Consider the following 144,156-nt stretch of genomic DNA (forward strand, 5'->3'; position numbering starts at 1 on the left):
CTAATGTCACCTTGCTATGAAGGCACATATTGCGCAGTGTGAGAGCAACTGCTTTTCAGCCCACACAAACAAAACAGATGTTGCGGGTGTCAGGGGTCGGTGTGCAAGCTGCACAGGCCTTAATCAACTATTTAAACAGCTGAGAGCTAATGACGTCATTACAAACACAGATTTACAGGCACTTTCAGCTCCCTCTGGTGCGACTAGACACATTTTCATTTTAATTCATCTCGTTATTTTTGTAGTGAGATGTTTACTTGTGCATCGTGCACGCAGCGTGGTTATGTTTATGTTCATACAGCCACGACCTATCCACTGTGTAAGCTCCTGCTGGGTTTGTGGTAATCACTTGCGATGTGTCAGCACCCGTTAACCAGGTCAGAAGGTCAACTCCTCGTAGACCTGTTTTCTTGTGTTACATGTGTTCAGGAACATTTTTCCCTATGTAAAGAACTCAACTGTCAAAACAGCAATTAACCGATCTCAGAGTTACTGAGGGAAAATAACATAGAAAGCTAAAGACAAGAGTTATAAGACAAGAGAGAAGAACCATCAAGTTGTACAGTGTCTTGGATAAAAGCATCCATCAAACAGAATATGCTATATTAGCAACAGCAAGCTGTGTTGCATCTCAGCATTTAAAATATCACAAGTATTCTTTCATTTTCTATGAGGGAGACATTTTGTGCCACGTTTAGCTCCAGAGCCACTCATTTCTAATAAAAACACTTCTCAACTCAACACATCAACCAAAGGTGTCATCCTTCCGTTGGTCCCGTCGGCTTTTAACCATTCACAAGCAGAATATGTACTTCTTTCCTTCTGTTTTAGCCCAATAATTAAACCTGCATTACCTGTTTGTTTCTTTTTATCCCATTTGGGGGCATGGTGCACTTGTTAGCAAACATCTAGCAGACATGGAGCAACATTCGCATTCATTATAAATCATGTTTGGGTCTACCTGATGAATGCAAATCAAATATAGTCACACTGCTAATGTCTTTATTTTGTTCTTCTATGCAGGTAGTGTACGGTTTGTTTATTCTTTTACCTTTCTTTTTTTTAAGGAAAGCCTGTCATGCCGAGCACTGACACTAATGAGAGCTCAGAAGAATGAACCAACCCCTGTCAAAAATGTGAAATTTGCCTATTCACGTGTGAAAATATTGCAAATGCACATGGACTTGCACATCTAATTTTTTTCTATATGTGAACTGGGTATTTACACAAGTGATTGACTTTTTTCACATATGAATGAAATTGTGCACGTGATTGGATTTCCTTCAAAAATTGTTTTGCAGGCGATTCGCTGTTTTCACATTATAAAATAGAGCTGCACGTAAACTGAACAAGTGTTTTGGATTGTAATACCATACGAATGAAAATGTCCACATAACAAATTTACATGTGAATCACAAATGTTCATATGTGTCCAGCGTTTGTCACAGGTGGATAAGAATTTCAAAATGTGGAAAAACTGTATATTTTAAGCACAAAAAACCCCCAAAAATAATAATGAGCCAAAAGACCATAAAAAGTCTGTTTGTTGGATTCACTGAAGTTCGCCATCCGGGTGGGTCTTTATGCTGCAGCTATGATTGAATTCTAAGTAGATCTGGCGAGACAGCCTCTGTTAAAACTCATCACTCTCAGGATGCTCGTAACCCCAGCGTATGCCCCTCCTTCTCCTCGTGCCGCCTCAACTTTTACTGTAATTGCACCCTCTTCTCTTTCAAAGCACACCGCTCTGATCCAGACTGGTAAGCGCTTACGCAGCACTCGTGTACATAGGGCAGGTTGTGCTACCCTGAGCGTCCCACTGCAACCTCAAACAATTAAACAGCAGATCGAGGAGACACACGGGCCCACGGCCTCCCATTGGCTGCTACGACGACGATGGCGGCGGCTTCCCGTCTCACTGACTGACAGAACAGTGTGGCGGTGGTGGAGGGGACGTCAGAGAAGCGAGACGGACAGATAGAGAGGAGGGGAGAGGGAAAAAGAGCCTGGGGGTGTTGCAGTCAGTTTGTCAGAGAAACTCAACGGCCACCAGAGCTCCAACCTGCGTCACTTTGAATTCCTGGTCTCGCCACATGATATCCCCCGCTCCCACCCCATCCAGTCCGCCTGCAGATAGAAGATAGTTGCCCTGGCCATGAAGCAAGGCCGGCTGTAACAACATGTAGGCCCCGGACAAATGATTGATTCCCTCCTAATTCTCTCAAATAGGCTGAGGAGGGGTGGAGGAGGAGGTGGAATGGGGGGCTGTGGAGACAGAGTGGTGGTGATGGTGGTGGATTCGATTGGTAGGGTTGTAGGAGACAAAAAGGGGCGAGAGACGATAAGTAGGCCACCCTGTGTCAGGTAAACTTTGGGCCTGTAGCTAACTGGACGTGTCAGGGCGGCTAAATGTTGAGCTGTCGCCTCAGAACAATGGGGTTAAAGATATGGCCTAAAAATCTTATGCTAGCATCACACAGAGAGAGACAAGGAAAGAGGGTGGAGGATATGGGGTGGGAGGAGGGACCATGAGTCATGCAGAGGATTCCTTCTTTTCAGCTTTTCCTTTTATAAGTTGAGATGCACACGTAATTGGCTAACCTAATTTTTTAATGCGATTTCTTCATTTATTTTGACGTTGTCGTCATGTTAGCCTTTTCCTGTTTCCTGCCAATTTTACATAGTGGTCAAACTGAAGGGGGCTATAAAACAGACTGACCTGTTTCACGATCAGAATTTGTCCCGTTCAGTCCAATAACATCTGGAAACTCTAGAAGAGCTGCTTAGTCAAATAATTGTAGCCTCATTCAAGTTAGCTGGGGGCTAAACAGGAAGTTAGCGGGCTCAACATGGAAGTCTCCAGTGCACATAGGCCCCACAGTGCGAAAGATTGGGGTATTTTTATACCCCGGAAGATAGTTTTTTTTTATTTAATTTGCCACTGAGCAGCTTTCATAGGAATTAAATGGGACTTGACCCCCAATGCTGTATCCAGATTTCCCTTATTATCCTTGGCCCTAACCTACCAGCGACTGATGAATCGTTCTTGTAGATGTCCAACTATAGTAGCGATTGTTAGGTGCAGTTGACCTAAAGTTTGACCTGTTATTCACAGTAATATCTTGATTTAAGAGTTGTTATTTCTGCAAGTCTGCCCACAACTACCAACATAGCTGTGTCCTTTTAAGACTCCCACCCTGAGCATGACGTTGGAGAAAAATGGCCGGCGTGTGATTAAGCTCGATTTAGAGGTCTGCAAAGAGGCTAATGAAGAACTAGCAGACTTCTTGCTGAAAATGGGTATCGGGCTGAATAATGACATTATAAACATATAAACTAGATGAAGGAAATTATTGTTGGTATGGGATGTATGTCACGTAAAGAGATAGTTCTGATAACAGATGGAAAACAGCTGTTTTTCTGTTTGCTTTGTTACCTCACAGGCCAGTATGCTGCAACAGAGCATGTGGAAAATGCACGTTTTCATTCCATTAGAATGAATCAATCCATGTGTTTGTTACTTCCTGTAAGTGTATTTAGCACATATATCAGTGTATTTCTTATCAAGTAAGAAATACACTGCATTTCATGTCACATTGTTTCACACACCTGCCAGATGTTAATTGGACACATTAGATCGCCTAAGCATGTAAACACACTATCATCCTTAACCATCTGCATTTATACCAGCTTGAGCTACCACAATTAACAAATAGCTGCACGGCAACAACAAAGGGACTCTTATCTATAGAGCATGTTTGAACTGCTTAATGGTGTATGATCTATTCATCACTTATCAATACGGGATGTCCGAGCGATACAATCAAGACAAACTGTACTGCAATGAATGGTTATTGTCAAAACTATTTCATTTCTTTTTGATTGATCGTTCAGTTCAAGAAATACAAACAAATGCAGCTTGCTACATCCATCCCGCAGGCTAAGAATCACTAAACATTGATATAAGACAGAGAAAAGCAGCAAACCCTGTCATTTAATTGGTGGAAACCAGAGATTGTCTGACACATCTGATTGCGGCTTAATCATCCACACTCTAGCCCGTGAACAAATCGACTGGTCAATAATTGTTGCTCTCCTTTCACTACAAGGGCATTTTTATGCTTCTCTCCCGTCCAGTCAGCAGCAGTCCCTTGCTGCTTTAATAAGTCATGTAAACGTATGGGACAAACAACAGTGATCCAGAGCTCCTCTACAGAGACCGGGCATCTGCCTCCATTAATCAACGGTCCCTTCCCCCTCCCTGAGTACGAATTGGAATAATGAGTCAATTAATGTGCTAAAACGTCAATGAGAGATAGCAAAGAGAGGGAGAGAGAGAGGGGAGGGGAGGGGAACTGGAAAAGACAGTGACAAGAGAGACAGGAGCGCCATGTGAAAAGGAAGGAACTGAAAGGGAAACAGTGTACAGAAGAAATGGGGTGTTGTGCCATTTCATTGATAATTGACTGTTTGTGTGTGTGTGTGTGTGTGTGTGTGTGTGTGGCAGTTGTGTGCAGTGCAGCGCTTTGTTTTTTTTTATTTTTCATTTTTTTTATCACATCCACAGAGCCACACCGTGGCGTCCATGCATGACTGATGGCCTCGGCTGACACCCGCCTCCCCTGGCCTGTCTGTCTTAAGTGAGGAACCCCCGGGTTTAATTGCAAAGGGCACATTGGAAATGAATCATGGGAGGAAAGAGAGAGGTTGGCAGAGTGGGGTAGAGAGAACGAGCGTGCGTTAGCGAGCGACAATGAAAGTGAGCTGGAGAGTGACTCGTCGTGGTTTTTTACGTTATGTTAACCGGCTCTGCGATGTGTATTTCGGCTCGTCCTGCACGCACGCACGCACGTGCACACACACACAAACACACACACACACAGAAACACACACACACACTTTTATCCACCGAGGTCTGTGTTTTTCTCCATGACACCTGGTTCTACTCCAAGATAATGAATTACTCAGTAAACAAAAAAACTAAATACTTGCGTCCAGTTGTTGATATCCATCCCTGTTTCATACTGGCAGCCAGCCAAGCACTTTAGACAGGAGAACACACAAGATTTGTAAAAAAAAAAAAAAAAGTCTAGTCTAGATTTGAAAATACAAACCAGTGTAGGTCTTCAACAAATGGTATGTTTCAGAATTGTAGCCCTTTCTGACTGGATCTCTGAACATTGTCTTCAATCACCTCCTCAGCAGCGACACGTTATGAGGAGAGTCTTCTGATTCCCTTCGTCGATTGACGGTACCAAGTGGAAATGAGCCACTAATTGGTCATTTCTGAAACATTTAGACAAGGTGACCAATCAATATGGAAACATGTAAATGATGGGTGACAGCAGGCAGTTGAGAGAAAATGATTGTATCCGGTTTGCATTAACTCTCGACCAACTCACTACACAGGTCCAAAGTAGTTTGAATAAGTCAACACACACTCTCACTGTAGCGTTCGTGAAAGCTTTAGTGTAAAGGAACGTTTGGATGCACAGTTGATGTAACGTGCCTCAAGGGAATGTCTAACAATGTTAGGCTACCAAACAGAAGAATATGGATCCTGTATTTTAATTCCATCAGGCAAACACATATCTTATCTCAGGAAGCACTATGGAGCTTTGGAGGAGAAAGTCAGTATTTACAATATTTAATAAGGTAATAATACAAACTTATAAATATTTATGGTGTTCTCAGAGGAAAATAAGGTCCTTACCTTTTAATCACTAGTACTTTATAACTTATTGGATCTATTATCTTTCAATCCAACATTTCACATAATGCACCTCGATGGTATCTCCGATCTCCTTGGCCAGCGAGTACATTGTCCTGCAGTCAGTTAAATGCACAGTATTTACAGAAGCTGCTTCGTACACTAGACTCTCCCGCTGTTCACCGCTGAATAACTGAGATGATCTGTGTTTTGCAGCAACCACCACAGCTCTCCTTAATCTGCTGTGCTGAAGCGTGATACTGCGCGCCGACACCAGCGCACACATGTGGCATTAAGAGATGCTGGTTCTTACAAATTGGCAGTAAGTGTAATTACCCTGCTGCTAATTGCCCCCTGTGAAAGTGGCACTGCCCATGCCATTACAGTCTGCAGCCTCTTCAACCTCGCTGATCAATTATTTCCACTCTTGAATAATTAATACCAACTTAATTGTCCGCGTTGCTGGCGAGCAGTCAGGGCCTCGACCGCGGCGGCGGGAGGATTCTTCATTCACACTCTTGTTGTGCACGATGTTTCGCTTTTTGAGTTGTTATCTTTCATTACGGCTAAACACACAGATGTAAATCAGAGAGCGTTGACATGGTTATAATCCACAGCCACAGTGACCTGAAAGATCAATTATTCAATCACTGACACGCCACACGGACAACAGGAGCTTGTACAGTGAGTAGGAGAACACCAGGAGGTCCGGGCCCCAGTGGAGCTTCAGGTTCAGACGCCTGCACACTTACTTTCAGCCTGTCACTAGGAGTCACCGACGACCTTTTAATGCTCTCATACCCCCCCAAGGCTAAAGTAAATTAGCATGTGTCTCCAAGGAGCTCCTTTACACTGCAAGGGTCTTTTAAGATACAGCGTGTCCTATGAATGAGATTGTAAAATGTAAGTAGAGTCGCTGTAGCGTTCAGAGAGACTCAGTAGGAACAGGCACGCGGGTGGTGGTAGCGACAACACGGCAGGGTGGAAGATAATGACGGCGTTAGGAGCACCTGAATGCAGCATCAGGGAGAATCAGTGCTCACAGTGACACACTGAATATCACCACACAGACAGGTGAGAAATTAAAGGGAAAACCTGAACAAATGCAGATGCTGTCACGCATGAATGCTCAGTGAATGGTCTGATGAATGTGACAATGATGTGAATCACAGTGTGGCTTTCACCAAATCTTATGCCCAGTAAAACACCGGTAAACAAGTACAGGAGGAGCCTTCATTTTAGTTAGATTTTGTCTTTCAAAAAACATCATTTTCGTAAACATAGTATTCTTATATCCTTTCTCGCATGAGTTGCTATAACACATTTAAACAATAACCACTTCATGAGGGATTTTTTTACATTTGCTGTCAGTGTCTGATTGGTCTGTGAGGTGATGCATTTCAAGTTTCTTTAGAATCAGTAGGAGGAGTGGGTATAGTTTGAGTTGCACCTTGTCATTGTGAGTAGATTTGCAAAGTTATAACTCTGTTGGGTAAAACACCGTCATTTCAAGTCATCAATATTTTTACCCAGCCTGCTCTGATTGGTCAGCTCAAGCATGCCTGACCCCAGCACCACTAACAACAATAGAGCAGCTATGCTAAATCAAATCAGGGCATACATGACGGTTAGGTTATTATGCAAGTGTGTAACATGGTGATGTCACAATTTTACAGTGTTAATAGCGGGACTATTGACGCGGCGTTCTGGAGCAGTGTTTTCTGTGGGAGAGAGGAGCTTCTGTCGGTGCAGACTTTGACCATTTTTGACTTTGGAGATCTTTTACATGCACAAGATGATATATCAGTATGAATAGGGTTAAGTATTGTTTGTGTAGCCACAGCCTTATGCCATAGCATCCTGTCGGCTTGTATGTTGGATTGTATTGGGCAATATTAATTTGTCAGTTTATCCTTAAACAACTCTACGATTGTTTGACATTGGTGAGCTGCCTCATGTCAGATAAATGTCAGAATATGACCCCACATAGCTTTTTACATGTGTTTATGAATTTTTTACTGAATACAAATAAATATAATGATTGGCTGCATGTACATTTGTTGGTAGGACAAGTGAATTGCTGGTTTTGGTCTTTTCATTGGAGTTGTTCATAAAATAATACTTTCATTCATCTTGCAGGAAAATCCAAACAAAACAAACAGGCATCATTTTGCTTCCGACCAGTTCACTGTTCAAACTTCCAGCAATATCAAACAAAACACACCACTGTCTGTACTCTTTCGGCCTTTATTCGCTCCTTAAATAACTCTTTCTGTGGCATTTCCTTGATTGCGTTTAGAACACACACAAACTAGTGACTACCGAAAGACAGAGAGGCCTTGAAAGCATTTTTTCTCGTCCAGATGTTGGTGACATCTCCCGGGCCATTCAAGCCTCGCATAGACAGACTAAGTCGCCCAGAGACCGCAGTCAGGGGGGAAATTACATGAGGAACAAGAGCCAGTTTGTGTGCTTTTCCATGCAGGCTTAAGGGAACAGTGGGGAGGGCGCTTTAATAGACAGTGCGAGAGGTGGTGCGATGGCACTGGATCCATGGCAGCTGTTTCCTTCAATGTTTCATGCTCATAGCCACAGCTGCTCTCCAAATGAGAGTTAATATTGCAGGGGGGCCGTCCACCCTGGGTCGAGCCTTGTCGCATGGTCTGAATGTCAAACTCCACCCAGCAGGGTGACACCGGCTCAAAGGACACACTGTGTGATTTCTCCCCTCTCTCCTCTTTTGCCCTCTCCTCCCTGTTGATGTGTCTTTCTGCCTCATTGGATCTCTTTCCCCCAACTGGACAAGGGTGAAATCTGTATTTTTCATGGGTGCACCAATGTGGCTTCAGCTTTAAATGAAAAATAAATGAGGAAATAAAAGACGGTTGTTTAGTTGTAGCCAGGAGAATTATGTGCCGACACCGGGATCAGACTGGAATGTGTTTTTGAAGGCTGCCACTGACACTGATGTTTTTTATAGAGATGCCAGGATGTTGCCCATGCTCAAATGTTATTGTTCTTGTTCACAGATTCACTGTCTTGTGCATCCATCTGAGCTTGTAGACAAAATAGCATTTGGACATCAATAAATCAATAAATCTACAGATGGAATGCTTTTTACAGCTGCTTAATTACAGGGAAAACCACTGTGCTTAATTTTACAATGGATACATTATTGTCTCTAAATAAAGAATTATTTCATACACATTTAAAGTTTTTTTTCCATGGCATCGTTACTGCCAAGGAGGAATATTCAGTAGTGGTTGACAGTGAAGCTCTAATCTCCACTAATTACAAATAAAGCCAGCTATCTAGTCCCAACAGGAAGATGTGAACCCTGACATGCAGACAACAATCAAATAAAAAAACCCACAAAACTCAAAGCAAAGCAGAAGTAACATTCAGTAGTAGCTTTCAACCTCATCATGAGAAAATGGAGATAGCTACGTTGTCATGGAGATGGATCTGTTGGCACGCAGGCTGCTATGACGGAGCTCGAGGACCATTCTGTCACACTACTGTTTCACGGGATGTCTTAAGCTTCTAAATCAAATGACTGATTCTGTTGTTCCTCTGAGAAGAAAATATTGTCAGTTTCTTTATGTAATTAGAGGCAATAAGAGTTCTGACATGGGCAAAATACAAAGATGTCACTTCTACATTTAGTAACTGCATGAATGCCCCCCTACGAAGCACAGCCTGTGATTCAAAATCACAATAAATAAGGAACAACAATTTTTCTCAGGTGAGCCAGTTTGCAAATTTTGGAACAGACTGAAATATCTGCCTGGGCGGGCTCGGTTATTCCCACAGAGTCTGTTTCTTGAGGCATTTTTTGATGATGACTTTGCTTTAATTCTGTGTGGAATAAAAGCATCCGTGACGACGCAGCTAGTGCCACGGTCTTTCAGTGGACCAACACATGACCTGCGCAGTAGACCTGTGCTCCCTCTGTGCTGATAACATCCATAGTGATAGATGTAGGGTGCCCCTCAACCCTGTGCTGTGTCTCACTGCAGCGACGAGCAGTAGATCCCTTTGGACTGCCACACACACACGGTGGTGGCAGCGATGAGCATGATTTGAAGTGTCCTGTCTGCGGCGGTGCAGCTGCATAAAGGAAACAGCTGCTGAAATATCACAGGCGGCCTCCCCGTGTCTCCTAGTATCTATCACACACACAGTGGCCAGCTCAGCCCGGAGAGAGAGGACACAACAAAGACATCTGCAAGATGGCCTCGGACACACAACCCCAGTGATGTGTGCACTGCTGTGATGTCGTCTTTGCTGGGCGGATGACAAAGCGCGCCGCTGTGATGTGCTCCTCTCCGGGTTCTATCCCGCGCCTGCTGTTTTCTTTTTTGTGTCGTATGGTGAGAGGCTGACACGCAAACAGGAAATGAGTCTTCGTTTGATGCACGAAGAGGCTTTTTTCAGATGCTGCATCTGTGCCTCGTTCAAGGATGGTCCCGGCCTGTTCCACGGTCACTCCGGGTTCCTTCCCTCGCCCTCTCAGCTTCGGCTCGTGCGATTGTTACCACCTCTGATGGTTCTCTAGACCTCATGGAGATGTCACTGCCACTCATGTGTGTTTACATGTTGTGTCTACGTGCAGCCCTTTAAAATCCTTGGAGCTAATGTTGTGACCACACGGTGTGCAGCAAAAAGCAGATGGTGGAAGACAAGCACTGACACAAACCGTCGTCGATTTTGAGACAAAGATGGATACATGAAAATAACTGGTATTAAATGTAATGCTACAAATGTTTTTAACGGTGCGTTCAATTCCCCCATTTTCCCTATTGTGTTACAAACTGAAACCTCTGACTGTCTGTTTTTTTTTTGTTTTGTTCTGTTTTGTTTTTTTACATTTGTCAGTCAATGAAAAAGAACAGACGCGGGACAGAAACAGACAAACTGACAAAGAGAGACAGAAAGACAAAGACTTAAATACACAAGACTACACACAATACGCATGAGGGTGAATTTACCAAGATTAGACAGAAAACATCTAAAGTGATAATCAAATCCATGACATTCTTCGTAGAATATTATGTTAAGTAAGAGACTTCTCATGCAGTTGAAGTTCTGAAAAGAAACATATTCACATATCCATCGATTCTGTTTTTTTAAAAATGTTTAAATGATGGAGAAGGAGGACTGCAGATGTCATTACCCAAATAATTGAATGTTTTTTGGTTGAAAAAAAATATTAGACCCAAATTCTCATTCAAAAAATAATATTCTATAAGCGTCATACAATGCGTCCAAATGTGTTAATATTATTTATGTGGTAACTGACTGATATATCAAGGTTTATGCATCCAGGATTTTCTTATTGTTGGTAAAGAAAACATGTTCACAGCCTGTCAGGTGAAAAAAAAAATCAGTGTGTCATCCCTCAAGTTCATTTGATTCCACATATGAACAATAAAGAAAAGAGAAGAAAATGCAGACATGTTAAACGAGGCAGGCATTACACTGAACATGGTCGCTGGGCCTTAACGCAAAAACATAAACAAAACCATATTTGATGACAATGAAAGCTCCTCCGGGTGCCTTTAATGATACCCTGCTTATCTGGCTGATAGAATTATGACCCCAGAGGAGGAAGAATAAGATATAACGATATATCACCAAACATCTGGTTACTGTCAGTTAATGATTCATGCTCCATTACACCATATCATAGACCAGATATAAAAAAAAAAAAAAAAGGTTAGATTTCTTCAGGAAACACTCGAGGCTCTCTTTTCACCTCATCAGCTGTTTAATTCTCAGTGGGAGTTTTAGGTTCCTGGAGTCTTTCAGCTTTCACAGTACCATCTCATCACACTTTGAAGGGAAACAGAAACCTCGGCCAAGTTATTTCTCATAGACGTCCCATACGCCCCCGCACCTGTTGCGTTACGGCTCCTTGGGGGATGTGCCATACACTGCTGACAATTACGAGACATAAAAAAAAAAGAATGTAAGGAAAAGTCGGCAGCATATGGATCCGATTCGAGCAGCTCTGGCGGCGTTGAGCTCGACCAGATGTTTTCACGATCCGGCGTGCTGAAAGGTGGAGTGTGTTATTTGACAGACGACCCCGTGGTGCATTCGAGCCGACGACTTCAGCGATCACTGAAAAATCGAGTTTGCTTTTCCGTGCATGAAAGTTCATCTCACTTCTAGCTGAGAAAAACGGGGCGCAAGATGGTCACTCACACTGCCATTCAGGCATTTGAATCAAAACGTCCTGGTTTTTTTTAGCTGACAGAAAGTTTGTTCACAAATTATGATGGAGTAACAAAACATAAATCATAATAACAGAGCTTGTTTTACATTCTAGCATCTCAACAATCCACACTAAGTTCAACTTTCACTGTAGCACGATGAGGGACACTTTGCCTGTGGACCGATGCCGAGTGGAGGTTTCTATGTTTTACGTTTGCTTTTCTATGCATCAATTCCAAAATCATCTGCTACTCTTGACATGAAAGTAAAGTTAATAAAGAGTCAAAAGGAGTGAAGCACATTGCATCAATGATACAAAGAATCAAATGTTTGTTCTGACAAAGTAAGTCCACGGTGAGTGATGGACAGCTTGCCTGTCATTGTAGCTGTCATCCGCTTTCACAAATTCTGATACTCATCTCATACCTATCTGATACTCTGCTGTATCTTGTGAGACTGGTTTTATTATTTCCTATGCCATTCCAAGCATCTAAAAATGTAAAGTGTGTTTTGGATGAACATGTTTATACATGTGTCCATTTGATTGCCCTAGTTTAAAGGATAAGTACAACCAAATCTGTTCATCCCTATGCCGATGGAAAGTAAGGTGAAGTTTTGTAGTCCATAAAACATTTATAGATCTTCACAGCAAAAATAGTGCTGCAGCATTCTCTTGAACAACTGAATAAAATGGGGACTTGATTATTTTCAAGTCAGTTTTGGGATTGTTGGCCTTCCAGAGAGTTGGATTATGATGGACAAGTTGTTTGGAGCCATATTTTCTATCTATCTATCTATCTATCTATCTATCTATCTATCTATCTATCTATCTATCTATCTATCTATCTAAATTTTTTGATAAATTCTGCGACATTAACTTGACTATGAAATGTCACCCAGGTTCCCATCAGAAAGGGGTTGAGTACCTAATGACTGAATTTTCATTTCTGGGTGAATTTATCCTTTAACTGCTAATCATGGAGTTTTGATGTGATTTGCACACCCAACAAAAGGATCTGTCCATCTTGTTATTTATCTAGCTTAGAGGCCATGTACATGGCATCCAGCTCCATCGCAGCTGCTGGAGACGACCCCCTGCCATTTTAAGAGGAGTGTGTGTGTGTCCACCATGTCCGTGTCTGCAGGGTCTATGTTTGCTCATGTCTCTGAAGATTTAAATTCACTTGCAAATGTTATGTATGCACTCGTAATAGAGTTGAAAACTACCGTTACAACTGTGATGCACGTCATTTGTTTCTGAATGTGTGTACACATAACAAAGCAAAACTAGAGTCAGCGGGGGAGAGAAGAAGAACAACTGGGCATGATGGAGGGAGAGGGAGGACCCAGAACGTGTCATCTGTCCCCTCCTGCACTCTGCGATCACCTTCAGTGTGTTTGAATGCAGCTGAATTCACAACATTGTTCTCACCACTTCTCTGTTTGTTTTTGTCGGACAGCAGAAAAAAGGGTGAAATCTGATCACCACGTTGTCCGGCAGTCATTACAAGGCTGCTGAGCTGCAGTTAAAGCTAATTATTTTAATGGATATGTTACGTTAATTATGTGCTGTAATAGCTACACATGGCTATGAAGATACCACAGTAACTGTGATGTCTTATCTAACTGCATCACCTCGTGGAAGGCTTTCAAACAAATATTTTGACTTGATTTTGATATTAACCTGTATTTCATCATACTGTATATACAGTATATTGTGCATGCACAGTAGCCTGCCCAGTATGTCAGCGCTGTATCAGTGGGAAATGTACTACAGAACCATTTGTCTCACGTCTGCTTATCGCTCCATGCTACTTCTCACATATGGCCATCTTCAAAGAACGAGATCTCTGCTGGAGCCGGTTTTCCATCTGGCAAAGTCATACAGAGCCTCTCGGAGCCGAGCTCGCAGCAGGGTGACGCTGAGCTGTATCAACAGTGACAAAAGTATATTGAATAATTATCTTTGGAATTAATACATTAGCCCAAACTTAAGTAAATGTCAGCAGATCAGTATATCTGGGAATGAGAGGGAAAGCGGAGGAGAAATGTGAAGGACGCTGCGCTTCATTAATCACGTCTCCCAAAGTAATGTAGGCAGATGAAATGATTCTTACAGAGAGCTGTCATTACAATCACACTGGTCATTTTGGATATCTAATTCACCATTCACCATCACAGCCTACTTAACTAGATGGGGCGGGGGCGGGGGGGGGCAGAAAATTAACTCACTCAGTGCTGATTCCTATCCTATTGATACGCAAGCGGACGTGAAGCAGGAAGTTACCACCAAGCAATTTCACAGTCACGGTAATCTGCATTAAGCAAGGCTAACGTCAAGATTCACGGTACTTATATTTTCCTTTTTTTTGACAATGTTACAGTCCGTGTGTATGTCAGATCGGCTTCATGGAGTTCAGATTTTAATTGGAATTGTGTAGTAAGGGTGCAGACCAAAGGAAAACAGGCTACACATTGGATACATTTCATCCAGACCTTTTTCCAAATTTGTGACACAATATATTTGGATCTTTTAATTGACTTACATCCACATGACGTGAGGTAACCGTGTTTTGTAAACAGACTAAAGGGCTACATCATCCTTCGCTGGGTGAGTGTGGCTCAGGAGGCAGAAGGCTTCGATTCCCAGCTCCTCCTGTCCACCTGTCCAAGTGTCCTTGGGCACTGAACACCAAAATTGTTCCCGATGGTCAGGTCAGCACCTTGGATGGTAGGTCACCAGAATAAATGCAAAGTACGATTCTGCGAAACCACGGATAAAGTAGAACAGAGCATTTCTTTATGTTGCAACTTTACATCTGTTTAGGTTGAATTTTCTATTTATCTTTTGCCACAATGCTGCGTTTATGCCCTGTTTGGGTTTTAGGCACAAAAACCATTTGAATGCGACATGTTGAGTTTGGAATACATCAACCAATCAACCTTGAACTTGAAATGTTCATGGCTAAGATAACGTCTTGGTAACTGGGCTGGTAGTGACAGATTTGATTATGATCTAGTCTAGTGCAGCCAAAGTAATCACTGAAAAGTTGTACAAAGACCTCTCAGATCAATCGCAGATCTGTTGTATTAGGTTGCAGTAAATGTAACGGATCTCAATCCTGTTCAAACTAAGACAACTCAACTTTTTTTGATGAGGACGCTGTTTCAAACGTTGGAAAGCGTGCAGTAAAAAGATTCAACTTCAACGGCTAGAAAGCCGATGCCGTTGTCTGCATCTGTACAATCATCCATAGTTAACCTCACAGCGGAACGTGATTGATATTTCCTTTGACACGAACATCAGTTTGTCGTGAGCCGCACACACCCGAACCGGAGCCTGCCCCGCTAAAAAAGTCTGTTTCCATTATTCACTGGTATGAATAAATCACTCCCAGCCCATGATCGTGCAGCATATGAGTCCTAAGTTGTGTTCATCTGCCATTCCAAACATCTGTTTAGCCGCAGCCTCTGAGGACCGCTACTCAGTAGTGACCTAGCCTGAGCCGCTGGGACGCGAGGATGAAATATACATGATGAGAGTAGAAAAGATAACACAGTGAGTGAGTTCAGGGCAGTGGGTTATTGATGACCCTCCATCCTGGCTCAATCCTGAGCTGCTATCTCTCTTATTTTGCTTCCCACAGCATCTCCATATTAAATGATCGTTCCAGGTTCAGAGGGTCTTACATACATTTCTGATTACACTTGAATTGGCTGCACGCATGTCCCTGATCTAATAGTCCTTGTACACGCAGGTTGCTTTGAATAAATGATGCATATAAGCGCTGTGTAAAACAAAAAAACTGACCAGAAAACTGTGTTTTACATGATGGTTTTTTATTACAAGAAGCCTGAAAAACAAAACAAGAGAAGATATGAAATCCAACTTATCTCTAAAAGAAAGATATGTGAAAGAAAAAGGAGCCGTTGGATCTGGCCAAATTTTTCCCCTCCGCACTGGAAATACTCTTCTCAACTTTTAAATATCATTTAATGTAATAACATAACTTTGACTTCTAGAAATATTGTTTATTGGCGTCTGTTTTGCAACCCTGAATACATTTCGACAGGAAAAAAATGCCACCTCAGTTATATTTTTCATCAACAAAGATTACAAATTACAATGTAACAGGTTCAAATTGAATATATTTTCAAGTTGTTTGAAAATTAATGAATTAATAGAAGTTTAGAAAAAGTCAGTCTTCTTGGTCACATATGAAACTAGTAACCTGACTAACACGCAGCACAACAAAGGGCATGTTGACTTCATTAACAACAAACCAAAACCACAATCTCACCCTAAACTTGAAGGTGCAAATACTGTGTGTAAGAGTTTGACCACCTGTCGAATTCATACTAAAAACAATAGGGAACAGCATACCACCACAGCCATACTCGTTAACTGCTGCATACTGTAGCTGCCGTTGGATCAGTTAGCTCAGTTAGCTGTGCAGCTAGCTAAGACAGCAGAGGGAACGAGGGGACAGTTGGTGTTTAAACTGCTAGCAAAGGAGCTTTAAAGCCTTTTCACACCAACCACAGATCATCATCGGGAATATTTGCACAGAAATGTACAAATACTGATGTTAGAGGCTCTTAATGTATGAGCTTCCACTGCAGAAGATTTGTGCGGGGTATATCAAAATATGAGAAGGAACCTTACAAAACACTCAAAAAACAGGAGATGATACCTAAACCAAAAACCATTCCTGAAAGAATATCAGATAAGCTTCCATATCGACCTGATCCCCTGAGATAAAACTCGGTACAACAGAGCAGGATGAGATCAGGGACGTGGCAGCCGTCCTCCTGGCACAGACTGCAGTGCTAATTTATCTAGATTAAGTTGTCTTGATCCTGTTCAAAGTGTGACCTCCTCCATACAGTAGCAGGTGCTGAGGCAAGTAAAATGGCCCTGGATGATTGATGCCTTTTCAATTAGTCACAATGTGAGACCTTCACATGTCACTCTCCCTTCCTTATTAATGACATGCTGTGTTAATACTGGGTGTGTTACGCAGCCTCTGAGTGAGGTTTGTAATTAATGTGCACGGCCTTAAAGACACACGCTGACTGAGGAATCGTCAGGTTCAGCTTCAGGTGCTTCAGTTCAGCATTTTATTTTACATTTATGGACTTAATTATCTACATGTGCCATCACAGCACATACACAAAGATTTAGTTATTCAGTATTAACATGTACTCTAGTTTAAATGAAATGAAAGCCCAGCTGTAACATTTGACTGATTGAAAAAGTTCAATCTTATCTCTCCCTGAGGCTTCTTATAATTGAGTGTACAGGAGACGTCTCTGATGCATTCACATGAAGATGTGCGTCGAACGCCCTCATTCCTTCATTACCTGTTTTAGCCAACAGCATCCATATATGTTGTAGGTAATTTGATTTTGTTCATAATTGAAACATGAAGCTGGTAGTTTGTTAAAAAAAAATTCTGCACTATTAACATATCCAATGAAAAGACAAAAGCCAATGATCAATGTGTCAAAAGTGATGTCTGTGTAAAGCCTGATATATTTTATTCCTCTGTCAATCAATGAGCCACACTTTACTCTGAGCACACACTGTAGTCGATTGTGACGACCGCCCTGCTGCCCCAAATACTCACTAGAGCACCAAATGTGGATTCTTCGGCTGCTGAAAATAGTCCCCAGCAAACGAAAACCTTTCTCGTTCCACTTTTCCAGATGATTCAGGAAATTATTTAGCCCTTTTTTTAAATTAAGGTCCATGTTTTTTTAACATCTTTCTTAAACGCAAAATGACTGGTGACTGCCACAGACATCAAAAACTGATGAGAGACAGCATCGTTGGTCAGGGAGTTTCTACGGGATTCACTGACAATAACTATAGAGCATCACAAGCCTTATCCCTTTAAGCTATGATGCACGAATGTCTGGATTTTTCATATGCAGCCACGAACAAGCCAAAATACAACCACACCTGAACACACACAGTTGATTATATGTTGTATACTACTGCAATTTGTGCAATTATACATGGATGATATTCAGTAATTTAGTTAAACAATTTTGCTTCTTCTTTTTTTTAAACATAGCATGTAGACAGGTGCAGAATAAAAGTATTTACTTTAAAGATGTTCCTTAAAAACACTACAATTGTGAGTTAATAATTATAGAACATGTGTCGGGTCCATAATAATTGTTAATTTTACGTCTGTGTAAGAGTTTGGACAGTTGGTTTCAGCTCCTAACAAGGTTTGTGAGCCAACAGCACAATGCCGATGGTATCACCTGGAATTTTCTTCTCAGCATCAAGAGTCTTGGTGGTTGCCAGTTCGTGGAAAAACAAAACAAACATAAAAATGGCTGAGTTCCACAGTATAGTTTTGTATATCAATAACACCTATAATGTTTGAATCTTTAAAACAAATTTCAACATATTGTTCCTTTAAAAGAATAAAATGTACAATTGATAAATTAACAATATATCGACAATAAACATTGTTCAGAGTAGACTAGCATACAGTAGTGTTGAAATTAATAAAAGTGTAATGTAGACAGGGTTTGCAGAAGTAGTAATGTATACGCACGTAGATATTTATACCAAATGGCTGAAAAGCTCATAGACGGCAGTAAAATAAACGTACACTGCATTGTGTGCAGGTATAAACAAAAGGTTTTAATAATTTATTGCATAAGTTGTATAAATATCAAAGTTAATTAATTGGTATGCATTTATTTGTAAAGCAACACGTGCTTGCGAGTGGAGTGTTGCTCCTCTCATGTTTCAACAAAAGACATGTGCTACTTATTTTAATCCAATCTCATGTCCAGTACAGGAAGACTTTTCATGTTTGCTTCCCAGACATTACAGCATTAATAATACACTAGAAACAGGATAAGCCTCAGAGCTGCCGCCCTTGCGTGACTTCCGATCGTCTCTCCCTGCCTTAACAAGTGCAGGAGTTAAGCTGTGTAATATGTCATCAGATTCCCCAACAGATTGTCATTTGGCCCTCATGAGCACACGAGTGACCTGATAGCCATTGATCCTCCAGTGTAAGTTTGGAGGTCGCACAAGTTTGGTCACGCTATCGGAGATTACTACAATATCTGCAGACAAATAAGAAAAAAAAAACACATACAGGATTATAGAGGACATACACTACAAATGAGAGTGCATATGTGTTCTCATCGCATGCTGTATGTTGTTGTTTAACAGATTAAAACCCAAGAGACACCTCTGATCTCCACACAGAACCGGCTGAACTCTCTGAGGGGGCGGAGAGCTTCTTAATGCAGTTGAGACCGTGGGACTTCACTGATCTCACTGGCTAGAAACCCTTCAGACAGACTATGTGTGTGAGCCATAAATTCAGTAAATGCACTACACAGAAACCAAAGTGGTTTCCAGCTCAGATACTGATGTGTTTTGAAATATATAATAGGCTCCTAAAAATGTTAGGAAACGGGCCAAAGGCATTCTCTGAGCTGATGCAAGCAAAGCAGGCACGGCCTCCTGACACAAAGTTGGATCAACCGATCATCCCGTCTAACGCGCTGGACCAGACAACACAGTGGTAGAATTTTGGAGAGTGTTCATGTTGACTCCTCTGCAGGGCCCGTGTCCCCTCCAGTAACCCACAAAACCCCGTTAGATGTTTCTCTACAGAACCACAATTACAACCCAGTGGCATTTGATGATGCGCTGCTCCTCACAATCTCAAAAAAAAAACTTTTTTTTAAATCTTAGAACAAAGACTCAAATGGTGTTATTTTCCTGGTGTGAAGGGGCTTAACAACTAATCCTAATGTTTGGGCAACTGAGTCAATTGTTGCATGTTTGTGTTCGATTCAGAAGTACCAGCAAGTCAGTATTTTTTTTTTAAATGAGCCCCAGTAAGACACCCAATGTTTACGTCTTTATTCGTTCTAAGCCCGTCTTTAGACTTGCAACAGTGACTGTACACGCTAATATTCCACTATTACACAGAATGTGACAATATCTAGAATTTGGTACGAGCCATGTAACAGCATTTTCTGTTTGGATATTCTGAATTAGGCCTTTAAAGGTCCAATTTGTAAGATAGGTTGATTGTTGAGTCTCATCTGTCAAACACTGACGCTTCAGGTTGGTCCGTCGGGTCAGACACCAACCCAGAGCATCAGTATCTGACGGGATGAGGACAAGACTCATCAATCAACTATCTCACAAACTGGACCTTTTAACCCCTACGTCACATTTTCTGATTGAAACATGTAGGATATGCTGATATTATTTTGGTTTTAATAAGCATTCTTTGAACATACAAAGCATTCAAAATATGAGTCTGAATTTGACTGTGATGTGTTCTCACAATATTGTTTCAGCTTTATAGTGAAGAAAGAAAGACAACAAAACAAAACACACAAATGATTCTGTTGCTAATAATTATTAATAAAAAAAAAATTATAATGAAGTAAATTAGATTTAAAAGAAAATTTAAAAAGCTCAAATTTCTGTTTGGAAGGGGAAAAGCATCTACTAATAAACATTATAAATTACCGTGATATCAACAGGTTTTGGATATGCACAATTATCCCGACGCTAACCTTTTCAAGACGGTGGCTGAACGAATGAAAGAGGGAGGCTGTGCTCTTAAACTGGAGTATCTGCGGCTGCACGTGAACAGTACTATTAGTGAAATATTGATTTTAATTAGCCATGTAAACAGCATAAAAGGAAATATTAACTTTTTCGGAATAAGGGTAAAATAAGTGTAATATGCCTATAAACAAGAGTTTGAAAACAGATATACTGACAAAGAGCGAGGAAAAAAAAAGAACTAAAATACACAAAGGATAGTGAGCAAGTGAAACACAGGGGTACAGAGAAGAAGGGCGGTAAAGGACAAAGACAGGAAGTGGAAAGTAAGGATGAATTCTACAAAATAAAGCGGGACACACTAAACTGAAAACCGGAACCATGACAGAAGGCTAGTGGTCTTCTTTTTTAGATGGTGGACCTAAAGCAACATGGTGTAGAATTTGGTAGCGTGTGCAATTTGGCGCTCCTCACAGTTTCTGAGAGCAATACCACTGTTGTAAATATAAAATCCCCAGTCCATAACAATTTGTCAGACATAATATAGGTGCTAACTATAGATACATTTTATTACATCATAACAATGTTGTGTTGAAAACTTGCACGTTGAAGTGAACATGTATCTAACACTGTGATCCTACTCTCTTACTGAAGCTACAAGTGTTATGAGGGTGGATTGGCTGAGACAGACACCATTCATACTATAACAAGACACAGAACCATCAACATGATTCTGAAGCTGATATTTTAAAGCAAAAAGTTACATAATGTTGCTTTAACGTAGAGATTTCAAATGTTAGACAAGCCGCCTGGTAGCAGTAACAACTATCCTCTCTACTTGACATCTGCTGCTTTTGGGCAAACTGGCAAAAGTAAAACAACTTTATTCTTTTTGAATCATCTGACAGTTGCAGTACCTTCTCCACTTTAACTGGAGGAGACACAGTGATACTGCTGGTGTCAGATCCTCACACAGAACGATACAGTGAAGGCTTCATATCAGTGACCGTGTGTCTTGCCAGCAGAGACGGGGGCATGTGAGGGTTCGGTGATGAAACGAGTGGTGGGTTGTGGATGAGGTCAACCTGCGCCCAGGGGCTTCCTCAGGTGAGAACATGTCAGGAGAATCTAGCGCTGGAGACGGATTTCTTCACCGCAGAGCTATACGGAACCCCCGGGGGGGCCACTCTCACTTTATCTTAATGTCATTCTCTTTCAGCCATCCAGGCGGATGAGATGATTGAGGCTGTCCCGGCCAATTGTCCGAAGAGGATTTGACAGAAGCGCGAGTCAATGAGGAGCAGAGATATGTTGTAATATACAAGCAGAGGAAACTGGTCACGGTCAGTGGTAAGTGTGACAGTGGGATGGTAGATAACTGTAAAGAGATGTCCACCCCCTAAATCCTACACATTGGACCTTTGAATTATGTGTGTCAACTGATCCCATAGACAGACAATAGACACTTAACAAGGGTAAACAGAGGTGGAGGATTGGCGTGTGAGTGAATTATTATGTTTTCATCATCTTTCCTACCTTGCATCTACATGTCACTCACTTGTGCTCATGCATGCCAGTGGGAAATATGTAAAAAGTCACAAAAAACATGGATTGTCTTTATGTTTAGTCCACCCGGGGTGACTGAAAGCTGAATAAAAATGCAAATTTTTTATATTTATCTATGTTTTCAAGTCCTCTGTAACTATTTCCAGAAAATCTGGTAGTCTGGGGGAGCGCTTGCCTGCAAAACAGGATAATCACGAGGATAATCTCAATTATTAATAGGATGGTACAAATATGATTCGCTGACCGATTGTTTGGACACACGATGGAGCTGAAGCAAAACAAAGGCGGGCCAGCGGGGTTAGAGGAGGCAGCAGCCAGGGAATTATCATGTATGTGTTGTACATGATCAATCTGGGATCAGCAGTGTGATTTGTTTGGGCATTTTTGGCTCCGCAGCTCGCGCTCTATTGGTGGATTGTTGTGTTGCTGGTCTGGGAGTCTGACCTCGACGTGCGTGATTTAAAGTACTTTTCCGCGGATTTTAGGATCAGTGAAAAACGCCTGAGATGTCGATTTAAATGTGAAATTGAATTGTTTCATCTATACGTTGCGAAGAAAAAGAATACATCCTGCAAGACGGGAGTGGAATTCAGTATCAGCACTCTTCACCACACACTTCAGATGGTAGCACCCAACATCCTGCCAGCCTCATGAATAAATTATTTCATCCCTCGCTGCCAAACTGTGCTACAATGAGCTAGACTGTATTTTTGCCATTTAAATTTCTGAGCCCATTTTCATGCAAATGGGAAATTTATTGTCACAAACCGTGTAACGCTGGCAGTAACACCTTATCTTAATGAATATCAAGTGCGGCTGTATTTCCCTGCTGCAATAGCTCACTAATCAAGTTTTAGTTGGAATGTGATTCATAAACGGACGATTCATGGCCCCTCGACTTATACTTAAGACTCTGCGGTCTATTCCGCTGCGTTATAAGGATTGATGAAGTCATCCATCAGATTGATCGCCAGCATTCTACCAAATGAAAATGATTATCGAATTACTGTGGCCGAGCCGTTAAAGGACCCCCGGACTCGTAAAACTCGGAAGTTAGAGCTTCTCTGAACCCACTCAATTAAAAAGTACGAGGTAATCGCTTATACATGCTGTTAGTTTGAGTTATGGTGGTTAGCACAGTCTCTCGTCACTGGTGCTCCTAAGTCTACTGTGCAATTACTTAAGAAATGATACATTAAACCTTTAAAAAGTATCGAAGGTTTAAGTTCAGGTGACCTTTAGAAAGTGCAGTAAAGTTAAATAGAAAGTTGGACTGGGAGGGGCTTTCTATTAAAACCGCTCGGTCACTGGTGCAATGCATAATCCTTAAGCCTCCCCTCCACCGTCAGTAGCGTGACATGAATTCTTTAGTCCATAAGCCAAATATTGATATTAATCAAAAACCTAAAAATGAATTAAGCCTCTTTACGTCTTTATCGACTTGTTTTTGACCTTTCACACCATAATAACATCCAGTGTACACAGTGGGCTTATTGTTTCCTGCTGGCCTCCGAGAGACTGGAATGTTGGACGTAAAGACAGAGAATATTAATGTTCAGTTCAACAGTGAGGCTTAATGTAAATCCATGTTTAAACAAACAAAAAATGGATATTTGTCAACATTTTTCTTTTCTCTCTCTGTCTACAAAATGTGCATCAACTGCTGGGTCAGGGAAATTACATTTCTACGGTAACAAATACATATATACATGTACATAGTACATCTAAAAGACAAAAACAATGGAAATCCTCTGTTAATATGAAAGATATGCTACATGCAGCTAGACAGCATCTCAACCTCTTTTATATTACTAAGTTAAAGAAGAAAAAACAACTCAACCTGCTTACACTTCAAAATTGATTGACAGGCCTAATAACAGACAGGCTAAGACTGCACAAGCTTAATTGTTAATTTGTAATGCTTGCAAAAGTTGTGTTGTTTTAAAATGTTTGCTAATACAACATTTTTTTTCTTCCTGTTACCGTCTTATTACAGTTTTATTACCAGACAAAATGTTTAAGGAAAAAAAAAAATCCTTCACTATTTATTATTGATACAAACAAAAAAGACTACATGCGTAAACCAATCTAACAAAAACAATAGTGAAAAATTAACCCTGATTTAGACTTTTGAAGTCACTATAGCCAACATCCTCAACACGAAGTCCTTCATATGAAAAAAAAAAAAAGAAATCCAACCAACCAAAAATCAACGCACTGTGGTCAGTGTAGCATTTTTACCCGTTTCCTTTCATATTTATTTATTTACCTGCTAAGTCTAAAATCAAACCTAGATTTTCCACCTCCCATCGCAGGTTTGTTTCCTATAAATCACCAGATTTCCTGTTAAGATCTGGTGATTCGGTGCAGTTTCGGTGGATATTTTGATTTGGTGGTTAGATTCTACAGGTTGAAACAACTTGTTGTGTGTGATTGCATTTGTTTTTTATAAAGGTCAACACATATACACAATGGGACACAAATACAATACAAAGTGCACTTTTCAATGTTAATCATCCTGTTTTGCCTTGATTATTATTATTTTAGTCACAAACAAATAGCATCTAATAAAATCTCTTCAGCGTCTGCAGTAAAAATATTATTATTATTTAAAAAATTAAATCATCCTGTTACCCTAAACAATTCGCTGTTCTTCAGTATGAATCAATACCCTCTGCATATTTGTTGTTAGCCCCTAACAAGACAGATAATCAACTTTATCAAACCTCCAAAGTAACAAGGAAAGAATCCAACCAAAACATTAGAGACATTAGAATTGAATTTGATCTCATTTTCTTTTTACAACAACAAATGGTACAGCAGTATGGATCCACCTCAGGATGGATTCAAATATTTTTCAGACATATTTCAAAACAAAAGCACGTATGCAAACTAAGCTCTTAAGTCCTGTTTTTGGTTAACAATCAAAGTGACGTCTCTGCATCGAGGAATCCCTCACCTTTTGTCAATAAACATGCTTTCTCTAAAATAAGAGCTTTGGTGCTAACAACAGTGATGATTGGCCCGCGTGTAATACTCTTGATTTCAGAGAGGGGGAACAACAACAACAGTAATTCCCGAAGGCTTTTGTCCCTTTGTTTGTGACAGCTACTTCAATTACCACCATATGACACTGGGGACAAGGTGACAAACATGTTGTTCTCTGTGTGCACATGAAATTGTTTGTTTGCTCTCACAAACCAGCAGGTTGAGCTAATACCTCGCAGCCCCTGCTAGATTAGACTATCTGGGAGGTGTCAGTCAGCGGCCCCGCCTTCTACCTTTGAACAGTCACTGACCTGTGGACCAATAGAAGAGCAGGGAGAGACCGTCACCCTCCACCTTTCCCTCCTTCACTCTCTCTGTCTCCCTGTCCTTCTCTCTCCCTTCATTCACTGAGGATCAAGCCTCCATAATCCCTGGATTTTATATCCACCAAAACAGCTTGGGCCCATCAGCAAATTGCGATGGCATATGGTATAGGTTTATGATTCATCTGGCACATGCATAGCAATGAGAGCCTCATCATCCGTGGGCAAACACCAGGAAAATATCGTAATGTTAAATGATGCCAGCCATGGAGAGAAGCGGCACCGGGCGTGTGGGAGGGCTGTGTTTGTTCGGCCCAGCGAGCGCGGCAGCTGAGGTTGTAAACAGCGTTTCGGATCTGTCGTCCCCTCCTGCGGTCCGGGCTAGATTAGGGACTGGTGCTGGGCGTGGACGCTCCGGGGGAAGAGTTTCCACAGGGAGGAGAGGATGGAGAGACAGGGAGGGGCAAAGAGACACCGAAGGGGCACTGAAACCCCGAAACACCAGAATTAAATCAGCAATGTGAACATTTTGGTTCTAGTTTGAGCGTTTGGCTTTCACAATGTAATCAAACTGATTTAAGATTAAAGGCAGTGCTTTTACAGGCCCATAGTATAACATAACCATCATATAAAACGTCAAAGGTCAATAAAGTCATTGGTTTGAGGTTTCTGGTTTTCATACTCTGACGTTAACATGACATAAACATTAAATGAGCTGAATGTATAAATTTCAATAGATGAAGCACAGCCTTGTATTCATATGTACTTTTCTCTACACAACAATTTGACTTGCTGTAATATATTCTTTGGGAAATGCATGTAATAAAATAAACAGATGTTTTACTTGTGTATCTTTTAATATAACTGTAACTCTTCCATAAAGCTGGTTATAAGATACATTTTCTGCATACATTTCTATTAAGAGCACATTTTTCCCGAGTTAACTCCGTTGTCATTCCTGAGTTTCTCCCTGCTTGTTCACCCACAGACATAATCCACAACATTAGCACCATTTCAAAACATCTGCTGGAGAAGTCAGAAGCGATCCGCTGCCTCCTCTGCCCATGCCTCGCTGGAAATGTGACATGATTACATACAAACACCTCCAGCCAAAGTTTCCCTTCTGCCTTCATTAAAGGGCGACGCAGAGCACTGCCGGCAAGGTGACTCGACCCGGCTCCTCCGAGGCTCCACCCCCACCGGGGCCGGCACGGGCTCACAGGGGCCCCCACGCGATTGGCTCAGAGGGCCTTCCGTCAGCCGCCGCGCCGGGTCAATATGGGTTCAGACGCAGAGCAGAAGCGACCACGGCTGCCTGCCCGGATGCCGCTGTTCGGAGAAGGCCTGCCATGAGCTGACAGTCAGTATGTTGGAGGTTTATCATTAGCAGGCTCCAGACGGCCCACCGACCCCTCCGGCCGGACAGGTGATCTCGCTCGGCCGTCTGACTCAACATATGCCCCCGCGGAGCTTCAACACACATATTGTGCCATCATTATTTCATACCTAGCAGGAGCATCTCTGAGCGCAGCCCAGATTTAGGTGCAAAAGCAGGTTGCCACGGACAGATTCATAGCAGGAGGTGGGAGAGGGAGGTAAAGTGCAAAAATGGAATCTGCAGCCATTCGCATGAGCTGACCATCCTTTCATGTGAGCACGTAAAGATAATATTCATCATTAAGGAAATTACTTTTAAAAACTATATTCCAATGATTAACTTTCTCTTGAACATCTTTTAGTCGCTCCAATGGCAGGACCGAAAGCTGTTGTTTTTTAACGCTCCTAACAGTTGGATCACTGAGCCAGAGGTTCTTCAGAAGTCTTTCAACATTAACAGAACAAAAAAAATTTAATAAGATTTCAGATACATTCAGTAAAAAAAGGGGATTACTATCAGGAATCCATTTCAGAATACAGAGTGATATACTAGTCTGTAACTACGCACATGAACACCTGAGTGACCACATTTTTTAACAAGTTGTAGTAACTGTAACGGAATACACTTTAACAGACAACTGGATGGAGGCTGTGGATTATTTGAAACTTTTTGGTATCAGGGCTGATTCCAAGTAGTGCTTTTTTGATGGCCTGCTTTAAAAAAATTAAAAAGAAACATGTTCTAAAAAAAGCCTTCTTGTAATTTAACTTGAGGACCCAAAACAACGGTGCAGGTCAAGCAATTTGCAAAATTGGAGAGGAGCTGATTTAAATCAGTAACTATCTGAACTATGTGATCAAAGATTACACACATGAGCTGATATTTATACCCGACTTTGGGTTATTAGAAGTTTTGATCATCTGTGCTTTATATGGCAGATGAGCAGATGTATCTGAGAGGTATAGTTTTTAATTTTCATGTTTTTCATCCATTGACTGAAGTGGACTGTAATGGTAGGAAGTCAAGTACTTCAGTAGAAGCACTTAGTTACCCAAGACTGTTCTCTAAGTGGGTTTTAAAGCCTCTGGAGAGACAAATCTTAATGTCTCATGGCTCATTATGATCATGTTTTTAATGGAGTGCACACAACAGCCTAAATCTTGCATATAATGCGATTGGACTTCTGTTACATATACATACGTGGCTCTCCACTTCCTTGCCGCTCTCTTTAAAATAACTGTATACCACCAATGACATACAGTCTAATCATCTTACAGGAGTCCTAAATCTTTATCGGCGTATATAGTATATTGGGCTTTAAAAATTCACAGGGAGCTCACAGAAAAGAGCATCAACGTAAAGCTCTGAAATCCCGAACCGGCGAGCTCTCCTAATCCCCCCACCTGCATTTTCCACAGCCGTCGCTGAACAGCAGCCCTCCATATCGCCTGAGAAGGGGATTTAGATGTAATGCTCTCGGAAATACAATGCATAAAATCAAGTGTCAACTCTAACAAGCTGTTCTTAAGGCGGATGGGCTGCCCTCTGGATCTGACAGGGTCCGGGGCTCAGGCTTTGAAAGGTTAGCGGCCGTCCAGAGTCGCAGCATTTGATCCCACAGTTACCCAAATTTCAGAGACAACTGTGCAAATCGGGATAACCTGGGAAGCCAGACGGGTTTTCGGGGGGCAACAGCTGCTTAAGTCCGTTCAGTGCCTGCCAGAGAAACTTTATCAGGGGAAGTGGAGGTTGATATTTTATGGCAGCTAAGCCCCCTCCATCAAATTGCGAAAACAGAACCTTGTGGCACAGCTCAGGATGGATTTGGGAGTTTGCTCTGTGTTTTCTTGGCTGTGAGTGTTAATATAAAAATAGAAGAATGCAAAGACCTTCGGATGCTGCTGTCCTCATGTGCCACTTTTATTCCAACCACTATGTTAGACTTGGGATCAACCGAATACAATGGTGAACAATTTTCTTCTCTGCATCGCAAAAATTCTCATTTAAAAGCCGCAAATTGCTGCAGCGCGGCCGAAACGTGTGAGCGGATGTGAATATCCTCGACTATAGCCACAAAATCGCCTTTAAAACTGACTTCCATTCTCGTGTTCGTGTTTCTGTTTTGTACCGTATTTGTGAATTTCTTTTCCTGCTGAAATCGAGAATCTTTGCAGCGTCTAAGCTTCTTCAAACACGCGACATCTTTTGGGTAATTCAGCCGCTTTATTCTCTTTTCAGACGTCTTTTCATCTCCAAACTATTTTGTTTGTTCACGTATGGCAGTGTGTGTCGCTGTGCACTGAGAGCGTTTACATATCGCGCGATGTATAAGCTTGAATGGCAGCATGGTATATGAGCAGGCTCCAGTGTGAAGTAATGGCTCTTCATTTGAAAGCATATTTGTCGCAAAGACCGCTAGCAGACTGGAGAAAGTCTGTGTTACTGGCATTGGAATAATTTCAAGGAGCTACACTAAGTTATTTTTTTCAGAATTTCTTCCTCTAGTTTTGCTGTTTGCTCACTTCGTCTTGTGTTTCAGACGATCGTTATTTGTCGTTCCTGAGTGAAGGCACCAATCTTCTTTGTTTTAGATCCTCAGCAGACAATTTTATTTCACAAACCTGAAGAGAAATAAAAAAAAGTTCATCCATGAGTTCACTTACAAATGACAAATCTGAAGTTAAAAATGGCAGCATACAGAAGGTAATTTAGACGTGCTTGTAGTTTCCTCTAAACTTTTAGAATTATCTGCGTGAGAGCTGATGTAGCTCAGAGAGCTCTGCTGCTTCAGAAGTCGATCTTTTAAAAGTAAGACTGTGAGTTTAAACCCTGTATTTAAATACATAATATGTCTCTTCTGCAAACAGCACTTGTTTGCATTAAAATACTATTTGCATACAGTATTCTGGAGCAGCTCTCGAGGGAGTATCTTAAAACATTCAACATGTTCAGCACCACATTAACAGCACGTCCCTAATTATTTACGTCAACATTGTGTTATTGATTTATTCCATTTAGGGTTTTTCTGTTCATCTATTTTTGAATTAATTGTTTAACTGTTGATATTTGAATGCAATTCCTGTAGGAGTCAGCACTGCTACCGTGAATATTAAAAGTTCATCTCATACAAGAAAAACAGTCCTAATCAATTGAACAACGGTGGCATGGGAAACACACACACACACACACACACACACACGCACACATATATTTACACAAACATATATACACACCCAAAGACATACATGAATACATATATGTTTTTTTGTTTGTTTTTTTCCTGGGAATAACGCAAGATAAAATAAGATCATTTGAATCTTAGGGTTGAACTTCTATGATTGATGAAGAGCAACTTCTGCTAACAGTGTTGCCAGTGACACAAAAAAGGCGACGAAACTGTGGAGGAAAAAATAGAAAGTAAAGACGGGACATGTGCTGTCTGGGCTTTGGTCGCGCACCAGACTTCAGTCTAGAAAACGTCACATTTAGCAGGAAGACCACTAAACTCTGATTACCACAAGTGTTTCCTTCAGCCGGCTGTGTTTAAAGCAACCCAGCCTGTAGCTGCTGCTGCTGTCACTAATCATAAACACAACAGTAAACAGGGCAGATAAGCAGATATTTTGATAAAGCAGTTTATAAATCTCTGTGATTTTAAACACTTGGTCCCTCGTGTCTCCAGTAGCTGGTCCTGATGTTTTTTTAAAAAAAAGCTGTGTGAACTGGTCAGCTGAGAGCAGTAATCAGCTTATGGTGATGATTCAGTTAACGTGGAGCCATACTGTCTGTGGATCACAGTGACACATGGAGGATGTATTTAGTCCCAATTTATACAGAATCAGCAGTTCAAGTTCAGGAAACCTTGAATACACAGTGAGTCAGTCATTTTATAAGGGTTTGTTGGTTTCCTGCAGCTGAGTGAAATATTTGTACTCAAAGACGTCAGTGAGCTCACAGATGAGAGGCACAGCTGATACAACGTCAACCCATTTGTGTCTGAAGAGAGGCTGCAACTATGTTTAATTATCTTTTAATATGTATTTGTAGTTTTTTGATTAATTGATTGTTCAGTCAAGGGTTAGGGTTAATATTATAATATTTAGTTTACAATCATATGAAGAAAAGATTCCAATCCTCATAATGGAAAGGCTCAAACCAAAAAGCCCAAAACGCATTTGCATTTGATATGTAACAACAAATGAAAAATATACTTTTACTTTTTAGTTAATCTATTGTTTAATCAGATAATTCCATAGTTTCTTTCAATGTTCCTTTAAGGCAGCGTTTAGATTGTAATTTACGATTCATTTAGTTACGTTTCATTGTAAATATGACAGGTAACAAATATTGTTTTTAATGCTTCTGTATGCTTATTTGTTGTTTTTAATTGCATTTACAGCCCTTTGCTTTGAGCCCAATATCAGATTTGAGCCTGACACTGAACTGTAATAAACTTTGACTTAATATTATTACTACCTATTAGTATTTCACTTTTACAGTACTCTCAGTACAGTACTTACTTAAATTTAAAAATGTTCTTCCAAAAGCAGCTCAGATATGATACATTGATATAAATTAAACTACCTTACTGTGTATAAAGTAGATAATTAAAATGCTAATGCTGCTTAAAGAATAATAAACCAATGATGTAATATTTACAAAACTGAACTCTAAAAAGGACCAATACACAAAATGAGTACTCTCACTTTTGATATTCTAAAGTAAACTTTGATAATTCAATTGTTTGTAAAACAGGGGGTTTACTTGTAACACAGTATTTTTACAGTGAATTTTTGTCAGTACAGTAGATACTTGTTGATGTGAGCGATAACATTACTGAACACCTGAAGGACTTTCCTGGGATAAGGAGCACTTTAAGGTAACCTGGTCTTTTCTTCTTTTCTTTTTTTTTTTTTTAAACCAAAATCAGTAAATGTGAGTGGAAAAAAGGGGTTTTAGAGAAAAGCGCGTTCATGTTCAGCAACGTAAAACTAGATGTAAAAGGGGTCATTTGAATAAGCAAATGTGATCGTTGTCAGAGTACGAGTCATGCTTTCAAGTGAACTGTCCGTGACTGCTTACTTATTCCTCCCAGTATCAGCTATACATAACTGATATATATTCTAAAACACAACTTTTAGTGGCTGAAATGATCGCACCGATGGTGAATGATTGATTTTGATTTATAACCTTCATGAGAGGAGAGTTCAGCCCAGAGAGACGGATCTGTGACATCTGTACCTCAAACAAGGAGGCATCACTTTCCCTCTCTCACTTCCAACATAGAGGAGGGGTTACCGCATGTATACAGACACACACTGACCCACACACACATACATACACACACACACACACCTCCGCTGGCATCTTGTCACAGCATGCAAACGTGGACAAAGCAGAAGGTGTACGAGCGCATATTTTTACTAAATGCAAGACCTCATTTTTGGGGCGTTGAAGACCTTGAAGGGATTCTGAATCTGTGTGTGTGTGTGCGTGTGTGTGTGTGTGTGTGTGAGATGCCTCCGGTGACTGACTTCACAGGGGGAGAGGCTGCACACTGTCCACTCCTCTGTCCACACACACTCTGTATAATCACGTTCCCTGTCGGGCCCTATAAATCTGCAAGGGCCCAATTAAAGATAGCCTTTAGCATGTCCACCCCTACCAGCACACACACACACATACACACACACACACACGTATTATAAAGAAAGAAAAAAACAAAAACACTGTTCGCTTTTCATTGAATGTATATTTGACACAACAGACTGCAGTGTAAAACAGGAATTGTTTGACTGAAAATAAAAACAGTGTAAAAACTCATGAAAAAAAAGAAGCTCTGCTAAAAAAATTTTTTGGGTATTTTGGCGGCAAATCACACTTGTATGTGCAGCTTGTGTGATTTGAACCTGGACTTAAAGGGTGCTACGTGAATATAAAAAAGGCAGCATGAAAAACAAAAACTGTACAATTTTAAAGATCATTCAAAGATAAATTAAAATTATTGCACCCTAAATGAACTGATAGTAAGCAGAAGGTAGTGCATGCAAATCAAATCAAATAAAAAAATTGACAGAATTGTTGCTAAAAATGAAAATACATCAGCAATTGTGTTGATCTAAAATGTTAACGCTCAAGTTGTATTTTGAATTGACAAAGTTAAAAAAACGCATTCAAAGTAAATAAATGGTTTAAAATAATTAAAGTAACTTTTTTTTTTACTTTTGGTGTTTGCCTGACATAAAATAACCTCATTAAAAAAGTGCAGAAATACAAAAATACTTTCTTTTTTTGCATCAAAGGCATCCATTTACAAGAAGGCACAAGGAAATTCAATAGTTATCTCTTTCTTACAGAAAAGTATACTACTGTGTGTGATGATGTGTGGAGAGGACACAGAGGGGACATATGACGTGTGTTTAGCAGGGCGGCTCGTGTTGTGACTGCTATGTAAATATCTCATTAGTTCGGGTTAATAACATTCCTGTGCTCTTGGTTGTAACATAAAAAAGACAAGATCTAAGTGCTAAAATTTCCTCGTCCACCGTCCGTCCAGCAAGAGGCTGATGAGCCTATTAAATGTCAGCCTGCAAAATTATGCAAGAGGCTAAAAGCGTTTAAGTCGGACATAAATACCAGCACACCCCGAGGATTTGATTTGGAATTATTTATGTCCCTCAGATCGGGATGAACAGGAAACAAAAGAATAATTAGACTGGCGTGCCGCGCCGCCCCTCTTGCACGCTCTCGTGCCCACCGAATGTGAGACGCTCACCCATAGCCCCTCAAACTTGATGGTTGTTGAACTTATTTTTAGTGTCATTTGATAAGCTTCCCTGCTTGCACAGAGACATCCCACTGACCCAGCCACTGGTCATTGTCTATACCGCTTCCCGTCAAAGCCGGCGCGCTTTGTCAGGTTTCGACTCGAATATCCATTTTGCATCTGAAGTACGGTATCCGAAGTGACTGGATCATTCGAGCCTTTTTCTTCAGCTGCTGCCCCCTTTCCTCCCCCACAGTGTTTCCGCTCACACTAACATCATTTGGGATTGGCGTCATGACAGCGCGCTTGAGATATCCACCATATATTTAAGTATATATCCCCTGCTTTTTGGGGTGAGGGAGTTGGGGGTGGAGGGGTGGACATAATTTCTGGAAATGAACAATACTTATCCGTCCATCGCATCCGTTACTTTAGGTTTACGTTTTGGACGCGTCGCACCGTCACCGCGGTGCGGTGTCCTCTTTTTTGCTGTGAATAACGCGGTAATAGGTCATTCAATGTCAAAAGGCATAAAAAAGAGACAGCCAAGTCTTCACAGGCTGCTGCTTGCTGTAGCCTTTAATTATTTTAATTAAACTTTGATATTCTGGTGCTGGAAGAACTAGTGAGTTGTGACGCAGACGAAAAGCCCTTGGAGGATTGAGACGGTGGGCAGAGGAGCGCCGCCACGGCTGTATCTATATCTTAAAAGTCTTAACTGATAGGCCTGTTTATGGGCTTTGATGTGCTACGCCTTGCTGAGCAGAGAGCAGACTGCACCAAAAACAGGGGCAAAAAACACCAAGCGCCATGTCAAGGTCTTAAAGGCATCAATCCCTCAAACCTAGCTGGAGATCATCGTGGTCAGGAGGCTGTCCTGCGGTCGAATAACGCTCTATTAATTTTCTTGTCCCCAGTGCATATTGAAAGGAAGGTGTCTTTAAAAAAAAAAAAAACTACAGGCAAAGTCTTGGTGCCTTCCAATACCTTGGGGCATCCTGTCTACAATTTGTCATGCGTGTGCACTTCTCAGTGTTAAAATGACAAGATAAGCCAGTCAAAGGGCAGCCGCCAGGCATCCAGCACTGCTGAAGTTGGAGAGGATTCGCGATGAGACATTGCCAAAAGGCAACGGACTTCTGCACTTGTGAGGCCCACTGGGATTATTCCGACTTCGACGCCAAAGGCAAACAGCCCCTTTCTCCATGTTTTTTTTTTCCTATGTTTCTCTTTTTTTCTTTTTAGATAGCTTCCGTCTGTGTCCATGAAATGAGATTTTTTTTCACAGAAGGCACAATATGGTCAGAATATGTCAAGCCTTTGGTGTGCACGAAAAGCTAACCTACTCTGAGTGCTAAGTTCTGGGGCGCCCTGTGCTTCTGCACAACTTTTTTTTTTTCTTTCTTAATTAACAAAATATGTAATGGAAAAAGGCAGCAAATAATTCAATGAATAAGAGTTAATATAAACATTTCACCCTGCGTGCTTCAAAAGGGCGAAGGGCAAGAGAACCAGTAGGGAAACGTTGTGCAGATAGTAGAGCGGAGTGAGCAGATAGTGGTTTCAGCTGAAGGATTACAGACTTTCAAAAAAAACCTGAAATTCTCCTCTTGTCCACAGCGATCAGCACATGTTGGGTCTCACACAGTCGTCCTTCTCTTCTAATGATGCTGCACACGACTGATATTGATACACCGACCCTGAAAGCACAGAAAAGAGAAAAATAAGAACTTTCATAATTAAGAACCATCTCATACTTTACTGCAGTTTTTCAAAAACGTTTTCTCTTCATATTTAGCATCTCTTATCATGCTCTTGTTATCTCATTTACATAAAAACTTCTTTAAACAAAACAAATTAAAATAAAGCAAAAATAAATAAAAGAAATTATGATGTAAATACATGTATTATTATTATTATTATTATTATTATTATTATTATTATTATTATTATTATCATTAGTAGTAGTAGTAGTAGTAGTAGTACACTTCTTCCAATACATGCCAACACATCAAAAAAGCACAACAAGGGAGGTGTGTAATAATGATAAGTAGTCATACAGATGTAATATATATAAAGCATAGAGTAAACACAGATCAATTAATGACAGTATCATTTAAGGACAAATGAAGTTCATCAACATTCCAATGAGCAGAAATTGCATTCAAATACGCGCAAAGCATCAATTGGTGAACCAGCAGCAGACATTCCTGTTCCCCCACCACACTGAGGATATTTACAGAAAAAGCCATCTTACTGTAGCCCCTCTGTGCCTGGTCTCACCCAACATGTGTGTGTGTGTGTGTGTATATGTGTGTGTGTGTGTGTGTGTGTGTGTGTGTGCACGCGCGTCCAGGCAGCTGTCTGAGCCTCTCAGTGCAGCAGCAGCAGCAGCCTGTTCACCGACAGTAGGCCGACTGGCACCAAGAGGGAGCTCTCGCACAGCGAATCCTCAACAGCCAGCAAGCCTCCGACCTCACACTCACACACAACTCTGACTCTCTGTACCTCCGTCAGTGTGTTTACATGTGCTCACTGTAACCTCATTACGACAACGTAAAGGTAGTCATAAGTCCCTTGTGGAAATTTGTCCCCTGCATCCTTTGACTGGTTATAAATATTTACTGGGCAGCATCAGTGTAACAAACAAGGGCTAGCTCATATCTGCAAACAGTGTCTGGGTCAACAGCCAAAGCAAGATTATTCCTAAAGGAGAGATCCAACAGAAAATAGAAAACCTCACAATTTCAAACTTCATGGTAATCCATCAATCCATGCACATAACCAGTGCAATGAGGGTGATTGGAATGTTGTTTGCAAAACTCAAAGTGGTGAAAAATGACTCAACACGTACAACCTAAACAATGCCACAGCTGTGCCTGATGATCCACAGACCTCACTGTAAACTGTTTCTACTGGGACAATTTCTTGGTTAAAGAGTGGTTCTTTAAAATTCTAAAATCAAAAGTGATAAGTGAGGTGCTTTCTTGTTCTTGATCCTCTTCTTTAAAATACAACAAGCGTGTCCTTGAGGAAAGCCACACAATCATGGGGTGAAAGCTCAAAAACAAAAGGCCTAAGCAGGTTAAAAGTTTAAAGACACAGTGTGAACAGAGCCCCGTTTTTTAGCCACGTGGATTTATGCCCGAATTACTATCTTCTGTCGAAGACTTGAGACAGAGAAAGTATCACAGAGAGCCAGGATGATTCTTGTTTCTAAAATAACTGACCCCACTGACACTGAAATGAATCAGTCTGAATAAGATGGTTTCCACAGCTAGAAGAACTGCCCGCTCACAACACAGAGACTGTCCTCTCACTGTGTCTAGTCTAAAAAAAAAAAAAAGATCAGTAGCAGCTTCATAACATAAACCAGGTCTATTGTACAAAATAAACCTTTCATGGAATACAAACAGGCAAAAAAAACCTCCAAAACAAACGTGATCACTGTACATTGACAAACTATATGTACAGTAAAAACATAACAACACATGTGAGTATGTCCTACCTGAACCTGGCTTCTTATATGAATGTACTCTGGTCTCCTCTCCCTCTCCCTCTCGCTGTGCCTCCTGCTCTCTGGATTACCAGACTGATTAGTTCTTATTGTCCAGACCTGATCTCCATATATCGTGTTTGGACAAGTGTGAGCATTTGCTTATCGACTACATTGGTTGTCATAGTAATAATACAGGCTATGGCACTGTACGGATGTGTTTCCTGTCCAGCAAGAGCAACAACATAACACAAAGTGTAGCTTTTTGCTCTGTCATCACAGTACAGGACATATTAGCTGTTGCTGTATCTTTTGTCCCAACAGGTGTTGACAACACATTTAATGGGTTGCTATAGCCTTGGTTGACAAAGACATTTCTAAACTTCTTTTTTTTTTTTTCTTTTTGGGTAAAATTCGTATTTTGTCCTTAATAGTTACTGAAAATACTACACTGATAAAAGAGCAATCTCAAAATACAAACATTTTCATGAAAAATGTGTGCTTTGATTGTCCCTGAAGTGGAAGAATAAATTAAAAAATGGGGGAAAAAAATATATTTAGATATCAAATTTGGTTGCAATTCCCCGACCAGGAAATGTTTGACTGCAAAGTTTTGAATGGCACAGAGTTTCGAGTTTAAAAGACCTGATTCACTGAATTGGCATTACAACGTGTGTACATATTTGAATTGCACATCTCTGCCTTTTCTCTGTTTGAGAACAGAAAAGCACATTCTTGCACATGCATGCCTCTCACAGTCCAGGTGGCTGCTTCCCATTGAGGTATTACAGAGAGAGATGACCAGGACGTTGGCTTCTGAGCTGCAGGGTGAACACAGAAGTCAGCAGCCAGTTCCTCTGGTGTGGGAGCTCTTACTGTATCTGCACTACAGTCTGGCTCTGGAGCAGAAGTGTGCACGGACCGACTGTGACGAGGGCTTTAGACAAGCTGGAGAATCCTCCATTTCTCATTATTTGGCAGGGCTGGTGGGTGTTTGGTGGAGGGGTGGGGGATACGCTCCATCTCTGCATGGTAAGCCCCTCGACGTGTACCCTCTGCAACTAATCTCACACAGTCAACAAATAAGGCACATCAGATGCTGTTTTGGCCGCGGCCATCAGAGCGGCTAAGTTCAGTGGATTTTACGGGTTTTACGGTGCAGGGGCTCGGTGAGGGAAGAAGTGCTCTCTGCGGCAGCAGAATGGCAGGCGAAGCAGGGGGATCTGGTGCGAGGGCGAAGCAGGTGCAGCACAATACGGTCAAACCCATTCCAGCTCCCCTGTTCCCGGATGAGCGGGGCCTGACTTGGCAGGGAGTGCCGCCTTGTAACTGGGCCATGTTGGAGAGATGGAGGCCCACCTGTGCCACCCGGAGCGGCAGAACAATAGTCTGAATATGTCAGCATGAAATGTCAGTGAAATCTCATCAGACGGAGGGGAGCGTGACTGCAGATAGACGGGTGGATGAGTCAGGTGGAGAGATGGAGAGGTGAAGAGACAAGAGGGGGGGGGGGGGGAGGGGGGGGGGGGGGGGGGGGGGGGGCGAGGCGGAGGGGTCAGAGAGAGGCATTGACTTTCCAAATGAAAAACTGTGATTAATAAGGTTCATTACTGACACTCCACTGACGTTCTATTGAAATAAATGAGAATAGGTATGAACATCATTGCCTAAACTAATGATTACCAACCGATTGACATTTTTAAAGTTATTCTTAGGTGTTTAAAATGACTGAAAATACAGTAATGTACAGTTTTAACCTTAAAATTTCATCTTCCAGTTGTTTTTTTGGTAAAAAAAAATGTATTTGCAAATACAACGTTTTGAGGTGGACAAAAGCTGTAAAATGTCCCTGACGAAGCTGGACATACTGCACAAATATTTTACTTGAGGAACTACTTAAAATGATTAATCACTCATCAGAGTTGTGGATTCATTTTCTCATCAATTTACTGACTGCTAACTGCAACACCAATAAAAACATTTTGAGCAAGAACAAAGAGTTAAAATGCTGCCAAAAATTACAGGACTTTTGCTTATTTCAAATTATGTTCTCTTATAACGTCAATAATCTGAGCAACTGAAAAGGATCTTCTCAAGTCTGAATGCTGAATACTTCACTCAGAGGAGTTTTAGCCACCTACACTCAAGTCTTGTTAGCAGGAACCCTCGCTGCGTGTTGACAGGAGCTGCAGAGGTCCACATTTGCCAGTCCTCAGACAACATGTTTGTGACTTGGACTGTTGGCTTGTAACTTGAGGCAGAGCTCCAGAAGTGAAGTGGAGAGAGTGTGACTGTATGTGTGTGATTTTGATTCTCATCTCTCGCAGTGTTTCGCACCCTGAGCAGCTTGAGTCCCCCAGAGCTGCAACTCTCTGAGGAGCTCTGCAGCACGAGGCTGCGAGATTCAGAAAGTAGACAGAAGCAACTTCAAGCTCAGACCAAACTCTGTGATATTTAATGCATTTCTGAGCTCTTAACACTCATAGCAAGAAATACTGCGTGGAGATTTTAAATAATTATCATTCTTGTCATAATAGTGTTTGGGAAGGTTTCTGGGAAAGAATCGATGATACTGGGGAATAATTTTGTTTAAAGTGGCTGAACTGTCTGCAAATTGATGGCTGACTGGGCAAATCATATTGACATTGTTTACAACTCGTATCAAATCACGTTCACATTACATGTATACTAGCGGACCATCATGTCCGGTCGTAGAGGGGATGGTGGTGGAGCGATAGCTGACGGCTGCCAAGCAAAATACCACTGTTTGAGATGGTATCGTAACATTTTTAGCATGAAACCACTGGGTAATCTTAGGCAGACGTCGGGACAATATCCAGCTGTGTTTGTGGCAACAGAATGAGGCAACCATAATCAAAATTCAATGTGTTTTCAAAAATAATCCATGATCATTAGCACAGCATTTTCTCAACATAAAATTAAAAGTTGAACTAAAAGAAAGTTTTGTCAGTTATGTTTCAACATATCCATACAGAAACGTCAACTGCAACCATTTATTCTGATGATTTGTTTAGCCTGGGTGGGTTTTTAAGACCTATAACATTATAAATTGAACATATGGTTACAATTTAGCTCTCTTGGTTACAAGAGTGTTTATTTATTCTGCATAACATTTCTGGATAGATGAAAATGTCTGCTCTCTTTATCTAATGTCCAAGAAAGGTGATGTTATAGGTCTGTAGGTCCACTTCCTATTTCCTGGCTAAAGATGGGACCTGGGATAAATTCACTTGAGCCACAATGGCTGGATGATTGTTTAAACTCTTCATATAACGTCATACAAATGCAGGAAATGCTGGCTGGCTTCATGGTTTTCATTGTATGCAAACAATCATTCATTTATTCAAGAAATTACCAAACATAGACTATGTTTCTATTGTTGGCATGGATACCAGTAAAGAGGAAATTTGAAGCATTTGAAATGTTTGTTCTGACATCTCCAGAGTTCAAGAAAAGCTTTTAGTGAGCAGGCTCAGCTGTAGGTTGCAACTGGCCACATATTCCAACGCCGAAGAAATGGAAAGTAAACATTAGTAACACTATTTATCCAGAGCTGAATCCATTCACTGTGGCAGGTTTTGAATTGAGGGTTTTTGTACAGCGGCTCCATGGTGGATGGTGCCCAAACAGTCAGTTCACCTTAACAACCAGAACATCAACACATTTATAAAACTTGTGTATGACATTTCTTGCATGGTAGGATCTTAGTTAAGTTACACCCATATGTGTTTCTTCATTTGCTTTCCTTCTCTAATTTAGGAAATAATCTAGACATCTTCTGTGATCTGTAAATTAAACAAAACTACAACTGAAAAATTAAGTCGCCATGTGTTTGTCTCTTCGTGACGCTCGGAACCAGTTCGAAACGAATCTCCTCAACATTTTTGGGAGACAAACAACAGGAAATAAACACAGCTGATGGTGAGTTAGCTCCCTTCCAAATGTTTGTATTGGATTGTATTATTAATTGATTGTATAGTTTGTCCCATTTATGATATCATAGACGACAAAAAGATGCATGAAGGAAGGCATCCATTTAGGTTACAGAACGAATCTCCCATCTGGACTGTAGTGTGAAAACACTTGCAAGCATGAGAGTTGTAATCCAGTTGCAAGATGCTTATTTTGCAGTGATAAGCTACAGGCTTTGAAAGATTTTATTACCAGAACAGAGACTTTTTTTTCACATTAGAGCTTTGCAGCCTATACAGTAGCTTAGTTAATCGAGGGCTTACTTAATCCAACAGCAACAGGACGACTGCAATACTCATCATATTACTCTAACGCTTGTTTGTTGTTCTGACAAAATGTTAATGAGTTAAACAGGAAATTTGTACCATAAGAACTCATATAATTGATGTAGATGCTCCATGTTTTACTGAAGGACTACAGTACCTGAAGTGTGTACTGCTGATATATGTCCACCTGAAATGGTTTGGCAAAGGGGTTTTCAGGGATCAGGAGAAATGTTGCAAGATGATATTATTGCAAGATGATATTGGGAATAAGTGAAAAAGTGGAGACCTTGTCGTGTCACAATGTTCTACAAGGTTGGTCAACAGTCAATAAGAAACTATTACCCAAGCTGACTTGTGGATCCAACTGGTGCATCACTAGATACACTAATGTGTCAAGGCAGCTGTGGCTCAGGGGTAGAGCCAGCGTCTTGTTGTCGGAAGGCCGCTGGTTCCCCTGGTGTACATGTCGAAGTGTCTTTGTGCAAGATACTGAACCCCAAACTGCACCTTGCATGGCAGCCATTGCCATCGGTGTTTGAACGGATTACTCTAAGTCGCTTTGGACAAAAGTCTACCTAAAGGTAAATGTGTCATGTTCAGGACAGACCTGTCTTTCAATTTTTGAAAATTCACTACTCATATCTTTTAGTGCACGAAGTGACTATTAAATAAAGTACATAAAGGAATTGGGAATCACAACCCCAAACTTGTAAAAGATTATCATATGTGCCATGTGTTTACAGATTTTGTTGCCATTCTAGTTGACGGTGAGTTGCCCGATCAAAAATGTTCAACTTTCTGATCTCTTTTTAACTTTTAACAAAGAGTTGAGATCATGTAAGTCAGAAAAAGGCCACGTTTAGGAGAATAAGCATAGGTGTGATTGGCAAATGACAAAAAAGCAGGAAAATATATGGTGCACCGACCATGACGTGGCCACAGCACCCCACCATGAAAATATCTAAAAATCTCATCCAAACCATTAGCCAACCCCAAATTTTAAATACAATTATTTTCTCCGTTGTCTTGTCAGTTCAGGCTATTCTGATCATGCTATGACCTTTTCTTGTTGTGCAGCTGGCTCTAGAGGCAGTATTTTCATGTCGAGGGAGTTATTCTTCTGCGTTTTAGAATAATGTCACTTGCCAGGTCATGTGAGAGATAGACTACAGAATACATTATACTTGTCAAAACGAAAATAGGAACTCCACTATGTCTCTCTTTACATTTTTTTGTCCCATTGTTGGCTTCAGCTAAGAAAGAAATAGTTCGCCCCACACGTCCAAAATTCTTAGAACACATCAGATAACCTTCCACAACGATTGCAGGCTCTTTGGTGGAGCTCTGCTTTGAATGAAGTTCCATCTTGACAAATGAATGGACTACTTGCAGAGTGACATGAAGACATGCATCAGAGGCACAAAAAAGACTGACAGCGGTGAGCGGTCTTTACGTTTACCAATATCTGACCCGTGCCTTGCCCCATTTTTTTTTAACTGATTGATTAAACTGATCCCTGCTGGTACAATCTACAATTAGTATACAAAAATGTACTCTTTGAATAAAAAAAAAAAGAAGAAGTGTGAACTGTCCGTGCCTGTCGAGCTTCAGCCACCAGACATGTGTTCTGTTTTACTCTGTGCTCTCTGCCACATATTGAACAAATTAAAAGTTCAAGTTGAAGGGAGAAGCACAGCTGCACGGGGACAGAGGAGAGAGCCAGGGTGTGAGCAATCCTCCCTCCACGAGGCTGCTGGCCCTCTTCTCACAGCCCCTCGTCCACACACACACTGCCCACACAGCGCTGCCATCTGGCCTGCTGGGAAATCAGAGCCACCTGAGACTCGGCCAAATACATGATGCTCGCTGACAACTCGGGCATCTCTTCTCATTGTAAAGAGATGAATAAAGATTATACAAGCACATAAGGTACATTGAAGGACAACATATAAAAAATAGTTACTCCTTTCACAACTGTGAAGTTAAAGAGAATCTGAAAGAGGTGGGATGAAGTTTTTTCCTGTTCCAAAACAGAAGAGAGTTTCAATCTATACCTTTATGTCCTATCGTTATTATAAATACACTGTGTTTACATGTATTACTAGTGCATAGTGCTATAACACATATGAATAAGTCTTTTGTATTCTCTAAGAACTTTGATATTTCTTTGTATTTGAACTTTTTTAAGTTTCTGTATCCTTGCTAAAAGCATAGCCAAAAGTTAATGGACATCCATGAACAACATGACGTCCATTTGCGATGGTTTTCCAAGCCCAGGCACATAAATCAGCATAGGAAACAGCCTCCACTCTGCTGGTTTCAGGCCTCAGGACACATTTGACAACCTCGCTACAGGGATTTGCTCCCATTCAGCCCAAAGAACATTGGTGGGCTCCAACACTGATGTTGATGGTGTTCATGTTCCACTTCATACAAAAGGTGTTGGAAGAGGTTGAGGTCAGGGCTCTGTGCAGACCAGTGAGGTTCATCCATAACAAACTAACCCATTTCTTTATGGAGCTGGCTTGTGCACAGGTGCATTAGCCTGGTGAAGTATGAGCGAGATACACACAAACAGCTGTCACAGGGTTGAAAGCAAACTGTTATCCAAAACTTTGATTTTGATGATTCCTTTATATAGAGTTAGGCCATTAAAAAGTGAACAGAGTTGTGAACATACTTTAGGTCATAACGTACATGACTTTGGAGTGGAGTATGTGACTCTGGAGTTAACACCCTTTGAATGATGGGGACACTGCGTGCTGTACAGTCCGATGTACCTTTTAACAGTTAAACTTAGTTTCATACTAGGCTATATCAGTGTAATACAAATATATAATGTTCATTTTAAGCCAGACAATAACCCTCATACCATCATTCTGAGAGAACAGCAATACCAAACATTTACCATAAAAACTGATGGTGATATACAGCAAAAATCCACCCTCTGGCAGCATATTTACATCTGAAGCCTTTCAAACAGCCACACCGCCTCCAATAGTTTCGGTGTGAGTAAAGTAGTGGTTGATGGGCAATCAGGCTCTGACGGCTATTGACTGACCCTGGGAGCAGAGAGGGAGTGAGCGACAGCTTGCAGTAAAAAAGTTATGCTAGCAGGCAGCAGCATATGGTCTGCAGACTGTCAGAGTGTCACTGGCTCCCATTTCCTGCAGATAAGAGAATATTTACTGAGTGAAGAAAAAGAGAAACTGATGTTTAAGAAAGAGGTCAGGTTCTGTGCATTTTTGATGAGGTTTCCATGGCCATTTAGAAAAAATGTTGCTCCGACTTCAGTCCATGTAACTTTAGCTTCTTTCTTGCATGACCTCTTCTTGTTTGTTCATATCAGTCTTATCTGAATGGAAGCTTACTGAAGTGCTTTTTGACTTTTTTGACAAATTATTTTGGTATGGCAATGAGAACTGCCTTCCTCCTTACGTCTACAAATGCTTGCTTTGTCGGGTAAAGGGTTAGCCAAGGCAGAGCCAGAATTGCAGCATATTAGTGGTGACAGCATATTGTCTGCTTTTGCAAAACATGAGTAAAGAAAGATGCTCGCTTGACTTCAGAACATGCTTTAAACACCTACAGCATTTTTATGGTGCATGCTATAGTTGGATCTCCAAATTCTGCGTACATGTCAATAACTTTTAAATAAATTCTGCTTCTTTGTGCAAGTTCACTTTAAGTTTGACCCTGAAAGGTCAGGTTCTGCTGCATAAAAATATCCTTGGGGTTTTAGGGTGTCAGAGTGTTGCTTAAAGGCACTTCAGAAAGGGAAACACTTGCCAACATGTCTTTCAACTGAGGGCCTACGAGACCATCTGCTGCGTCATATCATTTGCAAATTTTCTATTCTGTTTCCTGTCAACCTGTACCTGTTCACTCCAGTCAGGGTAAATAATACTGCCAGCTAAATGTCTAAAAATGAAACAGCTCTTGACTCTGTATCAGCTGTCTGTTGTTGCAGGGATAAGTGGTATCTCCTGAAGCTTGAAAATGTAGGATGCAGTACTGTAGGTGCAGCTGTTTCCTGCCGGGGCCTCCTGCTTGCTTACCCCCACCACCACCACCCCCCACCCCCACCCCACCCTCTCTGGTTTTGTCAGAGTAAGTGCACATCATTGGCAGCAAAAAGCTCTGGGCACCGTCCCTCTGGTTGTTCCAGAGAAATGCCAATCGTTTTGGCGTCGACGGGGCCCTCACAGACGGCGCAGGAAGGCACAGATGGCACTAATGGACGAGCAGAATCCAACCGAGGGACCGGGACAGAGCCACACCGGAGCGCCGTCCAAATAACTGTAGTGTGAATGTACTGTATGGCCAACGCGCCGCTCTGCTCTAGCGGGGATGATGCCACGGCAATGCGGCATAAAGAATTTAAAATGATAAAATAATCATAAGAGAGGGAGATCGTGGGAGGATCAGCGTGGAGTGGTGCCAGGAGGATCAGACAGAGGAGAGATTGTTCTTGGGCTGATAGATGCTGAAGTGAGTTAGACAGACCTCGTCCAAGTCAACCTACTGCAGCCAGACAACTGGGTTTACAGCTAATGGACTGACTGAGACACTGTCTGTCAAGGAAGAGCCAGTTTATAGACTGCACCTTCCCCTGGTACAATGGTACTTTTATAAAATGTGTGAGCCAGCTGATAATCCGTTTTACGACCGGTGAGGCGATAGACTTACATTTAGACTTTTTTTTGTCACCCAAAACCTTTTCCTCCATTTCCCACGTGATGCCCACATGCAGCAGATCTTAACATTTGTTGTGCAAAGCATTGACAAAAAACATTACCGTGTGCACCACTCTCATTTTTAGCTCATAGTGCTAAGCAGATGCTTGTAGGAAGAACTAGTCACAGCTTTAAGTGGTGCTAAGAGGCCTCTGAAAACCTGTTTGGAGCTCTGTGTTCTTTTGATAAAAGTTTAAATACTTCTGAAGGGTCATGGCACCCTAAGTTTGAGCCTTTTTCAGCCAACTCTGTGGTTTCTAAAAATGCAAGCGGTCTTATGAGCTGAGAGGAAAAGCAGATAGGTGGGCAGATTGGAAAAATTGTAGCATGACATTTGTAAATTCTGCAAACCACCAAAACAGCACTATATGGATAGAAGTATTTGAGGCGCTAGTTGGCAACTGATAACACAGTTAAACAAAGATGACACAAGTAAGATGCTAAGTTATAGTTCACTTTGAATGAAAACATGCAAACTCCAGCGTCACCCAAATTCCACTACAAGAAAAAAGAAAAACAGGCTAGTTCAGCACTGGACACACAGCTGCTCAGTGTCCCAAAAGCTCAGATCTGCCGTACAACACGCTCAGACAGCATGTGCAGCCCTTCTGAACAGGGATTCCAAACACAAACCACAAATAAAGAGGGGGCCATTTGTTAATTTTGTCTTCTGTGTGCCACAGTGTATCAGCGTCCGCAGAGAGCCGGTGGGCTCATCTGTACTTTTAAATTACGTGTCATCGCCACAGCCGTTCTCCCAGTGAGGCCAGGAGAGACGCCACAAACACTCAGAACTGCACTCAAAACATAAGCTCACATCATGTCTCCGGGCCACGGCCCTATCAAAAACATTTTCTTGTATTTGGCTAAATAAAAAGTCTGTGTAATATTTGCCTGTTAATACTACACCGTAAAAATGTGTCTGTTTTTTGCTAAATGGAATGAACCCTGCAGTTGCTAAAACCTCAGGGTTTTTAGAGGCACACACACACAAACACAACTGATGATCAAATATGTATTAGCATGACTTCAGTGTCTCGTTCACAGACACAAAGCAGAATTTATCCCCTGTAGTGAACAATTCCATCACTGTGTAGGGGATGGATGAAGAAGCACTTCACATGTGCATATAAGATGCACAACATTCCATTTCTGATCAGGTGCAACATCTTTTAATACTGCAGTGATATTTGCTGTCTGATTGTGAAACAGTAGTGACGACTTGCACGGACTGACTGCTGCAGCACTTTCTCTGTAACATCACATCGCACTAAGGTTCTCCCTTTTCTGATGGTCGATATTATAGGAAATCCCGAGTGATGTATCTTTTCTCGCTGCTACAGAATATATTAGATTTTAGAACTGTGTATTTAAGTAAAATAAATCTACTTACAGCTTACTAGCACTATAAGGTAGCAGCTTTCTTTGTTTCATACCTTAAATCTACATCAACAGCGATACATGACATTAAAAGGGAGAAACATTCACAAGGTAAAAGAAATGCATTTATAAAAGCAATATGTAACTTTATAAAGCAAGTGCTGAGTTGATTGAAACAGCGGTGTTTATATTTTATGCACAGTGACATATTAAGAGTGCTTGAGAATTAAATTTTTTTTTGTTTTACCTCACAAGACTTGGCAGTAAAATGTGGCTATTTGCTTACAGTCACAATTCTGATGTGTTAAGGAATCATTATAACTTTTTAGTAACGTGCTCTTTCACTCACGACTCCAGCGTTGTTTTAGCAAGTGCAACTAGTGCTTCAGTTGAACTGTCTGACCTGTAACTACAGTACACTGTATCTATAAGAGGCTCTTCAAAAGCAGCCAAGGCTGCATCTACAATCAGACAGCCTATAATATTACTCATTCCTTCCTATTTTAAGACTTGAAGGGATTTTTTTTCTCCAAAAAATAAATATGCTGGGTATCCATTTGGTCTAAACTTTGTTGCCTTAAATTCATCTGTCAATATTTCAAAAACACAGATGATTCAATCTTCACAAACCTATTTGTAAACAAAGGTTTTAAGATGACTCATTAGCAGCAATGTGCTTTACTTCCATGCCAGTCGTGTTTTTGTCAGAGTAGGCAGATATATTTTCAAGAGCTGAAGATCGCATTTTGGAATGAAACTCTTTGATTGGCCTCAATTTTTGGACAGTGTCCCTTTAATGTGTGTAAATGTGATAGTGGGTGTGTGTTACTACTCCGGTTCCCTGCATGGTTCCCCCTCTTCCCCCTCCACCAGCGGCATGCTGGACGGGGTCACATGTGATCTGCTCTTAGCAGAGATGCAGGCCATGCGACAGGGAGGGCCAGTAATTGGAGTGAGCTGTCAAGACGGGGCGGTGTGTTTGTGTGTGTGTGTGTTGTGCACGTGCCAGAGAGGCTGCCCTCCTACAGGGTGGCACATATTAAAGTCCCTGATGAGACTAATGCAGGAGGAAATGGGTTTGGCATTGCGCCCGGTCGAGAGGTGAAAAGGGAGGCTGGTCTGGGTCAACCATAACCTGAAATGAATCTGGAGCAGGAGCGAGAAAAAAAACGAAGACGATTTCTATGTGTTTGTCTCTCATGTGTGAAATCCTGAATTGTTAGTTTTTGTAATTGTCCCTCTTGATTTGATTTGCAATGAATATTCATATTTTACCAAGATATTCTAAAAAAAAAAAAAAAAAAGAAAAGAAAAGAAAAAAAATTCTGTTCCCCAAATCTAAAAAAGCAACTTCTCGTATTTGTATCATTACTGAATCATTGATCCTTCAGACACAATTAGCGAGAGAGAGATCACAGCCCCGGATTCTCTTTAAAGAGTTAATCAACAAATTAAAGATGCAGATTTGCAGCTAATGACGTGCTGACGTGAACTGCCAAAAACATGCAACGCTTTCCTGCAGTTGACATGATTAACAACAATTACAATAAAGGTAAAACAAAGGAATTAATGGAAAATTGTGTCTAATCAAAGACACAAAGGACATAATTGCTCTGTGTGTTGATGAATTAATTATTATTAGTCTCTGACAATTCTGGTTTATTTTATCTTTGCCAGTACATGAACATCTGTAGCTGCCTTATTAGTGTTTCGCTCTGACAGACAAAAAAGTTGCTTGTGGAACACATCAAGTCTTTATGAATTGTTTAACCAATTAGTCTGCCTGATTTGGGGGATTGAAGGTTTTCGCCTTTATTTCGTCTTTCAATAATTAGAATAATCCCTATTTCAGATTTTAAAATGTGTGGATCCAATCACTTTTACTCATGTTCTGGTATCAGTGTGAATAATCTTGAAAATGACTGATTATGTGTGGAAAAATCACACTCATCTTAAAATTAACACTATTCCCTAATTATATTAGATTTTGTCATTTGAAAAGACAATTTCTTTTAACCGTTTGACCAAAATGTATTAACAGATAAAAGAAGCACAAAGTTTATGGCAAAACACTTTAAAAAGTATCAATTAGCAGATACTTTATATTTTTTTCAGAGCATTTTTAACATCCACTCTGTGTTGTTGTGCTGAATATTCCAAAGCTGTTCTGCTTATTTAGCAGAGCTCATCGTTGATTTACACTAAAGGTTCTGTGTTCATAATTCACAACCAAAATCTGTCTCCATGTTCAAAGTTAAATCTGATTTTACAGCAAAAATTCCGGCTTTAAATCTCAACAGGAGAAAAGTTGTTATTTATGAGGCTGTAAACTAACAGGGTGGAAACAGAAGCAAGCGGCGGCGGCCTGCTACGCTGGGTGGAAAGGCTCGGTGATAAAGCATCTTGTTAGCTCTACTGAGGAAAATATGCTTATCAAGCCGCATGTTAATACAAGCAGTAAATAATGTGATCATCGGCCAGCGATGCTGGAAATATAACAGCGTGAAGGAGCCTGAAGCCACGCTGACTACAGGGAGGGTGTTGTGTGTGTGTGTTTTTTTAAACATGGACTACAAACTGTGAGAACTGGGTTAATGTGACCTGAGCAGTGAAGACATTAGCGGCAACACACACTGGGTGGACCGACAACAGGCATTTTACCAAACACACACACAAACACAGGGGCTCACAAAACCTCAGACAGCTGTGTAAAGGCAAGGTACATGAATAAAATGTAACGTGATAAATCAGTGCACAAGACAAACTATAAACAGATTATTAAGTCAGTTTTAATGGATGTCTGCTACTGGGCAGAATTAACATTCAGGTTTTGTGCTGCTTTCAGGTGGTACTGAAACCGCAAAGTGAGCAAAAATGAATGAAATAATGCCCAGGTTTGTTTCCAATGCGTAATTTTTTTAACTGAATTATCTGATCTTCACTTGTGGGACACATTTGGAATGTATGCATGTTTTGTTTATTTGGACAATGCAATTTTGTCCAAATTAATACTTTAGAAGAAGGTGTAAATAACCGGTTAGTTGTTATACATTACACATTGTGTAGATAGCTGCAACATGTAAGTGGAAAAAATCATTAATTAATTCAAATGTATATTTCCTGTTTTATTGGGGGATGCAACATGTTTTAATTTGAACACACTTAGAGAGATTTATTTTTCTTCTCTTTTAATTCCAAATATTTGTGGACATTAAGAACAATGATGTCCACAAATTAAGATAAATTGGATTAAGATAAATTCGTGACTACTGGGAAGCAAACAAATCTTACAGAATCACAACACTACTGCACCACTATCTTACTGAGCTGTTTTAGATGAAATTGCTAATGTGGTGGCTAACTGCCTACTTCAACATTCAATGTACATTATTCACTCTTCAGTCTTTAGCCACAAGTTGCTAACTTTGTCTGCTGTTGGGTGCTTGGTCTATTTGCAGCTTCTTTAATAAAAGAAGGAAGAAAAAGCAGTTCAACTCTGTACAGAGCTTCTGATTAATGTTAATTCACTGTGAATTGGGCACCACGAGCCATTTTTACACCTGATCTCTGTTCCTTTAACCACACATGTCCCTGCTGGCATCAGAGACAATCCTGCATTACAAACTTCCCCACTCCAGTGTGTTTCCATCATGCTGTCTTCCTCTGAGCTTATCTTAAGTCTCGCTAAAGAGGAAATAACACAAAGAATCACAGAATTGAAAGAACAGAAAACAAATGAACAGACTGGAGCTCTTAAGTTTTGATTAAAACAAACCAACAAATCGAATACGGCAAGTAAATACTCCATAGCAGGAATCTTCTTTTTCTGTGAGCTTCTTAAAAGCTTCTCAGAAGTGCCTATCAACAGTTAAGGCACACAGGTGTTAAGTTTCTTGACAATATCACGCTTTTGGTGTAATACATTATTTTTGCAATAAATCTCAGGGCTTCTCATCTTCAGTCCCATCAGTTCTACAAACTCAAAATGCATCAACCACCACGTAAACATATGTACAGATATGACCCTTTACAACTGCAGGAAGTTTGCCAGGAACAATTTTTTTTTTTTCCTGCAGTATTCCTTTCCACCTGTATACGTCTACATTAATTGAATTGTCTTCATATATTACGTGTTAAAATGCAGCGGAAAACCAAACAGATATACCGGAGGAATTTTCACTTTTTCATTTGGTTAACGGCTAACAAAATGCATGCCAATGTTTAATCCAAAATTAAAAGGCTACATTTTAATCTGTAAACATCATACAAAATTGATTGAAACTTGCTTGTCTAGTGAGAAAGACCCACCTCAATCCCTGATGTTTTACTATTCATTGTATTCAATAGCCCCACTGGAGCCGTTCTTACTGCTGATGCTTTGAGACTAAACTATGTTGAGTATTGCACAGTGTAAAATCAGTGAGTGTATCTTAAGAAATCCACAGGGTGTCACACACTTAGCAGAGGTCTTGGGGTGTACTACACTGCAATCAATCCAGATAAAAACAACTGCTGCGTGCCTCTGTGGTACATCTGCTTTTTTTAAGGGACCGCCTTCTTATTCCACACCGCAGTTCTCACGACTGTCCTTTACACTCTTGGCTCCGATCATGAAAAAAACAACTGTGAACTTGAGTCAACTCTGGTTGACCTGGGAGTTGGTAGAGGAATGGGGGCGGGAGACTTAATTTGCAGTATGATGAATCGTCGCACAGCACGCTCAAACCTTCCCCGAGGCCCAGCAGTGAAATTAACAAGTTTGGCAGGCCGACGCTGCCCTCTGAGGCGGACGCCGAGTGTTGCTTTTGCGAGAGGAAGGCCGGCACTGCCTCTTTGTCTCAATGGAGACAAATCTTGGGCGGACTGTTTGTTTGGGGAAGGGGTGTGAACGGCGCGCAAGTCCATCAAATCAATTAGAGTCTTATACAGAGACGGCCTGGCTTGGCCTGGGCTGAAGGAGCTTGGCCCGATCTTTTGTGAGGGGTTATGTGAGTCAGAGTGTTGCCACAGCCAACAGTCATGACTCGTGTACTCACAACACCAGTACGAGTGGAGGGAGGAGGGGTGAAAAGCTTGCATATGGCCAGAGCCAGTGTGTCACATTTGGGCTACAGTTCACATTGGGCTCAGATGCTCACACCAATGAACTTGTGAGGATTGTCGAGCTGCAACACTGCGGCCGTGTTTGAGGGTGAGATTTACCAGCTTAGAAGCGATGGGTAGAAAACCACACTATGTGTACACTGACAAAACCAACCGCATACATTTATCCTCCTTCGTATCCTTAGAACTGCAGCGTGTTTACATCTAATGGTACAAGGAATTTATAAAAATGCAACAACACTTTTCTGAACTTTTTAAGCAGGATGACTGCAAGATAAATACATTTTCTGACTGCATTTCCATAGAATTGGCATGGTTAAAAGGGCAGAAAGGAAGGAATGTAACTGCAAACAGTTACAAAGCGAGCTAAAAAGATTTAACACCTGCAAAATGACAGTTTATCTAACGTTCTTATATGCCAAAAAAAGCATAAATGTAAATGTCCTGTGAAAGTACAAAAGCTTTTTGTTTTCATCTCATCATGTACAGCTTCAAGAGGTCACACTTTACTCACATATCTGCATAGCACGCACAGTGATCCTGGATGAGGGAAGTAGTATTCCTGTCTGTCAATAATCCGAGCTCGGATCTCTTCCAGATCAGCGTCAACTCAACACATCAACTAACCACCATGTGATTTCTCAGGTGATGGGAGGCTTTCTCACCTTGACTTTCTCATTTTGAATATACGCAGGTTAATCTGTTCACACTTTCCAAACGTGTCTGATTTTCCCTTTCCCTATTTGAAAATGTGCAATCAACGGACAAACGTCATTCAGCTCAAAGCCAGTGACTGTATTTCATGGCTTCACTGAGCAGCAGTGTGCAGATGTGTTTTTTTAGTACAGTTAATGGATGCAACTTTGTGGATGCACTTATATTACTAGTAGAGAGTAATTAGTAATTAGTTATTGAAATTAAATCATGGTTTGGTATATTAAAACATTTTTTTTAATTTATCCCTCTCTTTTGGAACAAACTTCCCATAGAGCCTGTTCGAGAGTGAGATTTTCTAGAAGTTACATCAGTGCTGCTTAATTGCGTCATGTGTGGCAATCATTTTGAATTAAGATGTCTCCCTATGACATTAAAAACAATACCACACTTTGATCCTGACAGACAAGAGTCAAAATCCACACGGCTGCAACATTAAGGTCACATAAACACACAACAAAAACGCCTTTAGGTGTAGCGTTGGTTTACTGCAGAGAAAATATCATCAGATCACTCCGTCGGTTTCTAGTCTCCAAACGTCAGCTTCCACATGAGAAAAAGATTTTCCTGTTACTACGCTTTTTGTGATTTAAATCCCTGCACTAACACTGATTGCACTGTTTAATTAAGCAGGTCTTCAAGCTCTGCAGTGGGTCAACAATCATTTCAACTTCTGTTGCTGCCATGAGCGCAAATCTGAGTGGGATTTGCATTATGTTAATTTATTTGCATATGTTGGGAACTACAGACATTCACAGTCGCCTGAAGCCTCATCTCAAACACTCAGTATTAAGTGTAATTATTCACCAGTGTTGGGCGACTCCTTTCTCTACTGCGCTGCATTAAAAAGGCTAATATAACTGCTGTTTTCCTAATGGCGAGGTTGGTGGCCATGTATTTCATTACTATGTGCATACTGGAAGTCTCAGAGGATATTTCACCAGGAGGACCCACATATGATGTTACATTAACTGGCCGAGAGCATTTCGTTGCAAGTTTCCAAGTTTTTTGGGGAGTCAAGCTGTACTGTTAGGGTGACATGCATGCTAATCAGCGTCGCCTCATACTCCAGTCTTTTATTATGCGTTTTCCAACACAGTGTGTCAAGATTATTTCGTTTGAAAGAAAACGCCAGCTGTCATGTTTTATGCATTCGCTTTTCAGTTTAATTTCTCTTTCACGTCGCTGTTGGAATATGCAGCTTGACTTGGGCTTCAGCTCTTATATTTTACAGCGTACAGGTTTCATACATTCACTGCAGATGCTTGGGCCTTGATCGCATGCCAACAGACTAAACCCCATATAACTGTGATGGGATATGACACCAATGTAGCGTCTGGATGGGAGCGTGTTGGGATACAGCTTAATTTCATCTCTATCTAGCTGAAGTGATTATGACAAAAAAGTTCATTTCTTCCTGAATGGGTAAAGCAAATGCTTTTTCTGGGTCAATTATTAATTCAAAAATAATACCTTAAAAACGAAACTGAGAAAGAATACGGAATGACAACAGGTGTGTCTTGACTCCAAATGTATGCTTGTTGTTGTAAAAGGAAACTGAATTGCTGACAAAATGTTTTAATCACAAAGTCTCATTCTGTTTTGTCAGAGCACTAAAACCGATAACTCAATATGGTGAAACTGTTTTACTTTCAAATTCATGGACACTATTCTTGTATAGTGCAATACCTGTACAAGTTGTACAAATATTTCATCAGCCAATTTCTGTGCAAGAGTTCAATATCTTCAAGTGTGACAAAGTCAAATATTACATTGATGAAATAATACAACAGATTTTCAGAGAGCAAAGTACTCTTAACATATTCTTAACATATGATATGTTTCTCTAATATCTGTTTTGTGTCAGAAAATGATTGCATAATGGCTTGTGTATAGAGAAAGAGTGAGTTGAAAAAAACATATTAATCCAAGTAAGGTTAATCCAAGTACTGTGATATCAGCATCAAATTGGAAGCAGTATGCAAATATAATAAATCATATTTTACTGAATTATTGATATAGTAGTTTGTAAAACACAAGCATGGTCATGTTTTTATTTTATTTTAGATGTATTATGCATATACATGCAAGGCTATACTGAATTAGCATTAAACAAAAAAAACAAGTAACACACAATGACTCCCAACAACCATGAATTAAAAAAATGACAAGAGTTTACATCTCGGCTGGTGCTTTGTCAGGTCAAAATGTGTTTTGTCATGTACACTAACAAAATATACCAAACTGTTCTGCTCAAAACATTTTTAATAATAAAACCTGCCTAAATGTCTCCAACAGTTAGAAATGTTTGCTGATCTAGTTCAGGAAATCTCACTTCTAAGATGAAACAAGTTAACACAGTTACAGCTCTGATTGATCATTTATGAGTAATTACGGACTCAATACTGGTAAAACAATTTTTTATAATATCAATATACATATATAGATACATAAGTATAAGAATCCCTGTATGAGTCCTCACACATGCTCTAAAAACTATTTCTTAAAAGCTTAGAAAAATGAGCTTGCGTAACAAAGTTGAATATCTGAATTGTGTAAAATATGATAACGTCATCATGATTTGATTCCGCTGATAGTCAATAAATTACAATACTGGATTATCACCCAGCCATAAGAGTGATCTTACATGTGAGCAGTAGACAGCAGGACTTTCAGATACTGTATGAGAAAATGAACCTATCAGTCAAAGTGCAGGGCAGCAACTCTCACGTACTCGATCTGTCTAATTGACTCAAAAATTCTGCCCTGATATCCCAAAGGCCTCTGGAGCAAAACCTGCACACACACACACACACACACGCACACACACACACACATGAACACACACACATGAACACACACACACAGAGGCCCCCTGTCCCCTTTGCTTTCTCCTCCATAGCCGTGGCTTCATTAGCAGCGGTTTGCATCATCCCCGGTGAAAACGTCACATGTCATCAGTGACTCCATTCTTTATCACTTCCTGCGGTATAGACAGTGTAACCTTCAGAAACCTGCTGCCCACAGTTTTACGTCTTAATTAGGAGCACTGTCACAGGCGCCCAGCGCCCCTCGTCCCGATATGAATGGACAGAGAGGGATGGAGATGGAGAGGGAGTGTGAAAGACGCAGAGGAGGACAAAGTCAGACACGAAGGCAGCAGACAAAGGCGGCGAGAGAGAAGGAAGTAAAAGATGTACAGTGGAGGAAAAGAGACAGGGGCAGGAGTGGAAAGGGTGGAGGGGGGCTAGAGGATGAAGAGATGAGCATGGAACTTGTGACCGTGTGCAATAAAAAGACAGGAGAAAGTAGGTAAAGAATTCTGAGCGAACCAAAGTTTCATCACACAAAACAAATGATAATGCTTAGGCTAAAAGGACAAAAGAATACATCATGTGATGTAGAGAAAACACTTAAAATAATAAAACATATGCGTCTGTGAGATTGGATATTGTTTGAAATGTTATGATACAAAAAAAAACTTAAATTATGGTACAATATTGTGTATCGCACTTTTTAAAATACCAACATGTGTACAATCTTTTAATTTAACAGAAGAAGTTCTAAAAGGTTTAATGCGGTCTAAACACAAGCATCAAAGAATAAACTGTAGAAATTTTTTTTTGCAGAAATTCCATGCCATGTTTTGGTAAATTACAGTTTTCACTTTGTACAACAGGTAGATTTTAGGAACTCATGTTCTGAAAATAGTAAAAAGAAAGATAAATCTGAAACATCTAAAACTAAGCCAAAAACGTCTCCCAGGAACCTTATGGCGCTTTAAAATTGACCACACAGTGTGAGGTTGAAATCAATGGGTATTTTTTAACCATTATGCCCAAATATGATAAAAAGGCCTCCAGTATAATGTCTCTATTTGCTCAGGCTAGTCTGAAAAACATTTCTCTGTGACCAAAAAAATCTTTTTTTTCTTCTCATCTGGAGAAAAAACATTTTCATGATGGTTTTGTCAAAGACAGCAGCAGTCAGCAGGAGAGTACAGAGAGAGAAAAGGAGGAGGAGGATGGTTTTCAGTGGAACTTGTGTTGGCTACTTGCTCGGTGAGAAAGAGTGAAAATCCGGCTTAGTGGCGAAAACACTGGAGACGCTTGTGTCCTCAGTTTGGGGACAGCTGACGGGTTAACACTATTAAGACTGCAGAGAACACAGCACTGAGTGTGCATCTGTGCTCCCAAACAGTGGGATTGAACGCCGCAACCGAGGCGTTCACTCAGTCGCAGATACAGAGACAGACGGACTGCAGAAGCAAAGGGACGACTCAGGAACACAGATTCTTCTTGTTTTTTTTGGTACTACGCTACTCTGATGGCTTTGTCTGTTTTGGAAGTTCATAAGCAAACACAGCTTTAAGATTGTATGTTATGGAAGTAGATCATCACAGTATGCTCTGGTTTAATTAACCTAATACAGTTTTTCCAATCTCATGGCATTTTTTGATATCTGCATTTTTACTGCATGTACAGCTAGAATAAAGTTCACGTTTCTTGATGGCCCCAGGCTTAATATCTGCTTCCGTGGTCCAACAACCAGTGATATAAATAAACAACAAACAGTAAAGGAACAGTCCACTGAAGCTGTACTGGTGAGCTGCTGTACAGCAATGAAAGAATCATTAGAGCACTTAAGCATTAATTAAATCTATATCATCATTACTCAGTGTAATTGAAGGTGAGACAACCTATCAATTGTAAAAGATCACACTGTCATTAAGGTTAATAAGCTGTTTTATAAACTATCGTCATTAACATCAGATACATCTATTATAATGATAAACGACATATTGATAAAATAGGTGGTAAAAATTGGCGTCCTCTTCCAAGATGGTGGCACGGACGAGGTGAGACAAATGAGACGGGGAGGCGAGCGAATCAAAGTCTGATCAAGATGAATTCTTAATTCTGCACTTTATTGTCGGAAAAAAAGAGACGACAACTACATCTGGAACCCCTTGAAGGATGTTTTCAATTAGCCGCTGTGCCGTTTTGCCAACTATTGTCACATCTGCATCTTTTCTCTCAATCAATTATGAAACACTGTAATTTATTCATGGGATACTCAGGCTCTAGTTGTGAGAATGTATGACGAATTCGACAACTGGACTGACAGAAAAAAAGAAAAAAAAAAGGAAAAGCTTTCAGCAGCGTCCTTAAAGAAGACATCTGTTTAAATCATAGGAGATGCAGTGAAAACTTGCATAAAGATTTTTTTTTCAGTAAATAAAACCCTTCTAAATGCGTGAGTGCACAGCTGCTGGTGCATTTTTAACTGCATGGATGTCTGAAAGCCTGGAGTTTGATTTTTTTTTAGCCACATTCAGGACATTACAAGAAAATACTAAGGTGATCTTCATTCATTTTGTTTAGAGTAACATACATGATTAGTGTAACTGCAGACAGACAGACCTGCTGCAAAATCATGTGTCGAAAAAAAACAAAAAAAACAAAAACATGATTGACGCAAGTAAATCTCAGCAGAGGTCACTTAACAGAAAATTTTAATCAGTGTCAAATACGAATTAAAACGTCTTCAAGTGGGTGTTGAGCTTACAGTTTAGGATGAAAGAGTTCAGGCCATTTGCATGCTTAAGCTCATTAGCATAATTAAGCTCATGTTTAAAAAATGGCAAAGGCCTGGCGTTGAAGGAGTTAACGAGGTGGAGCCGGTAATTGGACGAGGAGTGACCCTTTAACAGCCGGTGATGGGGGCGCGGCTAATTCACTTAAATGGTCACCGGAGGCCGATGAAAACAGGGACGATGAGCATCTTGTGTTGCCTTACTGTTAATAAAAAGAACCAAACAAACAAAAAAAAAGAAAAACAAATAAATAACCAGATGTGGGAGGCTGGCGTATGAAACATCTGCGAGCTCAGCTTTATCAAGACGGATGTCAAAGTTTGTTTGATTTCAAATGTGGCTTTATCATCAAATTCCTTTTCACGCATCTTTGCCTGTTTTCATTTATGGATACTCGTCAATTCTGAACAAATAAAAGTCAGTATCCAACTCTCTGAGCAGATGCAGTGATGTTGTGAATAACAAAAGCCATGCTAGACCTCAGCACAAGTTACATATTGATCAGTTCAGAGGCGTCGGGTGATTCTGTGTTAACATGTGATCTTTAGGTGTTACTGAGTTTAGTTTTGCTCATCAGTTCCAAAACAATATTAACATCAGGGGCTACTTGCCCTTGTAACATAAAGTATGTACATCTAACAGGTCCGCGTTTAACGATCGACTTAGTGAAAAAACATTTTGAGCGGAGATAATCTTGGAAATATCTTGGCGCACTGTTTAGTAGGACAAAGCCGTATTTCCTGCAGTGTTTAATGGATTAACATCCCATGAATGAATACTTTTATTAATATAAAAAGCTTTTGATAAAAAAAAGGAGAACAGGCATCGTTTCTTGTTGTATATTTAATGTGTGTGGCTTTTTCCAACTGCTATCTTTTGCAGAAACTGAACTGATCATCAGACAAGACGCATTAACATACAAACGTAGGTGGCTTACCACCTCAGACCAACTCTTTCCACATGTAGACCCTGTGCGCTATAACTGAACTATAGCAAACACATGCTGGAATTACAGCCCAGAAATATATTATTATCAGATATCAATGAGCATTTAAATATAAGTTAGTGGTTTATTGAATCATATTTGAAGTCTTGATCTTGAGTGTGATACCTATACAGGGTCCCATATGTCTGGTATAAGTATAATAATGGAGATATAATTACAGTATGTGTTAGGCATCCTTCACTTGCTGTGCAGTGATACATCAGTGGCTGAAATATTCAAATTAAAATCGTAACACAGAAGTATAGCCATATAGATCAGGCCTTGTGCAATCTTTGGCTTTGGTTCTTCAAGGAATTATTCAACTTTCAGAGAACGATTTGACCTGTAGGACTTTTATCAAGCTTTAGTGGAGCAACAGGACAACAGCAGACAGAGAGGGACAGGGGAGCAAAGAGGACGGGGAGGAGGAGGAGAGGGAGGGACGGTCATGAGGACTAGAGTCAGGCCTGCAAACCAATGAATAGAGCCACATTAGTGACACTTCACTGCTCTCTATTCACAGTGGAGGAGAGAGCCTCAGTGTTCAGGGTGTTTTCAGGAAGCTACTCATTTTGTTTTCTCGCCAAAACAGATAAAAAATAAACACAACAACATTCATTATAAGCCTTCAGGACAGTGTTTTGCCAGTGAAATCAGATTTTGACAAGAAAAGATAAATCCATGTGACGAGGACAGAGAGAATTATAGAGACTTATTGAGAGGGTAATACTAGCCTAAACTAATACAACATCATCAATGATGGCAAAGCTTGAGGATCAAACCAGTATTTAAAAAAACTTCTAAACAGTCAGATTGTACATTCGGTATGAGAATTACCATCTGAGGCACATGTTTACATGTTTATTCATGGTGTACGTCTGTTATCAAACATTTTAGATCATATAAAATGTAGCTTCATGCGAGAGCCCTTCACTACATATTAGCCGGCACCGTCACACCGCTACATTTATGTATACAAAATACGAGCAGGCTAATTGAATATTCACTGTGAACATATTCCCTACATAACATTACTCCCCGCTTCCATCTTTTTAAAAATTCAAATCGATGGGAGGAGAGGAGGGGAGCATTAGAATACATTACTGCATGTATGTGTTATCCCTCCCACCCCCTGCCTCCCCTCCTTCTCCTCCCTCCTCTATATGTCTGTCAGGAGGTGAGCCGAAGACGATGAGGAGGAGGAGGAGGAGGGCAAAGTGCACGCGACGGAGCGGGCCTCGGCAAAGCTGACGTTAACAATAATGTAATTTAATTAAAGCCAAGATCCCAGCGGTCCTCGCCAAACGACGGGGCTTTTGATTTTAATAGGTGATGAAGAAAAGGCTCAGCGCACGGCGACGCCGCCACCGCTCCAACCAGTCTGAGGGGTTCTGGGAAAAAAAGCACCGGCAGGACATCAGTTTAGATCGTATCAGGCAAGGGGTGGGGGGGGGGCAGTGGGTGCAGGTACCAGCCCCGGCCACCCAAATACAACAACACCGATCAGCTAATGGAGAGGAAAAGGGGAGACCTCCAACACAGGCGGTACGGGACTGGACAGTGCCAAAAACAACATCAAGGACAACAACACCGGAAAATACTTGATTGAATCGCAAAATTCTTTTGTAACCGCAGCGTATAAAGCTTTGTTAGAGTGGATTTCACTGCAGAATGAGCTTTAAAGGAAAGAGAAAAACAAGAGCTAATCCAAAACTGACCGAGAAGAGATCAGAGTCACAGTCTTCACATGCAGATAAATGACATTAAATCTGGAAGGATATTAAAATATCTAAACAACAGCTTGCTGTGGTTTAGTTTTTTTTTTCTTTTTTTTTTCGTTTCTGGGTGACATGTTGCTTAAGAAACTGTTTTCCTTAGCTGTTTTTTTCTGTTGTTGCTAGGAATCCATCTCTATAATAATATCATTATTATCATTTATTTTTAAACCAACATAAAAGCTTGGTAAGAAAATAATCTGTTTTTCTTCTTTTTTGTCTCTATTTAATGACCTCACAAACACTTGAAGCCTGGGTTGTAAAAATATATACAAATGCGTGAGTGTGTTTTCAATGTATACAGATACATATGAGCTAAAGGACCTCCATACATGTGTTTCAGAAATACACATTCCGTAAAACAAGCTGCTTTTTAAAATCATTCTTAAAAATTCTATCAAATTTGACTGAATTCTGAAATCAAAATGTTTAAAATGGTCATTACAGAAGGTTTTTTAAAGTGAAAAAGACATGTGATGCCACAAATCCAAGACTAACATGCTGAGAAATTTGGTAGAACTAGAGGGGATTTGGTCCTGATGCCTCACTGATTGTTTTCTCATTATTTCTCTCTTTTTCCCACATTAGGCTACTTTTCACTTTTTCTCCTCCAACCTGCCGCCACCAACAACAATTAGCGTCCTTTTTCCTGGTCCAAGAAACACACACACAGACACACATGGGGAGGGTCCCCTTATTGGTAATCCTGTTACCAGCCAGGTCCCAGCCTGGACTTGCCGTGCGGGGGCACGGACGAAGAGGGGAGGAGGGGACATGGGGGGATTAACATGGTGGTCATTATCAAATTTACAACCAGTCACACAGACATCTGCCCTACTTTTCCTCGGTTAATGTAAAAAGAACTAATCTGGTTAAGAGAGCACGGGCACGGCTCATAAATCGGCGGCACTCTCCGCCATAGTTAAAGCTGTCACTTCTCTTGTGGGGGGAGCGGTGGCTGAATGGAGCTGTCAGCTGACTACTTGTTAGGGCTAACAAGGCCGTCCACTGATAGGACTAATGAGGCCCAGGGCTCACCGCTACCCCACAAAGCCCACCGCCACCACCAGTACTACTGCTTCTGTATTATGTGCTATATAATGCATAAAGAGCTCCAAGGTGCGGGAGAGAACACAGATCAATCTTGATTTTTAGTGACAACTGCTAAAAAAAATGTTTTGTACCTTGAAACAACAAAATAAAATAGATCCCTGCACTACATGTAGTCTCAGAAAGACAGCCATATCAAAATACTGTTAAAAAAAAAAAAAAAGGAAACTACAATATATTTTAACTAGATTCTTGACCGCTAAACATATTGATATGCGATTAAATCTGCAATTAAACTGTTTTAGTTTCTCATCAGATCATTATTTTTGTTTTAAATGTTTTCCTTGATGTTATCAGTATGCCTGAACATTAAGGCTGAATAGTACATTCATGGCTCTAAATACCTCCCTAGTGTTTACTTAACTCTACTGATTTCCTTAAATTGATGTATATCAGGTTCATAATTCAGCAGTTTAAATTAGCATCTTGAAAATCATCAGACAATCCAGGGGTCAAATGACCATATAATTAAACTGACAAGATATTTCTTTGAAATCATTCACTTGCTCTTGGGTTTACAAACTCTTGAGGAATTCCGTTCTGGTTATGGAGTGACGAATCCCTACAGGTGTCCTGGAATTGTTATATTTGACAGTTGTGGCCAGCTATCGACCCTGTTTGTCCATCTCTGTCCAACATCTGGGTATAACCCCGACAACACACAGGCAGTGTAACAAAGAAGCTAAAAAACACTAAATAAATTCCTCCCCCCTTCACCACGGAGAGATACTATAAATGTGATGTTGGTTGTTGGGGGTTAAATGTCAAGCCTGAGTAACATCTGATTGTTATTTTGAGCTTTGTTTTTCAGAGTCAACTCAAGCCTTTTACGATGAAGCCTCGTCTCTTCGCCCAACGCTTCATTATTTGTGACGCTCTGGTTTAATTCCAATTACCCTTGTTAATTAGGAAATCTCATGCTCTCTGATCTAGGGGTTCGTTTCAACTTAATGTCATTTGCCAGGTTGTTTACTTTCGATTAAAGCCTTTTATTGTGAAATTAAGTGTTACATTTGTTACAGCGAGGTATTTATCTGTGCGATGGTAAACATCCTGACTGATGATAACATGTAGGAGTCCTCCCGCATGCATTACTCTGTTTATTCTGCATTAGTGCTGCTGTCAACTCTTTCTTCAGGCATATATTATAACCCAATTAGCATATTGTCTTATCAGATGTTTAGTTACCAAATTTTTCCTTTCAGCGGCTGTGGAGAGCAAAACGTGGGCCTTTGCAATGTTGAAAACCTTCAAGAATGTGTCATCTTTTGGCTCTTCTCGGGCATTTATTTTAACACCGAACAATACAGTTTGACGGCTTTTATTAGCTTCAAGAAAGATGTTCTCACCATATTCAGTGTGGCATTGTAATGTAATGAGATAAAAGCAACAAACGGGAAGCGTGAAAGGATGAGTATGTGTGCATCTGTTTACGTTTTTTTGAACAATACAGTGCAAATGTTTGCTCTGCTTTACATACAGAAGATGCAAAGAAAGAAGCTGCTAAATACATCCTTGATATACAAGACTGATCAAACAGTCTGTTGAATGAATTCCACCACCGAGCACAGTGTAAAATGTTCAATGTCATCTATTCCCAGTGTCTTTTAGGATTCTGCGGCATTCAAAACTCTTATATCTAAATAGGTCATTGTGTACCTCCCAGGCCATAAGCAGCCGGCCTGATTTCCTGTGAGGCAGCCATTTCCTCCCTTGGATCATTTCCATGTGACCAGCCTGCCCAGTACATACTGATACACCAGTACAACCAGTATGGCAGCCAGTTTACTGCTGATCCTATGGCATGGCTATCGTCCAATATCTAAATCTGTATTTAAGTCTGATTCAGTGGTGTAGTGAGTTGGGTTTATCTGGTCTTCTACTGATGATATTGTAATTACTCATCCAGCATGTTTCTATGTCAACAGATCAGTAACAGTTTGCTCTTTGAACAGCTGATATGCTTCTTTCCTAAAAATCCAACAACTACAGTATATATATATATATACATATATATATATACATATATATATATATATATATATATATATATATATATATATATATATATATATATATATATATATATATAACCCCAAATTGGGACATTCTTTTTTCCACTCACATTAAACACAGGCGCACACACACACACACACACACACACACACACACACACACACGCGCAGTGTAGAGGAGATGAGTGAAGGGGCTGCCACACATGCTACAGCGCCCAACGAGCAGTGTTAGGGGTCAATTCCTTGCTCAAGGACACCTCAGCAATGCCCAGGATGTGAACTAGAATTCTCCAACTGCCAGTCCACATCATACTTTTTGGCCCGAGTGGGACTTGAACAGGCGAGTTCAGTTTCAGTTTCAGGGTTCAGTATAGTTTTTATCTTTTATTTTCAGTTTTTTTCTTAATGTGATATTGCACAAATCAAAATTCAACAATATGTCTCAATTAGCAAAGCCATATAAAGAGCAGCTACAATGTATACCAAAAAAACAGCAAATACGCAACTATCATGGACATAGTGAAAAAAACAACACATAAATGTAAAGTTGCTGTTTGACAGCTGACTTAAAATGTAAGGTGTCCGAGTGTAGTTTGACACATCACAGGAAATGTATCAATCTGGTCTACTTTTGCAAAATCAAAACAGATGACATAAATTATATAAACTAAGACATATAAACTAAAACATACTAGAACACAGGAGATGACTGTAGAAACGACTTTACGTATGTATTACAAACTCAAACAGAAATAAATTAATAAACAGAAGAAGTCTAAAATTATGCCTTGCTGTTGAATAATGGTAAATAGCATCATTAAGCAGACACATGTTCTATGGTACAAAATCCGTGGTCAAGCTCTTGAAAAACTACATTTCCCATAATCCTCATCAGTTCTTGCTACAAAAATGACGATCAGACCAAAGCTTTTTTTTTTGTGGCATTTCTGAAGATGATAAACATATTGGAAATTATTTTTTCCCCCTTCAGCCACTCAGTCCTCTGCCATCTGCCATTGAGAGAAACTCTGAGAGAAACTTGAGCTCCATTTGCGCTGGAAGAACATTTCCCACAAAATGTGACCCAGTGGCTCACAATGTAAAAATGCAGTGTGGAGGCCAGAGGGACGCTGCCAATCCTCTCAGACACGGTCTTGTTTGTTTACAGTAATTATAGTCATGTCTCAAAATGAATGTGGCAATTACTGATGACTTACTGATGTTAAAATGCGACATGTTGCACCTTCATGCCAGTCAAATATTGAAACTGAAAGGCAAATATCTTTCAGTCTAATGTTTCGCTTGGCTCTATTTCCATGCAAACAGTCACCTCACCACCTCGCAGCATCCTAATTGAGCCCCGAGAAACCGGCAGGCACCACACCGAGTTGCTGAGGAAGGGAGGAAATAAACCAGAGCATGTATTGCTGTGACCTCCAAGGACAGCTCTGCCATGCCATGCCATGCCATGCCATGCCATGCCGTGAGATGCCAGGCTACGCCAGGCAACCAGACTGTCACCTCTACCCTCTGTGGCCCTCGGCTTATGCCAGCCTTGTCCTCCTCCTCTTTTTTTTTTCTTTTTTACACCTCATATTACATCCATCCTTTTCTCTCTCTTGCCCATTCTCTCTCTCTGTCTCTCCTCCCTCCATCTGATGGGACTCTTCCAGAACAGGTCCGTGGAGTCCCTCCGCTCACAGCCACTTAATTAAAGGCTCCCACAGCACAGTCGACAACGTGACCGACGGCTGTTAAATTAAGACGCTGTCGCAGCCGGGGCACCAAGCGCTGGCAGGGTGAAGGAAAGATAAACCAGCTGAGCAAAGAGACACAGTGAGGTGGGCGGCTGCCTCTTTTACTCACATGTGTTCCTTAACTGTACAATTTGTTGGAGGCCTTTAGGGGGGCAATTCTACGGTCTTAATCTTTAATCCAGTTAAGAGCTCTAATGATTAATCAGTTGTCAACTGTCAAATTATTGGCCAACAATATTGACAACTGATTTATTGAGAAAAGGTTAATAAATCTTAACATTTTCTAGTTCCTTTACACCTCTATGACAGTAGAGACAGCTATCTTTGGTCTTTTGGGAACATTCGCGTTATTTCTGTCATTTTATAGACAATTTAAGGATGGATCGAGAAAACATTCAACGGAAATCACTGAAAATAATTGTCAGTCGCAGCCTCACAAAGAAATTATGTATTTGTAAATTTGCCCTATTATAAAGTAGAATTTTTCCTACTTAGTTAATAGTATAATATCACATGTGATAGAGAGGACAAAAGAAAAATGAGAATTACAAAAAGAGGTGGAAGTATTTCCTTTTTCGGTTTGTTTGAAAGTTTGCAAAGGATGTTCTGAAATGACGTTTGAGATCTCTAGCACTGTCCAAGCTGCTAGTGGGAGGATGACACATGCTTCTGTTTTTCTTCTGCGTTCACACCCAGAGGGGTCACCTCATTACTACTTTTTATCTAAAAATTACAAGACTCAAAAAGGAGCAGCCCCCCCTGCAAAACTATGTTTGAAAGTGTATTTTATAAAATCAACAGCAAATATGCTCCAGCAGTAGTAAAAAAGTCCATTAGATAATACCATTAACCTCCGCACACACCAGCATACTCAGCCCACACGTCCCCCTGGTGAGGAACAGATGAGAGCAAGAGGAACAAATGGAAATCCAACTGGAAATCCACACAGACTCAGAACAACTCGAACGCCTGCTCTCTGTTTTTGGCTTGCCTACTCCTGTGTGTCTTTTCCTGTAGGCGGACACAGAGGGTTTAATGTATGGTGATGCATCATTCATTGCACACCTTGTTTGGACATTTTTTGGACAGCTGCTTTTAGAACACAATACTTAGAGTGTAAAGGTTGGGGGGGGGGGGGGGGGGGATTCTGAGAGGAAAAAAAAACCACACATGTATCATGCACACCACCGCCTCTTCAAAAAGAGCCTGAGTGAGAACCAGAATAAGGCCAACCTCCCTCTCTGTCTCTCTCTGCCACCTTCCTCTACCTGCTGTCCCCAGTCGATCCCCGGCAAAACTTGGCGGCAGATGTTGCTGTGCTAAGTTGGCTCTGAAGTGCCTCCCCGGCTCCCCTGTCTCACCGACAACACAGTCAAACCACATTAGATCTCTTTATTTGTGCCTGGGGCAAGTTCGGCGCTGCAGCTGTGTCCACCCCCGCTCTACCTTTGGTGTTGAAGGCCCGCCGGCGCTAAATGTGAGACCACAAAAAAAAAAAGGAAAAAGAGAGAGAGAGGAAAAAAAAACTGTTTCACTCTCATTTTCTGTCTCTCTGCCTCTCTTCTGCATCTGCTGACAATCCAGCAGTCTGGCTCCGGGCGGCAGCACTGAGGAAGAGGGGGGGCGGGAGGGGTAGGATGGAAGCTCAGCAAGGAGAGGGTGAGGGTGAGGGGGTGGCATGGACACCAGGGTCCCTGTGCTGAACAGATGTCTGCAACAACCTGCTTCCTTACACCTGTACGAGTCCTTGTAACCCCGCGGATGCAGCCTGCTGAAAAATTCATGACCCTGGAGGTTTCCTGTCCGCCATCAAAGACCGCTGCCCTCCCTCCCCATCTCCCTCGCTGCCTCGCCTCCCCTCCCTCCGCTGCTTCTCTCCTCTCTCCTCGCTCTTCTCCACACCACCGTTGCCCACTCTGCCATCTACACCTAACCTCCCACCGGACAGTTCAGACTCCTCTCACTTTGATCAAGTCAAGTTTATCTGTTCAGCAAATTATCACACGCGTGTCTCATTGAGGGGCAGGCTGGAGAGGGCCAACAACAGTAGCCGAAGTTACCGAATCAACATGAGCTCTTAAGAAGACAAGGAACAATAATAACAAAAGAAAAAGAAATATGACAAAAGGATATATGAACAACACTGTCAGCTACACACAGTTGAACAGTTGGATGCAAATGTTGTAAATCAAAGATTTAACAGTCTAGGAAAAACTGGATTCAGGGATCAGGTCCAAGTAAAAAAACTACTCCAGTAAAATGTGTCCAATCTAACACCAGTTACTGTATATGATATTGTTAGTACATGGAAACTGTGCCCTAAGCCACTAAAAAGAGAACACATGCCGGAAATACAATATAACACTTAAATAGCTTGGTAAAGTTGACAATATGTCATGAGACAGTTGTCTTTTATTTTCCACAGTCCAAATTAAAGACTTCTTTTCTTGGACAATAAAACGACAGACCTGCATCAGTCAGTTGGATTTATAAACCGATGTCTGAAGTTTCCATATATCCTAGTCGTTGATACTGTACATATACCTGACGAGCCACCTTCACCACTAATATTGATTCTATTGGCCGTTAAAATAAAAAATCTACTACTGTCTGGAATTTGTAAAGAAATCTTGGTTGATTGATTAAGATAGATTAATATGATTAATAATATACACTGAAGCAGTCACTGAATTATTGAATGTATTTCAATAATTGTATGTAAAGGTGTGAGTTTAATTGCTGTTGACAGGATCGGCTTAGTGAAAACTTAACAGTACATATTGGTAGAGTTGTTACTCTTTTGAAAAGTATTGAAATTACTTAAATCAGAATGAATCAATTTAAATCAGTATAACAGTACAGTTAATCCCATTTCTAGTTAATTAGTTGAATTCATCGAATTAAAAAGTAAATAAATTGGATTATATCATAACTTAAATGTTTATAAAAATAAATTGCTTTGTTCATTGTGACTCCAGGAAGGCAGGAAACATCATTACCCACTTAAAAATAAATGCTTTCTGTTTTCATCAATATTCATTTTCCATTCACTGTCGACTACTGCTCAGTTAAGATGTAACTTCAAACAAACACAGCCTCCGTGGCCTCCTGTTTGATTCTCTCCTGTGTCCACTCTGTACAGTCTTGATCAAAGACTTAAAAAGTGGGGTTTGGCTCAGTGGTCGGCATGTAAATGAAGTGTGCCAGCGGTGCCAGGGACTCCACTGGCAGTTTTTTCTTCCAAGTCCTTTTCCTCCATGCCTATCCTACGAGCTTTGACAGGACTGGTGTACTCACCGGTGGGCTTCACTCTCTGTTTTCTACACTTCCAAACTGTTTGCTCGGAGCAACTGAGGTGACCTCTTGTGTGGGAACATCTATCATCTGTCCCACAGTGGGAGCTGGAGCCATGATGTTTCCACATTCTGCCTTTTTCTGCTTACAACTCAGACAGTTGGATGAATATTGGGCAGGGGAATTGTTGTCATTTCTACACGAAAACAGCAGCCCTTTCAAGGAATGTACCACAGGAAAATATGCATGTTTGGTCGGCATATTAAAACCCTGGCCACATCATAACACAACAAAAACAGCAGCAGCCCAATTAACAAATTGTTAACAATTAGTCATGGCAGTGAAACAAATTCATATCATACTTGAGTCATTTTTCCACTACAAAGAGTAGTTTCAAATCTATTGATCAGTTTAGAAACACTAAAAAATGACTGGCCTGCACTGATTTGATTTGTACCAAAAAAGATAACAAGGTTACAGTAAAAGCTGTTGTAGGAACTTCAGTTGTTGAAATGCATTCACTGAAGATATGTTCAAACATTAGTTATATGCTACCTAGACATATATATATATATATATATATATATATATATATATATATATATATATATATATATATATATATATATACACACACACAAATATATATATATACAAAACAATCAATCTATTTGGATATCAGGACATCCTCTGACCTTCAATCATAGGTCAGAGGATGATGCAGGTTTTTATGGAGCATCTTTTGGCATTCTGAGCTCTGCTAAACAGCACTGTGACACCCTGAGTAGCAACTGGCAGGCTCACAGCTGGCCCACTAGCTGTTTTTTTCCATGTTCTTCAGAGCAGCAAACGTTATTCCACTCGAGATGATGCAGTCTGACATCATTCTGTGAACCATTAAAAAACTCTTATGGTTCCTGCTCTGAGTGCGCTGTGAAGAGGAAGAGGGTCAGAAGTGCACACCACAGTGGATAAAGTTGACTGTATAGTGCCTGTGATATTTTGCTTCATTCACAAAGAGAACATTTTTCAGTGAATCAGTTGTTGGCCTTCTTTCAGCTTCAAATGTGATTTATGCCTTTGGATGACTTCATAAAAAGGGCTAATTACCTTGTAATGTTCAAAAAAGTGCTGTACGCAGAATTACAGTGAGACATCGACACTGCTTACTGTATAAATGTTTGTCTGGTCAAGAAAAAAGATTCTTAAATGCTCCATTACTCTACACCAGTCTGCAAACTGATTCTACTCTACTAGATCAGACATATATCTCAGTGTCAACAGCAGATGGTGCGGTTTGTTGGATTGACTGCTGCTTTATAGATCTAACAACATATCACAACATCTGGTTAACTCGGACATGCTGGCGGTTTGTGAGCGGCGTGCTCTCTTAACCGCCTGCGGGGTGTCAGGTTTCAGTGCGTCGGTTAGTGGAGCTGATGTGTTTCCCCCTCTCCAACTGAGGTTGAGAGAAGTTCAGAGTGTGACCATATTAGGTTGTCCCTGTCGTGCTCCCTTCTGTGAGCCTTTGCAGCTGCAGCTCGCATCAGCTTGATTAGTTAACAACAACACAATGCTAAAGTTGTGCCAGCAGCTTCCTCTGCTTTGAGGCAGACACAGATTGTTGAACCTCCACGGCTGCAATAAAACAGGGAGCTCTTAACTGTAGTTATGATGACTCAAAAGATTCAGGGGGACAAAAAGTACCCAAATAAGTCTTGCTTTTATGATAGTCAAAAAAGAAGACCATCCATACTGCTGACTGATGCAAGAAATTCTCTACTTATATCCATGAACACAATAAACAGCACAGATGACAACAGATGAGACTTTGACTCACTCCCTTCTGGCTTTAGGTTTGTGCAACTAAAAATCCTTGACACTTTAATGCTGATTTACTGTATCCCCCACACACACGCCCTTCAGATAACCACCCACATACACTCCACTCTTTATCTAATCTTGCATGTCTCCGCATATTTTCTTCATCGTGGGTATAGTTTGTATTTAAGGGTGAACTGTGAATAAACTGGGGGGTTCCACGGGGGAACAAAAGTATCAAGAGCGGGAAAATGTTGGTTCTTTTTACTGACTTACCTTGTCGTCAGATGTTGGTCGCATGAGGGAAACTCTGTCATACTGCCGCCTCATAAGAGCCCACAAAGCGTCCAGACGACCCTGACAAAACAGAGAAAATGGGTCTTAAGTCCAGCAATGTGTTTGGTCAGTTTTTTTGTGGACACGGTGAGAAAAATAAAATATGTAAAATCTAGAATTTGACAAAACACGAAAAGAAACTTGAGCACTAAAGGTATTTTTTTACTCTGTTACAGAAGCTTTCAAGGAGCTTTTAAACACACCAAATTCCTTTTTTTCAGCTGGTCTTGATCTTCAGGATGATCTTAGGGTTAAGATCACTTGATCATTTGACTGAAATTTAGCACTTAGATTACATGACTCCTGAGCTAACTTAATTTGATGAATGAAGACAGTGAGAGGCTGTTAAAAGCTATAAAGAGCTGGCGAGTGTGTCTTTATTAGTATCTGAGGGTAAATTTGTTGTGCAGATGGGAGATTCAGAATTAAAGGGTTAAAAACAGATTTGGATATAGAGTCAAAGCACATCAAACAAAATACATTAAAAACATGAGACACCAATGAAGAAGATCGTAACAAGTGCATCTACACACATACACACTCAAAAGCTTTAAGTGTTGTGTATGGGTGAAGTCGGCCTTTGACATCAGATGATTTTGCAATATAAACTAAATAAAAAGCATCATTGATTAGAGGGAAGAGAAGTGAATAAGATTTATGCTGAAAGACATGTTCAGTAACATCAGTGGCAGATGCATGTACAATATGTGGCACTCACCTTAATGGGAGTGTACCATTTGTTCTCGTTTCGATGGTAGGTCGGGGCAGCCTTGGGGGTGGGACGTTTGATCATTGGCTCCGCATCTTCTTCTGGTACTGACACTACAGCGTTCTTGGCTTTCTCCAGCCTGGCTCCCTCCTCAGTCGAACCTTTCTCACCCCAGCGTACCTGCACAGGTATAGAAATATTGGGGGATGGGCAAGACACAGATTTCTAAAAAAAAGGAACTGAAAGTGCAGATATGGTATGATATGGACATGATATATATCGAGTGGACCAAAGAAAGTCTAGTGGCTACTTTGTGGAAGCTGACTGGAATCAACACTTTAGAAAAAAAAAATCTTACTCTTAGTACTTAAAATGGAAAAACAGCATCCTATACTTCCCATAACGCCCCTTCAGAGTGTCCTTTTATTAGACTCAAGCTGCTTCATCACGGCCATGTCTTTAAACTCCACAAACCCAATTCGTTACAGTTCTGTTATAAATTTGCCAAGCCCAGTATGAGATTAACTTGATGACATCATTCTAACATAATGGATGGGATTTTATCAGTATGTTCATACATTAAGTAGTAGTGAGTCTGAATAGATAATAAAATGAAGAATTTGTTGCAGTCGTTGATATAAGCCATAACCGAAGATCAAAATCTGTCGTGTTCTTCATAAACTACTAACTGTGATCCATAACAGCCAACAAGCAGACAGGAGAGCCCACAGAAGCTTTTAGACATGGAGGAGCTAACCTGTACAGGTAGGAAGGACATTATGATAGTCTGAAGGGAGTTGCACAACAGCTATCACTATCAGTGTATTCATAAGAAAAGGAAATGACCTGAAAACCTGTTTTTGCTTTTATTAATAAGCACATTTACATGTGGTATAATGTGTTATTGTGTGTGTGAGAAACAGCGTGTGAATGTAGGCCTGTGTGTTAGTTAAGCTGTCCTGCTTTTTAATTGAATTCATCACATCTGTTGCAAGGAGGAGATAAAAAATCCACCGTCACATGAATGGGGAGAGGTGATTAATTAGCGACACAGTTTTCAAGCTGTAGGTTAAGCCGTGACAATATAGAACAGCTTTTCAGAATCATCTCTGGGATACATCCCTGGCCTGCCGCATCAAGAAAAGAGAGGGCCGCAATGAATAAAAGATACGTTGTCACCTCAGCCGGCTCAATATGCGCTTGAAATATTGGCAGCGGCAAAGCAATGGAGGTGGAGGTGGTTTTCTCAGTGTGGCATCTTAAATGTGGATACAGAGGAAAGGGCAGGCTGATCTTAACAAGCACCTCATCCTCCATCCGCAGGGGGAAGCTTTAGAAGTGGAGACGGCCTGTCGGTGGGAATCAACCTGCTGCAGGAAGAAGAGAGCAGCAGGACAGCCGCACTCGCAGCTCGCCAACACTCGTGGGAAGGAAGTCAAGAGGTACGAGCTCCCTGATGATGCTGGGAAATCCCTGCAATGCCACTAACTTCCTCGGGGCTGAGAAGCGGTAGGGGGTACAACAGCGAGGGGGGAGGTGGGGAGCTTTCCTTTAAACCTGGATTCCCAGTGGAAGGAGGCGGACAACAAAGGGGCTGCCAAGGTTTGGGAGTTGAGAAGGGGGGAGGTGGCGAGGAGAGGTGGGTGAGGTGGATATGTCAAGTTGACAGCAGCACTCAATCTTTCATTCTGGCAATGACTTGATCCAATCAGGGCCGCACAGCCAAGGACGAGATGGCAGGGCCTGTCATGTCGGAGGCATCAGCGGACTGACGAGGACAGCGGCCTCGTCAGTCCCTCCTCCTGCTGCCTGTGTAACTTGACAAACTTGTGGCTTGTAGAAAAGACTGAATGTCAGCAGTTTTTTTCCTCAACATGATGCTGGTTTACTGGATAACAGCTGTCACATATGCGTCACTTCCTGCCGTCTAGGATCGTGGAGTTCTTTTTCACTGCCTAGGTAAGAAGGAGTGCCCTAGGGTATTAAATATGCTGCTGAAATCAATTTATATCGAGAGAACTTCAAGGAGATTCATGTGTCAAAAGTAATGGAAGCGATATGGCTGTAGTGAAAGTGTGTCATTCATGATTGGGGGGTGATGGTTAGGCTCTGACCTCCATACGTTTGATCCCTCCAGCTCCTCTTCCTCCGTAGTAGGAGGCATCCACAGTGGGCCACTTCTTCTTTGGCAGCTGCTCTGGCTCCTTAAAAAGACAGGACAATTAAGACACTCACACTCATTAATAGCAGAAGATGTGTTTGCAGTTGGTAAACATGCAAAAAAGTATTCTTTTAATGTCTATAAACGGCTGCATAGACAAAAGGTAATAAAGGACTGCTACTTTCTTTCAGTCCCATTTATCACAATTTGAAAGCACTTCTCAACAGGAAAAGATCATTTATATAATTTTCTCATAATGGAAGAAATACCTAGTATCCTTTTTTCTGCTAAAGACGTCATTTTTTTTTACATGGTTCAATGAATTTCAGGGATATGGTCAACAGTATAATTAGTCGATTTCCTCCAATTATGTTGTTGAGTAATCATCTGCAGATTAATCTAGTCTTGCAGTGAAAACTCTTAAATCTAGTGATTGTTGAAGACCAAAACCCGTTTTTCTGCATATTTTGGTGACAGAGAATGAATCAAATTTTAGGATGAGATGATATCGTTTTCCAGAAATGGCTTATCCAACAGTAAATAATTGTAAAAAAACCCAAAACAAATCAGCTCAAGTTTTTGCAGCACAAACTGCTCAGCTTGTTTCTTTCTGGATGCCGGATGGTACACACATTTTAAAACTTTCATCATCAATGGCATCAACTGAAATATTCTGGCACTGTAACAACACTATCGTGATGTACTCACAGGTGGTGGTGGACGGGAAGGTGGAGGAGGTGGCGGCGGGTCTTTGATGACCTGGATAAACAGAAAAAAAGCAAAAGAGCGTCAGCACAAGTCCATCAGGGGACACAATACAGACACGCACAAACACACATGCTCAAACCTTGTCAAGACAAGCGTGGACAAGGCTGACGGAGGCGATTCGTGACAGGTGACTGAGTCAAACAGAGACGTCCCTCAGCGCATCACACGGAGGAGACGCTGCCGCTGCCAGGCTGCTTTGTAACTGCAACTGGCACCCCATCGCCCGGCTGACTACTGATTACAAGGATTCTGCTTGTAAACCAACATCAGGGGCCCCCCGTGCAAAATAAAGAAAAGCTGAAAATCAACTTGTTGACAGGGGAGTCTGTGGGGCGAGCGCCGCTGCCCGTTTAGCTCTTAATTAATTGGATGGGGTTCAGTGCTCCCAAGCAATCCCCCCAATCATAAAGTCCTAAGGAGTTAATTAGCTCCAATGAGATACAGAGGAGGAGGCTCGGGCTCAGCTCCAAGCCCTGTCTGCGTGGAAGATGAGTGGCGGCATACACACAGAAAAAAAAGGAAAAACCCCACACACATAGTGGCGACACACCTCTCCCACAGCAGAATGACCAGCCCAGCGGCATTGTTCATGACAACACTGGATGACATGGCACCTGAGGAACAGGTTGTCCACAATGTGATTCCACTCAAGGACAAGATGCCTCTACTGGGTTTTTCAGATGTGCATTGCAAAGCAAAGAGCAGCCTGACAGTGACATTTGTCAGGTGTCAGTCAGACGCTTCACATACTGATGTCCAACTTTTAACCGCAGGATTGCTGAAGACACCACTGCCACTCATTCCGTCCGTGAGAGCGATCATGCTGGAAAGGTGGAGAATATTCAGCTGTGATTTCAGGAGTTGAGAGAGGCAGGCTTTAGCTCCTATAAAACACTGACGTCCCCTCCGTGTTTTCTAAAGATTATGTGGTGAAAGTGACCACTAGCTGCATTTACAGAGACCAAAATAATTCACAAATAAGAATCAGAATAGCCCAATCAGAATACAAACACCTCATGTGAACACCTAAGTCAGAAGGAATTGGATCAACTGGATTTGATAATCTATTCAGTAGGAAAATATTAACGTGTAACCTTTTTTCTAGGAAGGACAGAAACATGGCGATTGTAGAACATAACAACACAACAAAAGACCTTTTACTAAACACCTCAGTTATTATTGGTTAATCTCAAATCCCATGAAACAAAATTAAAAATATCAACTTTTATAATCAGTTTCTCTGTTGTTGCCGTGATCGTTTTCACCCAACAGACGTGACTTTGTGAGAGGCTCTTGCCGGTAAACTGTCCATACAGTTTAAATTTTGTTCAAATGTATTGTTTCACCATCATGTTTCCAGGGATAAGATGCTTCAAATTGAGGGAAACCACCTTGCACATGTCAAAAAAATGAACATTCTGATCAAATGCTTGTGGTATGTAAACTCACATTTCATCAGATCACTTTATTTAGCGTGTCTGTACAGTTAAGGTGGAATCAGACTGAAGAAGTATTGTCAATGTAGCTGCAGGTATAGATGCCTAGATCCCCTAAGATAAGGGGGTGCCCCATGGCAGAATAATTTGTTAATCAATTAATCAGTCAATGGACAAAAATTAAAAAGAAAGGAAAGAGTGCTTCCTGTTCACTATTTCATCCAGCTTTTCCCTGTGGTGGTGTGAGAGACGGCCTCATTTCTTACACAGTAGTGGACATTAGCACTGCACACAGAGTACACTAGCCAACCTATAAATACTGTACATATAATTACAGTGGGGACATATCTCAACCTGGGGTGTGCAGTAAAGTGGAATGCAGACCTCTGTACATCAGTCATCGCAGACAGATACTTCACTGTCATCACTGGTTATGCATTTGCTAAATTGGTTTTGGAAGGGAAAAAAGGGCAATGTAATTACAGCATATCATAGATCCTAACAGCTGTTTCATTCAGTGTTAAGCGCAGGCATACCATCACACTCTCCACATACTGTTGTCATTAGAATAATGAAAAATAATCAATTAGGGTTAATTAATCGCTCTTTGACACACAACTGGCTGTAAGCAAATCCAGTGCACGTCTTCTGCTAACCTCTCCATACGCTGATTAACATCATTTCAGCCACACCTTACGTTGACAGGATTATCTCTTTTTATTAAGTAATTATGCAGCAGATTTCCTGGACATATTGTGGGATAAATAAAGCATTATACAAATGACGGGGCGCTGCTGCTCTTTCCCAGCTACCTGATAGACAGATGTGAAGGAAAGCACTCAGCGACATAATTAAAAACTAAACCATGGGATACTTAGCCGCCTGACATCAGCCCCAGCGGCTCGCCACCGCAGCCACGACACCGGGAAGGGGGGTGGGGGGGATCAGACCAATCAGAGGCTTTTGGGGCATCGTCCCCATATGGCTTTCCATAACTGTCCAACTGGACTTGATAATCTGTTCATTCCCAACCTCAAGCTCAAACCGTGTCGTGTCAAGCTGTTTTGAGGGGCTTACTGTGATGGATCAGTAGCAGGTAGCATATTTAGAAATATAAAAATTATTTGTGCCTTTAACCTTGGGCAAATTAACCTGTTTGCAGGAAATTAAAATGGTTCTGAGTGGAAAAGACAAAAGTTCTGCATCAGAGAGCAACGCTGACAACTTCAAACATAAAATAACAAGACATAATCGGAGATTATTAACATATTAAGCACCAAATGAGTTGAAAATGTGTCCAAAAGTGAATCCAATTCAGCAGTGATTCATTTGTAATTTTGACAAAATGGCGATGTAATCCAAAAGTGCATCTCCAATCTAGAATCCTTTGATTTGAACTAAAGGCTACGCCATTCTGAGTTTAATTTCCAAACAAATCATAAACAAAGAAATTACCACTCCACAGCTTGTATGACCTCTCTCCTGGCATCAATCCATGTGGGAGAGAAACAGAGAAGAGAGAGAGAGAGGGATTGTGGGAAAGAGGTTGGGCGCGCTTGTGTGTGTGTGTATGTGTGCGTGGCCTCATCCCGACTGCTGAAACCTGGCAGACTGGGGGTTTAAATATTAACAAGCCACACATGGCCCTCCTCTTCTGCCTCGTCCCTCGATGGAAGGCAACAGCAGCTCTCTCCACCAAGACAAACACGTCCACGGCCAGACATGCTGCAGGGGGTTTACATTTTAATGCCTTTGTTGGTTTTCCAAAATATGCTTCCATCTCATCCTGGATGGGCTCCCTTCAGGTCCACAAAGCCAGGTGACGTCTATCATTTAAGGGGCGGTGCGGGTGAGCGGGAACGGAGGTGTGGTGAGGGAGGGCGGTTGGCAGTAGTGGAGGGTAAATTTGCCTTTATCAGATCTCAGTAGAAAAAAGCAGAGAAACAGAAAAAGACCAGGGTGCACCATCTGTAGCCCCTCTCTCATAGCCCCAAACGATAATCTGTTGTGGATTTTTGTAAATGGTTAAGTGGGTGAGACCGTTTCTCCAAAGGCAATGAGGGCAGGAGGAGTTTACAGTCATAGCTTTCATGAATAACCAGCACTAAGGAAAAGTTTAAACAATGGATTAAAGGAGAAAAAAACTTTCATCAAGTACAATCAAGTTGTTCAAAGAGAAATGATAAAGGAGTGCTCATAACTGAATTGCAGATTCAAGACTCGTTAAATAAACGCAGTCTCGAGTTATGTCTTAACAAACAGCCTGTTCACATGGGACCAGTAACACACGGTGATCTGTGGAGTTAGAGAATAACCTTTCCGACCTCCACATTTAAAGAAACACATTTGCTCTTACTAACAACATTCTCTTTCATCACCAGACAATCGGAACATCAATCTGCAAGATTTTATATTTCGTCTTTTCAAGATTTCAATGAGTGATGGGGTCCTATAAGAACAAAATATTTTCTTTCAAATTAAAACAGTTCTTGTTATTTTACATATGATATTGCTGTCTGTGCTTTTCTTATTGGTTTAAAGTGGGCGGAGGTTAGTTAGAAAAACATGTCATGCATCTCCTTCTACCAATCCGAGTTCAACAATATGTTGATCAAAATGTTATGACACAGTGGGTTGTTTGCTTATGTTGCCAGGACAGTCAATCAAATCTTATCAAACCACACCGACACAGTCCCCCAATGATACAGAGCTTTTCAGTAATAACCTTAAACTTTGATTTATTATAATCTTTGTTACTTTGGCTGATTTGTAACAAGAATATTGCAACATGTTTACAATTGGAAGAATTCATTGACCTTCATTTGTATAGATGTCTAGAAGTGCTGCTGGTTTCCTCTGATAGAACTTGAGAGGTTTTAATCCTATACACCTGTCAAAAACACTTAATAATAATAATAATAATAACAACAACAACAACAACAACAACAACAACAACAATAATAATAATTATAATAATAATAATAATAATAGTAATAATAGTAATAATTGTTGTTGTTGTTATTATTACTATTATACTAATAGGGGGAGTCAGAGGATAAGCAAACCAAGGGCAAAAACAAAGTATTGCTGAAATGAAACACTGACAGGATTAGTAAAAGTAGACTTTTGTGTTTACCAAAACAAAGTAAGTATTTTAAGCTGCAGCATGAACAGATTCGACTGTGATTAAGCCATAAGCAATCTCTGTGATTATTATTAATCACTTCAGTCCCAAGGTAGGCCTAAAGTTAGTCCTGGACAAACAGAGATTTTGTTAACTGTCATGCAATCTGTCCATGACATTCTTCTTCTGCTAATCCATCTCTTGTTCGGTTTTTTACATAGTTTGCTCACATAAAGTGACTTCATCTCTTGTCAGAATTTGTGTGTGATCACATGCAGTCATCAGCTTGAACTGAAGTGCAGATTGTGGGTATTTCACTTCCTGTTTGAGATTCTTCTTCTGTGATGTTGCTAAGTCACAGCGGATGAACAAGGCAAACGGGACGCGATGGGGTTGGACAGATGTTCAACACCACTTCCCTTTAGAGCCGGTGAACAATGTCAAGCCTGCTATGTATGAGCGGCCTCGGACACAGTTAAACCTGGCAATGACCTGCTAGCAATTGCTGGTTTGTGGTCACAGCATTGGGCTTTCTGAGTGAACATATCACGATTTGGACCCCAAATACCACTGGATTTTCTGCATTTGCAACAACAGAATGTTTTAAAAGTCATCTAGCTCCAAATGCAAATAATTTTATAAAATTAGACCGCCATCATGATCATCTCTAGAGAGGGTAGCAGTGAGTACTATTTTTATTATTTTGGATTGCAGGCAAAACAGGCAACATATGAGTTATTTGGCATGTTTTGCCAGCACAGAACCTGCTGCTGTTATCTGTGTGCAAACCCAGATCGAATGAATCATCAGCTCTGGTTGCCCAAAGTTGAATATGTTCAGAGTTGGTTTTGAGCAGAGCAGCAACACTCACCACTTTGCAGCAAAGAGGCCAGAACCACCACATGAGGGCCAGAGCTAGGAGGATCAGCAGCACCAGGAAGACTATCGCCACCGCAAAACCATCTGACTAGAGGAGAAAATGACAAGCTATCAGCTTATTGATCCTAAAAATGAATTTAGGTGTTAAATTCAGTGACAAAATTGTGACATTTAACAATCAAATCACTGCTTTGTGCCACTGGATAATAAACACAAACATCAAGTGGAAGTCATTCATTGACCCATAAATGGCACAAAAAAATAATAATCCAGGTAAAATATTTAGGTACACATGTAGAGACAATGAATGGTAAAGGAGATTAAGATCAAATTGTCATTATCATTGTCATTATTATTATACACACACTTTGATTTAAGGTCTAATTTTAAATCACTGCAGGGTTTACAGGTCTAGCAATTGAACTATTTCAACTTAAGGAAATGTTTCAGTGCTTCCTTATTGTGTGTAAGACAATAACAAACGGCAGTGAGAAACATTGGAACAAACAAACATTAATGAGGTCACCACTGACGAGAAAAAGTTGGGAGAGAGGAAGAGGGACAGGACGGGAACATTGTGACTATCACGTACTCAAACCACAATATGAGCAACACTGACTCAAACTGAAAAAAAACGTTAACTGAAAAAAAAATCCGGTTATGAAATAGAGGTGTGAGAAAATGTTACAGAAAGATTTTGTTCAAGTGAAGCTGGTTCAGACTTACACATGTGGAGGCAGTGATGGTGTACGCGCTGGAGATGAAAGACTTGCCATTGTTTAGGCTGATGAGAACATCCATAGTCCTGTAAAGAAAAGGGCTTCATTAATGTTTCAGTAATGTGTTGTAATTAACTTTATTGGGAGAGAGAACCCCCATTGACATCTCTTTCAGGTGTCCCACAAGAAATGCTCTTTATAACATGACAAAAAAGCTGATTTAGCAGCAGGTAAACAAAATCAGTTTGTTCTATCGCGTGTATATAGGCAAATACACAGATATAAGTACAAAAATATTGTTTTGTGCTGCATATTTATGTATTTTTCTGTCTAAATGAAGTCCAGCTGTGGATCAGGAAGTACTGTGAGTTGTCACTTTATCAAAGATTTGGGAATTTGATCCCCAGAGTCAAATGAAACCCCAGATTGTTCCCTAATGGTATGCATAGAAGATCGAATGTGTGTGAGTGGGTGATTGAGAGGCAAATTGTAAAGCCCGTTGAATAAAAAATCAATACATAAATGCAGCATTTAAAATTGCTTTATCTATATTTACTACTTTAATGATATGTGTAATGATCATGCTTCAGTTGACATCTTTCATTTTATCTACACTAAAAAAACAAAAAAAAAATAACAATGTTACAATGTAACACAGCATCACTGTCCAAAATCAGAGTACACAGAGCAAAAAAAAAAAAGAAAGCTGGTAAGAAACAAGGAATATCCAGGTTTTGTTTCAAGAGGATAATCTGTTAAACTGGCCAAATATGAGGGATATTTACCAAAAATGCTGCTGCATAAAAAGAAAGATTAGATTACATTAGATTTACATTTTTCAATATCCATATTGGTGCTTTCCTTAAAGATAAATCATCTGTATGGTTTTTATTAAACATCTATTATGATAGTAATATTCAGTAATAGAATAAAGAGATTAACTGTATTATCTTCCTAAACTAATCCTGTTAAAAAATGAGTAACAAGTCCAGAGCTCTAAGTAGCACAATGCTCAGTAAAAAACACAATGGGTGCAAACTAAACGGTCTAACTAAGAGGGAGGATATCCTCTCATTATCACATCCATCAGCGTGTGTGGATGAAGTAACCTGACTAGCAGTAACAAGGCTCGTGAACTCCTATGACTTATTTAGAAGGAAAAATGTGAGGCCAAAATGGGCGCAATTAAAACCCTAATGATGAACGGCACCGCAATTTCCATATGTCTATTACGCCCAATCCAATTACCGCAGGTTTAATGAGAATTCAGGATATGGAACGAGCGAAACGCCTGAAATCCTCCCTCTGACACAAGAAAGGGAGAAAGAGAAAGAAGTACGCAGAGTGGTATTGTGTGTGTGAGGGGCCAGCTGTGAGTGTGTGGTAGCGTACAGGGGAGGCCTGCATAAAAATTGGTGCTGCGGAATAATAACAAGAGAGCTCTTTGCTTTGCTTTGGATCTTGCCTGAGGCAGTGCCTTGGGCCGCCAATTCTCCTGTGGTTCAGAACAGATGAGCAACCAGACCATGTGTCCATTACTATGCAGTGGATTCTAAATATTCCAAACTGACTCCTTTGCACCTTTTCTAATTTACCAACGCTAAATATTTAAAATACAATTCATAGAACTTTAAAACCTGATGCACTTTGACACTTCACTCAACTTGTTGATGCCCCCACCTTTTCTTTGTTTCCTCTTTTTATTTGCTATTCTTTTCTTCTTTTCTTGCATTTGATACATGATGTTCCTTCTCTGTATTTAAGTTTTTCATGTAGACTGTTGAATCTTTACTTGTGTTGGATGGTTTCGCCGAGTAGATGAGTCAATGGAACAGACAATTAGGAGTTAAGCCTCGGTTAAAGCATGAACAGACAGGTAGAAGATAACTATTCAGCACAGTTTTGAGGTCAGGAGTAGTGTTAGTGCTTTGATTTTTTTAGGTGACATGGCTGATTATTCCACGAGAAAACAACACTCATAGCACAAGTCTGTTCTAGTTTAATTCTGTCCCATGATCCTGAAGCATTAAAAGAAACCCAAAAGAACACAAAAAATATTCTAAATCTGACTGATGAGTGACTGAGAGTAAAGCTATGAAGAGAAGAGTCATAAAAACTCCAGTCGAGCCAAAATAAGTGTGTAAAAGAAAGATTTAATGAGAGAGGAGATGTGTGGTAGTATTGACAGTAGAGCTTCATACATTTGTTGTAAGTGTTAATTATCAATCTAACTTAATGACACAGAGAAAATACTCTAAATTATACATTTGCCATTAGTAGTAAAGCTTAATGAAATGTAACTGAAGGTCTAACTGAACCAAAAAAACACAACCCTCTCCATCCCCTCAACCTACACCCACCCCTCCTTCCCTCCCGCTGCCGATACAGACAACCAATCTGTAAAAACAGACAGTTTAGAAGGAGGTTTGTGCCCAACGTTAAAAGGGCTTTAAATAGCCAGGGCAGTTTTTGTTAGTTTTTTTGATTTCACCTCGTTCTCGATGTCTTTTATGTGTGAGAGTGAAAACAAATTTCCCTTTGCGGAGGACAATAAATAGTAACTATGAATCTGACTCTAATGATGATCAAGTACAAACATCAAAGTTGAACAAACAGGTTTTGGAACCGACAAACATCTTTTTATCCTTTTGTGTTGAACATTTCTACGTCTGTGTATTACACACACAATTCTTTGATCTGCTCTATGTGCCCTATTTCAACTACAGGTGTTAAAATTGTTTTTAACTATTGTTTCTTGATCAAAACTGTCCAGACGAGGTTGGAATGTGAGAATCCCCGGCGCAGTACAGAAGCCATGTCCTTTTTCCCTACTCCTCTTAATCATGAATGTATACTGTGCACTCTAACAGATTTGAGGATGCCTGACTTTGACAGTGAACCACTTTGCTTCCATCGAAAAGCATCTCTTTGTGTCGAACGTGGATCAGTGAAATGCTCCGCGGCTCTGCAGCTCAGCGAAGCCGTTCCAAGTCCATGCATGTTAACGAAGTGCATGTGCTGAATGGGTGAGGGGAGAGGCTAATTTAGCTGACACCCTCAATCCGTGATAATGGTGGGCAGGTTGTTAATCAAGCTGGAGGTGTGGACCCCGGCGTGTGAAGGAGGAAAGCTCCCAAGCGAGTTACACTGATGAACGCCCCCCCTCGCCTGACATCGCTGGACATCCTTAATGCACCACAACCCAAGCATAGTTAGCAAGGCCTTTTTTTCTTCATCCCTGAGACATTGAAAGCTAATTTACAGTTACTGTTGAGTAGGCAGAATCTGCTCCGGCAGAGGCATAAGTCATACATGCGCTTCTCTTTTTCACGATTTTTCCAGGAATATTAACAAAAATAGCTATCAGAAGACAACATCTATTCAAGTGGTTATTCTCCCTATTACAATTAGTGCTGACATGGTAAATTAATCAATAACTTACTTGACATTAAAGTAATCTATGACTGTTTTGTTGAGAAAGTAACTCATACAATCAAGTCATAAAGTCATTTAAGTCAAAAAAAGCAAAGAATTTGATATCTTTAGTTTCTCAATTATGATTATGTGTCAATTCTCTATGCTTTATGTCATTGCAAATTAAATATCCTGCGATTTTGAGGTTTTAGTCGGACAACAAGAGAACCTGTGCTCTGAAAATTTGTGACTGGTGTTTATCACTAACTCCTGATACAAACAAAATGATTACTTGTTTGATTGAAAATGAACCTTGACAGATTATTGATATAAAAAATTGTAAGTTGCAGGTTTTTGTGAAGGCATATACACAATGTGTACCAATCTAGTTTTGCCCCAAAGCAATTATGCTCTAAATTCAAAACCGTTGTGATGGTCACCAGTGAATATTGCGATACACGGGAAACACTGAGAAAAACACCAAACAAAGAGTAGACCAACAGGGTTAAAATACAATGAAAACGGGGAGGTGAGTGACTTTAAAAAGTAGCCGGATGAATAATTTAAAACAAAACTCGCTGTCATTTAACTTTTCCAACGGTGAAAGCCAATGAGTGACACTGAGTAGAGAGCTGCAGCTGCTTGGTGGGTCGATGGTTATGTTTGAATAAATGAGGGATGAGAGGGCAGATTGTCATGGGGCCGAGGGATCAGTCAAAAATTGGGTAGAAAGCGACACAGGCTCCCAGGGACACCGGTTGAATGGCAGAAGGCTTCTTCCCACTGCAGATCTCTGGCTTCACGTTGGAAAAACTTTGTCCCCGGGCTCGCTGTAATCTGTCATAAAGTAAACCCGCCGTGACACTAAGCTTTGGTGATGCGATACAGCTGGAGCGGCTGACAATGGTGACGCTAATGGCTTTCAAACTTCCCTTAAAGATGTGAAAATTGAAGGAGCTGAATAATTCACTGCAGAGCATATGCAAGGCCTGTCGCTCGGCATCCAGGAGTCATCACTCTGCACAAATTTGTGTGGCAGAAGTTCTGACAGAGGAGTGGAAGCTCAACGGATGGAAAGGATGGCCTCATGAAGCCTGGGGACCAGATGAGAACTTCCAGAGTGAGACATCCACCATTTGGAAGAGTGATGCATATCTCGCTATTTAGAAATTACTTCCAAAGCACTTTATTAATCCTATGCCCAAACTGAACTATCACAATGTTATACCTCAAGATCGATATTGCGACAATATTGCAGGAATGACTACTGATTTTTGATCAATGATCTGACAAAGTGGGAAATGGCAAGTATCAGGCAAGTATTTTTGCTTTCAAGAACCAAGGAGAGCCTGAAACATCCAACATTAAAGATTCAAAATTTAAGCTGACATGTTGCTCTTTACATCTTTCAATCATAGAGAGTCAGTTCAGAGTTCAGAGAGTAAGCTTCATCATGGGACAGCAAATGATTGCACATCCAACATGTCTGTGCAACAACATGGGGGGACAAGTAAACAACAGGACAGTTCTATCATAAACATCTTCATGCGCCCACTGGAGCAGATGGAGTGATGTCGCTGCTAGAAGCAGCCCTGGGACAGCCTTTTTTAATTATTGACAAACCTTAGCATTAGCTACTATACCTGCTTTGTAAAGCAGGTGTCGACTCCCCCCTCAGTTATTTTTTGTCCTCCACCATTATTGTGAAAATACCAGGTGAAGACATGCTGCTGCAAGAGCGCAGCCACTTAACCTCCCAATCGGCGCCCCAGCAGGGTGTTCTGGGTCTCCTAATGGGGATATACAGAAGGGGGAGGAGGAGGGGGGTGGGGAGGGAAGAAGGGGCGTCAGCAGATGCCAGTGTTTCAAGCCTGATGCCGCAGCTGTCAGCACAGATGATGCCTCCTCCGTGAGTGCTCCTACACAGCTCGATGACCAACTGAGGACACTGTGATTCCTGGACATTGAGGCTGGATGTGGAACCGCCTGCTTAGAGTCCCCGCTGGACCAGGAAGCTGCAGCTGAGCACGTAAACTCGGGTGTCTGCTGTATCTGAAATATGTTCCCTGACAACCCAAGCAGCATTCACTGAGGAGTAGGCCTCACGAGTCACAAAACATGGTTGAAAAGGGGAAATGGGGAAAAGGAATGTGCAACGAAAAGGCGATTTTTCTTCGGCTGAGTAGAGCCATGTTAACGGAGCGCCCTGTGCGCAGGGAGCGGTGATGGAGCAGAAGCAGACAGATGGACGGAGACGGAAGTTTCCGGGCTCCGCCGTTCCATGCAGGTGGTCCTGGGTGCAGGGACTGGCAGTGCATGGTGAATTATTTAAATGGGAAGCGTGGAAAAGGGAATGGCTGCATCTGTCGCACATCCTTTTAAAGCCCCTCCAGCAGATGTGTTTACTCACCGCCCGTACCAGCTAACTACTTAATGGGTCACCATCGGCAGCCAAGAGTTAATTAAGCAGGCCTTTTGCAAATGGTGGGCACGTAGCATCAGCTCAGGTTCTATCAGGTCGTAGCAAGCGCTGTAGGCCTGTGGTTTACAGATGTAGTCGCGCAAGTTCATCCTTTAACTGCATCCTTAGTGAGTCGATTGAAAGAACGCAGATTCTGTTTTCTATTCAAGAAAGAAGATCTGGGTAGGAAGAGGACTTCTACAGCAGCTGCTCCTGTTCGACCAGTTGTATTCAAAATTTTGCATTTTCTTCACACTGAAAAGTGAAGAAACTTAAATGCAATCCAACAGCATTGTGTGAATGTCCTACTGTATATTACAGAAAGTGATGCCAGCTGGGAAAGTGTAAAAAATAGTTGTTCTAGCAGCTGGAGGGAAAGAAGCTGTTGACCTGCTGTAACAAAAAAAACAGAAAAGAAGTAAGTGTTGGAGCATATACTTCCGCCCCAGCTGCATTATTCTGAATTTCCTTTCGTATTAATTGCATGTATTTTATATATTTATTTTTTTTCAAATATGTTTTTGGCCTTTATATGGCTTTATTGATAGGACAGACTGAGATATGACAAGAAACGGGATGAGAGAGAGGGGTAGTGACACGCAGCAAAGGGCCCCAAGCCGGGACTCGAACCCAGGGCTGTTGCGGTGAGGTCAAAGCCTCTGTACACGGGATGCTGCTCTACCAACTGAGCTAAATGGCACCCTGTATCTTTTGCATTCTGATGCAAATATGCACTGAGTCTATGTCAAGTGATCAATCAGTATGTCATAAGAAAAAAATTAAAGTTTCAAAAATGTTTTTAAATAAATGTGTGACAAATTTTCTCCTCATTCTGTATTTTATCCACTTAACATTTCTGGCTTCCTTTCATGAGGGTGGATTTCTGGTACTTTTATTTTCTCTTATGTACCATCATATAACATACAAGACAACAACAGCAACAGTATCTTTTAAGAATACTTTTTACAAAATACAACATTAGGTCTCAGTGATCATTTTGATAGATTTGCATTATTGCGCAACCCATGCTGCACTTTATAATGTGTGCATTTTCAAAATCTGAAATAAAAAAGTGCCAGTTCCTATGATTTGAGCAATTTGTTGAGAAACTGCTGCTCTTGGTCTGATTTCCCATTTATTTATTCTATCTCTCTATATGACAGATGGATATAAGATCTGTAGCTAAAGCTTATTACAGCTCTAGTCAACCTCAGACTTGGAATGCAGGGTTAAAACAGAAATAGAGAAAAAAGGTAGTCTAAGAGGTCAAAGCATGTGTCTGTGTACTATATTTGCATATCGTACTGCGCAGGCTGTTTATGCATTGACAGTTGCAGAAGTACATTTTTCTGCGTGAGTGCATGTTGTGTGTCTGTACATTTATGTGCCTTTGTGTATATGGTTTAATCTGTTGTTGATGAAGCCATTATTTCACTTGTTTGTTAAAAACTAAAAACTGAACTGAAAACATGAATGTAAGTCCAACCTCACGTTTCATATCCCCTCAAAAACTCACATTCCTCTTTGAGCACTGTCTGTCAGCGTCTGGCAGAAAAACATGTTATCATGAGCAGTTTGGACGTGAACATGAGGGGATTATCTGAGGTGAGGTTCAAGTTGATTTGGAGTAGTTACAGCACCGCCGTCATCATATGATACATAATCTGTTTTAGAGCTGAAAGACCTTCAGGAGCCAGCGGCACTCATAATCATACATTTTTGATTGGATTGCAGTCATCCAGGACATTAAAATCTGTTGTTCCATCTAGGATGCCTTAGCGATCATCTGTTATGGTTTGGGATTATAAGAGATGACGTTAAAATCAAACAATAGCTACGCAGCTGGGAATACGTCCATATTTACACTGTTTTCACTTAAATCTTTGGGTTGTATGTATGGAGTGTTTTTCTGTCAATCTACAATGTTTACTGCGTCTTCATGCTACGCCAAACTCTTCATCCCTGCTTCTACTGTTTTAACTTACAGCTGATTTATAGATTTAGGAGTTGTTTATCTGCACAAAAAAGAAGCCAAAAAGTAGTGCAGAAAAATAAAGACTGTGAATGTAAGACCAAGAGACACATAAAGGATTGAAACAACTTAGCTAAAAACAAGAGATACAGGCAGTTTAAAGAAAAAACACGGTTCCTAAACTGAACACAGAGGAGAGAAGCACATTGACAACAAAATTTCGAAGGTAACATTTATAGACACTTAATTTAAGAGTTCACAGAGAGATATGTGTCATTAATAACACATTTCCTGTCATCCATAGGCCAAGATTTAAACTATATTTACAGACACACTGCCCTCACATCTACAGATACATATCCATTATTTTGTATTATGAGAAGATAAACAAAGAATTGTTACTTAGAATATTTTCTATATTTTCCATTTCTTCTTCATATTCAAAGTAGCTGTTTATTCATTTGTGTCAACCATGCTTCAAAGAATTTAAACAACTGTAAATATCATATTTTCACTTAAAAATGTCTTTACTTCAATTTGTATGTGTGATTAAAGTACAATCAAATACTTTCACCGTTGCTGATCTATCTTGGCATAATAGCTGGTGATCAGTTTTGCAAAAAAAAGAATGCTTCTCGTTTCAACAACGTTCCTCAAAACAACTATAATTATAATTTATGATACACTATGTGCCAGTTATCTATTTGTGTCAGTTGACATTTATAAAAAAAATAAAAATCCCCTTTATTGGGGGATTCTACTCATCATCGCTTTCCACTTAAATGACACACAAATACACAAGTGAGGTTTTTCAGTGCAGCGTGATCCGACTATCACACCACACACAGAAACTCTTAACAGCATTACTGTGTAAACACAACTGACTTTGATTTAATGAACAACTGAATTCAGGTGAAGACACCTACATCATATCAGCAGTTGACTACAAGTTTGTCAAAATATCTGATAGTGATATACTAATATTTAGTCAAGGGTAAATATTTACACTATATGCAACGTTAACACGCTCCACCAGCACTTCACCCCAACAGATATTCCAAAGACTACTTACTGTCCGACTTCGTAGAGCTTTGGTGCAGGACACAGCAGATAATCATTACGCACAGTGCTCGGCTTTTGATCTGTAAAAAAACAAAAAAGGAGACGAAACAGCTATATATTAAGTCCTTTAATGACTCAGATATAAGACTTGCATGCACATCTGAACCAAAAGAGGACAGGTGCTGAGTTGAAAGTGAGCAAAACAACTGCTCGTATAGTGCAGGGCTCTAATATCTACTTAATGCACCAAAGTAGTGATCTTTTGGGTAACATTGTTCTTCATCAGACAGTCTGGTAATAACAACATACATATAGTCAGTCAGAATTCTTTTTCAGTAAGCACAGCATCAGGAAAGTGCCAAATGTAAATATTTAAACCCTAAACATCTTTTTTTATATGACCGTCTTCTGATGATCTTAAGAATTTATTTTCAAAGTAAATATCAGTGTTATTCAAAAAACAAAAGTAACATAAATGTGTAATTTGACTATTTAATGGATAGGAGTTTTCAAAGAAAAAGATACAACATATAATATATATGTGTGTGTGTGGGTGTGTGCGCGTGTGCGTGCGCGCGCGCGTGTGTGTGAGATCAGCACAGGTCGACAGAGGCCTGAACCATCCTCAGTCACAGAGGTCGTTCAGATTATTGATATTTCCTTTCTGCCTGTCTGCTCGGGGCTCCAACTGGTTTGGTGAAGGAGAAGACTGTAGCATCTGTTCCACATATGTGGTGTGTGTGTTCCATAGTTGCCATGATGCCTGTCCATAATTATAAGGTGCCCCACTGTTAAAAAGGTCTGGGCTGAACACATGCAGAAGCCAATAAGGGAATAAATAGCCCCAAGTGGGCGAATGTGAGACAGCCTAAACTGAGAAAGGACTAACAGGAAGACATCTGCTAATGGCCACTTCCTGATTCGAACGAAGTTCTTTTTTAAAAAGAAAAAAAAATATGCTCAAGTGTTTTAGTCGAGTTGAAATGTTGAAAATCAAAAATAACTTGTCAAGGAGGGAAGTGTTGTCATTGGCAGTCGTCGATCCCACAGATCCCACGGCCAAATGAGAGCTTGAAAAGATTGGCTTTCGGTGCCAAATCCCGTTTGCTTCCTGAAAAAGGATTTCTCAACAGAACAGACTGCAAGCTCAAAATAAGGAGCACAGTGACCTACATACCCTCCTTTCTTTTGATGAATTTAGATCGTATAGATAGGGAGCGGCTATGAGATAACAGATATGGCGGGACAGGGGTTTGTTTTGCCATGTCCTTCCTTTGAACACCCACCATGAAGTCGGATAAGAAGATGTGTTGAGTTCTAAGGTTTGTACAGACGATGTAACATATTGTGTGTCCATAACAAGGACATACAATACAATAGAACACAAGGAATCATCATATCACGATACAAATCAAGATGTACAAAACATGGAGAGGCCGAAGGTTTTTACTGCATGTCAGCAAGTTTATATCTCTTATATTGTTTTATTATATTATATTATATTAAATTATGTTATATGATAGGCCTGACTCTAAAGACAGCTTGTTTCAAATCTTGTTATACAAGGAATCAGAAAAACACCACAGTCAATCAGATGATATTTGTGTTTTACAAGCGGTTAGTCGAATAGTGTTGAGTACGTTTGGTCCTGTCTGATGGTGTAGAGGGCTTTAACGTATCAGCATTTCTTTGCACTCTGTTTGCAATTTCCAATCTTTCCATCATTTGCTCTGACTGTAACTATTTCTCTGACTGTTGAGCTCTACTACCTAGAAGCTTAATCTTTGTCTAAGCCTGTGGTTACAAAACTTTGCTATGAATATGACAACTCAATGCAAGGCTTGTATTATAGTTAGTTCTCAAACACTTACTGATGACTTGCTTGTCCACTATGAAGCTGCAGACAACGCCTTCATTGCTGCGGCCGAGGGCGAAGCCGTTGCCTCTGAGGACGATGTTGAACGATTCTGTGGAATGTAAACAAACAGGAGATAAGACTGCGAGGAGGAACATGCATATAGTTAGAAAGTCTCTTCTTGTGTTTATCTGGATTCATGGGCTTTTGCAAGGCCTGCAGGAAATTAATTCACTGAATGCTTACAACCCATGTTTAAAGTATTCATCATAAAAGAGAACAGGCCTCAATAATTGTGAACCAACTGATCAAAGTCTGAAATAATTTTCAATTTTCTGAGGTCCTGTGGGGAGGAGTGACAACCTGAGTTCAGTCAGATGATCTTCTTTGACCCACAATGATCTACTCCTCATCTCCATGTAGACTTGCTAACTTGAAACCGAGACGTCTTTCCCATCATCCCCTTGGAGCGATGTCAAGTTTCAGTAAGAAAGCAGAAAAAAGAGGGCTTGAGCCTATCTGTGCAGAACTTCAGCAAGAGGATCCACTCACCGTTCACACAGACGCTGGAGGGCTCCACATTCAGGATCTCTGTGCACGATCGCTTTAATATCTGGGGGATGAGAAGAAAAAATGAAATGGGTACATTATCGCTTGAGGGCCAGGAATAAATACATCAAGTGCGGGCTGTTATCGGCTCTGTCAAGTTTAGAAAACAGATTAGAGTGCAACACCTGAGAAATGTCTCATTCCTGATCGGGCCCTGGCGGCTAAAGAAGAGCGCCGAGTATCAGTGGCAAGGAGAACAGGAGGGAGAAACGGCAGCTGTGTCAGCCTTTATGGGAAAATTATGCAAGACTATTACATTTCCCAGTTCTATTAAAAACCTCCGGGATCCTGCATTATCATATAAAGAGGCCTATGTGAGCCCACTGTCATAGAGCTGCACTATCCGCTATGATTCAATAAATCAACAAAGGACAAACTATGCAAATCCTCGTACACAGTCAGTAAAAAGAAGCATATTAACTGCAATATAGGACACTTGAACCTTTCATTTGATGTTGGCTGAAACTTCAATCTGAGGAGTGGAAGAGGGAAGTGTTTACAGCGGCCTTATTAAATATGATGGTCTGATATGGAATCGTTAAAAGGGGAGAGGGTTGTAGATGACAGCTGGGAGGAAAAGGATCTGCTGCTGTTCCTCTGTGCCACTATTTTCCCCGTCTAATTACTTCCTTGGCAGTGTCTGAGATAAAAGGGGGGGAAAGAAAATAAAACAACCCTGATTGCTTAAAATGATGGAGGGACCTGAGGAATGACATTGTTTTTCCCATTAAATGTGGAAATGTGGACACTTCCGCTCCAAAATACCATTGCAAAAAGTAGCATTGACTCTTAAATATCACAAAAAGTATAGTACTTTTTAAAGACATGCGGGTAAATTAAGTAATTTGTCAGGGTTGGAAGATTCACAAACTAGACTTTCAAATAAAAGCTTTGAATGCTGAGATTAGAGGCCTGAACTCAAACAGCAGCTATTCATTTCTCTGGGATCTTGTGACAAACATTATTTACAGGCTGCAGGGGGAAAAGGGGGCAGTCGTCCAAATATCCAAAGTCATCCCAATATCTCAGCCAGTGTTGTAAGTGGTGGGGTTTCCGAAAGGACGAGGCTGGTTTGACTCATTCTGTGGGAATAATTAGGTGGATAACGGTCAGCAGAACTGTACAGGTTTAGCTGAACTCAGCTGAATGTTCAGTTGCTAAAATTGGAGTTAACAATAATGATGTGGCTACATTGCAATTTGGGGTTTTCCCAAATGGCCCACTGCTCAGAAAACAAAAAGCTCAGTTTAGTTAAAAAAAAAAAGGAATAATGGCCTAACAGGAAGCAGAAGCAAAACTTTGCCGAGCTCTTTCATTGAGTTTTGTCATGCTGGTCACAGAGGCAGCGCGGATCCTGCTGCAAAAGGCTGCACAGATGATCTCAAATCCTCAAAATCCAACAGAGGAGTAAGGAGGCCAACTAGTCAGGAATCCAGTATTACTAATCAGAGAGGAATGCTCCGCGTTTCATTTGGATGCTGGAAGCGTCACTGTGCTCAGCGCCTCCGAGGACTGAGGGGATGAGCTTTTTTGTTGAAGTGCTAGACATTCTTGTGCAGGCTTTCAAACAGTTTAAAAAGTGTTGTTGTATAAAATATATATACATGCCTTCAATAGGAAGGACGACCTCGTGCAGGAGACTGTAAATGCTCTTCTCTAGATTGAAGATTTTCTTTGCTTAGCGCAAAAACATTAAAAGCAAATTCTCTCCTAATTATCGATAATCAAATCCACTTTTTCAGGGGCATTATAAACATAATGTTAACCACTACAAGCTGAGTTCACATGCTCATTAGAGAAGACAATATTGGAGGTCAGAACTAGTGTGTCATTTGTTCCGTTTTCAATTTTCAGGGTTCTAGACACAGTTACTCATACTTTATAATGATCCAACAACTATTACACCTGTTTCAAATGAATGGTTGTTACATTTTTTATCGCATGTTATTATTTTGAATAGACATGAAAGATGCATCACATGGACTCATTAAAAAAAGATGATTTGTCATAAATACACTTAAACCAATGTTTTAATATAGAGATGATTTGTTTGACATTTTTAAGACAAATAAAGAGAAGAGATGTAAAAGCATATTTGGCATCGGAAATACTCTGCACATTATTGTCTACAGTTTTCAGCTTCTACATTATGTGAACCAAAAGACTGAGAGCCAGAGATTCAGTCCCTCCTTTACACGACAGCCATGTTTAAAGCGACATAATCAATCATAGCTGTTGTAATTTGCGTCACACAACAGAAACAGGACACACCCTTTGGTTCCTGCATCCTTCCAGCTGCACGTCTCGTAGTCCGTCTAGTTCTGCCCTCTCTATAAACACTGTCGGCCTTGTCGGCTTCGACACAGATGTAAGTCCGGCGCAGGTCAGTGAGCTCCGCAGGGCTCCGGGCTCACATTCATGTAAAAATGTTGCCATACAAACCCCCGCCTTGGCTGACAGCGTTTAGGCTAAAAGCTGCAGCAAATGGAAAGTATCACTAATTGGCTGGCAGAGGACGAAGAGGCTGCATGGGAAACTTTGTATAAACACTGTTTAAGGGACTCTTATGCTCTGACAGCTATTCACTGATTACAGCATTACAGTGACAAGATGGTTTTGATGCATAACGCTGGCTTTCATTCCAAAATTCTCATTGACAAAAAAAAAAACATAAATAAAAGCATTAATTGTACTGAAGCGCTGCTGCTGCACGGAGAGTTTTGTCACTCAACACAATAAAAACATTGTGAAGAGGATGTCATATGGATAGTGACTAACTGTCAAGCTGCTCCCGTTACAGTGTCTAAATTGCTGCAGAGTGGCTGAGACATTTCCTTCCCCATCTAAAAACTGAGGACAAAACGAGCACTTATTTCCACAGACATTTTCCATGCAGCTTAGCAGGAAGTTCACTGAGGTTTTTATTTTAATTTGTGACAAATTTCAGTGAAGCCAAGGTAAGTAAAAATTTTATCCGCCTGATGGCCAAATATACCAACAATCTGCACTATGTTACCACCTCCAAAAGTAAAGGAAAATACATGAAGCTGACTACTATGTCTGGTTTTAGGAGTAAAAATTTGTTTAAATTTTACTTATTCACCATAAATGAAGCACAAACCTGAGCTGACTGAAAGTCCAACAACAGTCATACTCAAACACAAACAAAAAGTCGGCAAACTTACAGAATTGACAATGCCTTTGAGTGCGTGGAAGCCATCTTTGACAGGAAACACTTGGTCCTTGGTGTCCGCAATCACAGCAAGCTGTTGGTTTCATGAGGGAGTTGAGTAAACAAGAAGTACTGCTGATTTAATGCTGCTTTCTTCTTTTTCTGTTTTCCTCTTTATGACTGAGCACTGTCTTTCCTTTCATATCATGGGCAGGAGGAGACATAGCAGATGGCATGACTGTGGCAAACACTTTGCTCAACCATAAAAAAAAAAATCATTGCAGCACAAACTGGGACTCAATATTGCCTTTTGTTTTTGACTTAATGAGAGCTCATCACAGGGTGGTTACCAATGGTTACAAGGGACAGGCCACCATGTTGGAGGAGAGACAGAAAAACTACAGACACCACTGACACAAGAAGGAAAGATTGTGACTTTGGTGCAGTGCAGACATCTGACATTGCATTGTTTTTTAAACCAGGACGAACTCTGAAATAAAGATCATTATATGTGGAGACAAAGGATAAATTAAGCAGTGATCAAATTCTTCTGTGGTTGATTACATTGATTAATTCTCAACAATGTGACAGCCAGCATAAATGGTGCCTTTAATCCACAGTTTCTATTTAAAACGGCATGCAATGAAAATCTACACATTAAGCTTAAATACTCACACTCCCCTACACAGTGTTAAACAGATTCTTGGTTCCGTGGCCCTACTGGCCTATCCAAGTGTGAATAATACCCAACACAGAAACTACACCCTTTGTGTATGTGTGTGTGCTGCAGCAGCCACAATATTGTGATTTTTATCAAGAAATGTGTGAAGAATTGTCTGTTGAAGATAAGCTTGCACTTTAAACGTCAATGCTCACTCGTTTAGCTTCTTAATAAGAACATTAAAGGTCCAAATCCATTTAAATTACAGTCAGTTAAAGAGCGTCCACAAATGGAACAAATTATACAAAATCTAAATGTAAAAGTAGAACTCGTATTTGATAGAAAACACTCATATTTTGTACATGATGACCTATTGTTTCATTATGTTCCTGTTTATGTGGCATGTGTTTGTTCAATGTAATGAACTTGGATGTGTTGGAACAATAAATAGCTGTCATTTGTTTTTACTCCGTCAATTAAATCTTATGTTTTAGTTAATTTTGTTTGTATTCATTTTAGTAGTTATCTATTGTCGCTTAAGCCAATGTGGGTGGTCTTATCTCCTTCTCCCTAAGATTTGATAGGCAGTAAAGGTTCATCTATAAAAAAGGTCCTTGTTGGGAAGTTTCTATCATTTATAACTGCTATGCTATTTGTCCTTTGCACCTTATCAAACTGACTCTAATGACTAACGCCCCAACTACGTGGAACTCTTAATAAAGCAGCCTAAAAATTAATGAACTGATGAAAACAGGTCACAACATATATATTTTTAAATGACTGTAACTAACAGCAAACCAAAAAATAAAAAATAAATAAAACTTTATCTTGAAGAAAATATTCAAACATACAAATATTGCTGTCCTACAAGCCCTAGAACTTCAGTGGAAGCCGCATACTTCATCTTATTTTGGTAAAACAATAAATATTTGGAGCGTACTGAGCATGCAGATGAACATCAACAAAATGGATTATGTTGCACGAGTTTTTATTGACTATTTTTTTCCCTCCATTAGATTTAAATCCAGTGCAACTGACATGAATTCAACCTGACCAAGGCGTCTGTTTTCCCTTACAAACTACAAACTTTGTTGGACACCTTTTAAGTCAACAGGAGTTTATTTGTTTGTTGTAAATTGGAATTTCACTCTAAGACAAGGATTTTCCACACAGGTAATGGCACTCCCATTACATGTGTTCACCTGTCTTGACAAACTTCCAACACGATGTCTCTTTTTATAAAATGTAGTCTTCGAGCGCACATATAGTAGCAGACTTCACTGGTGTTTGCCTGCTGCGGATTAAGACTAAATCTCTCTTACCTGCTGCTCATCAAAGTCCTTGATACCCACACAGTAAACACGAGCGCCATAGTTTCTCGCCTTATCAGCCTGCAAATCAAACAAGTGTGTAGATGATGTGCGAGGTCGAACAGAAACACTTACATTCATCAAATCATATTTAAGGAAAATAAATGAATTAATATATTAACAGATTAAATAATTAAAAGTAAAAAAAATAATTACAAAAAAAGGAAATATTGGTATTTAAAGTTTTCAAACGTTCAAATACAATATCAGCTTTGTGGGAGTCCACATGAATTGTCTTTTGACACCAGAATGTCAACATTTTAACAGAGAAACAAGACAGCTTGTACACCTGTTTGACAATAAGGATCTCACCTCTTTCACTGTGAGCTCATGAATATAAACTTCTAGCTTCCCATCCGTCAGAGCCAGGATGATGCTCGACGACTTTGTCGTTTGTGCCTGTATCTGAGCTGAGGCCTGCAGGTTCAAAACGAAAGAAAAACATTTCGCCAGATATTAACTTAAGATAATGTGAATGTTTGCAAAAAGTTACTGAGTTGTTATAAGCTTTATTTGAGAGGGTAAACTGACCTGTTTTATTCCCTCATGCATATATGTTTCACCTGCTGGTTTCACTTCTCGCAGGCGCTTCAGACCCTCTTCGATCTCGTATCTTAAAACGCACACAAAATAAAGGACTGACTTTTTTTCTCCACATGTTCTTCTGTTACAAATGCTTATTTTTTTCACACAATGGGAGAAGCTTATTGTACTACCACTAAAAAAACAGCATGTTAACACCTCATAGATAATGTGATGGAAATTTGTGGTTATGGTCATACAAATAACTATAGGTTCCAAAAAAACAGACATCATCAAGTTGTTCTTATAATAAAGATGAAGCTGTTTATCCAGAAATTCTCAGAAAGTCTGTTTTTGGCATTTAGAGGCCTCATGGGGATTTAACCTCAAACCTCATACTAATGTCAACATGCAAACATTTCATCCACAGTGGCCAGCAAGAAGAGGCCAGAAAATCCAAATCAACAAAATGCTTTAAGTATGCAACCACAAGGTAATACATACAGTATAATACACATATGGATACCTATTATAATAATAAAAATGTGTTTGGTATTATCATAACAGCTTTGGACAGTGTGACAGTTTCATATTAGAGAGATCTTTGAATTCTGATTTCAGGACACACCTTAGAGTTTTGGACTATTGTTGTTAAATCAGATTACGCTCTGGTATTTTATTTACACACTGTATAGGTTTTGATGATGGTGCACATGAGCACATAACTGATTTATTTTATCATATGTAATGGAAATAAAGCACACACTTACACGCAAGACCAAAATGAAGTGGAATTATAAATCATTGCAATTGATATATTCTGTTTTTAGGGGGACTAACATCTGTCCAACGACTACAGATGAAAACGGGCATTTTGGCAAACTCCAGAACATTTACAGCAATGTTCATTAATGTGCACTGTCCCTGTTAAACAAAACCAACAAAATGCAGAATAACGCTTAGGACAATATCAGTTTAATGCACCCAGTGTTGAATCCCTTTGAAACTGTTGCGGCATATTAGTTATACCGTGACCTTAAAATTACTTAATACACAATGTTTGCTTCTTTTCTCTTTTTTTGATACTGAATTAATTAATCCTACGAGTAAGTGATCGGAAAATGAGAGACACATCAATACAATATATCTAAAAGGATAAGCAAATATACTTTCATCATTATACAGTATATTGTGAACATTTTCTTGAAAATCATTTTAGGGGCTGTTATTGTATAAACAAACTAGTTCTTGTTGTCGGCGGTATAAAAACAACATGTAAAAACTGAGCAAGATTAGAAAAAAACTGTCACTTTTATACTAATACAGACACAACACAACAGTGTCACATTAATTAATATCAGTGAATTGATCTCAGAGTTCAATACCTGTCTCCAGTCAGGGGCAGGAGGACTGTTGCTCTGGCGGAGAAAACGATGAATGACACTCTCATTCTGGGGCTGATGAGAAAAAACAAAAACCACATTAGGTGTCCGAAATATTGCATTTTTCACTCTTAAAATAAACTAGCACGGAACTATGACATAATGTTGTAATACTTATTAAGGTCTTTCTTAATCATTACTTCTGTCCACTTCTGTTAACCACCCACAGAGCGTGAGATGTAAGATGCTCCTATATGACTGAGTATGTTTGACAGCTTGATATAGAGCTTTAACATAAGTTCATGTCACTTAAGGAGAAAAAAGCTTTAAGAGTTAACCAAACAGAAGGGGCTCTTTAATGTCAACTAATATTAGCGTGTGACTTAAAGCAGCTTCTGTGGGGCTGAGGGAAGTGATTAATCAATTCACAGACAGGAAACATGTTGTGGCAATGAGTCACGCACAAACACACACACATCCTGTTGGTTACACAAATATATACTTTGTACCTGTGACTTTAAAAGGGTGTGAACTGACGCTGGACACTGTGTCTCTGACCACAGAGTGTGGCATCAGACTGAGGCTTCTCTGTACAACCTGTACTGTTTACATTCAGTGTCCCTCTGTCACGTTACTGCACACTTGCCTTCTCATGAATATCAACACATTTTTTTTCTAAACACCACTGATTTCTGAGTGGATATCCAGCTGAAATTTCTAAGAACTAAATCAGCACAGACATGATGAAAGCGTACAACTCCCACCGTAAAAGTGTGCTTGAAAACTTCCCTACCTTGAGTTGATTACACAAACTCATTTACAGATTCTTTATGCAAGTAAAAGCTGTAGCAATCCATAGGAAAAATACTCCAATACTGGTGTAAAATTAAGTAATTTTAAATTTCTATAAAAAGGAAAGCAATTGTAACTAAATGTACTTATAGTAGTCTGAGTGATACAAGTAACATACCCATAACTGGGAACTATATAATAATAATAATAATAATAATAATAAAACATCAGAATGGGTTATTCAATGTTTAACTCTTGACTATGTAAAAAATAATTACATTTCTTTTATTTAAAAAACAAGCCAATCTTCTCAAAGGCATGTCTTCATTTCTTTCTTAACACAAAGCAGTTGTATAACAACTCTATTCTAGATACAGACTCTAATGAGAAAAATTATAATTGAAATAAGGAGATAACTAATCAAAGAGTAAGGAACAGGATTAACAAGCAGAACAAGCACTCGAGCCAGCTTTCAGGACATGATAGTTTTAAAAGCTTTGTGCAACTGACACATTTTGATCAAAACTCAAAAAGTAATGACGTTTATAACCCAGCACTAGTTGGAATTAAAATGTTTTCATTTCATTTCATGTTTCATTTATGTTTGCTATCTGAGATTATCATCCTATTTCTCCTTTTTTATAAATCTTCTCTTTATTATTTCAGTCTTGGTCTGTTCACATGATATCTAATATCTGTCGTGCTGAGATATTCTTCCTCTGTTGCTCCTCATCAGGTTTCCTGAGGATTGTTAAACCCTTTGAGGGAAATTTGTGATCTGCAGTTTTGTGAATTGCAATTTGGGCTGTATGAATAAATCTAACTTGACTTAATTCTGATGATTTTCATGCATGCATGATGAACAGAAGGAGTAAACGCTCCTCTACAGATCAATTGAATGTTCTCTGGATAGCTTTAAAAGTCTCTGCATCACAAAGCTGGAACAAGGCTTTTTTTATTCCTGACACATAAGCTATATTTTATGTTTTTTTTCACACTGAATATAAAATAAGGGTTTGGTGCCGACCTTTTAAGGCAGACTTTGTTGCGGACTGATGTGATCAATACACATTAAATACATGTTAGTTTGTTTGTTGTTTACAAAATCTAACAGCACCATGTGATAAAACTCGCTGCAACAATGTATACAATAGTACATCATTTGCACAAGCCTTTAAAGCAAATGTGTCACTACACTGAAGAAGTGATGCACTGTTAGTGCTTTGCGTTACACGCAAAAGACTAATCATTTCTACACAGTGAGGTTAATACATTTTTATATTGAAAAATAAAAAGTGGCGCTTTCATAATTTGTATATGGAGTGACAAAGTAGGACCTAAGCATCTCTTATTAATATCATTACGCTAAAGGTGACCTGTGACTCTGGCCATCAGATAAATCTAAGTGAGAAAATACCGGTAGTACAATAACCTCTTCTGAAATATAGAGGGAAAAACAAAGTACCAAATAAAGTCTTAAACTACTGAAGTATAGGACTCAAGTGAACGCACTCAGTTATATCCCACCTCTGTTACAAACACAAAGCATGCGGATGCGATCCCAGAGCGAATTAAACTTCAGATAATTAAGCGCCCAAGTGCTTCCTTCAGAGATCCGAAGCCTTCAGAGCATAAGGAGAGGTGCTGATATTTCTCACCCACGTGACACATGGCCCAGTCGCGATCCTCCCCCGCAAACATAGCACAATCTTTAAAGCCACACGGCCAGATTTGGCAGGGAGCGGTAGCAGCCGTATACATCCACATCCTGTCTGCAACTTTCAGAGTCATATGTGGACTAAAAACTAACCACATTCAAGTCACGGATTATAAATCGTGGGTGGTGACTTAACGTCGAACTTTAGGCTTTCGAAGAGCTTATGACTGAGTGAATGTTATGAATGTTAGCTCTTGAGCAGTGTTGAGATATTTTCTGTTTCTAAGAAAGTCTACAGATAAAGCAGCAGGGATGCCAAGGACATATCAGAGGGTGGTGGTGGGATTCTTTTCTTTCGAGGGATGTGTGGAGGGGGGGTTGATGAAGTAGTCCAGTTTGCTCCACATGGCGGAACAGAAGAGCTCTTGGTGAGCGAGCATTGTTTAGCAGATTGTCCTCGTCGCCTTCCAGTGTTCTTTTGCTTTACTGTACATTGTCTGCCTGTCAGCCGTTCTGTGGTGGAAGCAGGGGATAAGTGTGGAGCCGGACCCCCCCGGTGCAAATGGCCATTCTCACAGCCCAGAAGACTGCTCCTCTCTGCCACCCACTCCCACCTGGTGCCTTTGCTATTTTCTTCAACCAACCACTTCATTCTGGCTGGGTCGCTACCGTCTGTACTGTGCTGGCAGGCGCCGTTTGACTCAAACGTTATGCAAGCTGAACGTTTCAAGCCGGTTTCTCTGCTTTTCGTCTTTTTAATGAATTATGTGCAAAAAGGATGTCACTGATTTTTGCAATTTTGATCGTTTGTAAAGCAGGTGGGAAGCGCTTTAAATCTGTGCAACGGGCTACAGCTAACATTACAGACTCTTGATTGCATTATTTGATCAAACAGCCATGAAAAGCTTATAAAAAATGAAATAAAGGTGTTTTGTCAAATAGACTGCACTATATCCCCAACCAATTCTGTCAATATAGATACCATTTTTCAGATATGGTAAAAATCTCTTATCAAAGCAAAAACTTTATTCTAATATGTAATACTTGAATTACTTTACGTATTTTGACATTTCTCCTTGTTTCTGTTGTCGTTAAATCATTACTTTACGCAATATCAGCACATCTAAATATGACTTATTTTAAAGCATTATGAAATACTGGAACTTTTCAGGTTTGAAAAGAAAATGTATGATTCTGACCCCGGCAACTTTTATACTGACCTCACAAATCTGTCTGTAAGGTTCTTCACGAATGAGTAAATCTCGAACCAGTCAGCAGAGACACTTCCAGACCTGAAACGAGAAAACAACAGTCAGTTTGCAGATCATCAGCGGCAGCAGATTGTGTGCTGGGGAGTAAAACACTGTACAGTATTTGTGCTTTGTACCACAACCACAGTTGGACATTAACACCAGCCACATGCTGGATAATTGTGCCGATAAGTCTCTGTTCCATAGCAGCCACTTCAGCTGTTACAACCCTCGAATGTTCACAGGGGTGCTGCCTTTCCACAAATCTGGTTGGCTGGGAGAGTTAGAATTTTTTTTTCCAACATTAAAAGGTAGCAAAATCATTACAGTAAATAAACCTAATGAACAGTAATTTGTTACACACAGAGGGTACTGTATTTGTAGTACAGTTGTAAGTAATGCATGTCAGTTCGAGTACATTTGTAACCAGAGCTGCAACAATCAGTCAATCAAAAGAAAATGAGTTGCATACTATTTTGATATTAATCAATTAATAATTTTTGTCATCTACAAGTAAAAATGTCAAATATGAATCTGGCTCAAGCTTCTTAAACGTTCTGCTTGTCCTTGTTATCTATGACAGTAAATTAAGTGTCTTTGGGTTTTGGACTGTTTGTTGGACAAAAGAAGCAATTTGAAGATCTTGCTTAAGGCTCTGTGCAATCGTGATGAGCATTTTTCATAATCTCTGAAATTTTAAAGATTAAACATTTAATAAATCGGCAGATTAATCGATAATGGAAATAATCTTTAGTTCCAGCCCCATCTGTAACACATGCATTCTCCCAGAGGGCTTGTTTGATAACAATACCAGTGGCTATGAACACCACCAAGTTCCTTTAGAAGACAAGAAATAGTCCTCAAATAAAAAAGAGCATAAGTTAAGACAGGAATTGGCAGGTGTGCAATAAGAGCCATGGCAGGATAACACAAACACAATTACATCAGATTGACATATATCCACATCTAATGAACAACAAATACAATGAATTCATTATTATTAGTATATAATACTAATAATAATATATTAGTATTGTGAGATTTGGTCTTTCCTTCATTTTACTCATTCATATCTTTGCAACTTTCCTTTTAATGGAGCTTTTGTTCTTTCCTCTGTCCTTTTTTCTTCCTTTCCTCATTCTTTCCTTCCTTTTCTCAGTGTATGAAACTGGTAAAAGCAGGTTTGCCTTTTTAAGGAGTTGCCATTTGAATTTGAATTAAAGCACTGAGGACTTCCTCCACCACTGCCTTTGTCTCATTAAAACTAATTAAGACTCAGTAATTGTCAAAAACGACGCATAAATTTTGCTGCGACCAAGGACAAACCAATGTTAGGTGGGTGTCAACCTGTAGCCCTTGGCCCTTCTCACCCCTCCATAAGTCAATCTGACCACAATGAACACAGTGAGTAAAATGTGCCCTTGATGTAACGACAAAGAGGTAATTAAACCAATAATTACAATTCAATGTATGTGCGGAGAACATAAAACAGTAGAGTTTGACCATTAGGAGGCTCATCTTTCATGCCACCTCTCTCTCCTCCCCGCTGCCCAAAGACAAGGTCACACAGCGGAGGGAAGGCGTGACTGTGAGGGTGAAAGAAAGTTACACTGCACTCTGACAATATTTAAGTGTCAGTGGGTGATTAGCAGTGGTTAACTGTGGTTTAAGTGTTGGTGCGGCAGTTAAATTTAACAGCTCCAGAACACATCTGTATCATGTTGATGGTGCTAGTGATCAGCCGAGGCATTTTAGGTGTTCTGGCCTTTTCTGGTTTTTTTATCTATATTTCTTAAAATTTCCATCCAACTCGGATCTCACTCTGTTGTGCAAAGGCCACTATCATTGCTTGTGCTGATTACCTAGCTTTTTACCTGTTGGTTACAAATAAACCAGGATCTAGAGAGGGGCAATAAACCAGTCTAAGTAATGTAGTGACAGTGATAAAAAGGATTCTGTGATCTGATGAGCATAATTTAATGACTATAACTTTAAATGTCCCCTTTTAAAAAGGACTTCAAGTCTATGTTACAAAGTTTTTCCTCTATCTTTTCCTCGTCTTTGTACACTAATGTTTCACAGGTAGACTACACACATAACTCTGGTTTATCATCTATACTGAACAATCATAGCTGATATTTTACTCATTGCCTTGTGATCGGAGGGCATGGAGACGATAATTATTGGATTTTTTTCAGGAAAAGGTAAATAAACTCTAAATGTAATGAACACACAAGACTGAAATCAGGTTTAAATTATGGTGTAATAAAGTGAGCACATACCCCCAAAAAACATAGTGCTCAATTCTATGTGCTTATGAATTTCTGGAAAATTATTATTACTTTCATGATATTAGATTACATATATCAAGATTTCATTGTGACCGGATTGGTCTGGGAATGAAAAGTGCAAGCACAGCGCTGACACTTCCTCTGTTTCCACCACTGAAAAAGCCCTTAGATTGCAACTGCAGCTCAGTGACCAGCACAACAGACTGGGGTTGTACTGGGCAGCTTCCAGGTGTGAATGTGTGTCACTGTGTGAGTGTGACCAGGGCGTTCCTGAGAAAGGAAAACTTGGCTCTCAGTTAAATTTCCCTGACTAAAAAGCTTAGAGACATTCAGGAAACCAAACAGAAAAGCTTTCATGTACTGTCCTCTGACTGAAACATCATCTCTAGGTGTTAGAACACCAAAATGGACGTGACTTTGTACAAAAACGTACAACAAATTTTGCTGCAAAAAACTGCTGACATTAGGACTTATTAAAGGAAATCCAACAGTGGAGTACTTTATCTGCAGGTTCCAGGTAAACTTCCTGTGAAGAGACATGCAACTACTTGACACCCAGCAATTACTGCAGATTAAACTTTTGTTTCACAAACATAACTGTGCATATGTAAACCAAGAAGACCCCTAACTAGCAAATGTATACAAACATGCAGAACAAACTAAGATCGGTGCACTTGGTCAAACTTATGCCAATAATCTCCATCATCATCCTGTAATTTTGTAATTTAGACGAGGGTGGGGTTAGTTTAAAAACGGGTCGGGAGAGCAATGTTTAAACTCAACGTCCCTGAGTAATGGCCCATTTCCAAACCAGGGGAGGACAGGATTAAGAACATTTGCTATCAGACTTGTAAACTCTCCGTAATATATTGGAGGACTTTTTGCATGACGCTACTGCAGCGCTGCAAAGTCTTGCTGAACTGATCGAATCGAGCTGTGCAGTTTGTGTGTGTTTGATGTCTGAGGCAACACTGTGAGTGCAGAGAAGGCACAGGAAGTGGTACTAGTTTGCATCGCTAACACAAAACTTTCAAGGCCTTCCTGAAGATGTTTAAGGTCTGCGTTTTAGTGACAATAAATGACTCAAACTGTCATACACTATGTTAAGACGACATGACAATGGTCCGGTTCCTACCAGCTGATTTGACATTAAAGCTGAAATGATGCAACGTCCAAAAAACATGGTTGAACTTATTTATAAATGTATTCTGAAGTAAGACTTTTCTTTGTTATTGTGAGGGAGGAAGAGATGACAAACCTCCATTCTTCCTTTTTCATGGTAACCCCCCCCCCCCACACACACACACACACACACACACACACACACACACATTGTCAGCATCTCTCATGCACAGTAAGGGAACAAAAGATGTACAAAAACATCAGGATGTGAAAAGCTTGTATGGTTAAGGCTTGGTTAACCTGGATGAATGGCTTGGTTAACCTGGATGAATCTACTGGGTTAGTGTGGTCATGGTTAGCCCTGTGTGGCTCCCTAAGGTTTCTCTTTCTCCAATGTTACCACAGAGCCTCACATGTCTCAGAGACATGCCTCGGTTATCTATCAGGTCAGAGAAGTCGAAAGCCTTAATGAGTCTGAACCAGATCCACCGAGGTTCATCCTGACCATTTCCAAGTAAGGCACAAATGTGCACACTTTGCTCCAAGTTTGAGGGACTGTGCAAGTTTGTCTTAATTTTTTAGTTTTGGACATTACTCTGATGTAATGTTATCAAACTTTTTAAAATGTTTTTTTCCTACCCAACTGCCAGGCACTGTTTTAAACTAATTGCCAGAATCTTCAGAGACATTAACTGACTTTAGTAATGCATTTTCAGAAACATCCTGTCTTTTTTTATTTAGCCCAAGTTGGTGTAGCTACAGACTCATTTGAAAAAGCTGTACTTAATAACAACACAACAATAACATCACTCCTACACATTTAGATATGCTTTGCATACTAAAATTCAATGAAATTAAACCAGTAGTTGCCTTGTTATTCAAGAACTGACAACACTGTGGAGGGAACAATATGGAAATAAGTTGGCTTTTGGTGTTTTTATACTTTGCCGTGCTGTGTTTCAAGAAATCCATTGTTTGTGTTTGTACATCCACGTCCTTTACTGTGTTGCATCTGCTCTCTTTGTATTGCAAATTGTTTGTACTTTAGTAGAAAGATGTGAATAGGTCAAACCTGTGAACCAGTCAGTAGTAAAGTGTACAGTATCTTGTAGTAAACTTGCAAAAAATGCTAACTCAGTGGTCTGGTCTTTCCTGTGAAACATTCACTGCTGGAAGCTGCTCTGTCCAACCACAGTATGTTGATGGGCACTCAGCAGCTCCACTGAAGCAAACTGCAGCCACTGTACCAGCTGCCTTGCTCATGATGAGTGCCTCTGTGATAGATGATGAGAAACAAGAGCCCAGTTTTAACCCCATTCAACACATGCAGGAGATGTTACACTGGAATCTGTGACACAAAAGGGTCAACTATGGAAAGCAAAGACACACTATGGACCAAATATATATTATGTTTTTCCATAACTGAATACACAGGCTGTTCTCAGAGGATCAGGATAAGGTCCCCAAGACACTTTTTGAAGCTAGAAAGGTGGCCGGGTCTGCCAAATGTAAACAAAGTAAAAGAGTATGAAACTGTGTTGTCCTTTGAAGTCAGTCTGTTTGCTAAGTGTTTTCAGTCATGAAAATAAAGAGATTGTTTATCTCTATAAACATCGCACCTATATGTGATTGCTGAACGTGCTGTTCAAAACCATTGGTTTTTTAAGTTTTCCACAAGATTTTGGATCCTGGCTGCAGGAATGAGCACCAATTTAGCTTTGGTCTAACTCTGATGTTGGGTGATAAGGTCTGGCTCGTAGTTGGCATTCCAGTTCATCCCAAAGGTATCAGATGGGACTGAAATCAACTTGAGTTCAACACTAAACTAGGAAAAGCATTTTTTAATGGGATTGGCTTTTAGGGGTAGACAAATTATCCGCCATGGCCAATTATCGTGGCTGATAGTCAGCCTTTTTTCCAATCATATGTGTTGGAGATTTTTCTGTCAAACTGCTGATAAAATAAACTAATTTAAAAATGTGCAACTTAATGTCCGGTCCACAACAATATCTGATTGGTTACAACTATTAATAGCCTATCAACAGTGAATAACCTGAATCTGCAAAGTAACTGCAGTTATTAAATAAATGTAGTGGAGAGGAAGCACAAAGTAGCAGAAAATGAAAATACTTGCACGTGAGTACGTGAGAATTGTACTTATAAACAATAGGCCTACTTCAGTAAATTATACTACTTGGTCATTCCATAGGTTGTTCATAAGAGTGAAATGGGTTCGCAAATGAATATCAGACACAAATATCTGTTTACACACGCTGATTTCTAACAATTGATATCGCCCCTGAAAAAGCCATATTGGTCAACCCCTGGCTTTGTGTCCACATACTTTTGATCAGATTTGTTACCCAACCTAAATGGTGGCACCATTCTCGGTGGCAGCTACCAAAATGCAGTATGTGATGATACAGAAACGTGCGCAGTGGCACTGTCTGGACCAGGTCACAGAAAACGGTGTCACAACCGCGACCACGCTCCCCCCTCCCTCCCGCGCATCAACTCCCATCTGACCCAAGCAACAGTTTACAAACTAAAGAGTGCTGCAATGACATTATTTCAATGTTTAGCTTCGAGGGGACTGTGGTCTGAAACACAAGCTGACGAAGTTTTCTTTCCCTCACTTACTTGTCCAGAACAAAGTAGAGGTCGTAGGCTCCGTGACAGGATGCTTCCTCTGCCCAGCAAGACGACGCAAACAGTCCCAGCAGAACCACAGCAACCGCCGCCGAGGTCCACCGACTCTTTCCGTGGAAAAGTCCATCCTCCGCGAGGTACCGTGACAACTTTTGCATTTTTTTCCACACACAGAAACAAAACTTCAACAACAATAAATAACTTTCAGGCGGTTTCACAGAGCGCAGAGTCCGTTGAGTACGACGTGCTCATCCCGCGGTGTGAGCAGCTACATGTCAAGACTTCCTCCAAAACAACCAAGTTAACTGTTAGATCTGCGAAATAAAGGAAATCACCGCGCCGACGTCACCAGCTGTACTGTTTCTTCATCATCTTGACTCACGCTTCACTCACTCACATCCTCAATAAAGACCCTACCTGGCTCCTGAGCTCACACCGATCCTCAGTTACAGACAATTTAAGTCTCAGCCAACAATAAACTTCATCGTGCTGAAGTACACACTGGGAAAAAAGTTAGGGATGCCTTCAGGCTCCTTGAGGGTTCGTACTTCTGAGTGACACAGGCGTGACTTGTTTTGTTTTTTACCACAGTTGTTAATGATTATAAAATGATTGTAATATGAGTCATAACACTTTGATGGGTTGTGTTTCACATTATAAAAGTGCACTCACACGGGGTTGTACTGCTGCTGCATTTAACTAGACAGAAGGAGATTTTCTTTTATTTATTACACTTGCAACCAATGTGTTATAACGTGTCAGATAAGTGAAGAAGATGCAATAATTATAGCCTAACTGCAGTTCGGTAGAAATTTCGGACACTCCATTTTTACTGAATCAACAAAAACTTATATAACTTATAACTTATAAAAATAGTGTCGAATAACTGATGTACTACTGTGTAGATAGCATTTATTGTTAGATTTACAATTAATTGCTGTATTTTATATTATTCAATTTAGTGTGTTGATATTGAGTGCAGCAGAATGTATATTCCACCTTAAATTTAGGCTATCTAGATGGTCTGATAATGGTCCGACCTTTCCGACAGCACATAAACGCACCGTCATTTTCTAACCCAGTGCGCATGCCCGATGTGAAAGCAGCTGTTGGACTTCTGCAGAGCTAAAGGTCTCAGTGCACTGCACACACCCTTCACCATCTGTATTGCCTTTTGTACAAGGCTACTTAACAATGTTACGTTCACAACATTTACACATGCGCATTTCACATTTGCTCCTGCGAGAAAACAATTTGCAATTGTGTTTCAAGGTCTTTGTTAACTTTCTGCCTGCAAACTAACACAGAAAAAGGGCCCCTTAATATCAACAGATAAATTCCATGTCCCATCATCCAAGCTATTATGACTGATTACATTTTGGAAGAAGCACACAAGCTGCACAGGCAAGGAAATATGTATCTTCTCCTTTTGTCAAGATTTCACAATTTCCCCAAATATTCTTCTGACATGCGCGCTAAGAGCCTCCCATTGAGCCACCAATATCCGCTTGGCTTGGCACACGCCATTTGAAACAGTGGGAACACACGTGGCGAACAATGCAGACATCCAAAACTCTTTTCCCAATACAGAACAGTCCCTCTAAAGGAAACAGAAAAGTCTGTTGGCAAAAAGAGAACAGGAAGAGGCTGCAGATGTGAGGTCTGTCAAATCAAAGATGTTGCATAAGGACACATTTTGAAGTGTGGCATTAGAGAAATCCTTATAAATATTATTTGGGAGGGTGTGATGTGTTATTGTAAACCTCTTTGTGTTTCTTTTCTCATCCTGTTTGTGTTTCTTCAGTCTTTCATTTTCACTTTTTTTTTTTTTTTTTTTTTACTCACATGTATCACAAGTGTGCCCAAGAATAACTCTGGCCTGCAGACCTTCAGTAACACACAACAGAAACAGACCCCCGAACACAGCAGAGCTTTGAAAGTACTCCTTAAAACTGACTGATAACATAGTATTAAAGGTATAATGGTTCGCTGTGCAACTAGTGGTCCAGACTAGGAGCTCGAAGCACTGTGGGTGTTGTTGTTGACACTGCTAGCAAAGGAGCTGTGGACTGGGATGGGTCGGAGTTAGCATGCTACTTCTAATAGATCTCTGCCCTCATAATGTCAAAACTGTTATTTCTTCACATTTAGATGATCATTTTTTGATATATATATTCATATTTTTTTTTAAGATTTTGTCCTGTAACACACTGTAACACATAAATATGCTAACATAAAACAACTCAGGAGGAGCAATGGGAAAATTTCTGTTCAACATTTAATTTATTTTGCCTTTTTAATTCCGGGCAGATCTATGGAAACTGCAGGTGCTTCAGCATCTTCAGCATGGATGGCTCATTGTGTGATTTAAATCCCCAAACCTGGCAGACTCGGCGCATTTCTCTCATCATTGATCTACACAGGGAGCTGTACCTCCGAGCCTGGCAACGTACCACGGAGCTGTATACATGTATAAAACTGAAGCCCCCTCATCTTAGCGCTGCCACGCTCCACCCACTGGGCGCCACAGCACTTCTTAACCGAACGCAATATGAACATGTGGCCATTCTAAAACCAAAAGTCTTCGAGGGAATACTGAGGCGAATGATTTGAATGTTCTAACAGTTGTAAATGTTGACTCTGATGAGTAATTACGTTTCTTAACTCCTGTGTATCTGACTAACACCACCCTCAAGTAACAATAAACACTGATGACACCTTTTTTTTCCCTGCAGGTGGTATTTTCCAGGACATACAGGAAGTTCCAGGCTTGGTCTTATCTGAGCACTTGTTTGAACAAGGTGTGTGTTGCTGGCTGTGACTCCAGGCTATGGAATTAGATAAAAACACTGGCAGGCTCTCGGCTCAGCTGTTGTTGAGCTCTAGCTGCTTTACCTGTACCTGCTACTACACATGTTCTCACTAAAGGTAAAGTGAGCGGATTCTTTATGATTATTGCACTTTCTGTAATACCTGCAGGTATATTTGCTATGTCACTGTCGACAAATTACACAATGACAGATTAATATATTGTGATGTGATATGGTCAGGGAAATGTGCTGAACACTTTCACGTTCTTGCAACAAAATTTGATTTTTCAAAATCTTAATCTTGTATGAGTGAAGTCGCGACTTTGTTTCAAAGATTAAAGTCCAAAGCTGGTCCAAAGTCAGGCAAATTCATGTGACTTGAGTCCACACTTGGGTCCGCTTGTCTGCTTTGACAGTGAGCTTGGCTTCTTCCTGCACACACTTCTCTAAAGAAATACAGTAGACAGATGTGAGTCAGAGATGATTTCAAGATGTTTCTGGGAATGTGACATTTCAGTATATTTAAAAAACATAATCAAGTTTCTATTAGGATGAGTTTCCAGTTAATGCATCAGACTGGAGCACTGTAAATGTAAATGCGAAGACAACAGCTGTAGACATGAGCAAAAGTCACATTCGAAGTACTGAGACTATAAAATCTGAATAGTATGATATCATAAAAAGAGCTGCCAGGCATTGACATCAGGCAGAGATTCCTTTTCTCCCCACAGTTTCAAAGGTTTCTTGCCTTAATAGAATGACTTCATCAATTGAAGTTGTTAAATTTCACATAAGAATGTTTCAAAATAGAGAGCTTCAGTGTAGAAAAGTGATCCAACTATTGTTGCAGAGATATATTCTGACATGAAAACCTATAATAGTAAAGAATGAATGTTGAATATGGGCTGTAGACAGTGTTAACACGCAAAACATTTATGTCCACATCAAATCCTGCTTTATTTAAGATCTTGTTTTGCTCTTTCCTTAGGAAGCACTCTCACCCTATTAAGTGCAAGAACCCTTTACTCTGAAACATGGACTATACTGAGGAACTAAATCCATTTTCTTTTGTTTTGCCTCGGTGCGAAAACTGCGCTGTCACACAACTCCATATCAGCAAGATAATTACCACTAACACACCTCATCAAATCTGAATAGTCCAGAGAACAGCGACACACGAGTATAATTATCTGGTAAATCAAAGTCTAATTAGATTTTAATTAGAATGTTAATTCTTTTGCACGCCATTTGGTTTCCGTATATGCTACCTAACTTGGTGTATCCTGAGCAGGGCTCCATAAAACAAAGAGAGCAAAAAAACCCACAACAAGCATGTCGTTTCCATTATTTGGCAAATGTACATGTTTATGAGAATCCAGTGGCTTGAGAAAATAGTTGTAGTGCATGAATTTGTCATGGGGTTTTTTAAACTGGATGAGAAATCAGAAGTGACAGTAGAAGCAACATTAATTTAAGGAAGCAGTGAGGTGTTGAAGCTAATCAAGAAGTAAGCCCATGACAAAATGCCAAAGTGCAAGAATAAACAAATATTTTTGTTGAGTTAAGAAAGAAACCCAGTGAGACTTTTGTAAGCAATCGACAGATAAAGATAAAATGGAACATAAGCAACACCAATAAACCTTTGGCATCCCACTTTAAAATAATTTCTCACTCTAATACCTAAAGGTCCTCTTTGGATGAAAGTTGATTTCTGAGTCTTATTCCCAACTTGTCAAAATCGGACGATTTGAGATTTTGGATGGGTTGGCCACCTCGTACTCGACGAGCTGGGAATTCTTTCAAATCGGACCTTCAAGGGAAAAACAAAAAAACCCAGGTAATTCTTTGGTAAGCTGTTGGCTAGCTCTCGAAAACAATTGATCATAAATGAGTCAGTTTTGTATTTGTTGAAATATGTGTTTTTTTGTCCAGTGTTGTGCTGAACTAGGTTAGCATAAACAATGTTAATTTAGCTCATTAAAATGTCATGTTATGAAGGTTAGAAGAACATTAGCCCAATGTTTAGGTAATATTGTTAATGGAGCATATCAAACATTAACTCATGCAAACCTTAGATTTCTACTTCTATAACAAACACATGATTTTGTTTCTCTACATCACAAGTTAATCACTTTGTTTGAGTGTTTTAATCCGCTGTCTTCTTTTAATGGGTATGGAGGTGGTTATCAACAACATCCTCTTAGACCCTTGACTCAAATAAGAGAAAACTCCCAAAATGCAATGCATGTCACATGTACAGAAAACAACAACGTTGTTAAATTACAGCAGGATGACAAAATGATAAATTGATTGTAATCATATTTGAGGAACATGGATCTTGGAGGACATAGAGCTTTTTTAAAGGGCTCCAAACAGACCTGACACACGACCTTCTCTCCATCTTAGATAACCTGGAAAATGACAAACTACATACAAGTCAAGCACAACACGGAGAAAGGAAACAGAGAGAGTGTGAGGCAATAGGAGTTTATCCACACTGACAGAGGCCGAAAATTGCAAGAACATTTCAAGTACCTCCAGCTACACTCAATTCAGTCATATTACAGTGGGCGTTTCCTTAACTGCTAAAGATGATCAAAACTTTCAACCAGTTGAGACCATTTCCTGCTCTCGGTGACTCCCTGTGGTTTCGTATACAGTAAGTGTTGCTTTACTCTCAAAGACTCGTCCTCTGAAGGTCCTTGAAGTTCAGAACTGCTGTGTGTTGATGAAGCTTCATCAAGAGAGAAAAGAACTCGTTATCGATAATTGGAGAGGCGTCAGAAAATCAAGGCACCTCAAGGAAACCCACCAAAGAAGTATTAGTCACAATAACAAAGATCCACCGAGCCCTAATGGCATCTATAACTCATAATTACCTTAATAACTGTTATTTTAGCTTGTTTTCCCTCCTTTGAGAAAGCATTGTTTGTCACTAATGGCATCTTAAGTTGAAATTGAGTGCCTTGCCCACAAGTAAACAGCATCTATCAATCATGACTTGAGGCCAAGTGTCACAACACACAAACGCCAAAAGTGTGTGCGTGTGTGTAATGAGTGCGGTGTGTGTGGGAGTCAGACAGCTCCTACACCTGCCTGATGAGTGCGAATGGTGATTACACACACAGTGACCAGTGATCTTTTGTCGTTCTGAACGAGCCATTTTTCATTTCAGAGCAACATGCAAACTCGTCAGCTGCTCCACATCAGCTTCATCAGTTACCCGTGTCACAGGTGAGACATGTCACCATGTTGGAGGATGTTGTAAGGTGTTCAAATTGTGCAGGCATGCATGGCGGTTTGTCCACTGCGCTTATTTAAGACACTGATAGTTTTAAAAACAATTAGGCAGCAAAATGAATCCCGACATCAATATGAAGGAATCAAAACCCAGATCAGTAATAATTAACTTTTATTTTTAGCTACTTGGTAGGACACAACATAAGTTATAAACCCAAACCTATAAAGGATAAACAATCCTGTCTAGGTAAATTAGTACATTTCTGCAGATCCATGGATAAGTTAAAATTTTGTGTTTCTTTAAGTCAAATTTTGTGCTCGTCCCCTGATTTGGTCAAGGCACAAAAACCACTTGGTAAGGGTTAGGAAAACATCATGTTTTGGCTTAAAATACCTTTTTTGGTCACCATAAACTGGGATTGTATCTGTGCCCGCTCTTATAGAAGTTGGACTATGAAGGGATTGCTTTATGGCCAGTATGTACAAAAGGAAAAGTTTAAACCATCCACAAATCAAACACAGAGTTTGAGGGAATCTGAATCTTTCCTTTAAAAGTTTCAGAATTTGAAAATTGTCCTTTCAAAGCTGGTTGTTTTTTTAAATAAAGGAGAAGAAACCTTTCAGTGCATCAAACTTTTGTCAAATATTCAATGACTGTGGCCGTGCAAGGCCTCCTTCCTGTCGCTGTCTTATTTTCTCATTTTAATTGCTGCCAGAATTGTCATGATACTTTAATGCTTTCAGATCTCAAAGCAGTTGAAAGGAGTCTGAATTTGTGTCGCTTAAAGTCCGTGTAAAGCGGCAAAAAAATTGTGTTATGAGTTTGTCACACCAAAGAAACATGTATCATTGACCACTGAGCCAAATTTGAAAGATTAAAGAAATTGTTAAGTATATAAAATTAGGTCTCTAAATCATGGAAAAACAAGCACTTCTTCCTGCTGTGAAACGCTGGGGGCGTGTCAGTTAGAGGCGCTGGAACCACGCCCATGCGGCGGGGGCTACACGTCATGTTAATGACGTCGGTGTCTCCCCAGGTGTTCCCCAGGTGTTCCCCTTGTATATCTAAACCCGCGGACAGTTTATAATCATATAGATGCTGTTATAACGTGTATTGATTGAGATCCTGACCCACTAAACATCCTGGAGAGTGACGGAGTAAAGTTTTTCGCGCTAAATTACATAATTATACATAATCACCATCAGTAAACAGGACGCTGTCTGACTCTGTCACTCGCGGGGACTGAGGCTGTTTTCTGGGGGACAGTTTCCTTAAGTCTTGGTCAGGAGGGCTGGCGGTCGCGGTGATTTATTTTCGTCAAACACTCGGTGAGTTAAACACTCTTGTGACAAGCGTGACAGACGCTGTTTTGTGAGCAGAAATGTCGGGAGGACAGGGAGGGGACGGACAGGAGGACAGACGCTTCTCCACATACAGCTGTGGGATTTGTTTTCCTCATATAAGTTGCTAAAGACAGTTATAGTTACTACGTTACTTTTGTTCGGTCATGTAACGTTGCTTTGTGGGACATTTCTCTGTAGTGAGTGAAGGACCTGTGCAGTTAGACTGTCAGACCGACACGCCCTCACTCCGCACCTCCGGATTATCCGTTCACACTGGGACGGCTCACCAATAATGCGGCCCTGATACTACCTCCACATACCGCCGGTGGGACCCGCCGTCAGCAGGACGGAGAGGGTCGGCTGCGGCGCGGCCACATCATGCCGGTGGGACCCGCCGTTAGCGGGACGGAGGGCATGCTGCGGCGCGGCGGCCACATCATGCCGGTGGGACCCGCCGTCAGCGGGACGGAGGGCCGGCTGCGGCGCGGCCACATCATGCCGGTGGGACCCGCCGTCAGCGGGACGGACTGCCGGCTGCGGCGCGGCGGCCACATCATGCCGGTGGGACCCGCCGTCAGCAGGACGGAGAGTGTCAGCTGCGGTCAGCAGCGGTCACATCTCCTCGTTGGCGGAGGAGAGGATGCAAGCCGGGACGGAGTTGACCAGCGTCAATGGACTCCCCCGTTTCCTTACGTTTCATCCAAAGGAAACTTAAATAAGCTAACAGCGCAGTCACCCTGCACACTGTGGCATCCAGGAAAGATGCAGAGCGATGTGGAGGAGACATGGCTGGTTAGCTGACTGGTTGGCTGGTTAGCTAGCTGCAAACTATTGTAAGCAATGCAATCCGAAACTGGAGAGTGAGTGGGAGAACCGCTGAAGCCGATGCGCTGAACGTATTTATACCACTTCCGCAGCAGGGCGGGGTTTATGCAAATCAAATGGCCGCGTTACGTAACGCGGCCATGATTTGCATGATTTCTGACCCGCCCATTAAATCCTGAACACAGAAATGTTGAAACAACTGTTTGTGAGCCTGGCTCCAAAATTAAATTCTACATGGCCAAATGGCTTTTACATGTTTTAAGTAAACACATTTATGACCCATTTAATGTGTTTAGAAGAAAATGGCTGATTTTGGTTTACACGGACTTTAAGTCTCAAGTCTTAACCCCACATGATCTCTGTTGTACCTCCAGTCTGTGACATAAGACAGACCCTAATGTAACAGTATGTAGAACATGAGTATGAAAACATAAAAAAGGATGGAGCCATAATTGTAAGAAGATACCTCCACAGGTACATGTGAAAAAAGTCCATCTTGATGTATGTTTGAGCTGACGTCCTTTGGGTTCAGCCTCCGCTACATCCCTGCACGATGGGCCTCTGTTAAAGCACACATCTGCACTGACTCCATGCTCCTCGGAGGCAGACGTTAGCATTTAGAGAAGAACAGGCAGCAAGGCATCGTCCAGATAATGAAATGAATCCACGTTTGATCCTCTCATCGTCTCCCGGTAATTGTTCTTGATTCCCCCTTTGTGTTTCACGCTTGACTCCCCACTCACATCAGGGCCCGTGTATGAAGACGTGCATCGTTCTCCCTATCAGTGACAGCAGAGTTCAGTGATTAACAAATTAAGGATCTTCTTTGCCTTAATCTGTCTCGAGGCTTTTTTTCAGCTGGCTCCTGCAGAAACATGTTTGGCAGTGACAGCACCTCTGCTCCCATGTTTAATTGGATTAGAGGGAAATCGGGATAAATACACTCTGAGACGGGGCGTCGGGGAGGGCATGATGAGAGAAAAAACAGGTGATGAAGTCGTTTCAGAATTACCCTTTCAACTTCTTTCACAGCGCTGTTGAGATGTCAAAGATTTCTTTGGCGTGCAGTATCATGGGAGGAAGTGAAAGCCTGTGTGAGGGCGTATGGATTAATTTCTGGAAACATTAGGCTGAACCGATTAATGTCACAGTCGGAACATTCGGCGGTTTCTTGATGCAGTGGAGATGGGGCGGTGCAAGGTCCTTATTAGATTCTCTACCTAAGTTAGTTTAACACTGAAAATGATGGGATGTTTTGCACCTGAAACATTTTCCACATTGCTGTGTCGCTAGCAGTCTATGCAGTACATTGCAGTAGCTAGCTAGTCGATCGGTCCATCACTTTAGGGAGACCAAAACATCTTATTTGAATCCATTGCCACTGATATTCGTAAAGACGTTTTTATTCTAATGGATAGATAATATTACCCACAACACCTTTGGTTTCAAACATGCTCCCCCCAAAAAAACTGCCTCCTCTCTCAGTTCAGACACCGCCGCTAGTCTGTAAAAACACAACCATCAGTTTGCATCCATCTCATTCCTCTGTCTCACACTCCCACCTGCCCTGTTTTATTTACTTGGCTGACATGCAGTCTTCGCACTGGCAGCTTTGTCCATCAAAAGGCACCTGCTCCTGGTGATTGTTTGCTCACCTTCCTGTCCAGAGCACTGCAGATGAGTGTCAGCAGCATTTCGCTCTCACCACCTTTTTTTTTTTTTTTGGTGTGTTTTTTCTTCTTCCACTGTGATGAAATGTCTTCCAGGCTGACGAGCTGCCTGTGCAAACACCGGGTCAGCATGGCGTCCTGAGGGGTGTTCGTCGGAAGAGTCACTGGATTTCATCACTGGATTACGTTTAGCACATTTTTGGAGGAGTATCTTGTTGAGACTCTTTGCGTGAGTGTGTAAAGTGGGAATTCAGAGTCTTGCTCAAGGACATTTCATAATATGTGACTGTTGATTGACACACTGCTTGTAGAGCTGACCGTGTGAATCTCCCAGCACAAGGGACCCTCTCAGCTTCTCTGCTCATCATGTACAGTGCTCGTAGGCCTTCGGAAACATACAGAAGGCGATGTGTTGCTTAACTTTCTTTACACAATCAGTAAAGCAATCATATTTTGGTATCAGCATTAACTGACTCACTGTTAGGAGAGGAGCAACGTCCAATCGTATTCACTTGCTGGTGCAAATATATCAATGCAGCGGCTGATTTGTTTGTATTTGAGTTTTTTCAGGGGGCATTGGCCAGCGGTCAGTTTGACTGAATTGGCTTTTGAGGCATGTTGAAGATGAATTTCAGTTGTTTTAAGGAAAGCTATTTGCAATACATTTTGGCATTTCCTAAAAACTCCAGTTCTAATGCATACCAAAAAACATTACATTTTTGCACATTAATCAGAGCGATGATTTCTGGCACATCTTCACCTACTTTCATAGTGCCAAAATACTTCTGAAATACTCTTGCAGCGTAAAGAGCCTGATGAAGGTGCATTCTTTGGCATGAATGGGCAATTTTCCCTATTAGGCCTTTTGTTGAATTGTTTCTATTTATGATGATCCTTATTGAACTTTATCTTTCATAATAAAAACCAAAGAGGAGTACTGGTGGACTCAAGGCGGAGGCAGGAAAGAAGATAGCCCCCCTGGTGCCCCCATGTTTGAAAAAAACGCTGCGAAAGTTCCCTCTTGGATGCCCCCATGGTGGATAAAACATGATAAAGTGCCCTTCCAGTCAAATAGTTAATAGGTCCCATAATAAAAACATTATCTCAACTAGGGTTTGTACCAATTTCACTATTAATGTATCATGACTTTCTGCACACTGGTGTCCCAACACATACAGCTGTTGCCCCTTTCTATTTATTTTGCCCCTAAACCTCGAACATCCTGAGTTGGCCACTGTGAGATTCTTAGCATCTCAGTGGCTTTTTAATCATTTCAAATGAATGAAAAGGAAATGACTGTTTTACTTTCAGCGATAAGAACGTTGTTGCAGTGGATGAGTGCATTGCACAGAAACTCATGCGCTGTACGTGTTGACACATGCTTTCCTTACATTACATCCGGCATGTTGTCTTGCCCTGTCACACATGAGCTCTGTTTGTCATCTAAAGCAGTAGAAGTCAGGAATTTTAGCCTATTCAGGCTCCAGAAGAGGTCTTTGTAATGAAAGCAGTGTGTTCAGTGGGGCATGGATAAGTGGAGGTGACCATACTGCACATCCCTGACCAGTCAAACAGGAGCACAAGTGCCAGTTTAAGGTACAGGCAGCTTAAACATATAGCTGAAAAATGAAAATATAGACACTGGACTGACCTGCGGCCTAATGTCAAAGTGATTTTGAGTCTGCAACATTTTTTCCTTTCTTTGAGACATTTCTTCACATGCAGCATTCAGTAAATCCAGACTATTAGAAAATAACAAAAAACAGAGTGGATTGTAATTGAGACCACAACGATGACAACAGTTTCACATCCGCAACTTTGTGGCGCATGTAGACGGTGACTGTACATTATTGTCCATTCTTCCGCATCCTTTCTTCAATGATGAGAAAAAACATATCATACAGTAGAATGAGGTCACAGGGAACATGAGTTCAAGCGGTATTAAGCAATATATGACCTTTACCAATCTATATGGGCAAACAGTTGCAATTGCAACAACCCTGAGATAATTTTTTTCATCTGATATTCGTCTTATCTTACCTCCTCCGCCACAATCATCAACATTGTATTTATTTCTCAAAAGCAGAGGAAAACCCAATACTCAAAGCCTTAAATCTAACCACCTGGTGAGCAAAGTAGTCCCCATGCAGATATTTCAATGTTTTCTTGCTGTAGGGCAGCAAAGGTCTTGCTACTGCCTCTTTAGGTTTGGATTCAAAGTCAAAACAATGGTTGAAATGAAGGTTCATGTTAAAAATCTGCCGCCAAGGGTTAAAAATTCCCTTACGTGAGTCCATAAAAAGTAGTCAGTGTAAAATTAGGGTTAGGGTTAGTCGTGTGTTTGACTGAGTGAGCACGTAAGACGCAGACAAACATTGAGTGGAACAAAGAAAGACAAAGAGAACCAACAGCAAGAGCGCAGCCGCTGATGTGAAACCAAAGTGGACGAGGCTTTCGATTAGCTGTTGCTTCACATGTCAGGCTGCGGCTCTGCTAAACACTGACGGGGGCTGATTGGTGAGGGCCATTCCTTTACAGCTTAATGATTGTCCCACAGCACCCTGTCCCTCGGGGGGAAAAACACTTTTTAAAGAAGAAGGAAGTGCATGAGCCTTGCTGTCGCTTAAGTTGGCAGCAAATAATCCGTCCAACCTCGTCACCTCCATGTGCGACCCACAATCCTCTCCCCCCTTGTTCCACCAGCCCCGGTTCAAACTGCCCCGGGCGCTTTGAGCAAGACAGCGAAGAACAATTGCCGCGTTCACAGTTCATCTTGCCGATGTTTTTTCCAGCCTGTCATGGGAGTCTTTGCACTTTTCCAGCGTTAGAAGAAAACTTGCTGGCACATTGTTGTTTTCTCGTGGCTCAGGAGAGGCTTTGACCTCACATGACCTCACAGGGGGACAGGTGCTCTGACGAATGTATCGCAGCTCAACATGCTGAACGAATGGTCGTCATTAAAGTTTAATGTCATTTAAATCCATGTATTGTAAAGATGACATGCATGGCAGAGGTATGGACATACTGTCGGCCTTTTGATAATGCATCACCTTTCAGTGACCTGTTTTAACCTCTGTGGGCAGTCGATTATGTTCACTACTCTGGGTTGCCTTCTGCTCTTTCTTTCATTTTTACAGGGCTAACGGCCATGATCCTCCTACATTGTTGCTAAATTAGAAATTAAAGGTTATCATTTTTTTTCCATCTTTGCAAAGAGAAATGTTCAGTCCCTTTTTATTGTTTAGCAGTGGGAGAAGAGGAATAACATACTTTTGTCACAACTGTTGCTGTGTTGGATGTATTACACTATCACTATGTGTATTATTTATTCCAGTCCTTGTCTTTTGTTTAGTTTACACTACTGTAGTTGATCTAGAGTAGACAACGTGTTTTCAATATTTTGTTGGTGTTTTTTTTTTTGCTGTAAAGTTCCAGTGTGAAGGACTTAGTGGAATCTAGAGGTGTGTTTACAGACTTCAACCAACTGAACACCCCTCATCTAACCCTCCCCTTTGGTACCTGTAAAAAACAAGTGTTTGGTTTGTCCATTCTAGGCTAATGTAAAAACATGGTGGTCAACATGACGGACCCGTTCCCATGTATATTTCAAAAGTCTCATTCTTGGGTAAACAAAACACAATTTTCTGGTTATTATACACTAATGAAAACATTATGAATAAATAATGCATGTCTGCCCAAAGTTCCCCTAAAAGTGCTTCCAAAACATAGACATCTGTTTTGAAAGTTGATCTCCATGAAAATGATATGACTGAAACATCCAGAGTAGTTACTAAACTGACCATGTGATAAAACAAGAGGGAGGTATTTCACAATATTTCAAGATTTTAGGCATTTATTCCCCTACATGGACTACTGTTGATTTTATTTAATTCAGCAGATTTGATTTGATGTGCAGTTGATGCACACACTTAATCAGAAAACATCTTTAAACAAGGTTTGTATGAAAAGCACATCTCTTTCTGAAGTTCTGAAGTCTCTGAGTTTACTGTTCCATATTTATTTGTAATCTCCACTATCTTAGTTGCAATGTGATGTTAAATGTGATGAGATATTCATATGTCTGTTCTCCTGGCTTTGGCTGGATCATTGAAGAAATCCCCCCTGTTCTTAGCACTTTAATGGATTTACCTAAGCAGTCACACTTGAGTTCACGCACGGACATACCTCCTCACTCAACTTGACAAGCTTGCCGGTCCGCATTTACTCTGACGACCAGGAGTATCTAACGCATGTGACAAAGTCCTCAGACAGATCAGGGCGATGGTGGTGGTGGTAGGGGGGGGGTTCGGCTCTCGCCTGCTCCCCCTTAGCGTCACATCTCTTGACAGCTGCCATTTTCAGTACCGTGCTTCGCGGTTGCAGCCAGCCGACTGCCAAGTCCCCATCAACTTTGCTTTCTCGCCGCCTTTTCCTGCTCAGGTTTCGAAAGCGCAAACTGGAGACAGCGGAGAGAGTTGCAGCAGTGTCGCCAAATATTAGCAACATGGGCTTGAGGGCCAGCAGGCCTCCGCCTGACCCTGAGTGACAGCTGGAGAGGACAGAAAACTGAAATGAAAAAAATCCTGAACTTTATGCAGTTAGAAAACAGGGCGCGATGGAGAATCTGCCTGATTCTGGAATTTGTGTAATGCTGTTTTACCTGTATGTGAAATTTCGGGGCCAGGTTGAACATTAAGGCATCCCTCCTTACGTTCAATCTGATGAGGCTTCTCAATTGAGCTTGAAGAAACAGAATCCCTTTAATAAGGTTTTAGCAGATGGAAGCTTTATGTTCTCGGATTTACATTATGTTCTTTTACACACACGATTCATTGAGTAGTTTGTTCAGTTGTCAGGTGTTGTTCAGAGTCGTAGATGTCCAAAGAGATGTCCAATTTCCTTAACACTGTGGAGATGTGTTCAGGCAGGATGCAAAGCATCACTTATGTGAATCTGAGTGCTGAACAATTTGTGTTTATTTTCCCCAAAGAGCTAATGTGTCTGTGCTATATTTGCTGTAGGCTAGCAAGCAACGGACAGATAGACACAGTCACTGTGGGAGTGTGGCTGTGTGTTTGTGTTCAGCTCAGCCTCTGACTGAACTCAGAACTCACCAGAAACTCTTGTTTCTGCTCTGATATTTTTCTCCCATCTCCTCCTTTCTCCTTTCATCTATATTTATTATTAAAGCATTAAATCCATCACTCAGTGTCTCACAGTTCTATTATAAAGCACTGATGTGTCTTAAAAATGGCGAATACTATCAAATGGTTAAATGAGACTGCAGAGGTTGTCAGGGAAATTACAAGCCATCGCGCTGAACTCGGAAACTTTACAACTTTTCGATCAGTTTAATGAACACATGTTGAGTAATTACTGGTGGTGACGTTTACATCTTTTTTACTTTTAATGATTTCATTTATGCTTTGAAAATCCCAAAAAAATTGGTGTTCATCAGTGAGAATGATCTTGCTGAGCAAAACATGTACATACCGACTTGTGATTGCCACAACCTTGTTTTCTGCAATAATCAAATTTTTCCAATGGAAAGATCCCATGGGCTTTGTGATGCGGGAACCAGGGCGATGCTAACTTAGCTAACAAAAACACTTCATCCCTACTGCACTCCATTAAGATAAAAAGTAAGGTTTTTTAATGGAGACAAATACTTGTGAGTCTGTTTCATCCATACTCTTGTAACTACTTTAGTGTAGAAACTTATACCTGATGTGGTAATCAAAGAGCTTCACTTGGGCGTAGAAGAAGAACTACACATGGGTGAGGAAGTGGTGTGCTGTAAACACACAGTTTTAAAACGAGATATTTATTCATGCCTCTTTTCACATTCCTTAGGCTCAAAAGTGAAAGACTTAGCCAAGAAGTATGTGTAACATTGGGCGAATTTTGACAGAAACTTTCCCCTGCTGTAACAAACTGACAGCGTTGATGATGAGAGTCACTGCTCATGTGAGTTGAGACGCCAGTGAATCTCTGCTCCCTGCAGTTCTCATAAATGTAATCAATAATCTCTGCACATTCCCTCCTGGCCAGGCTCGAGTGAGAGAAAACACATGTTAGGTACCGTAGAAGTATCAGAGCATTCATGAATAATCACGCCTGGCCAGACCGCCTAAGTGAATTCAGCTGTTGTTCAGGAACCGTATTGTTTGGAGGAGAGAGAGCACAAAGATTCATCCAGCGTCAACTCTCGTAACCTAGAAAGCAGCAAAACAAACAGAAAATACAATGACAAACTGTACGCTACCTCACCCACAGTCTGTTGTTCAGGGGGAGGTAGCGTGATGGGAATCGTCTTGTTTGTTTCGTCAGGGGACTTTTTTGTTTTATCCAAGCTGCAGTGGCATGAAATTGTTGTTCCTCTCAGGAATTCATCTCCGATTGTTTTGTACCTTCAGGAAAACACTGAGGAGGAAGTTTCCCAGTTTATTGGGCTCCTCCTCTGCCCTTGACCAAACTGATGGTCGAGTCAAGTTTGTGGCTGGACCTTTACCCTGACCATGCAGCCACATTTAATGCTGATCTCACAGAAGTTGATTAGATGTCTTGTGATGAGTCAAAATTGGAAAAATACCATAGACTGTAGAGCAATAGCTTCCTTAAACCATTCCCGTAGCACACTCAGGTAAGATCTCTTCTGCATGTTCCATTGTATAGGGAAGAGTTTGAAATGCTGGAAAATGCACATAATCAACTTACTTTGTGTCAATGATGGGAGCAATGGGAAACAATAAGCCTGGTTCTAAGTATGCAACCATAAGGACAACTTGTCATACTTGACAAACAACAGTGTATCAACAGTCCACTCCCTCCTTGCAGCACCTCTGCTGGTTGCCAACTCGTCTCGCTTATTTCAATGTTAACTCACTTAGGTAACATAACTCATCTCTTAACACTCTTGGTCACAAACAGGATGCACACACATTTCATTGGAACGAAAGTCCACTGTATGACCCATCCAACAACCTAGTGCACTAATGACACTAGAGGGGTACCTGTACGGCATCAACTGATATATTTCATGGATTGGGACGGACAGGAAATATGGTTCATAACTCACTGTAAAATCATTGGTATATTTATGTGTATAAAGCAATGAAATGAATGAGAGAAACTGTGTCAATCAGTGAGGTGTTGGGAGAGATACTTTTGAACTAACGACAGATCCAGGCGAGCAACTTTCAGTCCTCGCGCTTAGCGAATCTCCAGCTCTGTGCATAAGGCAGAAGTGAAGTGTAAACAGTTCCCTCGAAGAATCAACTTGCGTCTTGTTAACTTAATATCAGCAGAGTGTCTCTTTACTTACTCTGATATTGGCTCTAAACATTATATCAACAATCACAAGCAGCTGTTTGCAGAGTATGCTAACCAATTATGAAAAGTAGCATACTAGCTACTTAAGATCTTGTGGCATGTATACATTTTGAATTGTCTGTCTCAAGATTAGAAAGTAACCATCAAATAATGCATACAACTCAAGTGTTTCTCTAGCTTGTGAGCCTCAACATTTACAATACACTGTGTAAAACCCTCCCCCGTTTTCACAAATGATGTGACCTAAGTCTATCTTCAGTATGAGAGTAGAGATGTTACTGAGTTTTTTCTCCATCCTGTCAATCCTTCTCAGTTCATGGTCAAATGTGTATTTCACTCGAAGTCCAACGCTTAGTTTAGTATCCAAGGAGTGAGATTTTAGTGTATCAGCATTCTGTGAACCGAGTTCAAAAACCACTTTTGACAATGTGAAAAGTTTATCACTGTCAGATAAATGTTCAGTTCAGCAGGCAGCTGTATCTTCTGCTCAACTGTACATCGCTCTGAGTATCCGCAGAACCATCAGCTAACAAGCTCCAGCTCAGCCCGGAGTCATGTTCCTGTAACGTACACCAGGGATCCGCATCTTCTCCCGTAACATGGGATCCCTCTGAGGACAGCCACAGCACAGCACCGTTTCTTCATCTCGGACTACTGTGTGAACTTTTAATGCGATTACCGGCCACATAGGATGACATGAGTCCAGGCCACGGCGTCCGTTTTCCCGAAGCGAACATAAGAGGTTTGGATGGATGGTGGGCAAATACCCCTGCACATCCCTCCTGGCAAATCACTCCAAGCCTCCTTCTCTGGTCATCCCCTAATTTCCAAAGGGTCACTAATCTAATATTAAAGGGCTGTGACAGTAATGAGCGCTGCGGATGTGTGGTCCGAGGCTGCGGGATTAAATGGGCGCAGTTACAATACCAGTAAACTCGGGCCAATCTCAGCAATATTTAGCCGGACATTGAGCTGCAGTGCCTGAGCCTCAAGTCATGTTAGCTTAACACCAAACGCCACTCAAGTACAAGGGGGTGGGGAGGTGTGTGGAGCTCTGACTTGAAACCAAGGCCAAACACTTCAATGGGTCGCACACTTGGCTCAGCAGTGAAACGTTTGCTGCTTCCCAAAGCCTTTTGCTCCAACTTCCTCAGGCAGTTTGAGGATACACCTGAGCGCCGCTTCAGTTTTCTGAACTGTGGAGTTAAAATAACCAGGGAGTCATTCATCCCTGCTGCAATTACAGCAGACTGTCCAATTTACACATGAAATCAGGAATCCTCTTGTGCCCATATAACAACAAAATCCACTGGTTCTTTTCTTTTTTTGTGGTGGACTCCTTGCCTGTTTTTAACCTTTGTCGGCATTGTGTAATTATTTTATCTGATAAACTGCTGGGTTTATTTCACTCTTTGCTCCAACTACACTTCTCTTATAAAAACCAGGATCACAATCAGGATTTGAAATGAGTCGTGTCACATCCCCCTTCCACACTCTGATGCCTTTTTTTTTTTTTTTGTCTCCCGCACACTCTCTTTCAATCTCTGAATGCTTGAGGCCAAGAATATGAGACCAATTAAAACTCGAGGCAGGGTCCATCCTCCCTCCTGGCAGGCGTCCTGGTAACACGTTGCACATTCTTTGCTCTAGTAAGCCTCGCGCTCCCAAAACCACATAAGACAAACGAGGACTGGTGGCTCGGGGTGCGTGCCAGGCTCCGGCGTGCAACAACAAAGACAAAGGAGATCACAGTGGGAATTAGGGGATTCCCCAGAGAGCAAAGGGGAGGATGGTGGTGGTTATGAGGTAAATCTGCTGTGAAATCTCCCCCATGTAGAAAGTGCGGAGGACAACGGCGTCTGCTTAGCCCCGGCGTGACAGGAATGAGGTCGATGTAACCCGGGTGCATGACCCCTGAGTAAGTCCAGGGAATAAGGCGCCGGGGGGGAAATCCGGTGCTTCGTTAAAACCAGGGGTCAATCATTAAGGGTGGGGTCCCTCCCTCGGCTGAAATGTCTTAAAGGAGAGGGGGGTTTCAAAGTGATTATGGTCAGACATGGTTATCCATGTCAAGCAAGGTCAGAAGTTAAAGCATCCCTGGTGACTGCCGGCATGTCCCAGGATGGTGCCCCCCCACCCCCCTTTTAGCTCCCTGTGTGGCATCACTGGAAGTCCAGAGGGATTTATTTTCCTTTTTTTATTAATGCCACCACTCGAATCGTACAAGCCATATGGTACTAAAACAATTTTCTAAGAGAGGGGTCAGTTGGGCTCTCACCCTGCCGTTTAGGATGCTTCAAAGGCCCCACATAAAATTAAAGATAAGACATGTAAAAAATACTTATGTATCAAATATCATGCGGAAATGTATCGATAAAATCGTTTTTATTGTGTTATTAATACACATTTTTTAACTTTGAGGCTACAAGGGAAATGACAAGTTTTTACAGCTAATTTACAGCTTAATTTAAGATATGTGATGTCTTTGCTATCTGTCAGTTTTTAGGGAATTCCAGCAGCTTAAAGAGAAGCTATGTCGTTTTGGAGAAGTGATTAAAAACCAGAAACTTTATAGTAACAATACAAAAGAGGTAATAATACAAGCTCCAAACTCTTCCTTTTTTTCCCATAACTAAATAAACAAGCCATCCTCATGGGAAAATAAGGTCCTAAGAACATTGTTTGAAGCTAGAAAGTTTGCAGGGTCCGCCGAGTAAAACAGTTTGTTTATTCAATCATGAAAACCAAGAGTTTGTTTATTTTGTTTAGCCATTACAACCCCTTTTCCTCCCTTTCCTTCTCTTCTGATTAAAATTTCTCCCCCAAAACCACAAAAAAAGAAGGAAAATCTCATTTCATTTCTGCCTGAGTTCCTGTTAGGACTGCAGCCAAAGCAGCAATGTGGAGAAAACGTGTGGCTTCCACTACAGCTGCGTCTGCGCTGCACATCTCTGAGGCCACGTGCACTTTTGCTGGCGACTTTTCACTTGCTGCTCTCGGGCGTCCATGATGGAGGGCGTCCTCACTGAGGCCCTGTTCATGTCACTGCTCCCTGAAAAATAAAAAATCACTTTTGAATCCTCCTTTTGAATATTCAAGTTCCGAAAAAAACAACCTTCCCGCTCTGATCGGCTGTCTTCAGAGTCTGCATCGGTCTTCAGTTTTTGTTTTCAATCGGTTTTCTAGTCTGTCAGCCATCCCTCTACCCCCCTGAATTCTCATTCTCCTTTCAGTCTCTGTGTGTTTTTGTCTCTTTGAGATGAAACGCTGATGCACTTATGGAACGCAGAGCTCTCCCTGTGCAGGGAGTCTGAGAGGGGCCACACACCCCCCAAAAACACACACAAAAACACAACACATCTAAAATGCCCTCCACTAAGCAGCTGTGTCCCACCTCTGTTTGCTTTAAAACACACACACACACACACACTGCACTGCTCTGCTCCCTGCCAGCGTCCGCCTGCCGATGCCCGTCGGGACCCGGCTATGTGTTCGCTGCTGCTGGCTTTGATTTGCTGTTTGGTGCGGCGGTCCTGCAGTCGTCCCGGGCCACTGCAAGTTTGGAGGGGTGGAGATGGCGGTGTGGTCGGGGGGGGGGGGAGTTGGTGTTGGTGGTGCTGACAGTTCCTCCTCAAGGCATTCCACATCATTTGTCATCTTCATTTCACATGTGTGTCTTTTTTTGGGCTCTGTGTTACATCAAAAGACCCCCCCCCCCCCCCCCCCCCCCCCGCCCTCCCCTCTCAACTATTTTAAAACAGAGGTTTAAAATTAAATTTGGTGCCTTCACGCAGGACTCGTATGATGTGGAGACCTCATGCAATTCATTCATCCGACAAACTCTACAATGATTCTGAACAGAGTAGTGGCATTCATTGAATGGCCCTAAATACAGGAGTGTTTGGTGCTGAGTTTGTAACTTAATATTTTCTGGTTTAGATTTTTAGGGCTACCTCCAATGATCCCAACAGGAGGAAAACAGCAGTAGAAGAAGTAGAAGAGGACGCACAAAATAACATATGATTGAAATTATTATCATTTAGGGATGTCTGTGTAAGAAATCGTGCTGGGGGCATAGGCAAAATATTTAATTTAAGATGTTAATTTCAAATAATTATGAGTATAACGTCAGAATTATAAAATCAAAGACTGTAACTGTATAGTTAACGCAAGAAATTTAACAACCGTTAAAAAAAGTAAATAATGCGTACACTAATATATTCAGATTTAACCATATTGTCATATTAAAGTATTTCATAGATTACAAAAAAGATTGAACTCACTTTACACTTTTGTTCAGTTCTGAGTGTGCCAACCTCAAAAACTTGAAGATAAATACAATATCTCACATGAAGATCTTTCAGAATTCTCAGAATTTAGCTCATTAAAAATATTCTCATGGCCCAGTTATCAGTAATAACCAACATCTGTTTGCACGAGAATACAGAGGAAAAATCCAGCCAAAATCTTTAATTGACAAATAATAGATTTAACTTCCATCATTACAATCACTGGACACATGAGGAAACTTTATGCAGAATGTAACAATTGAAATCCGATGTATGGGGGATTTAGATTGTGTCTTTTTGTGCAAATAACTACATCCACATGTTATAAAAGCTTACTTACAGCAACATTTTAAGTCTAAGTCTGTTTGAATCATTCTGGTTACATGAGACAACAAGAGCGAAGCCGAGTGGAGCATTTGAAGAGTTTGGAGGACGTTGCCGTGGCCAGACAGAGGCAGAAGTGCAGCTCTCCTCCCAAAGTGTGTTTTTGTTAGTTGGGTTGTGTATGGGAGGATGCCCTGAGGGCAGAGGAACCTGGAACATTAAGCCTTGCCATGGCGGCTCAGCGCAGCTCTGAGCCTTGAGCTGCTCTGGCAGCTTGCCTGGGGTAGAGGTGGCAGCGGGGGTGGTACAGGTTTTGAAAAGGCCCCTTGCTTGCTCCTTTTCACTCTTCTGGGACGCACAGCCCCACTCCATGTCCGAGCTGGTAGAAATGTTTTTGTCACTTTCTTTTGGAATCACAGATGCGCAGAAGGGAAAGTTGGCCTATGTGGCCTTTGTTTGACCGTGTTCATCCAGAACAGAGAGTAGCAAGGATTAAAAGCATTTTGGAAGAGGTATGCAAATTACTAGGTTATGCTCAGTGGCTGGACAGTCTCTATGATGCAGACAGAAAATGTGTCAGCGTCCCTTTGAAAACGGCCCAAAATAATCACCGTTGGAGCAGACGCCAGGTTGTTCTCAGCTCCTGGGAATTGAGTTGAAAGGCAACAAACAAACAGGATTTACATGACAGAAAGTCATCAAAAGGAATCTGGGTCCGCGTTTACGTGCTTCATGGTCAGTACAACCCGAAGCTCTATGAGAGACTCGCTTGATTACTGAATCAGCAGAGAAAATGAGAAAGAAGCCTCCACTGGCCCAGTCATTTTAAAAAGCTTCTGTGAATTTGTGTTTCCCATCTACCTCCAATGAGCCACTTTGATCTGAGGACAATGATGATTATTATTTCCAGCTTCATTATTTTATCTATTGCTCCTCTGTTGCGTCCTTAAGGTGCCACAGTGGTTGTTTATAAGGCCTAGACCCATGATTTGTATTTCCATTTGGAAGATTAGTCATCATAGCAAACCTCTGGGGTCTGCTTATGAAAATGAAATTCTGTAACTTACTGGGTGAGTGAGTTAGTGAAGTTACAGCATTGGTTGGTCAAGTGTAAGAATTTCCCCATTGGCTATTACACTTTCCTAATGATTAGGCACCAAGGTTAGTTAGGTACTGTAACTCGTGATTATTATTAATGTATGTATGTATGTATGTATGTATGTATATATATATATATATATATATATATATATAAAATACTTGAAATGTGGGATCAGCCTTTGTCGCATTAAGATGATAAGATAAGACAGAGTGGTAAGACAATATGGCAATGTGAAGAAGCAACAGTTTTGTTTCATCAAAGACATATTGAGTTGATGACATATCTATTGAAGTTAGCATGCTAACCAGCAAGCCCCTGGACTGAAAACCTCTTTGTCCCAGCAGTTCAAACCTCCTGTGACTGGTGACCTGGTGACTGCGCAGCTAACTGAGCTAACAAGCTAACAGTAGCTACAGTCATGGATTTATGAACAGAATACAGTCAGCAGCAGTTGACAGTAACTTTGCCCATACTCAGAGAATCTGGAGTTATGATATGTAACTAACATACTGTGTCATAAAGCTCAGGACAGACAGACACAGTCAGGAGACGCTTCTCCTCCATTTTCTGGATTACCAGGGCAACGTGTGACGAGTCTCGATCAATCGAATTCGAATCGAACTAATTGAACACATTTAGGCTGACTGGAGATATTTTTCAAGATCCCAAACTGTAACAACATTTTTCTGTATGTTTTCAGAACCTCGTAAATGCAGCAGTTACTCCCCCTCTCTAACAACTGAAGATCCTGGGGAGTCTATGGATTTATGTATCTGACCAAGTGTGAAAACTGCGACAGACCCAAGACCATTCATCTGGACCCCACCCGTGTGTGACAGCAGCTTTCACGCTTTCAAACAATTGTACCAAATTCTCAGGGCGAAGAGCCACAGGTTCAGTCAGCCCGGGTGTGAAAACGCCCTTCGAGTGCCATCACACCTATACTTTATTTTCTTGGAAGAGTTGACTTTGTTACTTTTCTGTGTTTGGTTCGACGAGGTTTTCACAAATACACTACAGCTTGAGAACAAAGTCATTTAAAGACGGAAAATAGTTTAGTAACTTGTTGTACCACGAGGATGGTCACTGTTTAATCATTGGCTGATAAATAGCTTTCTAGCTTGTGTCTTGTGACTTCACACTACGTCACAATGTTGCATATTTTCATATTTTATGTCTAGTTACTAGTTTGGCAAGAATTGATTTAGCACAGCTGCTCTGCTGTTTATCAGTGGTGCTGGCTCAGGCATGTGCCAATTAGACCAATCAGAGAGGACTGGGTATTCTTGAGGAGGGGCTGTAATGAGACAGGAACTGAAAATTGAAATTGAAATGAAATTGAAATTATGAAATAAATGAAATGAAAATTATGAGCAAAATTCCTCTCCTTTAAGAACTCCAGAGCCTAAGCTGTGTTTGGACCAAAGGAACCAGGGCTCAGATTTATCTCTGGGCCCCCAGTACATCCGTTTTCTGGTTGTAGTACTTTCCACTGTAACTTCCAGGAGTGACTCACTCGCTCGTCAAACTCAAACATTGCAGCTGCTAAACTTGTGCTCTATTTGGCAATATACATAAATGGAATGCAGATGGCTTTAAAGCAATATATCCCCATCATACGTAATCAAACTGCAGCAGGGAGGCGCCGAGGTAAAGTTTAACGCTTTTAACGCCTTGTGAATGTAAGCGATGATACAGTAACCCTTATTTAGATTACGCTTTAACAATTCGCAGTGAGACAAGTCCATTAGTCTGTATTGTTTACAGTGCTACAGGTGCAGGTGATATTTAATTCAGTGGTAGGACAAGGCCATCATTTCAAGTTCGCAAAATGGAAACCACGCCCATTCAGCTCACAAGTATCAATGTGGGACTTGGGGTGGATATTTCCTGTATGACGCCAGCTCTCCGTCATTACCGGTCTCTGTTTCAACTTTGTCCTGTCGTCTCCACGAATCTGTATATTTCTGCCATCATCAGGCCAATTTGCCTGATTTCGACTGTTCTCCAGATGTGGTGAAATGCAAAATTGAACTGATGATGGACTTGAGTGTAGGTCCCATGGCTCCGTCTATGCGGTCGAAAATGGACGATTGTGACTCGTCGCCCCTGCCGGCTCAGCTGTCAGTCAGGCACGTACACCAGCCCGCGTGATCAGAGGCTCGGAGGCCACGGAAGCGAGTGTCAATGTTCACAATCAACCAAACGAACCGAACAAAGGTGGAAAAACATGACTTGATCCGAACACAGCCTTAGTTTCTCTTTGTCTCTCTCCTCTTCTATCCGTTTCTTTCTCTCTCTCTCTCTCTCTGTCTCTTTCTCTTTGTAGTAAGAGCACCAGAAGCTGTGGAGTGAAGAGTCCAAGCCAGCCAACAAAGCTATTGAAGCATTACTCCCCCTCCTCCCCTCCCTCACCCGCTCTCTCCATCCCTCTCTCTCCCTCTCTCTCTCTCTCTCTCTGTCTCTCTATCTCCCTCTGTTCAGGCCTTGCTGTGTTTTTGGCAGTTAGTACTGACCATCATGAACGTCATTGCCAATTTTTGTGAAAACTGGCACATATGGCAGCTGAAGTGCCATATGCCATACAGAATATTTTTTGGCCGTTTCCCCCATTTGTATAATCGCTGGATCCGGTATAAAAGTGGCTCATTATTAATTCATTCCTTCCCAGTTTTTTTTTTTTTTTCCTTTTCAGTTCCCCTCTGTGTGTTTTTTTTTCTCTTTTTTTCCTCGTTTTCCTTCATTTTTCTCCAAATCCTTTTGATGTCTATGAGGACAGGAACGACAAGTTAATTTAACGTGCAGTGTGCGGATTAAAGCGTTTGGTTAATTCAAAGCTAAATGTGGGGATTACTGCCAGCGCAGAAGTCCGTCTTTATGCATTAATCTTGTTTGTATTCAACACTGCTATGGCGCAAATTAGGTTTTAAATGCTTTACAACAGGAATAAATTGGTTTAATGTAACAACGAAACCCAAATCTTCTGACATTTGATGGCCAGGAAGAAAGTAATTCTATATATTTTTTTTTCTTTGAACCAACATGCAGGATCCTTTAAAGGACTGCCCTGTTGGTCTTCTATATCTGTCCGTTCTCAATACTTTACATTTTCTCCACCCTGTCTTTGGCACTCAGAGACAAGCGCCCTGGATCCTGGATGCAAATCTGCTAAAACAAAATTTAAAAAAATTTAAAAGCTGAGGAATATATAGTTTAAAAGTGCACTATGTTGTTTTAATCAGAAGATTTTTTCATGACTGAATAAACAAGCTGACATTAAACGACAACACAGTTTCATACTGTTTGTTCATATTTGGCGGACCCTGCCATCTTTTAGCTTCGAAAGTGTTCTGGGCCTTATTTTCCTCTGAGAACAGCTTGTTTATCCAGTTACGGTAAAAATAGATATTTATGCAATTGTATCATTACCTCATTAATGTTGTAATACTAAAATTCTGAGTTTGAATTTCTTTTCCAAAACTACACAGGGCCCCTTTAATTAAGACAAAAACAAAAAAAACAGCTCAGGATTATATATAGAGTACTGTTGATTTTCAGGAAACATTATTCAAACAGGACTGGATACTGCATTTCTGGCGAACTCTTTTCAGCGGCGGATCAATACAAATGTGCTCTGGTGAATATCCCTATCCCTAGCTGCAAGATGGTGTATGTGTGACTGAGTGTGTGTGTGTTCATGGTAATGAAGGAACATGTCACCACAGTGCAACAGTGTGACTCGCTGATGTGTTTTTGGACAACAGTGAAGCTCTATGGCTCAGAGGAATAAGATATATCAGGCTGTGATACACACACACAATACTCCTTTGTCAGATTCTTGCATTTCATTTGCTGTTTTTCTCACCTGTCAGTCAATGGATTTTCAGTTTTTTTTTGGTTCTTTTTTGTTTGTCTGGCTCCCACTTAACCACACAGTCCTTCTTGTGTCTTCCACATGCGCCAAAGAAACGCATCACTTCCTGTGTGACAGAAGAGGGTTTTTTTTTTTTTTCAAGCAGCTAAATTAAGAGCTATCCTGAACTGGCTGAAGGTTGAGTCACTGTTGTGTTATATCATTTAGCGTGAGTGGCCGGACTGACATTTATTTATATAAACTTGTGATGAAATGGGACCTCTTTATATCACGGCCTGTGCCTCCTCCTCCTCCTCTGTCTCTCGTGAACAGCTCTCGCACTCCTCTTCCACTATCACAATTGTCTCCTCTTGTGTATGTGTGTGTGTGTCAGTCTCTGTCTTTCTCTGACACTCACACACAAACATCCCACACTTCCTCTTTGCTTTTGCCTCGGAGTCGCTGCCTGTCTCTTCCCTCTCCTCTTCTGCCCTCCATTGGAAAGAGACTGGAAGGTCTACACTGACTCCTACATTCACAGTCGAGTCTCAGCGTTTGCCGCTCGTCCACCCTCGTGTCAGTTTTGCCCCCTCCCTCCTCTTAATTGCATCTGGACTGTGTTTGCAGCTCCACTGAGAGCCCGGGTCCCCTTGTTCATTCAATTAAACAATGATGATGTCAGTAATATACAAACAGAAGTAACAGGGACTTGATCCAATATCACTCCGTTCACCAGTCATTCACTATGACAAACAGTCAAGACTTTGCGCCATGTTCCCCAATCACTGGTTAATGACACATTAAAGTGACCCTCATCATCACCCTCGTTCTTATCAGTGAATGAGACAACCATTTCGAAGGCATTAAAAGTTTAAACTACACATTTTCTAAAGAGAAAAATTGAACACAGTTTTCTGTAGCAAACTTACTATTTTGTAAATCATCTTGCAACCTTTCAAATCCATTTTACGGTGTTGGGGACGGTCTCTCCCTTTAGGTTGGGTCGCTCTGAACTGAGATATTTGGAAACACTCACTGTTGATTTGATATTACAAGATACCAAATGTGACACAACATTGTCCAATAAAATCCTTTACAGTCAATTTATATCAGTATAAATTAGACCAAAAAATAATACCTGTTACTGTCAAATTCATTTGAGCAGCCAGGCTGAGAATGAACCAACTCACCAGGACGACATGGATCTGTCTCTGGAGCTCCCTCCACCCTATAAAATGTTTCATAGGGGGACCTGAAAGGGGCTGATGAAAATCTTGGAGTGGACGAAATGTTTTTCTCTTTTGTGAGAACTTTTACATATACAACCTAAAAGCTAAAAAAAAAAAAAAAAAAAAAAAAAAAGGAACATAAAAGTAGTACAGCAGACAAATTAGGAATGATGACTGATATTGATTATTGGCCTGCATTGTAAAATCTGACAAGGTGATTGAAAAAATTGAAGAAACCACAGTAGAGTAGTGATGATAATTTCTAAGTTTTTAAAGCTTTTCAGCACGAAAACTTATTCTGAGGGAATCTGAAGTCAACTTTTACAATTTACATTTTGGGATTAAATATACACTGTGATGATTTTAGAAAACATTCCACCAGTAACAGCATTAAAGACAAATAGACAGGGATCATTAGAAAAGATGTAACACAACATACATCTAAAACGAATATCATCATCTCTTCCTACATCTCCTACATTTTGGCCACATTAGTTTTTATTGACAGACCCTGATTCAGTCCAGACAAATACATCAATATTGAAGTTCATCCAGTTTTTATGTCATAATGTAGAAAGAACCACCTCCTTTATACTCCACACCACACCTACACCCTCAAACTCCAATCTAAGAGGGTAAACCTTAACAACAAAAAACTAAACATACCTATCAAATACAGAATGAATTTAAAGATAAGTAGAACAAGTGGCTTCCGTTTATTACAGGAACGTCCTTCACTATTCTATATCAAACAATATCAGCAATATCTGAGGTTAAGTTTCATTTTTCATACATATGCAGTCAGAGGAAAATACCTTTTCTTTCACAGGAATGTTCTGCTTAAATGCATTAGGATACACCATACCATGTCGACACCATTTACGGAATCACCTGGAAGTTTACTGCCTTGCTAAAAAGCACGTCAGCAATAGGTCAGGAAGATCCTCAGCTTTAGAACCAGCAACAATTGCAGGTTGGAAAAGAGAGAGTGATAAAAGTATTTGGGTTATTTTATAAAGGAACAGAGTGTCCTATCTGGGTTCTGTTTATTTTATTTATGTGTTTGTGTGTGTATGGTTGTGTTGGACCATTAAAAAAGACATATTCCACTCCACGTATCAAAGTCGAGGGAGATTTATTAAACAGCTTTGTTGGAAATAATAACTGTCAACGCATCCACAGTGGACGACTTTGACGTCTGGGTGAATAATTGTGTTTTCCCTGTGATGTGTTTACCCATCGAAGATCAATGCGTAAGTCTCCCGAGCTTCTATTCTTTTTTTGTTTTGTTTTTTACGAAGCATAAAACATGCCTAATATTTGATGAGACGCGGTGACAGTACGTCCGGGACGCAGCGCTGCCAGTGTCTGTCTGCTGAAATCCGTTTGGAAGCGCTTTTGTTGTCCTTCTCGTGATGTGCTGAATGAAAGGGAGGGGAATTAACTTATCATTACTGCAGAATTTTGCATCACAAGGGGAGGATTAAAGATAAAGTTTAGTTTAGAAGTTGCCCGGGTTTTTTGCGGGCAGATATTCAAGAATGCCTGTTGATCCGTGATAAAAAAAATATGATCCTGTCAGAAACTCTCTCTTTAATTGATGGCGGGGCATTTATGAGCGCAAGATTGTTCCCACAAGATGTTGCGTGATGACGGTGAATTAGTTATGGCGCGGACATCAGCCTTTCCTCATACAGTATTTACTCTACAGGTTATTTGACCTGATAGAAACTTCAGTTGTTGAACACAGGGAAAAGACAACGACGGATCATCATGTCAGGGTTCATTCCTTTGAGACTTCATGCTAATAATCCAACTTGGTCCTTCCATTGTTCCTGCTTATTCTACAGTCAGATATTTTCAGTTGTACCATTTACTTAGAGCGGTTAGCTTTAGTTTTAAATCGTGGTTACGGCAAATAAACCGCTGTATGGACCCGTCCACTGGGGCATACAGTATTGGTGTCATGTCTTGCCTTGCTACAGTCTGAAAAGCAGAAAAAGTGCACTACCAAATTTAACAACAATGAGTGACGGTCCATGTAGGGAGGAGGACAGGGCGAATGGGTGGGTCAAGCAAAACATTTGTTGCCGAAACGCAGGAATTTCACCCAGGAGGCAGGTACTTGCATCCAGTGTACAATCCAAAGTCAGCTTTGACTTATTTTTAACGTACGTAGGCCCTACGCAAGACAACGTACACAACGTACTTAGCTTATGTTACGTACCTAAAATCACATGTGTAACGTCACATATGAACATAATGTATTTAACTCCATATAACCTATAAACGTCACATTTATTTGTCGCAATAAGTGTCTTGTTGGTTACATACCTAACGTAACATAGCCTACCATGATCTTTGTCTAAACCTAACCAAGTGGTGTCACTGCCTAAACATATCCAAACTGTTGACCATCAGCTGAAATAGGAACTTGACTGCAGAATAAGAACCTGAAATTCGACTCTGACATGGTGTACTGGTAGTTCTATTACAAGCACTGCCCTGTTATTGAGTTGGTATGAGGTAGCCTGTGGTTCTGGTTGGGCAACAAAAACACTTGGTTTGAGTTAGGAAAAGATTTTGGTTACAGTCTTTAAAAGAGGCTGACTTGTCTCCTGACATCTGCACCCTATTTGCCATGCTAAATTAAGGAAACACAACTTATTGCAGTGCCACTGAAGGTTACCACTGGATGTGAAGAGTAATGTGCAGTAATGCATAACTTTAATAGCTTTCTAATAAACTTTTTTACTAAACGTTAGCCTGCTAAAATGCTAAAAACAACATACTGAGTAATTCTCAACATGTTGCCTACATAAACATGCAAACATTAAAATTGCAACAGCTAGCATTTATGATAATCTCATGTTGGCATGCAAAATGTTAGCATGTCACACTAGAATTATACATTTTAGTAGGTTAATATGGTAACTAAATGTTAGCCTGCTAAAAACTGCTTAATCTTAATATCCATCATATATGGATAAGTAGGCCAACATAAACATGCTTACATTCAAATGCTACCATTAGCATATAGCTAAGGTAAGGTAAATGCTGAGTCTGACATGTCCTAAAATGGCCGCTGTAAACACAATCAACTTTTTGATTTGGCCTGCAGTCAGTTTGGAAATTGTGGGGTTTTGTGTTGCTCTCCGTGTTTTGAATAACTTTTTTCCTAACTCATGATTTATTAATCTGAATCATCACAGTGATCATCGTCTGATCACAGACGTCGTGTCATCTCTGAACAGCTCTCAATCCCTCTCGCTTGCCGTTTCTCTGTATTTATCTGAACAAATTCCGCTCCTCGGTAAAGAAATATGAGTGCTGACTTCACAGCCTTTGCTTGGAGTCGACCTAAAATGTGAGCGTGAACCGAAGGGAGTGGTGCTCAGGAAACAATACAACTGTCAATTTACCCAGATGACTCACAGACACACTGTTGAACTCAACTGTGAACACACACACATACACATACACATACACGGACCCAGCAACATCGCACACACACTCACACACCAATCTTCTTATTTCCCTACGATTCCTGCATGAGGGGTATTTGAACTTGTTTGTTGCGACTGCACAGTGTGTGTTTTCTTCTCATCTCCCTCAAGACTTAAAGGCAGAAACAAAAACTTAAATTAAAAATCTCAACATGTATAAGAATGATCCACACACATAGAGCAGTGACAGCTGATTTGACTGGAATTTACAACAATGTCTCGAAGAAGAAATTTTGTCTGAATGAAAAATTCGACTGCATACAGTTTTGTGTTTCATATTCCAGGAATATTTCTCTGGTAGAATTAAGCTTCAACATTTCTTTCAGTAAGAAGTCAAGAAAATGTGAAAATTACAAACATGATTTTGTAGCAGTGTTGTTCAATTTATACCAGCGATAAGGAGTCAGGGGCTAATTTAATTTGTCTAAAATATCACCTTATCATTTCCTTGATTTGGCGTGAACGTGTCCACACACACACAGCCATTTTTTAACAATCAAAATCATTCCACCCAAACTAGATTCAAATCCCGGGCGTGTAAGTGTGTAAGGTTTGTCCCAAACACGCAGCGCGAGGCCAGAAAAGCGGCAGCTCTCGGCAAGCTGTGACGACTGCATTTTAGCATTCATGGCTTTGTAATTGTGAGTGCGTTTGTGTGAATTTTGGTTCCTTTCTCCGCAAATGTTTTGGTGGGCACGCTGATCACTGACAGGACGCCTCAGATGATCCGCACTTCACCTCAAATGTACTTGTAACAGGCAATCTCGGAGCATCTGCAAAATGTCCTTTTTTAAAAATGTTTTCAGTGTGGGGGTTGAGGATCTCTGAAGATGTAGGATGTTTGCAATAAAAGGCAACACAAAAGAAAAGAAATTAAAGAGAATCTGACAAGAAGTGCTCTTACTAAATCTGCCTCTTTGGACCTGAGAACATTATTTTAAATCTGTCTCTCTTTTTTTTTGGGGGGGGGGGGGGGGGGGGATAAAATCATTTGGTAGTGTCAACATGTATTGTTTGTTTGCAGACCACTGTCACGTCATGTTTCCTGCTGCTGCACCATTTCGTGACTTTTAACGATATCAGGTTCAGTGTCATGTCCTGCTGCTGCGTGACTCACATCCACGGGCAGGTGAAAAACAGATCAGAATTTTGATTTGTTGCTCGGCCCACAACACTTCCCTCGCTTCCATTCTTCCCGTCTGAGGCGCTTCTGGGTTGCTGCATCTATGTTTTTCTCTTTTAGGGGTTGCTTGACCTTTGACCTCCCTTGTCTTGCATTACACAAGAAGCCTTGTATCAAATTAACAGTCGTCTTTTCAAACTGGATTGTTCTCCGGCAAAAAAAAAAAAAAAGAAGAAGAAGAAAAAAAAGAAGAAAGTCAAAACTCCTCTTGTTTTGCCGGATGCAATTTTTCTGCGAAAATAACAAGTGTCCTTTTGTGCCTCTGAAATGCAGAATTCGACAGGAACAGTAATGACGAATAAGAAATTGCAGTTGAGCCGCATCCAGTACACTTGACACACCAAGTTCACTGCGACAAACAGCCACTTTGACGAGGGTTTAGCTGAATGGAAAAATTGACCAGCGTTATTTTTAGATAATTTGTTCTGTTTTGAGTTTATGTTATTTTTCATTTTTATCGAAAACAGATTGTTTAACTTCAGAAATAAAAGCTCAATCTGCTGTAATGCAGGAGGGTGAACTTCACATAGATGGTTATAAACTTTAAGCAATTTAAGATTGAGGACAGGATATTTATGATATAATTTATTTTCTAATAATATAAACATAAAACAAATTCTGGAAATCATTTGTTGCATTTTATTATTTAAAACAATACATGTAAAACACCAAAAAGGGTTAAATCTATTGAAATGTTCAAGTCTTCTTCATGTTACTAGACAAAAAAAAACAAAAAAACAGCAGGGAGCTAAAAAGTTGTATTATTCCAGTTTAACATAATCATTTTTTTGTGATTACCTGATTGCAAACTTCTTCTTTAAACTCGTCATTTAAGTCTTGACTCTTAAATCGTATGTAATTTCCAAAATGTATGCAACAACTGGTAGATTGACGTAAACATAATGAAGCATTCTGTCTTTTAATCACATTTCAGAGTGCAGAAATTCTTCATCGCAAAGACAAAAGTGGATCCCAGCAGCAGCAGCAGCAGTGCTGGCCCTGACCTCACGCTTTTTTCCTCTCCTCTGCCATCCAAATATGAGCCGCTCACTCAGATGCAAATTATACACTGGCGCCCCCTAAATGAGCCTGCACACAGTACAGACAGGAGCAGCATCAGCAGCGCTCCGCGGGGGGAGACTTCCCGGGATGCTGAGCCGCTCCGGCCGCGCGTCCAGGCCGGAGCTGGGAGGCTGCGGAGCGGAGCCGCACGGCGCCCCGGTGCTGCGCGCTCGGGGTGTCCAAGAGTCCTACGAGCGCCTCAGAGGAGGGTTAAAAGCCTCATCGGGGACTGCTTAATTAGCATACATGTAAATACATCTTGAGTGGCACTTGTGTCGAGCCCAATTCTGAGGAGTGAAGCTTCATGACAGATATGATAATATAGAAAGAAAACATTCAGATGAGGAAAAGATCTGCGTCTTGATTTGCGTATAAAAATGTTACTTTCCCTCCCAACATGTCCAGTCTTTAAACGCCACTTTATTCTAATCCAACCACCAACTATAGTGATTAG

At 40.7% G+C, this 144,156-nt stretch overlaps 1 protein-coding gene and 1 long non-coding RNA gene across 3 annotated transcripts; one reads left to right on the forward strand and one right to left on the reverse strand.

The window, feature by feature from the left end:
* Positions 1-32,485: 32,485 nt before the first annotated feature.
* On the reverse strand, positions 32,486-110,454 carry antxr2a (ANTXR cell adhesion molecule 2a). Of its 2 annotated transcripts, XM_030418160.1 has the most exons (18): positions 110,351-110,422; positions 109,925-110,082; positions 103,842-103,913; positions 100,176-100,247; positions 98,800-98,881; positions 98,581-98,685; positions 98,221-98,289; positions 96,251-96,331; positions 93,009-93,069; positions 92,473-92,568; positions 90,612-90,681; positions 81,700-81,778; positions 80,966-81,061; positions 75,475-75,525; positions 74,720-74,809; positions 72,615-72,785; positions 71,837-71,917; positions 32,486-35,219 (listed from the first exon to the last, which is right to left on the reverse strand). In XM_030418160.1, the coding sequence occupies exons 4-18, from the start codon at positions 100,238-100,240 to the stop codon at positions 35,181-35,183; spliced, it is 1,236 nt and encodes a 411-aa protein (XP_030274020.1). In that variant the 5' UTR covers positions 100,241-100,247; positions 103,842-103,913; positions 109,925-110,082; positions 110,351-110,422; the 3' UTR covers positions 32,486-35,180. The 2 variants fall into 2 exon arrangements, with proteins under 2 accessions (XP_030274020.1, XP_030274019.1); XM_030418159.1 differs by having other exon boundaries at positions 109,925-110,454.
* Positions 110,455-112,758: 2,304 nt separating this feature from the next.
* Positions 112,759-134,176, forward strand: LOC115582285 (uncharacterized). The gene is made up of 5 exons (XR_003984153.1): positions 112,759-112,861; positions 114,430-114,580; positions 115,150-115,402; positions 115,919-115,977; positions 133,570-134,176. It is a non-coding gene; the product is annotated as an uncharacterized LOC115582285 (long non-coding RNA).
* Positions 134,177-144,156: the final 9,980 nt, after the last annotated feature.

This window comes from Sparus aurata, chromosome 5 (assembly GCF_900880675.1).
Source record: "Sparus aurata chromosome 5, fSpaAur1.1, whole genome shotgun sequence".
Lineage (NCBI taxonomy): Eukaryota > Metazoa > Chordata > Actinopteri > Spariformes > Sparidae > Sparus > Sparus aurata.

Excerpts from the sequence above, each read along its gene's own strand:
- antxr2a (XM_030418159.1), bottom strand. The coding sequence starts at position 110,091 with ATGCAAAAGTTGTCACGGTACCTCGCGGAGGATGGACTTTTCCACGGA. Across the intron at positions 90,682-92,472 it reads AGTGGACAAGCAAGTCATCA|ATCAAAAGCCGAGCACTGTG; the intron begins GTAAGTGTTTGA and ends GTTTTTTTACAG. Across the intron at positions 72,786-74,719 it reads GAGGGATCAAACGTATGGAG|GTACGCTGGGGTGAGAAAGG; the intron begins GTCAGAGCCTAA and ends ATACCTGTGCAG.